The sequence below is a fragment of the Phyllostomus discolor genome, chromosome 1, assembly GCF_004126475.2.
Source record: "Phyllostomus discolor isolate MPI-MPIP mPhyDis1 chromosome 1, mPhyDis1.pri.v3, whole genome shotgun sequence".
In the NCBI taxonomy this organism is placed as follows: Eukaryota; Metazoa; Chordata; class Mammalia; order Chiroptera; family Phyllostomidae; genus Phyllostomus; species Phyllostomus discolor.
This window is the reverse complement of record NC_040903.2, coordinates 180814856-180959034: the sequence shown is the minus strand read 5'-3', so window position 1 is coordinate 180959034 and position 144179 is coordinate 180814856. Positions and strand designations below refer to the sequence as shown.

The following is a 144179-nucleotide window of genomic DNA, read 5'->3' as shown; positions in this document are numbered from 1 at the left end:
AGCCCGTGTCAGAGCACTTTCACATATAAGATGAAGCAAAAGTAGGTTTGCCTATTTTCACATGAAAAATAATGCAATAATTAATAAATGATAATACAAGAATAAACTCAGTGTTTCATGTACTTATAACTATAAACCTACTTTGCCCCACCCTGTATATGTTTTTTACCCCCCCTCAGGCAAAACACTGTAAGACAAGTACAGCAAATGCTATTGCCTGCTTTAGGTAGGGAATGCTGTGTCCCAATTAAACAAATATTCTTATTTATAGGGAGCTATCATAGGTACCATAAACAGATAATCGTTTTTCAAATAATTAGCCTTTAATACGACACATTTACTAAAACTGTGCTCCTCATAATCACTCTTTGGTGATTCAAAAAGTCAACTTAAAATTTTTACTCTTGTCATTATATAGGCATCATCGGTGTGAACACTTATTTTCATCTCCCTGCAGATGTGCAGAACACCAGTTACACTCCTTGTAACAGAGAACATCTGCCCTCTAAAATACAAATATGTATAATAAACATTTACATGTGTATTGTGTTCAAAAAGATCAAGTCCCTAGAACACTGAAAATACAGTAGAGAAATCAACTATAGAGATTCAGGAAACACCCAGCGTTATCAATAACCTTTGGAGATAAGCATCGAACTTCTAAGTTGTTCCTGCAGACCAGGGAAGTGTGAATGTAGGAGTTTAGCTAGGCTTGGAGAGAACAAAGGATGGCCTAGAAATTAAGCACATCTGTTACGCTCATTGGGACATCAGAATTTAGCTTGTTGAACTGGAGGCTATGTTTTAGATAAACTCCATTTAAAAAAAACCTTATTAAGGATCTCTAAACACAGGACCGAATTCTGTCCTCAGATTCTTAAGCAAAACTGGGTCAGAAATCAATATAGGCACTGTTAGAAAGGATTTGAGGATTGAATCAGAGAACAGGATTTGGCTCCTAGGACACAAACCACGCTACTAATCCCGGAGAAAGGATTTGCCTGATTAAAGGATTATAAATTTTTGAAAAGCATATTCTGTTGATAATACTTTTCATTTCCTACAAATAAAACTACTGAGGGATATTTTCATTGTGCATAGAACTAGACAATGTCTTCAGTGTTGTTTTCATTTCCTTTGTATGTAAAAGTACCGAATTTCAAAATCAGCAGACATGAAGCTTCGTGGCCCCAAATGGCTATACATCCAAAGATTCAAGCCCATAAATTGGAAATAAAGCCTACCAGCAAGCCAAAAGACAATTACGTGTAAAAGAAAGCCTTTTGATTTCTGACACTGGCATTTATGAGAGTAAATATACATGCAGCTTTAGGTGACCATGAAGGACAAGCCCAACAGTCTTACCTGGTAGGCTTCATCGCATCCTGGCCACTTCCCCCTCTGGACCCATTTTACACTAGTGTAACACATGGCCATAAATAACACTGAAAGAGTGTTTTAGTAATACAAAAACCCATTGGTTCTTTACCTTCCTTAAAGGAACTGGCTCTCCCAAAGCTATTTGTAAGGCACAAAAGAGAAAAAGCAAGCAAGACAAACACTTGAGGTCATATAAATAACACTTTGGTCTCCAATGTTCCCAGTGCCTCCCTCTGTGCACAGGCCTCACTTTGAAGTTCCCACCAGCTCTGGGCCTAGAAAATCCACTCACTAGAGACCATGGCTAATTCTTTGTTCCAAAAGGCACCTGGACGGTTTTCTCTGAAGAAGTAGTCATCATCAGCATTATCATATTTTACTCACACCAGCTCAGCCTAGGACCATCCCCATAACATGGCAATAAAGATTTGACCCTGTGGGCTTTTCGTTATTCTGAATTTCCTGCTTTTGCTCAGACAAAGGGCCCATGATTTCTGAGAAAGAAAAGGCGGGGTGGGGGGTGGGAAAGGGGACTGCCACAAGTCACGGCATAATGTTATTAGTCTGAATTCTCCCATGACGGAGCCCTAGCTGGGAGAGACAATTACACGTGACAGGATGATAACCTCACAAGGCAATAACCTTCTGAGACAGCCTTTGCCACTATGTACAGGTTATTAATTTGATTACCTTACAGGGAAGAAGCCAGACTTCTGCAGTGCTCTCAGTGCCTAGTCAGTCCTTTCAAGGTTTGCCCATCTCTAATGAGCTGGGTCTTTTCGGCAATCATCTAACCACATGATTTCCTTAATTCTTAGCCAGTTGCATAACAACAAAGATAAATGTGGCTTTTCCCAGCTACTTCTAAAATAAGTTCAAGACTGAATTAATATGAATGGAAATGGTTTTTGTGCATGTAAAGGGTAGGGGGAAGAAAGCGAATGTGTGGGATTTGCTGACACCTGCTAAAATGTACACCGTGTGTCTTATATTGAGGATACACAAGTGGCAGAGAGAATAATGAACTAGAACCCCAAATTCCCAAATGAAACTCCATCAAATTCATTCAGTTTCACAGCAGCTAGAAAACTCAAAAATTCTCAAAACAGACTTAGTCATAAAAGGGATCTTTTGGGGATCCTTGAATCCCATCACTTGTTCAGTGAAACATGACAACTATGTTATTTATAAAAATAAAGATTGAAATTGTTGAAATATCTTCAGCCTATAAATTTATATTCTCTTTAATCTCTCATTTGTATTAGAAATATAATGGGTGATAGGAGAGCTTGGGAGTCTGAGAACAGTAAAGATTTAATAACTGCAAAGGAAAAAACATGTTCCTTGAAGTTGCACAGAAAAGTGGAAGCTTCACACAGAGAATCCTGACCTAACAGAAACAGAAGTTCTCAACTTGTTAAATTAACATTTTACCATGTACCATTAGCCCTTATGTGGGACGCAGTTATATATTCCAGATGCCCTCCAATTAAATGGCACCTGTATGTAGAACACTATGAACTGAAAGTAAAAAAACAAACAAAAAACTTTGACTTGTCTATCATAGGATCTTATAATCTAATGAGGGGAAATAGCTCCCATGGACCAAAGAACACTCAAAATCTCAAAGATTCCAAGTGAAAACACACAACCAAGGGGCAAAATCCCTAGAAGCTGAGTAGAAATTGATGGGAACAAATAAGACCAATCAGGAATTCATTTCCAGGGACACTTGAGGTTTTAGGCAGATTTGAGAAGATAACACAGCAGGATGGATAGGAGAAGGGAAGATATTCCAGTGGAAATGAAGTTAAGAGTCTGAAGCACATCCATTTCATCTCTTTGTTCTATTACCTCAGCCTTGACTGTAACCCAGCCCCCTCCTCCTATGAAGCACAGGAGGAGTAGATACTGCTTTAACGGTTGCGTTATAAAGACTCCATTGCTTGTCAGGTACTGCAAAGTACTTTTTTTCTTAGTGAGAAGAAATTCAAATCAGATCAAATTGTTCAAACTCAATTCTCATTCTTTTATAATATAAGAAGATAGACATGGATTTGGGAGGAAAGGTTATCATTCGCTTTCTTAGTATCTCATCTTTCATTGAGCTCCAGCAAGTGCCTCAGCTACTTATCATGATGAGTCTTTTTAATAAATTCTTCAATGCATCAAATTACCCCACAAGGCAAACAACTTCAGGTTGTTAATCCACCTTTAAGACTCATCACTTCGGTTTTCTTAAACAATTGCTTAAAATTTCCTCACCCTCCTTTAACTACGGTATACAAATTCAGAATAAAATTCAATAAATTAAACTCATAAGTACCCACATTCACTTTGATGTTCCTGTTGTATGAATCTAAGATAGAGACTAATAATGACTACCACAGATTGAGCACTGTCCACACTCCAGACCCTGGCCTAAGTCCTTTGCATTCATTCATTCATTTAATTCTACAGCAACACTAAACAGTATTTCCAAATTTCAAAAAGATATTAATCTTTAGAAACTGGAAACAAATAGTGGTTTTTGTTTTGTTTTGTTTTAGTACGTTAGTAGTTTTTTTTTTACAAAGAACCATACCCTATAGCGAATATTCAAAAACTGGAAAATGCCAGCAAAATTTATTGGACAAAGATAGAAAAAACTCTCATGCAGATATCCTCACAAGACACACGACACTATACAAAATCATGTCAAAACTGCTAACCTCAGGACTTATTGTGCTTCTCAACATGTTACTTCTTAAAATATGACTCATAGGATTTGAATAAATTATACTATGCATACAACGCTTGTTGATATTTATTTTATTCACAAGAATGATTCACCGTTAGTCACAGAGAAGGCCGCAAACAAGCTCTTGAAACATGGCTCATTAAATTTCTATTGCTGTGTAACAAATTGCCACACATTTAAGAGCTTAAAACAACACAAATTTATTATCTCACAATTTCTGTAGGTGAAGTCCACTGGGCTGAAATCTAAGCATCTACAATTCTCATTGGGTGACTCAGGGTCCTCTCCAGGCTCATTGATTGTCAGAAGAATTATTTCCTTGTGGTCTGAGGACTGAAGTCTCCATTTTCCTGCCAGCTTTTGACTAGGGACCACACTCAGCAACTAGAAGCCTCCGCAGTTTCTTGCCTTGTCATTCCTGAGGTCGACACAACCTGGTGTCGTTCTTTCCTCCAGGCCAGCTGGCGCACTTTCTCTGCCTTTCCCTTCTGAGACAAGCCAGACAACAATCTCTAATGGTTTTAGATTGCTCGAGATTAGGTAAGGCCCACTTGGATAAATAATCTCCCTATCTTAAAGTCAACACATTTGAGGCCTTAATTACATCTCTAAAGTCCCCTCACAACAGCACCTAGATGGTGTTGAATTGAATAATTGGGAGACTGGGTGCACATGAAAGTATTGAACTTGGGAGCCAACTTGGACTTTTGCCTCCACACATGACAAATAGCCACAAGCTACAGATGCTGGCCACCTATGTAATTTAAATGTTCTAGAAACCACATTAAAAATGGCAAATAAACCAAGAAAAGAGAATTTTTATAAGATTGTTTCCAAATCAATTTATTTTTATTCTTACTATCTTGACAGCTACCACCATTAATACTTAAGAAAAAATTAAAAAGCAACAAAAGCAAAAATAAACAAGTGGGACTATATCAGATGAAAAAGTTTCTGCACAGCAAAGGAAACCATCAACAAAATAAAAAGACAACCTACTAAATGGGAGATAAGGGGATAATATCCAAAATATATGAAGAACTCATACAGCTCAGTAGCAAAACAAACAATCTGATTAACAAATGGGCAGCTATAGATGTGAACAGACATTTTTTCTAAGAAAAACATACATATTGCCAACAGGTATGTGAAAAGATATTCTACATCATTCGTCATCAGGAAAATGCAAATCAAAACCACAATGAGATATCACCTCACACCTGTTAGAATGGCCATTATTAAAAAGACTAGAAATTACAAGTGTTGGTAAGATTGTGGAGACAATGGAACCCTCACAAATTATTGGTGGGCATATAAATTGGTACAATCACTATGGAAAACAATATGCAGGTTCCTCAAAAAGTTAAAAATATAACTACCATGTGATCCAGCAATGCCACTTCTGGGTATTTATCAGAAGAAAATAAAACACTAACTTGAAGAGATATATGTACCCTGGTATTTACCAAAGCATGATTTACAACAGCTGAGATGTGGAAACAACCAAAATACCCATTGATTAATGAATGGATAAAGAAAATGTGACATGTATTATTCAGTCAGAAAAATGAAAAAGAAATCTTGCTATTTGTGACAACATGGACGTCAAGGGTGCTACGCTAAGTGAAATATCAGACAAAGGCAAATACCATATGATCTCTCTTATATGTGGAACCTAGATATATAAATAAACAAACCAAGCTCATAGAGACAGAAGAAAGATTGGTGGTTGCCAGGGGTTGGGGGGAGGAGAGGCAGATAAACAGGTAACATTTTCTTTGTTTTTGTTTTTAGTTAAAATGAATTTTAAAAATTAAAAAATAGTAATAGGTCTTAATCCAATAGATTCAAAATGTTATCATTTCAATATGTAGTCAGTGTGAGAACTATTGAGATATTTCACCTTCTTTTTACAACTAGGTCTTTAAAATCTGGTACATATTTTACACTTACAGCACATCTCAATTCAGACTAGCCTCATTTTAAGAACTCATTATCCACATGTGCTGTGTCAGACTGAGCAGGATCAGACCGTGGCTGCTTTTTCCCTACGTGGCCCTGTCCCAGTTCTGGAATGTCCACATGACTTCACTCTGAGTGTCAGCAGTTCCTGCTCTTGCTTTCAATGCAACATCAGTTACTATCTTAAAGCTTATAACATGTCAATTATTAAGTTTTCATTCTCACAGGAGGACTATAACAGTTTTTGTCCTGTTTTCCTGATTTCTCAACTGATTTTTCATAGGATACAAGATTCAAGAAAACATACACTTCCTGTCAAATTCTAGGAAGAAATTCCCACATGGAAGTGCTACTATACTACAGAAAGCAAAACTGAGGCTCAAAGTAGTCAACTTATTGCCCCAAATCATTGGCATGACTGTCTGAGCATCCCCTTGGCTGCTATATTGTATTGTCAGTGCTTATGTAACTAGAACAAGTCATCCCTCCTCTTCATTCCCCATTCCCACTAGGTTGGAGGTTAATTCTTGTTTAAGATATTAATCAGAGGAATACTTGGGAGCATTATTTTCACACTTCAGCTAAATCCTTGGTTCTGCAAAAGGATATACAAGAACTAAATTTGGAGGTGAGGGCTAGAAATGACAGAATTTTGCTCTGCTAAAGAACACAGATGTAAACCTATACATTTAATTGTCAGCTGACTTCTCGACAAGGGTCTCAAGACAATTTAATGGGAAAAGAATAATTTTTTTCACAAATGGAGCTAAAACAACTGAGTATCCACATGCAAAAGAATAAAGTTAGGCCCCTAACTCACACAACGTACAAAATTAATCAAAGGTTTAAATAAAAGAGCTAAAATTAATCACAGACTCAAATAAAAGAGCTAAAACTATAAAGTTCTAAAAAAATATATAAGCATACATCTTTATAAACTTAGATGAGGCAGTGGTTTCTCAGGTGACAGCAAAAGCAAAGCAACCAAAGGAAAAATTGATAACTTGGGCTTCAACAAAAGTAAATGTGTTTGCACTTCAAAGGGCACCACCAGAAGGTGAAATGGCAATCAGTAAAATGGAAAAAAGTATTTGCAAATCATATTTCTGATAAAGGTCTAATATGTAGAATGTATAAGAACTACCACAACTTAACAATAAAAAGGACAAATAACTCAATTTTTAAAATGGTCAATAGAATTGAAGAGACATTTCTTCAATGAAGATATACACATACCAGTAAGCACGTGAAAACATATACTCCACACATCATTAGCCACTAAAGAAATGGAAGTCAAAACCACAGTGCAATTCCATTTTACTTGTATTAGGATGGCTGTAATAATATAAATAATGTGTGGCGATGATGTGGAAAACTTGGAACACTTATGCATTGATGCTGGGAATGTAAAATGGTGCAGTCATGTCAGAAAACAGTTTAGCGATTTCTCAAAAAGTTAAGCATAGATTTACCATTTGACCTGGAAATTCTATTCCTAGGTACATACACAAGAGAACTAAAAATATATGTTTCGACAAAACTCTTACACAAATATTCATAGCAGCATGATTCACAACAGCCCAATGTTGGAAACAAACCAAATGTCCATCAACTTGTGAATGCATAAGCAAATGAGGTATATCCATACAATGGAATATTATTTAGTCAAAAAAGAAAAAGAAGTCCTGATACATGCTATAACATGAATGACCCTTGAAAAAATAATGCTAAGTGAAAGAAGCCAGACCCGAAAGACTATACATTATTGTATAATTGCATTTCTATGAAATGTCCAAAATAGGTAATCCATAAAGACAAAAAGTAGATTAATGATTACCAGGAGCTGGAAGGTTAGGGCTGGTAGAGGAATGAGAATTGCAAATAGGTATAAGATTTCCTTTGGGGGTTATGAAAGTATGCCGAAATTAGGTATGGTGATTGTCGTACAACTTTGTGAATGTACTAAAAAACCATTCACTTGTTCACTTTAAAATGATTAATTATTTTGGTATGTACATTGTGTCTTAACTTGAAAACAAAAGAAAACATAGAAGAGCTTGGCTTTTGTTCCTGAGAGGATGGAGACAGAGAAGGAAGCAGGAGCAGGAAGAGAAAGAAAGAGCTGTGGGGGCAACATGGTTGAAGACTGAGCCTTACTGGCTGAAACGGGCAAAGGTAATTTTTAAATTTAGATGTCCAATATTCAGCATTACAATGTTGCAATAGTAAATCCTATCTTACCAAAACTTCTTTGAAGTCTAATAAATACATAAAGACTTTATATAAATGGGTTTGTTTCATTTTGTTGGTTGGTTGTTTGCTTGTTTTTTCTCTTAATGTAAGAGGATAGAAATAAGTAAAACCTTTGAGTTCCAAGTGTACATCATTGCACCATAGAACATGAATATAATTCAAAGGATGATATGACCATTCACGCATAGAACTAATATGGGAGCAGCTGGAAACTGGAGCCAGAGGTGGGCATGGAAATGTGAGCCCTTGAAAATTTGAGAAAATTTGGAATAGGTGCTCAACTTCCCACAAACATGGAATGAAGTTTCTAGTCACTATTTGTCTTTGTTTTAATGTTTGATACATTTATTTTTACCCTGTGTAAATAAGTATCCAATAATTTAATGTTGTTTCATAATGATATGTAATCTTATGGTCAAATATGTTTGACAAACTTCCCAGGGCTTAATTTTTTCCTTATATGTATTTATTTATTTTTATTGTTGTTCAAATACAGTTGTCTCCATTTTCCTCCCACCACTCTCCCTTGCCCCACCCACTCCCATCTCGCACCCTCAGTCCTACCCCCCTTTGGCTTTTGTCTATGGGTCCTTTACGCATGTTCCTTGATGATCCTTCCCCTCCTTTCACGTCTTGAGGGCAAGAGTGGCTCCAAAGGGCATGTGAGTAATTAGTGAAACTTTAAGAAATATTAGTATTATTTCTTTCATATGAGATTTAGACCAGGGCTGCCCTCATGAGGGCTATATATATTTCAAATCCCTAAGTTGTTTTCCACTCAAGTGCATTTAGAAATGATTTAGAATAATCAAATTTGCCAAATGGAGAAGGATAACTTCTTGCCTACAAGGTTTTCTTTCCTGCTTTGGGAACTCTCCTCTATCTGCAGAATGATATGCCACAAACAGCCTTGTTCCTATAACCAGACACTCTCAGATGAACCAAATCCAAAAGAAACCAATATAAAGTCTTTACTCCTGTCCATGTATACATACAAACCACAGAGAATGTCTACAGTGGTCAAGAACACGGCTCTCAGGTCAGAAAGGCCTTATTCCATCTGGAATGTAAACTCTGCGAGGGCAGGGGCTGTGCCTTATGCATCGTTATATGCCCAATACCCAGATTAATGCTTTATGCAAATTAGATGTTTAATAAGTCAAATATCCACTCTACCACCATGACTTGATTCACTGAAGCTCCATTTCTCCACCTGCAGAATGCAGGTGACCACGCCTCCCTCCCAGGACGGTCTGCAGTGCGGTGTGTGCATTGAGCTTAGCAGGAGCACTGGCCACAGCGCTCGTTTGCTCCATTGTGCCTCTTATTGCTATTTTCATAGCAAACTGTCTTTGTAACATTTCTTGATATGCATTCTGAGTTCTTTAACAAGTGAAAGGTTTGTCACGTAAATCAGACTATCAGAGCATCATAAAGTAATTTCAGTTCAAATCAAAGGCCAGCCTAACTTATTCAGGACAATAGTTTTAATGAGGGAGCCACTTTTGCACATGAGGGATTTAAGACCAAAGGGGCAAAAATGACATTTCTATGTCTGATCTCATGTAGGCCCTAAGAAAGCACTTCAGGGAGAAAAAAAGTATTGTCATCTTTTTTCACCTCCTGCCACCACCATGGCCTCTAACGTACCCACCAGACCCTGTTTCCAACTTTATGACTTTAGAAACCTCAATGGAAATCATGAGTATTAATGGGAAATCTATGAATGGAAGAATCTCACTGCTTTAATTCATACCACAGAATGTCTTATTATTCAGTTTTGCAAATTAGCAAGTGAACAAACCAATTTAAAGAAATAAGGACAATGCCACATAAAACACACTCCTCTTATTTATCTTGACAAGGCATGGTTCCATTTTAATGATTTATGTTAATGTTTTATTGTACAGTGGTTATGCCCTGAAGTACATTTTATAAGACTAATGAAGTCTTAGTAATCCCAGACGTCTTCTCCAGTATTCTCTTATTATGGCTTTGCTGAGAACTCATGTGGGGGAGACCACCAACCATCATGTGAGTAAGGAAGTTTATGAATTAGTGAAATGAAAATCAGTCAAGTTCTACAGTAGTGAGGGTCTATAGACATTTCCAGTGGGATTCTGTGTTTTCACACAAAAATGTCTATTGGTCTTCATTACAATGAGAGATGAGCAAACTCTTGTATTTAGGGTTCATCAAACATCAAACCAGTTTTTTCAAATGTTTTGGGTTTGCCAAAATCCAAAACACGTTTTGCCCTCAGCATTTTTCCCTTCATTTTTCAAACCCCTGTGTATTTTAAGGAAAATTTAATCCTTATGTTTCTGACTCATTTACACTTAACAAGTGAACATATTGTTTCATAAGACTTATTTGAAGTCTATGAAGTCTTGTAAGTCTTCTAAAACCCTTTTTCCATAGTGGCAGGAAGCTGTGTGTTGCAAAGACATGTGAACATGAATCCCCAATGAGTGGAATTGATTTGAAATTCAAGATTTGATAAGGCACAATGTTGAATTGAGTTAAAGTTGGTAAAACCCATCTTCTCTCCCATAATTACTATCCAATTCTTTGGTGCATAGCTTTTAATGATGAAATCACTGAGGCCACAGAACAGCCATTCTTGACACTCCCGTGATATACACCATGAGCTGGATTTCCATTGAGCAGGAAGAAGCTGAGTTCATTTACTGTCTGTGGCCAGTGGAGTACAATTTAACTTCTAAACTTTCTAGCTTCTAGTGACATCTGACCCTCCATGGAACCCATTGTCTCCTGACTGTTCAAATTAAAACACCCCTCAGCAGTCCTCATTGCTATCCTCTTCGACCTCCCCTAGCCTCACAAAAGTCTGTATAGAGTGTGGGAAAGCCCATGCACATTCTACCAGACCTGGGTTCAAATCTCAGAGCTACCACTTTTTGGAAAGCATGTGAAATTATGAGGGAGGGCTGTCTGGACAAAGAATCTTTCTTACCCTAGAGGTTTAGAAAATGCTAATAAAAAAGTGATCAATGTCATAGTTTTAATCCAGATATTTTGGCATTATTGGGGGTGAGAGAATGCCAAGTCTTCAATTCTCTTCCCATTCTTACGTCTAGCCCTCTCATATATCCTTTATCTCTAAGCAGCTACTTCCACTGCAGTGGGACTCCAGATGACTCCAGAAAGTTGGTGTAGGTAGGGCTCTCAGAGCCATCTCCAGATCCTTCCTGGAACAGATAGAAACCATGAGCTTCCTCATGTTGCCTGATGCCGGAAATGATTTGGAGTGGTTAGTGGTAGAGCACAAGGATTTCAGAGTTAATCAAACCTAGGCCTGTTCTTGCTTCTGCCACTTTTCAGTCCCTTGAATCTTGGCAAGTTAACTATATCTCTGAGCTCTATTTTCTAATTGAAAAAGGAGATTAAGAAATATCCTTATCTCATCAAGTGATTACACAAATTAAACGAGACTGCACATATTACAAACACAATAAGTGGGAGTTGTAATGGTTGCTATTACGTTGCTGTTTTTGTTTTCAAACCAGCTCCTCTAAGATTGCTGGTATCTGGGGTCCTTCCCTTCACTATTTACAACCTCTCTCCCCATCCCAACATTTGGATGGGATTGAGAACAGTATTTTGCTCTATTTTTCATCACTATTAGACCTCTTCAGGGTGTTGACTTAGATAAAGGTACCTCCCTCCTGCCTGCCCACATGATCCACCCTGAGCAGACACTGACACAGTCTTTAACCCAGCCTTTAAGTGGTGGTCCTCAGTATTATCTCTTCCTAGGCACAACAGGTTGAATTCAAATATATTTGCCTTTCCTTTGAGATTGTCCTCAACTTTTCTCCTTATCAATAGGTTCCTCCTCTCTATTCACTCCTCTGCAAGAAACACATTTATTGAAGGCCTTCCTTCTGCCTTTCTGCCTTTTTATATCATTTCCTTCTGTTGTTTATGGAGTGGTCTTATCTCCTTCAAGAGGTCTCCTCAGTTCAACTCATATCTTGTTCTCAAAACCAATCTACCTTCCTCCACAGATTTATAACTGTGTCTATCACCTTCCCAGACACTGAAGCCAAAAACTCTGGAGTCACTTTTGTTTCTTCCTTTACAAAATCCCTTGCATCTAATCACACTATTGATTTCATTTCAATGACAAATGTGTTTATGCATCCTCTTCTCTCTGTGGTCACCACTAACATTCCAGGTTAATCCACTATTTCATGAGGTCTGCTTAACTGTAACACTTTTTAGTCTGATCTTGTTTCCACTCTCCCTCTCCTACAATCCATTCTCCATGCAGTAGACAGAACCATCTTCTTAAAATGAACATCAAATCATGTCATCTCTTTTGCCTGAAGCCTTGTTGCAGCCTTCCAATGTTTTTAGGATCCTACAAAGCCAAGTATTCTACCATATCTTGTTTCATTCTCCCTCTAGGTCACCATGTACCACACATACTAACCTTTTAATTCTTCAAGGTTGTTGATCTCCTTTTTACATGGGGGTCTTGTCTCTGCTGATCATAAGGCTCTCCCATTCTCCTTTAAACAGGTCAGTTCCTACTCTTTCTTCTCGTCAAAACTGAAACCTCACTTCTCTGTGAAGCCTTTTCTAACATGCACCCACACAACACCCAGACTTCTCCGTGACACTTATCAGAAGAATCACTGAATAATTAGGGGATGACTTTTGTTTACTAGCTCCCAGTTGTGTTGTAAGTCTAAACTCCAGGAGGGACTTTGCCTCTTGTTCAATGCTGAATCTCCACTACTGGCAGGAATGCCTCAGACTGGTTTGTTCTTAATAAAAATATCTTGAATTAATTAACCCCACCTAATTCTATGCCCTCTTGCCCCACATTGCTTCCCACATGCGTTTCAGCTTGCACAGCTGAAATTTGTACTAGTCTGAAAGTCCTTTCATGGTTGTAGGCAAGGTACTTGATCTGGTTTGGGATTAGATAGTAAGCTGTATATGGGAAAATGCCACATTTTTTCTGTCTTTTGTTCTCACTATATATTTCCTACTTCTAATAGCATGAAATCATATTTACTAGTGTTTAATAGCTGGCTGATAACCCATACTCTTCCTGGACAACTGTTTGCTTATCTTCAGGATTCCTCTTATCTATAATATTCAGTTCTTGATATAATTATGGTTACATATAGCTGGTTGATTCTTCTATATATATATATAAGGTTATATATGGATATACATGGTTGATAGATTCTTTAAGAAATGAGTGGCAATATGAAATCAACATTGTTATAGTTCGGTAACTGTTTTAAGTTTTTAATAAATTATTGACTTAATGTAAAGTAACTTCATGCCTTTGATTACTCATATTAATTCTAAGGTAAACTCAAAGCTCTAAAAAACAAAATCATTTAAAATACATTCTTTAAATTCATCAACTGATTGGAAGAAGGCCACCCACATTAGGGAGGACAATCTGCTTTGCTTAGTCTCATGTTAATCTCATCCAGAAACTCCCTCACAGACACATCCAGAATGATGTCTGACCAGATAACTGGGCACTCCAAGGCCCAGTCAAGTTGACATATAAAATTAAATATCACACCTTGGTTTTCCTACATTCTTCTGTTTTTGTTTCTAATAATTTTTTGAAGATTAAAGTCTTCCCTCAATCCTAAATCAGGACTGAATCCCCTTCTCTTCATTCCCATAGTCCTCTGTCCTTTCTTATTCTTAAAATTCATCATTCTTGTAATTAACCGCATGTTTATTATCAGTAGTTCCCCCAGCTTGTAGTGTGGAGGCTGTACTATCCTTGTTTTCTACCATAGTTCCAGGTGGCAACACTGTGCCTGACCCAAAGGAGGCACTTGATGAGAATTTGTTGAATTGAATCAATTAAGTTCAAGTTCCTTGGTTTAATGACCTTCAAGCAATTATTTTCCAGGTCTGGATCCATGCTGCACTGTATCCCAAGTATACTTGTAAATGATGACAGTCCTCTTCCCATCTGTTTTCTACTGAGCCATGCACCATGACTAAAATTTTTCTCAAGCTTTGAGTTTAGTAGAAATGAATACTAAGTCAAGCAACCAAAATTCTGGATCTGTGGCTCATTCTTCCAACACAACTGTTGGTTTCAGCAGCATATGACCCAGCAGCCTGCCGTTGTCTGCCCATACACCCTCAGAACACAATTGGTGGTTGTGATTATAATTATTTAGCAGGTCAGCTTTGCATATACAAATAAACTGTAATATCAAATGCAAACAAAAACAAAAATAAAGACAAACAAAGAAAATCCTGATGTAATTGCTCAGATAAAATATAATGTAGGGTCTTTCCCTTCTAAAAACAATTGTAAGTTTTCTCCAGTCTTAATACATTTAAACCATAGTTATGCTTCCATTTTTACTGAGATAAAATCATAGCAATAGCATAATTTACATTCATCTTAAAATGAAAAACTAAGATGGCAGCATAGATAAACATGGCTTGTCTCCTCACACAACCACATCAAAATTACAGCTAAAATATAGAACAATCATCACTCACAACCCTCAGAAATCAAGTTGAATGGAAGTCTGAGAACTACAGAATTAAAAAAAAACCCTCCATCCAGACTGGTAAGGGGGAGCGAAGATGCAGAATAGGCTGGTCTCACATCCACATGTGGTGAATAAAAATTCAGGAGGGATATCTCGGGAATGAGGAATCCCAGCTACACACAAAGCACTTCAGCACAGGGTTCCAGTTCCAGGCAGATAAGTCCACATAACTTCTGGCTGCAAAAACTAGTGAGGACTGAGTCAGTGGAAGAGACTTCTGGAGTCCCAAGAGTTCTCCTTAAAGAACCCACACACAGACTTACTCAGATTCACTCTCTCAGAGCTCCAACAGCAGGGTAGCACCTTGAAAGGCACCAGTGGCATACAGGGAGGAACTTAAATGTCTGGCATCAAGGCGAGAGCTGGGGGGAAGTTTTCTCTCAGACAGAAATATGGGAAGAGGCCATTGTCCCTTTCTAAGCCACAGAGCTGGCAGGTCGGTGCCATAGCTAAGACTCCATCAATCTTGTTAACACTGTTTTCCCTGCCCTGAAGATCCCCTGAGATGCTGTCCCACCCAACTTACAGGCCCACCCAAAATGTTAATCATAACTTTTCCATATGGATGGCTGGTCTTGGCTCATGCTTCACAACTTCCTAAATCATATCAAATAAGCAACAACTGGCTTCAGTGAACCCCCAGCCTCCATACCTCTTGCTAAGTGGTCCCAGGCCTGGCACTAATACAGCCAGCCTAGATTCAGTTTGGCTTCACCTGGGAGCACAAGTAGCAGACATCTCAGACTGCTTTATAGCTTGTGCAGGGCAGCTCCAGGTAGAACACAGGTAGGAGCTGACTTTAGCCTGCACTGCCCAGGGAAATCTCAGAACCTACACACCCAGTGGACAACTGCAGACCACATCAGAGCATCACCACCCTACCCTTACACAGCTGATCCTCCTCAGAGGGCAGAAGTTGGTAAATGGTTGCAGCCAGTCCTTGTAGCTGACTGGCCTGGGTAAATCCTTCCCATTGACCTGCTAATAGAAATTCAGGCTCAAATACAAGAGGAGGGTATTCTCAGCACACACAGAGAGCTCACCTCATGTACCCTACTTGGGTGATAGCAGAGGCTGTGCCACTGGACAACTACTACATTAGGCCACACTATCAAGACACAGAATCAAAGCAGCTCTATCTAATACATAGAAACAAATAGAGAGATGCTGCCAAAATGAGAAGACAAAGAAATATGGCCCAAATGAAGGAACAGATCAAAACTCCAGAAAAAGAGCTAAACAAAATGGAGATGAGCAATCTCTCAGATGCAGAGTTCAAAACACTGGTTATAAGGATGGATGCTCAAAGAAATTAGTGAGGACCTCAACGGCATTAAAAAGATCCAGTCAGAAATGAAGAATACACTAATTGAAATAAGGAACAATTTACATGGAAACAACAGAAGAGTGGATAAAGCTGAGAATCAAATCAATGATTTGGAACATAAGGAAGAAAAAAACAACCAACAACAAGAAGAAAAAAGAATCCCCCAAAATGAGGACAGTGTAAGCAGCCTATGGGACAACTTTAAGTACTTCAATATTTGCATCATCGGGGTACCCGAAGGAGAAGAGAAAGAGCAAGAAATTGGAACTCTATTTGAAAAAAATAATGAAAGAAAACTTCTCTAATTTGGTGAAGGAAATAGGCATGCAAGTCCAGGAAGCACAGAGAGTCCTAAACAAGATAGATGCAAAGAGGCTCACTCCAAGACACATCACAATTAAAATACCAAAGGTTAAAGATAAAGGAGAATCTTAACAGCAGCAAGGAAAAAGCATTTAGTTACCTACAGTGGCATGCCCATAACACTGTCAGCTGAATTCTCAAAAGAAGCTTTGTAGTCTAGAAAAGATTGGCAAGAAATATTCAAAGTCATGAAAAGCAGGGACCTACAGCCAAGATTGCTGTACCCAGCTAAGACATCATTTAGCATCAGAAGGCAGATAAAGTGCTTCCCAGACAAGAAAAAATGAAAGGAGTTCATCGCCAAATGATTTTTATATGAAATATTAAAGGTACTTATTTAAGAAAAAGAAGATCAAAGCTATGAACAATAAAATGGCAAAAAATACAAATCTATCAACAATTGAATTTAAAAAAAACAAAACAAACAAGAACAAAGACAGAATCATGGATACAGAGATCGTTTTAATGGTTGGCAGATAGGAGGGTTTGTGCAGAAATGGGTGAAGAGGTGAGGGGACTAAGAAGTACAAATAGGTAGTTACAGAATAGCCATGGGGATATAAAGTACAGTATAGGAAATGGAGTAGCCAAAGAACTTACACACATGACCATGGACATGAACAAGGGTGTGGGGATGACCTGGGGGAATGGGAGGTACTGGGTGGAGAAGTGCAAAGGGGGAAAATTTGGGGCAATTGTTATGGTAAAATCAATAAAAATAATTTTAAAATAAAAATAAAATTAATGACAACTATGATAGCGATTACCACTAAAATGTGGTCCTAACCTTTAAAGTGTCACAGGTGCCAATGTAGCCATTTATGACTTTCTTCTCTTTCAGCATTACAGTAGAGAAAGAATAAAGTCAACCTAAGCCTCTAATATCTACTTTTGATTCTTGGCTCCAGGCAACACCAGCCATAAAACTTTAGCTGTCAGCTAACTGATGTGTAAAATAAGATGATAATGTCTTTCCAACTTATCACCAAAAAGTTATATAAATTAAATACTGTATCACATTAAATGTACTTTATCATTAAGAAATGCTATGCACAGTAAGCTAATGCCGTGGTACATTATACAAATGTATTTAATCTTCTATAAAGGTTTTCACAAAATGAAAGAATTTTCCATTAAGATTCGTGCTTTTAATTTTTTTAGGATATATTGTACAGTAGTTTATGGGTAATAAAAAAGTAATTTGTTGAATAAACAAGGGATTGCTTCATCTTTTCAGCTGGGTAGTTACTTTGGTGAAGCAAATCTTTTAGTTTTCTTAGCCAATGCACATATAGATAACAGCAATTTTCAGGAAGAGCTCTAAACCTCAGGGAATTCAGTGAATTGTGTTCGAGTTAAAGATGCTCCAGTATGAAGCACCAGTCAAGATGTTGAAGAAAAGGCAACGCTGGTGCCATATTCGAACTTCTCCATGAGGCTCCCATCTTAGAAAAGGATCCCTTGGTGGTTTATTCCACCAGGGCATCAGAGACAACAGCCTGCTCACACCATCTGGGTATAATAAATGAAGAATTTCAGTCATAAAAATTGCTACCCAATTTAAGATGCACAGTACTGCTTTTCTCAAACTAACTGCCCCTGGCAATTCTTGTTAATACTTCCGTTCAAAATTTAAAAAAAATCTTAAAAGCCTTTTAAACAAGTGTTTAAAATAATTTGGGAAACATGCTAAGATTTAATCTCTTTTACATGAAGCCTCCTATGAGATATGATTATGTAAGCTCCCCCCCTGATTGCAGACCTGCTGAAAAGCAAGGCAGGGGGTAGAAATCAGTCTCCCCAGAAAAACAAAGGCTGAAACAAGGCATGTTTTTAGATTTCTCCCCTGAGCAGTGTTTAACCAACAACACCAACAACAACGACGACGGACTCGAACTGAGTCAAAAGCAAAATGTGATTTTTCAAAAAACTACTATTCCAAAGTTTGAATCTTTGTCAAGCAATGCTTCATGATTGATTTCCAGTTCCTGGGAAAATATTCTCCACTTAACATGGCTACTGCGTATACAGGGTCCGGCAGAAGTAATACCTGCTTGAGTATGGTTGGTAGGGTAATAACTGAGTGTAATAATTTATAGTTTTAATTTGAACATTTCACCTAAAATGTCATATGGCGTGCTTGAGTGTGATATTGTTATGTTACAGAATTACATGCTTATGATTTTGTAATAAAAGATTTTGCAAGAAAAATGGGCGTTATTTGTGTTGTACCCTGTATATGACAGACTTTACAAAAAACTGGTGTGAGGAAGAGTAGAAAGTTTGGAAGCCACATAGGTGTATTTTCCCTAAATTAATCACAAACTGCCTTTGATTAACATAGGTTATTTTGAAAAACAAAAAGGAGAAAAGAAATTGTGATGATGAAGAAATATCTCTTCGAGCTCCTCTTTGTAAAAGTTTAATTTCCTATATAGCTTTTATTAAGACAAACAAAATTTCAGACTTTCTAAATTTAAAAACAATGAAAGAAATCACAAGTGAAAACATTCTTAAATTAACTTTATAAGAATGGGAAACGTATCTGCATCAAGGACAAATAGAATTAATTTGGCACAAATGCGACCAAAAGCTACTTTCACTACTGTGTAAAGGACTCGTGCAAGCAGATAGGAACAACAGAAACATCCCTCCCCCCATCCCGCCAAACTGACCAGGGGATACTATCAGGTGGAAAAATCCAAAGCAGAGGAACATACTTAAAAAGTTCAACCTCGCTAGCAAGCCAATAATTACAAGTTAAAGGAAAAGACTGTGCTTCATCTATTAAGTTGACAAAAATTAAAAATAATAATACCAGTTTTAGTGAATCTGCAGTGAGGTGGAAACTCTTAAATACTGCTAGCAAGAATACAAATTAGTTTAAATTTTTTAAATTTATTTTAATCATAAACATTAAGAGTTTACAAAACACCCTTAGCCTTTGATCCAGTACATTCATTTCTAGGGTTTTATCCTAAGAAAATAATCAAGGAGCCTCACAAAAACTCATGTAGAAAAACATTGTAGTTTCTATGTAATAGGGGATAGTTGAAATCTAAATTCTAACAATAAATGACCAAGAGACTTTACATAATGGAATATGATGTAATCATTAAAAGCAATGTTTTGATTGATGATAATGGAAAATGCCGTCCCATGGAGTGAAAAAGTTGGTTACAAAACTATATATATACACCAGGACCACATTTAGGTTAAAAACCACATGCATAGAAAAAAAGACAGGAAGGAAATGCACGAATATATAAGCAGGGGATAAAAGAGAACTATATTTTTCTTTGTACGTATATATTTTCTAAATGTGTTATAATAATCATTTTATAATTTTTAAAAGTTCTGATTATAGAATGAAAGACCCACTATTGATACATTCTTGTCAGATAGATCAGTGGGATATCAATTTGGTTTCAGGAGGAGTTAGTAAATATAAAAAAAGTAATATTTACACTAGGTTTCAAACTCAGAGCTCGAATTCAACTTAATCCAATCAGCATTCCATGGAAACTCCCCTAAGTATTCTAACTCAAAGAAATCTCTCCCTTTAATAATTCACACTTTGTTGACATTCATCTTTTTATTTAAGATCTAACAATCATTAATCTCCTGCTGTAAGAATTTTATGTTAATCAATTATTATTCCTATTTTATAGGCGGGGAAAATGAGGCATAGAGCAGTTAAGTGACTTGCCTGGAATCACACAACTAGTAGTGGTAGATTGTGGATTCAAATCCAGTTAGCATGACTTATATACCACCTCTCTCTACTGTATTTTAGCTGTTCTATCTGTTGTAGCATCATTTTATGTGTGGTTAGTCCACCCAGTGACAGTGCAGTTGCTTTAGGGGCGAGCATAGGTCTTGGAACTTCCTCAACTTGTCTTCAACGAACCCCAAGATGGTGCTAAGAACTAAGGATGATGACTCAAAATATGGACTTCATTGTATTTTTGAAAAAGCAAATAAGTTGAATGTGTTTTACATATTCACTAAAAATTCCAGGAAGAGTACTTTTAGAGATTAATATTCTTGATTTTCAAGACTTGTTTCCTAGACAGATATCTCTAAAAAGCAAACTATAGCTGGTTCACACAGCCACATGCTCCAGTTTTAATTTCCCTGATCCAGAAACACAGAGACTAATAAAAAATTCTTTTAAAAAATCAAAATATTGTTAAACTTCCCTAATATAAGCCCATTTATTACCTGTGGAATTGTTTAGGACAAATACAATTCAGAAGTAGGAAATGACCCTTCTTCTGCATTTTTGCCAAATAGGCAGTGGTTTATATACTTAACTTCTGAAGGGCGTTGTTAAGTGCAAAACACATGTATTGTGCTACCTGCCACTTCAGCCAGTTTCATGATGAAACATGTTTAGTAGCATGTAACATGACACAAGTTTGGGAGGCAAAGAGAACAGAAAAGATGTAATATTTTACTCAAGTGAAACTACTGAGGAATTCTGGGTTGATCGATTACCCAAACTGGATTTAGACCAAGTGATTGAAGTTCAGATGTCTAAATGAGTAGAAAAGCTGCTGGACCGTTAGTGACCAGGGCAGATTAAGACTCCACGTTAGTTACAGCTCGGTTGAAAGCTACCCCTTCCAACAGTGGCCCCTGACACCAAGGCTGGCGCAGGCCTGGTTCAGATGCATGAGTGCCAGCATACTGAGTCACCAAATCATTTCCCAGAGCAGATTTTTCTTGGATGTCTCCAATAAAGTTTCATCAAGGCACAGATCCTGTTTCATTTATGAATTCATAGCCCAAAGTAATGTCTACATGAATATTCAGAGAAGGGTAAAAAGGAGGAGCCAAGATTATTTTTAAAATATCAAGGTACAGAAGGCAATAAAGGAAGAGTACTAGGCTTCTAGGGCTACAGTGCTGACAACACCGCCAGCGCAATCCTCATGTACTGTTCTGGCCTCACAAGCCATTTCTAGTGACTGTCACTGTGCCACTTGCATCCCATATCCTTTCTTATTTTACAAAGCTGTTTAACGCTATTTGCTAATGGAAACTCTGGCAGCACTTTCAATGAGACAACTTTTGTAAGTTTACATCTATTGAATTTTATCTGTTCTTTCAATTCCCAAGTGTGTAAATAGCACAGCGTCCAGCACTTGCTAGATACACCATGTACATTGTTAAACCCTTGGTTCCTTTTATTTCACCATGGACCTGGCCTATGGCAAGAATATCCTCTCCCCCTAAACTCTCACTAAGCCTATTCCCCACTTTATGCAGTGCTCCCTTCACATTGCACTATGGCATCCTCTACATGAGATGATTCCCCTATTGAAGGATATTTCGGTAGAGCATCTTCTGCTTCAGCCACAGCAGCCAAAAATCCAACTCAAACATTTATCTACAGAGAGAGTCTTTTTTTGTAATCCTCAGCTGAGGATGGATATATACAGAGAAAGAGAAACATGGATGGGTTGCCTCCTGTACATATATCCCAACCACACCCCAACCAGGGACTGTACCCACAAGCTGAGTATGTGGCCTGACTGGGAATCAAACCCACAACCTTGTGGTGTATAAGATGATGCTCTAACCAACTGATCCACCTGCCCAGGGCTGCAGTAAGAATCTTTGGGCTGCCTAGCATTTTGCCTCTTGCCATTTACCAAATCCACCCCCTCACAGCCACGTCTCTCAAGATGCTTTCTGGGCAGTTCCCCTCCACTTCTGAGACTGCAGTCTTTCCCCCAAGTGTTTACATCTGTGGGGACAGACAACTCTTTCCTTATCTGCCACAGTGTATTTCCAGCATATTTTAATTTTCTTCAAGGACTTTCGTGAAAAGGATCCTGGATTAGAATTTGGGAAACCTGGATTTCAAGTAGTGAATGAAGGAAATCATTTAACATCTGTCCCATTTCCAAATAGGGACTTAAGATCTGTATCCTAAATATCTCATAGCAGCAAGGATCAGGGTCCTTAATATAATTTGAAAGTATATCAAAGCACATGGAATTATGTGCATGAAAATGTAAATACATGCAGGCAAATTCAAACAATTTCAAAAAGAGTAGTTGATTCATTGTATGGAGTTAATCTTATGACTAACAAAAATTTACCTTCAAATGGCCAAATCAGCCATATTCAAATTAAAAGAGCCTTTTAGTGCCGTTCAAAACATTTAAGAGTATTGCCCTAAAAAGATAAACACTATAATAGGTCTTTGAAGTAAGAACTGGTTCTACTGCCTTTCTACCCCCACTCCGGCCCCTTCAAAGTCATCAAAGCAACGTTCTTAAAGTGTGAATTTCTTACAAGTAGCTTCTAATGGATTCACCCTTCACTCTGTTCCTCACTAATCAGAGGTAACCTGACTTTTACATTCTTAATTATGCCTCTTTCAAAGAGCATTAAGGCTTATACTGGTTTTAAATGGTCCTAAATGCACCTCTGCTTTTGACCTGGGCTGTTCTGACCGACCAACATACATCCTGGTATTAGTGCAATCCCAAGGACTGTATGTCCCAATGGCCCTTAACCAGTAGGGTTTTTCTCAGGGTCACTTCCCTTTCTTTTCCCCCCAAACCACCTGCAGGATGTTCCCTAAGTGGTTGATTTCCTTCAAACTCTCCCAGAAGAAGAATCAAAGTTTTTCAAGCACTCACTCTTGTCTGAAATAGTGATTTTCATTTTTAATGCACATTAAAACAAAAACAAAATGAACCTTTGGGGGATATTGTTAAAAATAAAAATCCTTAGGCCCCACACCCCAGATATTTTAATTCTGTTGGGATGAGGCTGGGGACGTGGGTTTAAATAAGGCTGATTTCTTTCCACGTAGGTGATCTGCATTCTGAGAAACACCATCCTACAGAATAATGACCGTTCCAGGCCAAACTAACTTTCCAGGCTTATCCCCCTCATTAACTCCCAATTCCCATCTTTAATGCATTCATGCTTGCACACACACACATGCACACACATACATACACACACATGTGCACACACACATTAGGCCACAAAGGATGATGCATTGTCCAACTTTTGCACTCTTCTTGTTCTTGGTGGGAGTGTAAACTAGAACAACAGTTTTGTAAACAATCTAATAGCTTCTATTAAAGTGTAAAGTGTAAGGATTCACTGACCCAGTAATTCTACTGTTTTGTAATCTTCCCTAGAGAAATGCACATGTAATTCCTTCTCACAAAAGACTGACACAGACACTTAACTAGCTGGTTGAAAAAAAGAAATCTCTCTTTGGTCTGGTTACACTCATTTTCTTCCTGTTTCTATGGGCCCTCTCCCCAATGTCCTTATGCCCACATGCTATGCTTGCCCTGTATTATTATTCTCCTGTCCCAGAACTAATGATAATTTACAGAAGTCCTTACTCTCTATATCTTCATATGTATTAGTCAAGGTTTGCCACAGAAACAAAATCAAAAGTCTTTATGTAATCTATAGAAAGTGATTTATTATGATGAATTGGCTCATGTGATTGTGAAGGCTAAGAAGCCCCACAACTTGCCATTTGCAAGCTGGAGGCCCAGGGAAGCTGGTGATGGAGTTTCAGTCCAAACCCAAAGGCCTGAGAACCAGGGAAGCCGATAGCATTAAAGTCTGAACTGAAAGCCTAGAACCAGGAGTGTCAATGTCTGAGGACAGAAGGAGATGGATGCCCCAGCTCAAAGAGAGCAAATACTCCCTTCCTCCAGGCCCTCAATGGATTTGATGATGCTGCCTGCATTGCAGAAGGTGCTCTTTACTTAGTTTACTGATTCAAATGCTATTCTCACCCAGAAACAACCTCACAGTGAGAACTAATGTTTTACCAGCTATGTGAGCATCCCCTACAGCCCTGTCAAGTAAACATAAAATTAACCATCACAACACAGCGTCACCCCCCGCTTCGCATGTTGACTGGGCACAGCTGCACAGCACTGCGCTTGTCTGTCTCTCACTAACCTGAGCTGCAGGTCCTGCTTCTGAACGCTGTGTCCTCTGCTCCCCAGAAGAGAGAGGTATTTTAAACTTCCTGTTTCTAGAAAGGTCACCAAGATTGGGAATGCAAGTTAAAATGGATTTTGCTCTCCTTTCGCTCCTACCCCACAAGAGAAAGAAGTCAAAATAGTACCCTTTTTGTGAGGTCTTAGACTTGTATAATTTCTGAAACCCCTCTTCAGAAAAAAAAAATAGAAAATTCAGGTAAAAGTTGCTAGGGTCCCTCCTAGGCCTGTGGAAGAGACATGCAAGTATAAGGTTCCAAATCTTAAGTTGCACTAGCTTCTTGATAAGTTCACTGTGCTCAAGGAGTCATATCAGTAAACATGCACCTGGGCTGTTTTAGGTTTTTAAGATTTTATTTATTTATTTTTAGAGGGTGGGGAAAGGAGGAAGAAAGGGAGGAAAAAAAACACCAATGCATGATAGAAACATCAATTGGTTGCCTCATGCACGCCCCCAACAGGGAACTGACCCGGACACCAAGCATGTGCCCTGACCAGGAATTGAACCAGTGATGTTTCGGTTTGCGGGATGATGTCCATCCCACTGAGTCACACCAGTCAGGGCACTTTAATTGTTTCATACTCACTGTCACGTGAGTCATATAACCCAGTCACTCTGGGTTATTTAGTAAACATCAACTACCTATGATGATGATGATAAGTATAGTGGTAAATCAGGGTATACAAACACATAACATGACCTAAATTATTCTAATACCAAAATACCTACATCTTTTAGATCATAGATAATGTAAAACAAATCCTTTGTGATATTAAAAAATGTGAAAAATTTGTGTGTCCTTTCAAGGACACACAAATTTTAAATATACAGATAATTCCTATTTTCTGACAAAACTATTTCAAACAAAAAAAAGTTAATTTATTTGTAAAAATGTATCAACACAAATTTTACACATGTTTTAGTTTACAAACTTCATAATTGGTAGATTATCCATAGAAAATGAAAACTGTTTCACACTAATAGTGTAACTAATGGAATTTGCATACACTGAAGTTCCTTGAAAAATGCATGAATGATAGAAATAGTAGTTTGGATTTGGTTTTTAAAAAAAGATGCTTATATTTGAAAGTATTGTCCTGGACCAGTGTGGCTATTGAGCCAGTGCTAGATTGTCATAAAATAATAGGAGGGGGGAGACTCATCACTCATGTAGAGTTTGAACTCTACATGCTGACCTCTACATGGACAAATGCCGTCCTCACTATGAGGCAGAAGATATGCCACAAAGGCACATGTTCCCAAAGACCATCTGGATAACTATGCCCACGTTGCACACTCCCTGTCTTTCCACTTCCCTGGTATATCAGTTAGGACTTATCCAATTATCAGGGCCAGACAACATTAAAATAAAAATATCTTTAAATCTCATGCCTAAAATTCTAGGTAGGACCACCTTCAGCAGAAGCTTGATCCAATAGCTCAACCCATGTAGTTGGGCATTTGTTTTCCTCTGTTCTCCCATTCTGTCTTCCTCAGTGTTCTGTGCCCTAGCAGCTCCAAGTCCTCCCCTGGAGATTAAAAAAAGAAAAGCCTCATGTTCTCACCACAGCTCAGTGAGTGGCGGTGTCCTCAGAAAGCCCTGGGCTCGAGCTTTTTGACCCACGTGTCCTATGCCTGTCCATGTGCCATCACTGTCACAGGGGAACAGGGGAGAGATAAGGTGGCTGGCCGAAGAATACAGCTTGCCCTCCAGGCTCAGGGTCAGATGATCTGATGTTCATCTCATGGGTAAGAAGGAGGCTGAACTAACTTCCCCAAAAGGGAAATCTTGGTGCTGTTGGCAGAAAAAGGGGAGAAGAGAGGTGGGGGCAAGAGGCATAGCAATACCAAACTATGTCTCCTACAAGTATTATTCCCATACAGGTATGAGAATCTAAAACTCTGACACAGCATCTGTGCTTAGACATTTAACTAAAAATTATAAAAACTATTGGTCCCCCATTCACTCTCCACTCCCTGAATATGGGGGAAAATTTTAATCCATATCTTCGATGTAGAAAATGCCACTAAAAATGTTATATGTAATTATCATGTACATGTATGTTCCTCTCTATGGTAATACTATAGCGACTTAATGACCAAAGAATCCAAAATCCTCTCACAAAGCAAAGACTGAATCTACATTAAAGAAAAATGGGCACCAAAATAATGGTCCAGACAATAGGGCGTTAATGTTCCTTCCATTTTAAACAGATTTCCAAGTCAGTTTGACTGCTTGTACCTATGAATGCCTTCATGCTGTATATTTTTTATTTTCTTATACAAATACTTTTTATTAAGACTTGACTGAATTGCCAAAAACATCACTATATTTGGAATTATTCAAGTGTTGGGAAGAATTGAAATGTGTTGAATCTTAACACGTCTGAATTCAAGATCGTTACCTTTATTGCCAATAATGTGCCCCAATTATGAGACCAAAGGAGACTGTTCTGCCATGTTCTGTCATATATATTGAAGCAGGTACGTGTCTAAATTTTCACCACACTTAAGAACAACAAAATATTCAGACCTAGGGGAAAAAGAAACCAAGAAAGTAAAAGGCATTTTCTTTTTCATATGTTAACAGAAAATTTATATGGAATAGTGTTTGTGGTGGTGGTCAGTTTCCCACAAAAAGAGTGCTGTTCAAGTTCCACTCAAATGGGATGGTGGAAACTGCGCTGGAGTGGGGCGAGAGAAATCTGAGTTTTACTCTAGGCTCTGCCACTAACCAGCTGTGGGACCTTAGGCAAGTCATTTGACTTCTCTGGGTTTCACTCTCCTCATCTGCACAATGAACAGGTTGGCAGGAACTCTCTTTACCAGTTCCGAACCCTGAACTTCTTTGAATTTTGTGAAATGAACATACCAAGTAGGGAACTCAGTTTACCTGAATATCTAAAATGGAGCATTACCATCCATTTCCCTCCTAAGAAACTGATGTCAGGTGATAGAGAGAGAAAGTTTGTAGGACAATTCTGGGTTTTAAAAATTTCCATGCATCTCTTTAATTTGTGATTACCTTAAGTAAACAATTCTCTTTACACTTTTATTCAAAAATAACAAGCTGTGTTTCAAATGCCAGCATACACCCTTTATTACGCTCTCCAACCCAAACACGAAAACATTTGTACTTATGTTATGACTTCACCTGGTGGCTTTCATTTTCCCCAACATAAAGACAGGGTGAAGCAAAGTAATAGAAAAATAGAAAACATCTTTGTTGGAAAATGAGATTGCAGCTGTGTAACTGGAGCACACAACCATAAATCAGAATGTCAAATCCAAAACACATGACTTTTTGCAAGTTCTCCATGTGCGCTCTAATGTGATTACAGCCTGGTTGCTATTATGATTTAAAACAAAGTCTTTCATGCTAGAAACAAAATGCGGAATGTGAGCCGCCTGGGGGAGAGAGCTGCGAGCTAGCGCGCAACATACCCCTTGCTGTCAGAGAGGTGGGCTCCAGTATTTCAAGTGCTGGTTTGTCAGGTGTGAGAGAGCAAGAGGATACAAGAGGAACCTTGGCAGAGGTCTTAACATGAGGGACAAATTAGCCAGCAGTGTTCAGCTCAGCTTGACAATCTGAAATTAGCTTCTTTCTTCCCCCTCCCATCTTTTTTTTTTCTGAGCAGAATCCTGAAGCCAAATACGAAGATTACAGAAGTCATTCTTTCCTGCCTATCACATAAACAAATGGCCCAGCTGTTATTGCTAAGATTCCAGTTTTAAACTTGGACTTTCTTGTATAAACTTCAATGTAATGGTATTTAAAGTGTCATAGGCAATAAGCATCTAATCCTACTCAATAAATTGTAGGCTCGTTGCATGAACTCCTAGAGCTGTTAAAGACAGCTGTGCTTTTTTTGTAATTTAAGTCATTTCCAAATTGGGCAACTCTCCAGGTGTATTTTCAGACAAACAATGTGTGCTAGAAAAAGTGATGTTCTGAGTCTTTCAAGCAATGGAATAAACACAAAGGAGTAAAAGCTGAGATATAAGACAGTGCAAACATCATTCCTGAGCCACCCAGGGGGGGCCGGCATCAAGGTCAGGGTGCTAGGAGACTGTTCTGATTTCCTAGGACTATTGGAATATGAGCCAGGACGTTTTTCCCCAAGGACCCTTTGCAAGCCCAATTACTTTGGAACTGGCTGTTGGGCAAATAGCATGGGTGGTACCAGGGTACAAGATAAGCATTTAATATTTCTCAAAATAGAACCATCAACCCCCAGAGTAATGACACAACCCTGAAATAGAAAAAAGCTCCTCCCATAACTGATATTTAAAGGGTCAGGAGAACACAGTTTCCACCCTGTGATGTCATTAAAACAAATCATTATTAGACCATAAGATAAGAAATAATTATAAGAGGTCATTTCATCCTGTTCACTGTCTCTGAGAGGACCCACAGTGAAAGCCTTTAAAAAAGAGTAGTTGATAATTATTTTATATCCAAATCATCATTAAGAATGAAATGAATCCTTTTTTTGGTACGTCAGAGCTTAGAGTGCGCAGGGCAGGGCAGGGCAGGGAGTGTGTTTCTACAGAACCGCCCCAAGTTCAGCATTCTCCAAGACAATCGGCGGATGGGCCTGAATAGGAAGAAGCCCACATTCTTCTTCACTGTGGTCTGATGATGTGAGTCGTCTTCAGGGAGGCCACATTTGCCTCCGGGGTCTGATTCCAGAGCAAAGGAGTGTTGTTGCTGTTGTCATAGTTTCACTTTGGTGGCTGCTTCATTGACAACGATTGATTTGTGACTGCAAGATCTTTCCCACTGTTGTTCTACATTGTTGTCAGGTTCTGTGCATTATCTTTTGGGCCAGACACATCTAATGTCAACTTCATTGTCAACAATGCACAGAAAACAGATAAAAACCCAGGGAAAACATAAACCACAGGCCTGAAGTCCACAGTGCAGTTCCTCTGAATCCCTCTGTGGTGGGTTGAACTTCATCATAGACAAATGAGGCCTGAAATGAATCAACACCTCTCTCAGCTGCTGGAACATAACACACGCTCACAAGTGGAGGGAATTTCAGGCAATGACTCAGGATACTTTTGGCCTAGGTGGACAGTTGGACAGCTACACCTAGTCCCAAAACTCTTAGAAATGATCTTCGGGATCCCTGACCCCACACAACCTTCCAAATGACAGTTTTACGTGCAAAGTAGAAAATTCCTACTGAAGCTTTTAAAAGAAGGCTTAATAATTAGAACTTCCCTTCATCTAGGAATTCTGATGGCATTCCCCCTATCACTCCTGGAGGAAAGTTCAGACCTGTCACCTCAGTGGAAAACTTCGCTGCAGCCAAAGCAACGGTCCACTTGTTTCTAGCCCCATAGAGCAAAACCCCTCAGGCTTTGTTCAGTTTTTAGGGGAAACTCAACAGCTCTGTATACATTAAAGACCAAACCAAAAAATGTCTAGAAACAACTAATCTCTCAGTGTCACTTTAAACAAGTATAGCATACCAGACACATGGTATTTATCAAACAATTTAGCCTTTCAGCTACCCAACCTATTGGGTCCCATTTCTCACATTGAAAAAGTCCCTACAAGTCTACAAAAAAAATACTGTCAAACCTACAAATGATAGTATTCAGAATTTTATTCTCAAGGCAAGTTACCCAATACTACATGTACCATTTTCCAACATGGGCATAACTAAAACACTCTCCAGTTTTCAAGAGAAGAAGGACATGCACCATAGAATGGAATGGTGGGTAGATTTTTTTTTTTAGCTAAAAGCTGGAGAATAAAATTATTGAAACCATCTTCTGTTCTACTTTAATTTTCACCAGCTTTTTGCTAGTTTACTTTAACAAGTAATGTTTGATTGAATTCAGGCCTGCTTTTGTTTACAAAATGAACCAGAGCCAGCAAGCCGTGGCCTGGCTAATTTGCACACACACTGCCTTGGTCTCCTCCCCTTTAAACAAAAATCTGGATTTGTGATTTATTGTTGATTTGGTTACTTCAAATGATTTTGATCACTAAAATCTAACTTCCACCCCATCTTTGAGATTTTTTTTGCCCATCTATGTCTACTACACAAGGCAAAAGTTGCCACCCATCAAAAGAAGCACCACACATCTCTCTACCTCCCAAGACTTCAGATGCCAACAAAAGGAAGTGAGAATAAAAACCCACAGATGGAAGAAGGGTGGGTCGTGCAGCATCCACAAAACAATACCTTTAGAATACAATCTGATCCATGCAGAAAACTAAGGTCATGAAAGCAGAACAAAGTGATTGTTGCTGATGGCAGGTCCCTTTGAGTCTTACGCAGCATCCTTGTTTGCCAGTCAAAGTAAGCCGGAAGTTCTCAAATCCAGCAGAGCATCACATCACCTTGGAAGCCCTATTCTTAAATCTTCTCTGGAAATTCTGGTTTGAAAAATCTAGGGTGGAATCTGTATGTTCACAAAGCCCCCCTGAATGATTCTGGACATCTACCAACCTTTGAAACACTGCCCAGCCAGTCCCATCTCCTTCTCTGCTTGAGTTCTCCACTCCAAATCTCGAGTTCTCTTCTTATTCTAGACTGAAACTACAGTGGTGTTACTCGTATAGCTAGGTGAAAGCAAATGCGTAAGGGAGATTGCCTTACCTCCCTTGTACTCATGCACAAAATCCACATATGTGCTACTGTTGGGGCTTGCTCCATACAATCACTACCTGATGCTACAAATCACCTGACTCTCACATGCCCACAGTCTGTCCTTAGCAGTCCATGTCCATTTGATCTTTCATTTTCCTAACCGCAAGGCAAAGCTCATTCCCAGTTTCCTCCACCCCCCATGCAATCTGCTTTCTTTTTTGTCCTCTACCTACTTTCCTTCAGGTTGCTCACTTAAACATAATCTCATCTGAAATAAAAAGGCAATTTATCCAATACTATAGGTATTGAAGGAATGACTATTAGTTCTTGTTTATCTCTGTATCTCCAAATCATAGCCTTGTGTATGGTACATGGCAGATGTTCAATAAATATTTGCTGAAAATACAGATGAATGTCCAAAGTTAAACTTGCTCTTAGAGGCTACTTTAATAACTTACAATTTTTCAGAATGCACCTTAACCATGTGGAATCATAAAATCTTAGGAATGGAAGGAATGATGAGAAAACTGAGGTCATGCAAAGTTGCAATTGTTCCCAGATCAACAGCATACAGGTGGTAAATCTCCAACTAGCAAAGAGTCCAAAGTTTGTTATTTTTGTAGTTTGGTTTTGTTTTCTAGTACTCATCTCTAAAACAATTAATAATGCTTCCTAGGATAGAGGAGATAAAATACAAGGATTAAAATATGCTTGGAAGAGTTTCTGAGACATTTCAAGTACTTAGTAAATTATAATGCACCATGTTCCCTACACAAGACTAATGCCTGATGTCTAAGCCTTCCATAGTCAGGCCCAGTTCTGTTAGTCCAACTTGGTTACCCATTACTGGCCTGGCAATGTGATTCTGACACTAACTACCCAGATTTATGTCAAATTCACAAGTTCAAAGGCACAGTCCTCAGTAAGGATCTCCTCATTTCCAACTCCAGCTACAAGCTCTGCAGGTCTCAGGCACCTGCACTTGTAACCAACTGGCTACAAATTCAGGGGTTCCCACTGCCCCTCCAGGTTCAATAATTCACTATAGCTACTTGCAAAACTCAGGAAAGCACTATACTTACAGTTATGGTTTTATATAAAAGGGACAAATAAAGAGACACCTAGGGAAAGGTCTGGGAGGGTCCCAAATGCAAAGTTTCCAACATTGCCTGTTCTCATATGCTGTCACCATCCAGCATGCCAAGGCACATCGCCAATCAGGAAACTCACCTGAGCCGTGAGTGTCCATAGTTTTCCCTGGGGTCTTATTGCATAGGTACAATTGATGGAATCATTGGCCACATAAAAGAACTCACTCTCCAGCACCACCCCCCGACCCTGCAAGTCAGGCTGATATCTCCTGGGCCAAGTCCCAATGTTCTGATTGCATGGTGGGTGCTTCCAGAGCAGCTTGCCCCATCCTGAGTCATCTCATTAGTGTAAACTCAGGCACAGTCCTGGGTTCACCATGAATAACAAAGCCCCTCATCACTCAGAAAATTCCAAGAATTTAGAGGTTACTCCCCAGTGATCAAAGTCCAGCCAAATTCTTTATTATAAAATGGGGCCTCTACTTGTCTCCTCATGCTCAGGCCATGATCAGTTCTAGGTCAGCTCTTTCTGGTGAACACACCTTAGTGTCTTGTTTTTGTTATACTCATACTCACACTTACTTGTTCTTTGTCATCCACATTAGATTGTAAAATCTGTAAGGGCAAGGATCATGTCTGTCTTATTCATTACACTTGGCCAAGTCCTTACACTGGTCCAAGAACTTAGCTAATATAATTTTTAAATGTTGGCAAGCGAATTCCATCTTCATACTTTTATTTACAGTAGGACGTTTGCAAACCTTTGAAAGCGAGCACCAGAGCCAGAAGAGCTGCAGTAGGGACCGGTGCAAACACAGATACTCCTTGACTTCTGGAGAGTTTAACAATATGTCCCAATAAAGTTGAAAATACTGTAAGTCAAGATGCATTTAATGCCCATAAACTACCAAATATCTACCTTAGTGTACCCTACACTGGGAGCTGCTTCTTGCTGCCATTGCCCAGCATCATGAGAGAATATCGTATGGCAAAAATCAAAATTCAAAGCTATATAGTGATATATAATTTTGGCAAGTGATACTGAATGCATATCTCTTTCGCATCATCTTAAAATTAAAAAAATCCTAAGTCAGCCCTGGCTGGCGTAGCTCAGTGGATGGAGCATGGGCTGAGAACCAAAGTGTCACAGGTTCGATTCCCAGCCAGGGTACATGCTTGGGTTGCAGGATAACCCCCATCAACTGCACACTGATGTTTCTCTCTATCTCTCTGTCTCCCTCCCTTCCCTCTCTAAAATTGAATAAATAAAAAATCTTTGAAAAAAAAACAATGTGTATTTCTTTATAAAAAAAAAATCCTAAGTCAAACATCACAGATTAGAGACTGTCCATAGTAAGTCCTTACTTAACATCATCAAAAGGTTGTTGGAAACTGGTTTTAAGCAAAGTGACTTGTAATGAAACCAGTTTTAACAGAGACTAATTGATATTAACAAGAGTTAAGTTTCTATGGCATATTTCTGATCACAAAAACATCACTGAACTTCTAAATAAAGACCCTAAACCCTTTCTTTTTTCATTTTGTATCATCTTTTTATCCACTACCATTTATCGCCCCCACACCCTCGTCCACCTTCACCCACCCTCCCCCACAATAACCACACTGCTGTCCATGTTCATCAGTTCTTTTTTTTAAACACTTCTAATAATATTAACCATTAAAATCACTGTGAGCTATACATATACTTAAGAAAGATTAATAAAAACAATATGATAATTATATTCCAACCCATTTATTTCAGTTCGAGGTCATGAGTATCCAGAGCCTATCCAGGAAGCTCAGGGTACAAGGCAGGGTACGAGTCCTGGACAGGATGCCATTCCATTGCAAGACACACTCACACTTACACCCCCACTCAGCCAGATTGGTACAATTTAAACACACCATTAACCTAATGCACACATCTCTGGGATGTGGGAGGAAACTAGAACACCAGGAGAAAACCCATGCAGACATGGGGAGAATGCAAACTCCACACAAACAGTGGCCCCAGTCAAGAATCCACATTTTTTGATCAACATTACAACAGAACACTGAATGAAATGACAATATTATTCAAGGACCTGCTGTACTATAGGATAACCAAGACAACCTCCCCCCACCCCGTCATTGAAAAAATTCAAAGTAAATTTGGAATATATTTCACCTCAAATGCTGTTGTGGCTATTAAGTAAAGCTTGGAAAAATTTGAGACATGAAGCCTAAAAATAAGAAAATGCCGATATTATTCAACCTGAAGGTGGAAGGCTTATGAAATATCATAGCTGGAAGCAATCTGCATGATCAAATGTATATTCCTTAGGATTTTCTATATACAATAGTGTCATCTATGAATAATCATAGCTTTATTCTGAATGCCTTTTATTTATTGTTCTTGCCTTATTGCACTTACTAAGACTTCTAATACAATATTGAATAGGAGTGGTGAGAATAGTCATCTTGTTTAGTTTATGATCTTAGGGAGAAAACATTCAATCTTTCTATTACGTATCATATTAGCTGTAGGATTAGTTGATGTTCTTCCATTTCTGGCTTGTTAAGAGGTTTTAAATATAAATAATTTTTGAATTTTGCCAAATGTGTTTCTTTAGCTTGATAATATCATGTGTTTTTTCTTATTTTTCTGTTAATATGGGAATTACATCAATTGATTCTTTTTAAGCCTACAGCACCCAGTATTCCCAGGGTGTCTCTTATCCAAGTGCTAACCAGGCCCAGCCCTGCTTAGCTTCCAAGATTAGGCAAGATCAGACATGTTCAGGGTGGTATGACTCAGACTACATTAATTGATTTTTGAAGGTTAAACCAATCTTGTATTTTTGGGATAACATTCTCTTGTCAATGGTATATAATTCCTCTTATATGTTATTGCATTCGATTTGCTAATGTTTTGTTGAGAACTTTTGTATCTTTGTTCATAAAAGATATTGGTCAGTAGTTCTCATTTCTTATACCGATTTTGTCAAGATTTGGTATCAAGGTAATGCTGACCTCATAAAGTGAGACGAGAAGTGACTTCTTCCTATTCCATTTTTTGGAAGTTTTTTTTTTCCTCTGGCCACATTCAACCTGAATATATAGTAGGAAAAACAAAAACAAACAAACAAAGAACAAAAAATAGAAATCTCACCGATGGGTTGTTTCTTGAATCCTACCCGCTTCTGTCCACCTTTCAGGATCCCCTGCCTGATAATTCACCCTAGTTATCCTAGAAAAGTTGTGCACCTTCTATATCCCACTCTCTCTGGAAATCTTTCAGGCTGCTGCTCTCAAACCCTGTTACTCCATCTTGCCTGCAGTTCTCTGGTATTATTGCTCTAAATCTGGTTTTCATTTTTTTTATCTTTTACCCTTGGACTAGATATTTGGAACTTCCCTTACTTCCTGGGCCCACCCAGGCCTCATCTCAGACTTTGATTCTAATTCCCCTTTAATTAGAGCCCTCAATGTGCAGAAAAACCACACCCACTCCAATACCAGTCCCTGCTAGTAGGATTTCAAGCTGGGCCCAGTCCCTGCTTGCCTAGGAAGGTAGGTCTGCCACCTCACTGTTACAAACAAAATGAAACTTTCTAGCATGGAGCCATCATGGAATAATTCATGTGGCCCTGCTGACATTATTGATCACATTACGATTTAATGCACTGAACAGAAGGCCTGTGATTTTGACCATGACATTTTTCTGCCTTTCTGAAAGATTACCTGAATATAATTTAACTATTTTCTTGGTATTATTTTAACATCAATTATCTACCAGGCTACTAATGACATCTTACTAAAGTGGAAAAGACTGTTTTCTCCTCTAAAGAGGCTGCCATTGCTATAGGTTTTCTATGTTTTGTTGTTGGCAGTGATGTGTTTATTTGTTTTAGTTTTTTTTTCTACTTATTGTAGTGTTGTTGTTTTTTCCTTTTCTACACAGCTATGAATTTTCTCTGGAAGTGTCTTTTGTTTTAAATTGTTTCTAATTTGCTATAAACATTATTTAGAAAAGAAAAACCTGTTATTCCCTTAACATACCACTCTTATTCCTCCTTTTGAATTTTCACGCTTATGTATGGTTTGAATTTTTATGATTATATTATTTTACATTTTTAACAAATTAAAAATGCATTTTTAAAATGCATTACAAATAGTACTTACCTCAGGGGACAGTTATGAATGTTAAATACATGCAAAACACGAAGGAAAGTGCTTCGTCCCCAGTGAGCAATCCGTAAATATTAGTTACTGTGGTTTTACTGTCTCGTCCCAGAGACAGTCCACCACCACATTTGCAGCCCCTCTGACATCTCCTCCTGGATTTTCTACTCTTACCTCAGACTGCAGACCTGAACTTACCATCCTCTATCCAAGCTTTTTCTTCCTTCTGTGTTTCTTTCTTAACTCTGCCAGTAGTGCTAACTTACTATGACAGACTTCAATTTTTTTAAGATGCTTTTGATTTTTCTCTCTTCTTTGCCTCCCAACCCAAACAATTCCCAAGTTTTTTTTTATTTGGCCTTGCAATATTTCTTAAGACCTTAATTTCTTCTCTCCACCCTTGTTCAGAATCTTATTACTGATCACCTGGACTTGATGCCATAGTCTCTGGACTAGTGCAGTGGTCTAGTAAACTGCCTTTGATTTCCAACCTCTACAATATATTCCACGCACTTAGATTAATTTTCCTAAGGAATGTATCTGCTAATATCTCTTTTCCACTCAATAACTTTTGTTGACTCCCTGATATATACTGAATCAAGGTCTTCCATTCTGCAGTCCCAGTCCACGGCTGTAGTCAGCCCCAGCAACCCCTTCACACTTTGCACACTCTAGGCAAGTTATTTAACTTACACTAAAATAAAAAAGGTAATATTCTAACTGAAGGTCTATGACTCTTTTTTCTGTATTTAAATGCATACAATGTATTGAGTAGACTTTGATCACCTCTGCCTGGGCTTCTGAGAAGTCTCTTCTGCTGAATTTTTAACACATTCTTGGCTTTATTCTGGATTGATGAAATTGTCAAATAGCTGAGTTCCTTATAAGTGAAACTTTCTGCTATTAAAAAAGTGTAATACACACACATGCACACACTACAAACACATACTAAGGAGTACATTGGATTTCAACAATATTAATTCTTTACATCAAATGCAGTAGATACCAGAGAAATCCTTTTCCATTTTCCTTTACATTGGACATATTTGCAATTTGAGAACAAGAGCCAGTGTTGGTTTTCACACAGAATCCATTTAATTAATCATACTATTTAAACAGCTGGGGAAGCCCTATATTTATGTAAGAGCTTAACAGTCTTTCAAAAATTGTCAGGTATGAATCAAAATAATATTATTTCAGTTTTTAATGATACAGTATTTATCTTCAGATTTCATTCACACCTAACTTCATAAATCAATAATTCCAGCCTTTGAGACATATTATTACCTATGTTTAAATGCTTTCTAAAAGCGCTATCATATGCAGTGAGGTAAAATAGGGCCAAGGTTCTATTTACCATTGGATTAATTTGGAAAGTGTAAGATTTTCCAATTTTTGTTTCTAAATTTGACAAGCATTGGGTAGACCAGAGGAGAAATAACTTTATAAAATTATAGGTTTCCCCCTTTGTAGTCACTAGCAGAAAGATAAACTTTTCTTATTTAACGGTTAAGTTTGTCTCAGTCAACACAGCAACACAAACTCTACAGATAGATGTTGGTAGAGATACAGTTAAATTGGATCCTTGCTTTAAATCACTCAACAGCACAGTTTTAAAATAAATATTAATTTAAAAATACAAAATAATAGCAAACAAGTAGGGAAACATTATTAAACCAGTTTTAATACCAGTGTCTGTTCCAAAAGGCTAATTTGAAGAAGAAACTTTGGATTGTGCCAGAGATAATCTGGTAGGAACCTCTGCAGGGGTATCCAACCTGAAGCCCGTAGGCCACATGTAGCCCAGGATGGCTATGAATGCAGCCCAATGCAAAATTATAAATTTACTTAAAATATTATGAGATTTTTTTGTAATTGTGTGTCGCAATGTATTTAACATGTATCCCAAGACAGCTCTTCTTCCAGTGTGGCCCAGAGACACCAAAATGTTGGATACCCCTGCACAGGCTTGAGCAATTATTTAAATAGAAGTTCCTTATCCAAAGCCAGTGTGGTCAGTGCCCCTGAGGGCCACACTGAGGGCTTCGAAACTCAAAAAATAAATAAATAAATAAATAAATAAATAAATAAATAAATAAATAAAAGGAGCAGAAGCTCCATAAGACTAAATTTGAGGATAAAGGAAAGGATAGGCAATTGGAACATGAGATGGTCGATTTTAATTTTCTACCTTGAGTTATATCATTGCATAACAGAAGTGTTTATAGTTAGCAATGTGCATAGCTAATGCCCTAGGACTTCAACAGTTCTGTTATGGTTCCAGTGGAGACAGAACATCTGTTCTCCCCTAGGGGAACAAAGCAGGAAGGTGGCCACTGTAGCCTGGTGCTCGGAAAAAATCAGGGCTTTTTATGCACTAACTCAGCCTTGAGATTCCAATGAGTCATTAACCAAGGTCCACACACCCACATACCTCCCCACATACCTCTCAGGCTGCTTCTGCCTTCTTGTGCTGTCTCTGCTTCTCCTCCACTTCTTTCATTTTAATGCACATCTCTGTACACGAAGGAGAGGAATACGTGTTATTGTATTCCCTGTTCAACAATGCCACTGGAGTGGTGCTGGCCCCCACCACTGGCTGAGACACTGTTGACTACTGGCCAAGGGAAACTTGTCTCAGAAGACCAAGAGACTTTCTTTGCCCTCTAGAAATTTAACAACATGAGAGGAGAAGCAGATACATGCGAAAGTATGGGTTTCAGAATAAACATATTGACTTTATACATGAAATTGTCAGGTGTGGGTTAACTCAACCTTAATGTTATTCATTCATTCATTCATTCATTCACTCACTCACTCTCGAATTCACTCTACAGGTACTAAATATTACTGGGCAAGTTCCTAAGCCCTGGAGAAATGAGAGTGAACAACATTCAACCTCATCTTTGCCATCATGGAGCTCTCAAAAGAGTGGAGTAGAGAAACAATCAAATAAGACATAAATATAAAATTGATATTGTGATGTAAAGAACACGGTAATATGAAAGTTTATCATAACCAAACGTAACACAGTCAGGAAGGGAAGACTTTCATGAGGAGACAGAAACTGAATAGCAGGAAACCATATGACCACGAGGGAATAGTTTTCCATGCAGGAGGGGGGAGCATAGTAAGAGGGACTGAGGAAAGGCCACGTGATGAGAATACCATGGGAATATGATGGGAAATGAGATGTGATGGGGGAGAGGCTCACACTCTCTTCAATGTATAGAACTCACTGATGAGTTTCACTTTGAGTAGAAGTCAAGTATAGCACATACTTTGAGATAATTACCCAGAAGCATCATGTCTGGTCTGGACAGAGTAAAGATAGACCTGTACAGCCTAAAATCCAATACAGTTGAGTATAGTAAATGCATACCCATCCTCTCAGCATACATTAATTGCTAAGGATAGCAATAATAAGAGATGCCATCTTGAATAGGGGCCAAACCACCAATTGGTTAAAACAGAGCAGTTTTGACTAGCACCACTAATAAATAATGAACCCAATATCCTTTGCCTGGCCTTCACTCTTTCACATAAATTCAATACGTTAATGCATCTGCAATGAGTTGTCTCTTAAAAGTCCCTTGAAAGTCTCCAAATCTTTTAAAATTTAGAGTGCCTACAGAAAACAAATAAGCAAAATCCTTGACCTTTTCTCTATTCATAAGTAAGATCAATGGAATATGCCAAGAACCCAAGAACCCAAGTATTCTCAGCATTATTAAAAGAAATTTGCTTCTATGAACCCAAAACAAAACTGGAAATTTCCTTGAAAAAAAACAAGCTTGCTTGGTTAGCTTTTGATAATAAAATCAAGAAAATCCTAATATATACCAGTTGCAATACAGAATAACTTAATCTCCAAAACTCACACTGATATTTGACATATGTGGCCTAGACAACCCTTGGAATCTAAGAATGAGCAATTGAAGTCATTTATTCTTTCTGAGGGGAAAGGAGGGAGGTGAATTTCTACTACCCATTGGTCAGTATCACATGTCCCTTCTCCATTCCAGGGAGTATTTCCTATAACAACCCATTAAACTGATCTGTAACAATCAATAAAATACCTGAGACCATACATGAAATTCAAACAGAATCTCAGAATAGAGAGATAACAAGAAGATAGTCTTTTGTAAGCACATTTGAAATCAATTTTATTTTGAGAAAAATAGAGTAAAGAATGGGGAAGGAAATGCCATTAAAGAACTACCATGAGGATTCAGCAATTTCTGAGTTTTTCAATTAAGTTGCCAATTTTAAGGCTATTACACTGCTCCCTGAATCAAAAGGATTAACAATTTTCCTCTTAGCAATTAGAAAGGTAGAATTTTAGCATGGAAGCACATGGGGGAAGACTGTACAAGAAGTTAGAATTAACTAAATCTCCACTGAGGACCACCCAAGAGGAGCTAAATGAGGGGTTACTTTCAAGTGGGGCTGGGATCAAAGATTGAGGGAGATTAGAACCAATAGGAGGTTAAAGGAAAACATCTGGTCCTTTGCAGTAATCACCAATAGAGAGATGGATCTTCCTTGGAGGAAGAGCAGCCCGTCTGACCAGCGGCCCTACAGTGTGCCATAAAGTGCTGGTGCCATGAGGACGACACCTCTGTCCCTGCAGGAAATGCTCTCAAACCTTCAGCAAAATAAACAGAAGTCTCTCTTCATCAGGCAGAATGCAAATGTACAGTTTAACACTGGGATTCAAAAGACATTTTTCCCCTGTTGAGGCAACATAATCATGCTGCATATTGAGTAGAACCCCTTGACAGTCTTCCCCTAGTGAACCCCATCACTGGGAATGGAGGAGGTGGACACTGACCTTTTGGGGAAACAACTTAGAGCTGGGGCCATCAGAAAAGGAGGTGGTGCACATTAACATGAACTTTAGTTAGCCTTCTAGCTTGGGCTTGTATAATAAATGCCATGTCTGTTTAGGCAAGAGATGTTAATGTGTTAAGGAAAAAACAACAATATTCAGAAGAAATAAGGGACAGGGGAAATAACAAAAAAATCACTCATGAAAAAGGCACTTTCTTTGAGAATGTTGTTCCTTTTTTTTTTTTGTCATTTAAGCTGTTTAAAAGAGGATCTTACTTTCACAAGGTTTCTATACAAAGTGTAATTCTACCATATTTCCAATTCTTTAGAGGATCCTGCATAATTAATCACCCAGAGGAATGGCAAAACAGCCACAAAGTGACATCTTTAAATGTGCCAAGTTTATCTGTTATCTCTGCATATCACATTTCCTTAGGAGAATTCCAAGGAGGAATTTCTTAAAGGATCAGAGCAAACGTTTTTGTCTGACTCCTGTATCTGACAGGAAGGCGACTGGAACAAGATCCTGCATGCACTTGGCCACTGGGTCGTGGAGGGCAGCGGGCTGTTTCCCTAGCCAGGCCCAGGAGAGGGCTCGCACTTCCTGAGCAGTGTCAGCGACGAGCCAGCTGGTGAGAGGGAGAATCATAGCCCATCAGGGCTGGAATGAAGAGCTGGGATTAGACCATTTCACTTTTCCAAGGAGGAAACTAAGGTCCTAAAGAGTCACAAGTGTCAGCATTGGAGCCACTTCCTGCTGGTCTTCATCTGGATCCCTGGTTTCCCCATATCTCGCAAACCCTGTTCCAGTGCCCACTCAGCCTCGTCAATGACCTCCACTTTTCCTCTCCTCTGAGTCAGACAGCTAGAAAATGGGGTAACAAGGACCAGGCGACCTTTGTCCCAGAATTAGTGGTGGGGGCAGGAGAAAGGGAAAATTTGAAAAAGAACACACCATCATGTAGCTTTCCCCCCACGTGTAAGTGGGTTTCCTTACTAACCTAGCTGAATGCCCCCCCACACACACACTGTATTTATTGTCTTTCTTGGACCTCGGGTATAAAATATTGAGAATTATCATACTTCTTAGTTTGTGGCTCACTACTATCGCCTGGCCGTACAAAGCCCTCTCTCACTTTAAAAAAAAAATTGGTTACTTTCCCCCTTCATCCTCCATCCCCACTCCCACTGTCTTCCCTCCCACCAGCAGCCACTCTAATGTGTTTATTGTATGTCCTCGGATATCCACATGTCCTTGAAGAACTGAACGTTGTTTTGTGCAGTATCTGATTTTGCATTAAACTCCCCTTCTGATTGTTACTTCTTTCCTGAATACTCTTTTATTAAGATCTATCAGTTCATCTGTACATAAATCTAGTTTATCACCTCAAGCTGCTGCATATTATTGTGTATTGCATCATAACATTTTACTTATCCATTACTTCCAGCAATAGACATCTAGGTTGCCACCAGTCTCAGCTACTATGTTGAACAAGTAATGTTGAACTGAACATTCTCACATATATCCTCTTTAGGCAACAAAAGAAGTCCTGGGGAAGAGGCATACTTCTTTTCACTACGTATCACGTATTGCTCTCTGGAATGTCTGTGCTAGCTTATATGCCCATCTACAATGCAGGAGAATTCTCACATCCTCATTAGCACTCGATATTACATGACTTTTTGTTGTTGCCAATCAGAGTTCCTTCCCCATTCATAACAGGGCTCTTGATTTAGCAATTTAAATAATTATTTTTATGTTATATTCTTCTATTTCATGAAATCATATTTAATGACAAATGCGGAAAATCCCTTGTGTAACTTGACTAGATGTTGGGAATAACCCCACACCCTGACTAGCGGAGAGCTGTCTGCATGGCACGCCCCAGTTACCATTCTCAAAGGAGCAGGAAATGAACCACCCGTAACTGTAAAACCCGCTCCATGACTAGTTAATCTATGAGAATTCAGAAGTCACTTCAGGATTAAGTGATACACACACACACACACACACACACACACATATACATATATATATATATATATATCATTATGAAAACTAGCTCTTATTGTATTTTCACTGTGGATATAGCAGTTAAGAAATTATTGTGCTTTATAAACAAGGAACAATTTGGGATAACGTAGCAGTCATAGTGCTCATTTCCAGGCTCCTTCATCCCACTCCCACACCTGTACACATACACTCTTCCATGAAATTGGTCCCCACCATGCGGAGTGGTCCAAGATCTATGTTAGTGCCACATGATCCTGCCCTCTAGCCGCAGTTCATTCAATGAGGAAAATTCATTGATCTAACATTAAACTCATGTATAAGTACGAATAAATCAGTAAGAGTCTTATGACTTTGAGCTGAGATTGAGTCACTAAGACATGGCGAGTGCCGAAGGCAGTGCAAGGGCCAGGGAGAGCTCATGTCACCAGAAGGCAGACACTGAGGAGTTGCTGAGAATCCCAATCTGCAGAGAGATGCAAAGGCTACAGCCTTCAACCGGTCCAACATCACTGAATGCATGCATCAGCCAAGCAGGAGCCTTACTGGAGAAAACCTGAATCCGAACCCTTCACCTAGCTTCACTCCCATCGTACAGGCAATAAAGCTACTCAGCCATGCTCCCTCAAACACAGGTCCCATCAATGCCAGAAGAAAGGACTGAGGCCAACTCTCAGGCCTTTTTTTTCCCCCAGTTCTCCAGAGCTTCCTCCGATCAAGCATCATCTACCATTTCTTTAAGGGAAAATAGAACATCTGAGCCTCTACTACTCCTCACTTGTTGGAAATAAGCTTTGATAATCACTCTCAAGGAGATGGAGGGACAAAGGGAGTTATGGCATTTGCCAGGGAGTCAATTCCAGCACCCAAAAGGTCAACTCCAGTGTGGGTGACTCATGCATGTCCAGAAGCTACTGAATGTCAAAGCTAGTAAGGATCTAAACACAACATAACTCAGATATTTAATAATATTTTTAAATAACAATCGAGGACATTGTTTGAGGACATTGACGGCATTCTAAATATCATTTTTGAACAGAATTAGATTGGCTTGGTGGATGTCATCAAGCTGGGGAGAAGGATGTGGGAGGAAATTAAAAAACAGAGACCTGTGGTTGTCAGGAATCACTTTCTTAGCAGCCAAAAATCTTCTGGGACTGGCTTAGAGAAAACTGTCTCCCTGACAACCATCTGACTATAAGCAAACCAGTAACTCTCTATTTGTAACTGTGAGTTATGCTACCAAGCCATTGGCTCTATAAATTAATAAGCAAAATAGAATAGATATCTGTGTTTTTCCTTATCCCTAAACTCCTTTTCTGGGAGCAGAGTGTATTGATTAAGGGAATGGGCTATAAATTGGACTGTGTGTGTTTCAGTCCTAGCTCTATCTTTCCAGCTAGGTGCTTTTGAGCAAATTACTTCAATTTACTCATGTATAAAATAGAGATGATAATAGTGCTGTTGAGGGAACTGCCTTTAGACTAGTGCCTGGGAGATAAGTATTGATTAAATGTCAACTATTATTATAATTTTTATTTTGATAACAACATCATGATTCTCCTTCAGGGAACCACTGTCTCTCCCATCCAAAGTCCAATTGACTAAGGCAGACTTGACCCCTTCCCTTAGCTCCTCAGATATATCCAAAGTAGATTCTGTGAGCGTCAAGGTTAGGAGTTTTGAATTGAAATATTGGGAAAGAGGCACTTCTATTTTCTTTGTTTGCTGAGCTAATATCTATAAACCTGGAGCCATTGGGAATTATCAGATAGATTGATTCTTCCTAAGGATAAAGCCAACACAGAAAAAAATCAGGGCTGAGTAAGGGCAAGAGATCAAATCTATATAACATTAATCAAGCTCCTGGATCTAGCTGTTCCTGAAGCCAGTTCCTGATACCCTTGGAATTTCCAATTGTGTGGGCCAATAAATTCTCTTCTTTGCTTATGTAATGTAAATTGGAATTTCTGTTATTTATCATTGGAATAATATAGTAAGTTATGGCCAAAAAATTGGGGGCTAAGTAATTCATTTCTTAATTAACTCATCCACATGTTGTATTGAGTACCTGCTCTATGCTAGAGAGTGTACTGGATACTATGACACAGTATTAAACAAAATAATATTTACATTGAAGTAGGGGGGCATAGTCAATAAATAAATTGATTATACTAAATAAATGGTCATTTTTGTAGGTCAAACACAATTGAATACTGGCAATTTCACACTTCGGCCTAATATCTAAAGCTCATACTACAGCTCTGTTTATCTTAAAAGGGTATATACTCTGATGGTGAACCATATTGCTGGCTTCTAAGCAAATCACCGCAAGGGGCTCCTAGTTTTACATCTTCATCCCACAAATCCCCACTCCTCCTGCTCATCATTTCTTCTATTATGAATTAACTCTGGGTAATACCGCAAGCTTTGTTCCAGTGTAACAAAAGATGCAACCACCTTAGAACTTATTTTCCTCTCACTTAGGTCCCTCACACCTATAAAACCGTATTGCTTACTAATCCTGGGGACATATTTTCCTTCATAGGTTGTCGGGAACAGCCTGCTTGAACCCAGTGCAGCCCCTTTATAAATAGTATCACTTGGTACCTGCTCTACCTGCTTTACCTGCTCCATGGCTGAATTCCTGATTCCTGCTCAATTGCTCAATCCCTGCCTTCCTAACTTAGAACACCTGGCCCACTCCCATTGTCTGTAGTTTGCAGGAAGATTACATCTTGCCTTGCTGGTGGGAGTTCAACAGGGAGCTGAATCTGGCAGGAGGACTATTTATACTAGAAGTGACAATAAAATCAGGGGTAGACTGGGTTAGAGCAGAGAAGCAAAGTGGGTGTCCTGAGGAAGTGGACTCTGAGACAGAACCAGGCACACAGAAACTTATCAAAAAGAGCTCTTGAGAGCCACAATACCTGTAAAAAGGAAGGGAAGAGAAGGAAGGAAGTAGGATTGGGTAAGGTGGAGAAGTGAGACTCAATGGAGTTTTAAGAGAAGACTTAGAAGCCTGCAAAGAGTTCTGAAGATGGGATGGCCCTTAAGACTTGTTCTGAACTGAGGTGAAAGAGTAAGTCCTTTATATCCAGAGCATGGTACCCAGAACACCTGTTTCACTTCTTTGCAAATATGTTATCAGCAATACTCACATTGTTTAAAGTTTGTTTTGTCAACTGAATTCTAATTACAGTCATTCCTGCTCATTGCTGAGCCCTTTTGGCCCCAGAGTAAGTGCTGTCCTTAAAAGTCAATGAAATGCTTATTGAAAGCATGAATAAACAAATGAATAGTTAGTGATTAAAGGGAGTGAAACAAGACTATAATTTATATTCTCTAGAGGACTGTTTACGTTTAAAGAAGGAATCTGATCATTTCATTGCCAACATTTGAGATAATTTCACATTATAATCTCTCAACAAATGTTGGCTAAGTAATTTGTACTAAATATTTTAGGGATACAAACACAAATGAGAAATGATCCTTAGTGTCAAGAAACTTGTCTTCTAGTTGTAAGTCATACAAACAAATAATTCCGGCGCAATTCAGGATGTGTTGTTACCACCAGAATCACCCAAAGTGGCCAAAGAGTTGGGAGGCTTGAGCCTCTCTTATATTTGGGTGGAGTAAAGCTTTGGGGAGGTGGTGCACTTTATCTGGGCTCTGAAGGGTGAACTGGGCTTGGGTAAAGTCAGTGAGATGTTCAAAGCTAAGGGAATGCCATGGGCAGAGGAAGAGAAAGTCGTGAATTAGCTGGATGGTGGAGTACATTTATGAAATGGCAAGAGAAAACACTAGAATATAGGTGAATAGTCAGCTTCTGGAAATGTCTGAGGAAGTTTCAACTACCTAGACACCTGAGTCTTAAAAGAAAAATACTCTGATATTCTTAAGTGTAATTATTTTATTTCATTCTATCCAGCAGTGGGTCTATCCTAGGCCAATAATTCATTTGTGAACCTGGCTGGGGTTTTTTTTATTTAGTTATTTCATTTTCAAAAGATAAGGGATCATTCATAAATATTTGTGAAATTATATTACAACACCAAGGTGTTTCTGAAATTTCCTAAACCCACCAAAAGGCTTAAATATTACCTATTTTTGAGAGGTCTTTATTTATTTATTTTCTTTTGGTGCCGGGAGATGAGGGGTCATGTGCTGAATTCCCATGTGAGAAAGAGAAAGCTTTCAGAAACATTTTTGGGGGCCGCTAAAAACTAAACAGCTTACTCTCAAAGCATGCCAAACCAATCAACAGTATGAGAAGTAATGAAATAAAAGCAAAGAGAAATATATTTAATTTCTAAGGTTGGTGAGTACTACATTAACTGTATGTTACTTCTCAAAGGTACTTCTATCTTGTGCTGATCTAAAATGAAAATGGGTTTAATTATAAACAGTGATTTGAGATTTCATATACAGTTTAGGAAAGCAAGAATAAACAATGTACTTACTGATATCTTTTAATTAATATCAGGTTTGTCCTTCACAAGTCGAAGCAACCATGGCTGAACCTCATCTCTAAGGTTAGAAAATGTAAATTATGTTTTTTTATCATAACCTTAGTTTTCAGCTAGCTCCATGACCCCCACTACCTGGCAGCACCGCTGTGACAGTCTTGTGGCCCACACTGAGTGGGAAGGTGGATCTGCCGAATTACAGCAGGACAGCCTCAAGTTTCTTTTGAAGAGATCCATGATTAATGTGTTCTCACATTTCCCTCAGCAGGTTGCACATTGGAAAGTTCTTTCCAGAAGCTTTGGACACGAAAAAAAAAAAATCACAGGGCTGGGCAGATTCATGAATGTCTTCTAGCTCCAGGAAAGCCATCCAGACTGGAGACGTGCCAAAGGGCATTCTTTGGCCTCCTGCCAGTATTTTGCAGCGGGGAAACATTATGTGGAGGGACTTCCTCTGCTCTAGTGAAAGCTAACTGAAGGTCAGAAAATTATCCATTTTACCCACACACAGAGTCTGACATTCACAGATTTATTATGGCTCAGGAATTCATGACATACCCTTAGAGTTTACCCTGGATGACAAAGAAAGTAGAAATATGATAATGAAATCATTATATATAAACATTAGTCTTTTCTCCACTTTTTCCTTTCACTGCCCCCCCACCAAATTATAAATAATGATTGGCTTCATTCTATAAGTTTTTAAATAACTTCCAAAAATATTTTCCCAACAGGAACATGATATGGTCTAGTTTATAATAACTAAACCCGATGTAGCAAAGTATAAATGTAATACTTTTTCTTTACTTTTTAAAATTTAGGTCATCCTATTTATAGATTCATCTTTAAACTACACTTTTTAAATAAAACATTTAATGTTAAGGGAGGGAAATATCACCATGTCAGATTGGTTACTTCTATCTCTTTATTCTCCACTCCATTTTTTACATTAAATACTAAAATTAAAGAAAATTAATATCTCCTTGTTATTCTTTGTGAAACAAATAAAAAATCACATGTACAAACTGCTAAACTTTAACAAAGCAATGTGTAAAGTTGTAGTCTTTTAACAATTAAAATTTACTTCAGCCCTGGCTGGTGTGGCTCAGTGGATTGAATGCCAGCCTAAGAACCAAAAGGTCACTGGTTCAATTCCCAGTCAAGGCACATGCCTTAGTTGTGGGCCAGGTTCCCAGTTGGGGGCCTGTGAGAGGCAACCACACATTGATGTTTCTCTCCTGCTCATTCTCCCTCACTTCCCCTCTCTCTAAAAATGAATAAATAAAATCTTTTTAAAAAATTACCTCAAGTCTTTTTCATTCCATATCAGTCCTAAGGCCACAAACCCAGAAACAATTTCTAGTTTTTAAATGCTCCCATTAACATATATGAAAACACAGTAAGTGAATAATTTTCATCCCAAGGTATGGAACTCCCAGAAGTGAATTATTTATATGAACTACATAAAAGTAATCCAGTAATAACAATGGTTGCCAAACAGAAGTATCCTTTATAATTTTCATTCATTCAACAAAGATCCCTAAAAGTCCTACCAAGTGCTTTCTATCAAGGTAAAAGTTTTAAGGTATATGCAATATATAACATGCAATGCCTGTCCAACAGAAACTAGGCTCCAGTTGGGAAAACACACATGTGTGAGTGTGTACACACACACACACAATGCCCAGCCATATGTGATTAAGGGTTCAACAGCAGTCACAATACACAAAGGACAGTGGCTCAGAGGAAATAGTGATCACTCTGACTTCTATGAGTTTCAGAAGTTGTCATGGAACTGGTGGGCACGTTTCCAAAGGATAAACCAATGGCCAAGGATTCCATTCTTCACAGACATATACATCTAATTGAAAAGAAAATGCTGTTTGTGCTTCGATCAGCCGCTCGTGCTGAAAGTGCCTGTTGCTATGATTCCTACAGGTTTTGCCAGGAATCCTGAGCAAATGCACAATAAGTCTTACCCTCTGAGCACCAGAGAAAATGATGGGACACTACCGATACTCTTATGTACAAATGAAATGGCCTTCTCAGAGTTGGGAAAGGGGAATACATATAAACACAAGGCTTTTTCTGAAGAACTTTTACTGAGAGTTATACACCATCAGTTGTATTGTCTTCCATGGAACCAGCTCAGCTTACTTCAGAATTTAAGAATGGATGGCTAAGCTCAGTGGGAACAAAGTATTCATACTCTATAGTCCAGTTTTCTAAACATTCCTGAGTCTGTGCATCTAATCAATTTCCTTTTACCTGAGCTTTATGATTTTAATTATTAATTAGAACCAGCACTAGAAGAATGTGATATATCATTAAGAATCATATATATACATAAAGGTGAGGAAACTGAAACCAGATAGAAATTGTAGGAGGTGCTTAACAGTACTCAATTTTTTTTCCAGTCCTCTGGGGTTGCAATACCTCCAGCAATGAGGTACTACAACTCCACCATGAGAGGACAGTCTGTGATCTGAGATGGGTGGCACAGTGGACATGCTAGAGACTAGTGACAATGTGACACAGAAGCTCTCCAGAATGTAGAAAATGTTCTATTTTTCTTTGAAGTGCTTTTTTTGCTTTGTTTTCTTCAGAACTCTACTAAAATTAGGGCGTTTCATACATGTGGTAAGCCTTATTGAGAGAATTCAAACCATGTATCTTTTCTTAACAAATTGCCTGTGCTCTGCACCAGCAACATGGATGTCATTTTCACATATCAAGCCAAAAAAGAAATCAATTTACAGCCTGTTATTCAAATTAGCCCAGCTGTGAATTCCTCTCTGTGCAGGGAGGTTTTATGGCCATCCATTCTTAAAGTTGACAGTTGTTCAAGAAATATGTGTTAATTTTGCCATTGAAATTTTATTTATTAAGAGATTTTATGTACTCAGAAAGATATATGACTTGAATAGGCTAGCATTGTTGAAAATGAGCAATCCAGATTTTGCGGAGATAGAACCAACTTTCCAGAACAAGATGCCCCTTCAACTAATAAAACAGCAGAATTTATGTTACCACTGAGTTTAGCGAAAGCCAAAATCTTGTTCTGCGCCACGAGTCTTTGACCTATTAAAGAGCAGGAAGACTTTGTGCGTGTCTAAGGTTAAGCGAAGATGGCTATGATTCGAAAAGATGTATAACAAAGAAGCACAATGGTAAAGCCTAAGAGATTAGGAAAGGACTACACGAATCCACTTCTTAACTTTGCTCATCTTTATGACTATTTTATCCAGTGAAGTTATCTTGGGTGACTGACTCAACATCATCCTATCTCATGCAAGTGAATTCATTTCAGTGCAAATGTCTACAGAAGCTGGGAAGGTAGTACAAAGATCTCCGAACTCCTGAAGAAAAGGCCTATGTACTCATAAGGGATTTTTAATTAACCTTTCTTCCTTTAAGAAATTGCTTTCGTATTTTCCTTTCTCTCCTTTTATTATACCCCCCTGCCCCGCCCCCATCAGTCAATTTTTTCTGGGGTGGATTGGGTCACCACCCAAACCCACAGCGACACCTGCTGGCCAATCAGGAATGGCGGGACTGAGTCTCTGCAAAGGCTTTGCCTGGCCTATGGTAAGCAACAGAGTATATTGAAACAAACATTAAGTCCTATCAAATTATTTCAGAAACTTAGTGAGAAAAAATTGAGTGAGAATTACTTTCCAAGTACAGCTTTGGAAGGGCGAACTTTTCAGGGGAATTGGCCTGAACTATTACAAATATAAAATTTAAGGATTCTAAGGGTTTTGACCTCATAAAAATGAGCCAAAAATACATCCTGTAATACACACCAGTGATTAAGCCTTAAGAAAATTGTTGCACTAATTACTCATTGACGTTCACTTTTTTTACATTGGTTTTTAGCAGCTACACTCAGAGTCCAAAGATTTCATGTAGCACTAACTGAATAAAGGCCCCGAAGAAACACAGGGGAGTGTGCTGCACGCACATTTGTTCCTTTAAAAATACTGATTAGATCTTCAACACAAAGGGTTAACCACTGAGGTTTAAAACATTCGGTCCTATCACTTCCCGAGGACTTCCAATTCTCAGTTCGGTTTCTTTACTGAAGAAATTAATATTTTGTTAATCCTAAGTATTGATACATTGGTTATTTTGGCTGCAAACAATTTTTTAGGATATTTGCTTTGTTTTAAGCAAACCCATTTCTGACTGGAAAGTACAAATTCTAGTAAAAACAAAGACAACAGGAATATTTTTTAATATGAGTCCATTTTCTTAAAATATTTATACTTTTCCTTTGAAGGTTAAATTCTAGGAAAAATTCCCCAAATGCATGTTCATATCTGAACTGGGAGGTGGTCCCTGAGGACTTGTAGCAGCAAATGTGTATTGGACAAGAATATTGGCCTTCTTCATCCTCACTCTGTGTTCTAAAAGCCGAAGCTTCATTTTAGCATGACCTTAGGAGAACAGTGATACTTGTAGCATTTCCTGGTATTTGGTGAAAGGAATGTTTTTATTTGACTGCGGATGTCACTTGGTTTACAGGAAAGATTTGGTAATGTGTTCATGCCAGTACTGCACTTACTCCCAATTTCTTGCTATGTAGGAAGAACACATGTCAAAGCTCACTGTTTGTTAAATGGAAAAGATTCAGTACACCAGAAGCTTCTATTATAAACATTGTGACTTCGTGCAATTTACAAAATGTTCTATCTCCATTAAACAATAAACCCTTGACCCCAGAGCTCGGTTTCGTGATTCTGTGATTTGAGAAGGTAGACATAATGGATGGCAATAATAAATGAAAAGTTCAGGAGGTTAAGAAAAACTGTTTAATTATTTCTGTAGAGCGTGGGCTGCAGAAGTCTCGCATGTCTGCCTTCTTCACTGGAGAAGGGCTGTGCGGACGGGGCCCCTGGATGCAGCCTGGGCGGGGCATGAAAGCAGGTTGCTGGCCCTCAGCTGTGTTTATGAACAAATGGTCTCTAGATACCCTTCCATCTCTGAACCTTGCGGCTCCTGCCAGGGGAGATCCACTGCCAGTCCCAGGGCTCAGCATCTGTTTTCCAAAGAATTTGGATTTGTTAGCATGAGAAATTCATTGCTCATAGTTGCTTCCCAGCTGTGGCACTGGTGAGTGTTGCCTTTTTGCCTTATTTATTTGTAGAAAACCATGTTCTGTCCTCTCTTGGAGGGTTTCTTATATAACTAGTCCTGGACACATGCTGCTGTGCTCTCAATACTGGACCCATTAAGCTGCCTTGTGAGCTAACGAGCTCCTCCTTAAAAGCCTCCTCATTTGAACTTTACAAGGTCGGGAGCAGAGGTGATGTCCCACACGAAGGCAGGCCCTGGCAGTTCCCAAGGCACCCTGTTCTCTAAATCAGATGTCTGAGAAATAGGCCAAGTCTATAGACTGGGGCCTTGGTTGGAGAAACAGTCTAGGGGGAGCTCTCCATAGAGCTCTGGAGGCCAGATACAGAGCCTTCCCAGAACAGAATGACTGGAGCAGATCTGGGAATTCCTCACAGGGTCCATAGTGTGTTCAGGGCTGGAGCCAGTAAACAATACACAGCATGTCTAGACCCAGGGTTTTAAGGAGAGTGCACAGACATCCTTTTGCCAAGTGAATGTGAATTCTTTGGAGCTTTCTAACCCTCAACTCATCCCAAAAACTTTTACAGTAAATTGCTATCTGTCTGATTCCATCTAGACTAGCAGAAACCGGATCAGGGGCAGCTGCTTAGAAATTTAGATCGGGGGGCCTTGGCTTCTGAAACACGTTGTGAAGGCTGCCACGTGGGAAATGAAAAGGAACTGGCTTTGCTATAACTGAGGGTTTTTCATTATAATCTGAAAAAAACATGGAAATTGAAACTTTAATGAAAGAATTGCAGCATTTTATTCATTCTTCATCTTAATGTGAAAGACACTTCTATCAGCATGCCCAGTAAAAGAGGGGAAACTTACTTTTTTCCCAAAATGTGGGCCATCGGAGAGGAGGTGTGCAGAAGGTTGTATAAGAACCAGAACTACATGTTACAAAGGTCCGGATCCCATTATTTCCTATCTGGGCAATCTTTGGGGGAATTACTTAACTTCTCCAAGCCTCAATTGTCTAATCTGTAAAATAGGACTAGGAATAGTCCTGACCTCAGAATGTTGTGAGGTTTAAATGACAAAATGTACCTAAGAAGATAGGCAACATAGGGTCTGGCACCACTCGGTCGTTACTGGCAGTAACTACTATCAGTAAGCTATCGACCACGAGTGTGAAGATCCTGATTTAAAGCCAATCTGGACAACAGTATTCTGTGTCAACTCAAATTTCTTCCCTCTCCTTTGGCTCAGGACCTACCCTTTGGCGTCATCCCTAGGATGACAATAGAGTAGATGAAATGCTTCTTGTTTCCAATCTGTTTGAGATGATAATGAAATAGTCATTTTGAGGGAAAGGACTATGTTCTAGGAGCAAGTGTCTTTATTCAGATCTTATTCTATGCTATCGTCAGATAACTTCAGGGCAAGAGGGAAATGATAAACTTTATGGCCTCAGCCCTATCTCAGACAGATGAGAGAAGAAGCACCTGGCCGGACATACTGGGTACAAGCCATCTTGTCTGCAGGAAGAGAAAGCCCAGCTGAACCAAAAGTCAAGGGTGGGCTAGAGAAGAATTTCTCACCTGCCATGGCCGCTCACTCTGCACACTGGGGTGCCTCAGATGGATTAGAGGCACAATTTCTCCCGCCCTTCCTGGCCCCCTCCAACCCCTCCAAGTAAAAGCTGTTTGTCTGTTTGTCCAGATGCCACATACTTTTTAATGTGAGCCACAGAGTGAAGAAGATAGGAAAGCTCCAGGTGCAAGGTGAGGCCAGGACCGGGATGAGACTAGTGGGGCATGTGCCTCACACAATTTAAAGGGTGCCAAAAAACTCAGTAATAACTATAAATACCATCTCAATGCACTGTCTTAAAATAAAAACTAATGCATAAAACCCCATGATAAACAAAATATAAACTTAACTATGGCTGGGACCATGCAGTTCAGAAGTACCAGGCACTGGCAGGATTGGGTCTAACTCGGACTGTGGCCGCATGAGGCGAGACTGTGATGCTGGCAGAGTCAGATGGGTGTCAGGAAGCCCCAGTGGAAAAGCCTGTAAATGGGCGTTGTCCCCCAGAAGCCCTGCCCCATCATTGCTTCATTCTGCACACACGCGAACCTCTACAACAAACTGGCTGGGAGACAATTTGAGAAGTAAGCTCCAAACTGTCCCTGGGTTCAGGATTCATTCAAAGTTGGCAAAATGTTGCTTTGAGTTCAAAGGGAAAAACCAGTTATCAAGGAGCTCAAGAGATTTCTTGAACCCAGACCTAGTATTTACCTTGCAATATTTTAATGGATGAGGGTTAAATGATTCCAAAACACACAGATTAAATTTCCCTAGAATATACACGGTTTTGGAAAATGAAAGGGAAATGGTGCTTTGAGCAAAATACATTTGGGGCTCTGCTGTACCCCAAATATTTAAAATATACTGCCAAACTTGCCAAACCCTAAGTGCTTCTGGGCTCACACAGCCCAGCTCTCAGCTTGAGAATACTTTTTCACCGTTGTTTTCCCCAAGCAGCTGTGGCTCATGAGAGGAAGTCTGTAACTCAATTTTCTCTTCTGTAAATAAAGGCTTCTCAAAACCTATAGGCTTAATGTCCACCCCAGAAGGCAAGAAAGAAAGGCAAACACAGTTCTTTCAGGCCTTGTCATCCACACGGGGTTATCACACAATTAGGCGATGAGATGCCAAGTGCTGACTTTGCAGGACCCTCTCCGATTAAACGAACAGCACTGATTCTCCCATGATGTTACACTCCATCGAGAGGCCATGGAAAAACGTTGTCACCAGGCTCATGAGTCCTCACTGAAATCTGTACACACACACATCAACCCAGGAGTGCTGGTCTGCTCAAGCTTAGATACAAGCACCAAGTGGGCTTCCAAGCAGGGGCACAGTCCATCTGGGCAGATGGAAGCTGGTGGCTGAGGGTATACAGCAAATAACCGCATTGTGACGAAAGCCAAAAAGTTGTGTTTGGGAAAAAGTCTAATTAGATATACGCGACTCTCTTGTTAATTCTCCTAACACGGGATTAGATAGGGGTACCAAACAGATAAAAGAACATTCTGTGTCAGAGAACTCAAGGCATCTGCTAAGCACTGGCACTGCGTAGTCCTCTGCTTTGCAAATGGGTTAGCAGGGCAGAACTGAAGTGTTTCCTTTCGTGGGTTTGTTTTGTTCACTCGCTGGCGTGAGAAGCCAGGCACATTTCTTCGACCTTGGAAGCAACGAAGGAGTCTTATTCATTGGGGTTTGTGAATCAACAAAGAGGAATGGCGTTTAATATTTAAATATGTCTCATGTAGCCATTAAAAATCTTTTACGAGTGTTAAGCCATTATTGAAGCAAGATGGGCTCTAGGTCATGGACCCTTTCCTGGCACTCCCACAGTGCTAATGAGACAAATAACATCTCTTCACAGGCCCACGGCTGCCTCCAGCACTGAGTTCAGTGTGCCTGCTGCAGTTACAAATTCTAAAGGAAAAAAATTACCATTAGAAGAATCCTACCCCAGGAACTTTTTCCTTTTCATTGTCTGAACAAGAACAACAACATAAAACCCAGTTTCCAACTCAATTAAGGTCAGGTTGGAGGGGTTTTTTTTTTCTCTGTGTATGTATTTGAAGGGGCTGAGTAGGGAATATAGACCAACGACAGTGAAATTCATGGATGTTAACAACACACATATATGGCTGTTGTTCACTGGACCATGTGAGTGATAGCCCTAGAAGTTATTTACCACCTTACGTTTATAGATGGCATTATGCTCCACGCCCACCTAAGTCATCCACTCTTTCCATGGCAACGAAGTGATGACAGAAGGAAAGAACGACGATGGCCAAAGCATGGAAAGCCAATAAACAATGAGCACGCTGCATAAGAAAAATATGTTAGTGAGCACGGATGCTATAAATTTTACATAGCAACTTGTTGGGGAAGATTTACCTTACTAATGACTGATATCCTACACTTGCCAAAATCAAAGCTTTATTATACCCCATTGCCAAACCATATCCTACAGAGAGAAGCAATCGCACATATGAACAGTTAAGACGCTTATTATATATGTAAATGTTCCCAAATGAACTTCTTTCACTCTACCCCAAAGAAGACAGAGTTCTATACTCTGCTGCCATCAGAGCATGGCTCCCCACCCCCCAACCCTTAACAGTAATTTAATGGCAATGATCACACCGTGACCATGAAACACAAATGCATGTGGTTTCCAGAGCATATATTCAGCACAAAACGTCATCATAGCCTATTTTTATATAGTGTTTAACAACTTACTACGTCCTTAAGAAGCATTTATTAAAATGAAACAACAAAGGATCATGTGGTATGGACCTCTGAGTGCTGCCTTTGATAGTATCTGATTTTTGAAATCAATACTGACAGGGGAGAGAACAATTTCCAGTGTTTTTCCAACTACATGCTAATGTTGACATTTAGAAGAAATTTTCACAATTGGCAGGTGGTAGCAAAAGGGCAACAAGGATTCCATCAGATATCTTTGAGTCAGTTTACCTTGGTTGCTGCGTGCTATTAATCATAGTGCTATAATCTTCAACAAAAGTTCATCAGTCTTCACTGATGTTTTCAAGACTCATTTTGTCATAAGGGGCAAAGATGGCTCATTCAAGTTGCCCCAGAGTAAGAGGCATGGGAGAAATGAGATTGGAAGTAGAAAGCAGTCATGAATTGAGATGGCTTTTGCAATGTGTCTCTGTATGAATGTGTGTGTCTGTGTGTCTGTCTTTCTCCCTTTCTCTCAGGGATGGCATGGATCTCCACTCACACCTGCTTCTCTGCCTGGTTCTCCCCATTCTCTTGGTCCTTGGCCTCAGAATTTCAGCCTGTAATTGCTGCCCTGGCCTCAAATCTACCTTGTGGCTTTCCAATTCAGTTTCTAAAGCCAACCTGCTCAGACTCTGAGTTTCCTCAGCTCTCACTTCCAAGAGAGCAGAGAGAGGATGTCTCTGTTTTCCACCCAGACACCCCTGCTGGAGGTCACAACAAGCCTGAGAGGCCATTGTTGGATCCTATGTGTGCCATCAATCCAATCTGTAGTCACTGATTCAGCAGGGCCTCGGCCATGAGGGGAGAGCACTCACAACACTGAGGGCATGAAAATGGCAAAACACCACACCAGTAAGTGGCCGCCACCAGGGGTGACCAGACACAGGATGACTGATGGCCACTGTGTGTCCAACAAATGGGGGACTCTTTTTTCATTTCAATCTGGAAACAATTCAAAGGCAAAAGTCTTCTCTTTTGTATTTTTTTGGTTAAAAGGAAAAAAAATCTTAGACTGTAAGACTGCACATAAGAAAGAAGGCATTCCCTGCTAAAAAGTAATTAGAGGCAAGCATTTTTCAGACTAAAGTGGGTGGAGCAAGGTATCCTCGGAAACAAAATTGGTTAAACCTAAATGACAATGACAACAACAGGGCCCTGAGACATGAAAATGGCCCTGTCAGGAAGGTCTGTGGAAGAGTGAGGATGACACTCAGAAGGGGAACAGCGGCCAGCAGAAAACCCAAGAGGAGAAACACAATATCATGAAGATGCTGCTGCTTTTAGTATGTCATTATTTCCAGAATCCATATTAATGTCTTTTATTAGCTATCCTGGGTCTGGGTTTTCAACAGTGCTTAGTTAGGAGGGACTCCGCAAAGAATGTCCAAACCAATTGTGTTCTTGTTAATCATTTGTGACTCACATTTATGCTTACATTAACTGATATGTAATAAACTAAATATGGTTTTCAATGCACGGTAGGACTTAAACACACATATCTCTCATTCATTTAGTCTGGAAATACATATTTCTGTTGTTGCCCATCCCAAGAGGCTCTAAGAGATAGGGAAAGTGCACAGCAAGGCTGTTGGGAGCTTTTTCTTTCAAAATGTTGTTTTTAAGCAATCACCTAGACCTTATTATCTTCTCAGCTATCTCCCCAACTGTTTTAAGGAAAGAAACAAAGAGATCAGCAATCTCCTAGTTTGCAACTCTATTCTCAATCCACAAATAGAACAAGAAGGAAGTTTGCCCAGAGAACACATTTTAACCCATTGTTTGTGTGTGTGTGTGTGTGTATCTGTGTGTGTGTCTGTGTGTGTGTGTGTCTGTATATGTGTGTCTGTGTATGTGTCTGTGTGTGTGTGTGTGTGTGTGTGTGTCTGTGTTGTAGGACTTAGAGGTAATGCCCAGGATAAGCTAATTCAAAAATACTAAAAAATCTTCCTTTACGGCACTAGAAACCAAACTCAGTAAGGGCAGTGGGAGAGCATGCCTGCATTGTTTCTGGGGTGCCCAGTACAGTGTTTGGCCCAAGATAATGACTCAATTAGTATGTGTTGAATGAGTCAATTAATTAACTGATAGTAGTCAGAAAGGGAGGAAAGGACAAAGGGAGGTAAGGGTCACTAATAACATCTTTACAAGATTTTCCTCCCATCTTGTTAGATATCATTATACTAGCAGAATCCAAACCCAGACAGTTTACTGAACACAGCTGTTAGATCATGCTGAATGATAGACCAAGAGCTTTCAAGTTCCCTGAGCCTCAGAGAGCAGGCCACAAAAATGGAAGTTGGCCCCATCCTCAGCCAAGCCAGTCAGTAGTGTTGGGGCTCTCGAGTCATTTTCAAACGCGTCTGACTTTGTGAGCTGGCGTTTTGGAATTTACTAGGGTGATACCTATATTCTGACTCATATCAGACATTTTAGAAGTGAACTAAGATGATGCTATTTATGGTTGATGACCCTGACCATATCCATATTCTGATGACTATTTGTAGTTTCATCATTTCAGTGCCTATTAGCTTATATCAGTATCTGGTTATGAAAGTGTTCCTAATGTTTACAATCAGAAGCCTCAGTGATTACAGCCATATAAGTGTGTGAATAATTGAGAGGTTATGCTGTAGCTCATGTTTCACCAAGCTTCCTTTTCAAGTCTCAAGAATATATTTAAAGCTCAACACTAGACCTCAGTTATGCTTCAATTACCAGCAAGGAAGAAAAAAGCTACATTAACAAAGCTGTCAAAAAAAAAAACACCCTCTGCTTTAAATATACTTGGATAACTGGACATTGGAAATAGTTCCCTCATTTAAGGGTTGACCTCCTCTGGTAAAGATTCTACTGCATTCAGTCCTGGCTGGTATGGCTCAGTGGATTGAGCGCCAGACTATGAAGTCGAGGGTCACTGCTTCAATTCCCAGTCAGGGCACATGCCTGGGTTGCAGGCCAGGTTCCCCAGTGAGGGGAGCGCAAGAGGCAACCACACATTGATGTTTCTCTCCCTCTCTTTCTCCTTCCCTTCCCCTCTGCCTAAAAGTAAAAAGTGAAATCTTTTTTTAAAAAATAAAATTAAAAAAAAAGATTCTATTGCATTAAAAAAAAGAACCTTGAAATTTACTGAGTTCCTCTCCTGGTCCTCAAGAAGATAGATGGAATGTCAATCTTGACAAAAGGGTTATAAAGTTGACTAGATTACCAAATTTATATTTCAGACTCAGTGCAATTGATATAGAGAGAAGTGAAATGTTTATATATGTAAGAATCAACAAGATCATATCACAGTGGTCTCATTAATTTTCAAAGGACCCAGCAATAAAATAATCTGATGTAGTGCATACCACCCAAAGATACAATTAAGTAACAACTAACTTTACTTCAACTCCAGGAGAGAAGGTTCCGCAGTGTGGAACTGAAACTAACCCAACACACAGTAATAAAGATTTCTATCATTTCCCACAAATTAAGATACATTTCATATAATGCTATTTCAAAGGATACTTCAAGTTTCAGGGATAACTCCAAATTTTTGTAATACAAAAGGTGTGGCAAGATTTGTAAAATAATAATAACCACCAAAAAGTAAAGACCTTGTAAAAATTCAAATCCATGTTTATTTTTAATGTGCATAATGTATTTTGCAATCTTTATGTCAGTCCAAGTGGAAATAATCTTGGATTATTCCTCTAATGCTAGGATTCTTTATTTTAAACTGTCCACAGATAAACTTGACAAATTCCTTACCCTGAATTCCATATTTATGTAAACTAATCCTTTTCACTCAAAATAGAATATATTCCTATCACCCTGTTGAATGATTCCTACTTCAAAAGATCTCATGATTTGTTTGAGGTTCTTCTCAATACCTTACCTTAGACGAAGGTAGCATAACAGAAAATGTTAGAATCATAGTGTTATAAGCATCCTTAAAAACCAACTCATCCTATTCTCTCGTCATAAAGAGGAGGGAACAAAGGTTCAGAGAGTCTATTGACCCATTCATGGCCATGTACGAAAACACAGTGCCAAAGCTTGGACTGCAGTTCAGTTCTCTGCATCTGCCGTGACTTCCTTTCCCTATGGCATCCTCCACCAATGCCAGATGCTTCTGAGCAGCCACCACCATTTTTCCCTCCCATGCAAACTCTACCAAAGAAACATAGTCATTCAACTGAGAAAGTGTTCATTGTGTACCTACACGTGTGGCACTCTAGAAAATAAGGTGGGCAAGTACAAAGCTAAGGTTTGGGTCCCTGTCCTTGGGAGGAAAAGCCGTTCCCAGATAACCAGCACCCACAGTTGGTAACCTCATTGAAGAGCTGCCACATAAAAAGTCAGTACTGGGAAAGGGAGAGTGTTCCAGGTTAAAATACCTCAGAATGCTTTAAGAAGTAGGTGGCATTTGAAGGTGATGAAGGAGATTGTGGTAGATGGCTTTGGTATTCATTCTGGTGAGAGTTCATTCTGCCAAACTCCACTTTAAACTACTAAAAAATATACAATTTAAAAATATAGTGGGTTATATCTGGTCCATGGTCAGTGGGTCAGAATGTTACCACAGAGTGAACAGATGAGCCTGCAGTAAATGACGGCACATTTATTAATGGATTTGTACAAATTATTCATGTAAATAAATCTGTCCCCAACACAATGCTTTCATTGTATAGTAGGGCATTAAGGACAAGTATAATTTGTGTTATGGATGAAAAAAATGATAATCAGAGAAATTAAAAACTTTCCCACAGACACATGGCTGACAAGTTGCAGACACGAAGCTAAAACCCATTCCTCCCCACTCCCTGCATTTTCCACACCCCCATGTTGTCTTGACAAGTTCACTGCTTTCACATCCATTTTTATGAGCATCGGATAAGATGGGGGAAGAATAAATACAAGGTCGCAAACTTTCAGAATACCACCACGAAACTAATCTTGATACATCAGAAATAGCTGTTGCACCCTCAGGACTCCCTCACAACCCACTATCACGACTGCGATCAGCACCCCTAGTGTTATCAGGCGGTGCCCTCTCGATGCAGTCCATCAGGCGTGGCACATACATCTGCCATCTTTCCCAAGGAAACTGGAAACACCTGGATCATGTTAGGTCACTTCTGAGTTTCTACAGCTGGGTTTTATGCTTCTCCCCTCTTAAGGAGTTGACAATCTGGAAAAATCTTGATATGCAGCCAAGAAAACAAGAGCCTTTCATTTTGAGCATAGACATTTCTATATGTTCTGGCGAAGGAGTGAAGTGGGGAGAGTGAGTTGGAAATTATTCCTTATGGTGGATAAATAAAAGTGTGGGCAGTAAGAAAGATGGGTCATGACCTTCTAGTACGGACATATGAGAGCAAGGAAAACACCCCATTTTCCACCTAAACAATCCTCTTCAGCATAACAAGTGGCTGCATGACTCAGTAGCCTCAGTGAGTGGTATCCGATGGAGAGCAACTCCAGGCCGCCCGTGTTCTGGCTGGACCATCTGCTGCGTGGGTCCCTGCAGCTGGGCCTCCACTCTGCTGGTCCTCCACCCTCTCGCAAAGAGACACTTGAAAATCTTGCTCCAAGCAAAGGGCAGGGGGCCAGGGGTGGGGCAGCTCTGCTTACTCTGTAGCACACGAACGATTTCTCTGGTCAGAAAACTTCTGATGTAAAATTAGTCATCAATTTAGCTATTTTTTTCCATGAGCCTAAACCCTGGCTTTCTGAATGTAATGCGTAGATGTAAAATATCCCAATCATGGGAAGAGCTACAGTTTCCAGGGCATGAACTCTGAGGCTAACAAAGTTCAGAGTAAATTTGACATTAACCACACATCGCTTCCCTATTCAGTCTGTGGGGGGAAAAGTCATCATGCTGAAAACAAGAAAAGAAGGTTCCCTACCCAAGGGCACATGAAATACTCTGTGACAGTGTGAAACAAGGGCTCTTTGGCTTTTTACCTATGGCAAGAATAGACCAAGGTATACATGGGGGAGGGGTTGTACACGCCACTTCTCATTTACAAATTATGAAATATACACATCACCCAACAGGGAGAAAGCCAAGGAGAGAGGGAAAGCTCCACATGCTGCTGTATCATTTCCTTGACCAAATTGGAATTATTCAAACATGTATTTATTTCCCATCAGTGTATGATTCAGTGCTTGCATGCATCTAGAGATATGAGGGCAGGTGTGTCTCCTGTTAAAAGGCAGTCCCAGTCATACATCTGATCTACCCCAATCAGATGCTGTATTCCTCATTGATTTCACTACACTTGCATACTGACTGCTGTCTAGCCAATGACCATTAAAAGTAGATTGCCATGCTTCCAGCTACACTCTCACAATCGTCCAAAACTTTCCTCTATTGCTCCTGATCTGGCACCATTCTGCCTCCACCCAGATCCTCACTTTTGACTTTACCTCCCATTGGCCAACCTGAAGGCAGTCCCTTGTATTTAAGGGCAGCACTTGTCTGTGCTAGTGTTAAGTTTCCATGCTCCCTAAAGAGAGTAGATCTGAATCATTGTTTGACTTGTTCCACTTTTGGACCCTGAGATGGTAGCTTCCGCCTCCTCCTATCCAGCTCTCATCCCTGGGACCCAAATTGCAAACCTGACCTGTCAGACCTCAGTCCCCAGGAGGTGGGGGTGGGGGTGGCACAAATCATCTATTTCTCTATTGTGTAACGAAAACAGTAGCAGTAAGGAGCATTCCTACCTCCTTATTATTAACAACCAAAAGCTGTGCTATGTTTGCTCCTGATCAGAGAACTCTACTATTCATTACAAAAATACTTTAAACATTCTCTGCCTTCCATGAAATAATATTGGCAATAGCAATACCCATAATATTTCAGTCATTGCCAAGGCCACAGATAAATAAAACATTAGGAGAACCTACATAACATGCTCATATATTTTGCATGAAATATATGAGGGATGTGCAAGAGTTGCTCTCCTTACATCAGAAAAAGTATTGTGCAAGAAGGTAAGTTATTAGGATCCTTGAAAACCAGAAGTGAAACAATTTAGGAAGATTGGCAAAGGAAGAAATTTACGTACTCAGCAAGTACTCAGACTTAGAACTGAGCAGGACAGATGGCCGAAGAGAGGGGATGCTGTGGAAGGAAGTGCGTTAATGGGGAAGATGAGGAAATAATAGTAGCTACTGCTCATTATGTGTAAAGATACCAAGGTTTAGAAAGGACAGACATTTTTCTGGAACGAGATCAAGCTACCTCCCTGCCCTGGATTTGCTCAGAATTTTCATTTCCTGTTGCTCATGAACCTTCAGGAAGCTTTCTCAGCACCAAACACAATCTGGTAGATGATAGGAGAAGTTTCGATCTTTGCTGGAGGAAGTTTCATCTCTGTCTTCATGGTGGCGGTCTGCACGCTGGGTCAGCCAGGCCTTACTGCAGCAGCCACTCCTGGACTCTGAGGTCATTATGGACATGACTGAAAGCATCTCTCCTGTCACCTCCCACCCAATCTCCTGATTCCTACCACAGGTTTTGTTTTAGTCACTGTGGCATGAGATGCCATGAACCTTTCTTGGTGTTCACAAACATGGACTGGTTCACCTGGTTCTGAAGTGTGCAGGAGGGCTGGCCAGCAGGTCTCCTGCCTTGCTGCTACCTGCCCTGTGCCCTGTATACTGAGGCTCATACTAAAGAGGCAGCTGTTAGCTTGGGTCTGACCTTCCACAGTGGCTATAGGAGGTTCAGTTGGTGTAACTCAGCAATGTGGAGGAGTGGTGGGGCAGATTTTGACCACTGAGAGTTGGAAACTGATAGATAAATCCTTCTTGCTTCCTTCCCACAGGTGGACTATTCTAAGACATGATACTTCCTGTGACCTCTCTGGAGATATCTTTAAAGACTGAGTGATCACTTACAAGGCTGGTTACAAGGCTGTGGCCAGCTTGGAAATGTACCACTTTGTATTTGCTCGTCCTCCTGTGCTGTCTCACTCTTTTTCCCTCACTATTGTTTCTCTAGGATGGCACTCCCCATTAAAGTGATAACACATAAAATTGGCCTCACGCTTTCTTTTCTGGGCTAACAGTGGGCTAAGGTAAGTGACATCCTTAATGCTACACAACTTAGAAGTGACAGAGCTGGGATTTGAACCCAAGTCAAGTTCACCTATGATAAGCAGATGAACAGAGACCCCAGGTGGTCAGGTAAACATATGAAACAGTCAGACTTTAACAACAACAACAACAACAAAAAAAAAACAATGGCAGCCCCGTCTAAATTCCTAGACAAGACAGGAGCAGAGCAAAGCCAGAGAACAAGTGCCTCATTCTGTAATTTTGGCTGTCTGCAACCAGAGGAAAAGGAAAGCTATCAGGTCTTCTGCCTCCCACATTTCCATCAAAAAAGATGCCTTGCAATTATTGGTGGTCTTGATTTATCCTAGGAGAAGAAATTATCTAATGAAGAAAACAGAACTTTGTTCCTATGTGTAATTTTTACTCTGTTTTCTTCTAGTGCACTCTCTCTAAAGTGGGCACCAAACATCACTGGTTAATTCACAAGAGATTTTGTTTACACTAACTCTTTGATTTTAAGATAAACACTTCAATTTTAGAATCTTAACAACAAAATACCAATTACCACAACTGTTGCATTTTTATTACCTTCTTATTCTATATAGATTTTTTCAAGAACATTTAAGTAAAAAATCTCTACATGAGCAATAACAATAGGACACTGTCCATTATCTTTAGCAAAGAGATATATGTCTATCTTTGATCTTATACTCTTTAGGAGCTTTAGATTTTTATAATGAGCATTGACATTCCAGTAATGAAGAGATCTCCAACATACATTTCCCATAGATTTAGATTCCCATACATCTCATAGATTTAGATCTAATTTTCTCCTATAGCGGAAGATGGGCCACACATTACCAAATAAATCTGCTCTGGCTTCTCTTTCAGCAAACTGTGCAACTTCTCCCTAGAGTACTATTGAGAGATGACACAAGAATTTCCTTGGACTTTACCAGTTTTTGTAGCTCATATCCTTAATTCTCATTGCAGTCTCTACAACACATCCAGGTTCAGGCAGCATCATTGTTGTCTTCCTAATCCTCTTGTGTATGCCCCCTCGCCCATTTCCTTCATTCCATCCAGGTCAATTCAATTCATTAGCAAAGATCAGAGGAGTCTCTTTGTCTTCATGAAAACACCATGACCGTTGGAGAAAAAACTAAAAATATTTCAGTTGTCCCATCTGAAAACCTTAACCACAAATTCTAGAACCAATAATATGTCTAGTATTAAAATATTTCTTTTTCTGCAAATGTGCCCAAATGGCAACAGAGGAATCTCTTTGAAGGTAAAAAAAAAATCTTGAACTGAATCCATTTGGAATTTCTGCCTTAGTGAAGTCTAGGTTTCACACCAGCTGATCTTCAGATCTTCAAGGAAGTACCAGGTCTATTAGTAAGACTGACTAAATAAGGTAGTCAGAGGTATCACTGATAAATTTCATAGCTTCTATCTGCTATCACTATTGCTATAAAATTGTATGTGGTTGAAATAGAGATTAAGGGTAACGCTGGATAGGAAAAGAAGTCACAGGAGGCCAGTCAAGAGGTGGGTGTGGAAGTAGAAAGTGTCATCCAATGCTTTACCCTGAGCAAGAAACTGGCAGTGAGTACTTCAGTGACTGAAAATATGTCTGAGGGCATCATGTCATTTTTAGACTTGTGAAGCCACCTTTTCTCTGCCTGTATACCAACGGCAGAGGGGTTACCAAGCCATGGACCTGCATAAGATCAATTCCCCCAGGAGTGGGACCACACTGCGTATGGAGGACTAGTTGTTCATCAAGAACTCTATTTTCTCGTGAAAGAATCACTACCACTCAAGATAATAGAATCAACAGGATTTTGGCATTCAAAAAAAGAACTTGACTATACAGAATAAAATATAAGAAAACCTGTCATTCATTTGAAACAGAAAAAATAATCCTTTATTAGCCAACTTTTTTTAAAAGTTTAAATTTTTGTTTGTTTATATTTTGACTTCAATGGTTTCTTGGGATGTGTTCAAGACATTTCAAGATGGCCAAGTGATTCACATGACATACAAACTGTACAGACCAAAGTACATCCAAAGAAAGCCAAGGAGGGGAGATTATATTTGACCACTTTTCCGTTTGAAGGAGGATCACCACTTTTTTCCTACTAGGAATTCAGCTTTTGTGCTGTTGCTGATGCTGAAGTGGAGACAGGATCAGGAAGCAAAGAACTGTAGTCTTTGAGGCAATATTAAGTGTTGGGAAAATAATCTATATTTGTTAATATTTTGGACTGAAGATGTAGCAACCCACAAATCAAGGAGTCAAGGACTGCCTTTCCCCCAGAGAGAATGCTATCTCACTGAGGGCCCGGAGGGAAAGAGTGACACCTGCAAAACCCGTCAGCTCCATGGTGGAATAAAAAAGGAGAAATATAGTGACCTCCCATGATTCCTTTCTCTCAAGGCTCTAATTAGGGAAACACCAACATGGTTAAAAGAAAAGACAAGGTGGAAAAAAAAGTCTTATTGATAAAACTGACCGCTCTTTCCTAGGGAATTAGTGCAATGATCAACCTCTTAATGATTTTTACAACTTTTTGTCTGTTTTTCCCAAAACTCAGATAGTTTTATATTGTGTTCCACTTGGGGTGGCAGAATTTAATAGGAATGTTGGCACAGAAGAATGCATCAGAAGAAAAGAGAAAGAAGCAAACATTTTTTAAAATATTTTAACAGTGAAGGGTCTGGTAAGAGTGTCATGAAAGGAATCACTGAGGTCATAAAAGAAATTTAGCCGCAAGAAGATGATATGGGATAGCACTCCTGTGTGGAAAAGAAAAAAGATTTTATTTTGTATAACACCTCAAGATAGAACTAAGACTAAGATTCACCATAATAGGAAGATTTCAGATTATTTTAAGAAAGAATAGAATTGTCTAACATTTGAACATTCTGTATAAATAAGGAGTGAGCTTTTCAACACTAGAAATATTTTAATAGAAACTAGATAACTCCTTGTCAGGGATGTTGCTAAGGGAATGTCTCCTTGGGATTATGATTGAACAATATTTCCGACTAAAATATTCCCTGAGTACCAATCAGTCCTGGTAATTATGATTAAAATTTTTCAAAATAGAAAAGCTTGCCCAAGTCAACAAATTTACACAAGTGGCCATTAAGATGGAATTATCCAGCCAGGCAGCCATTGATGGAATAATTCTATGGGCCCCTAGAATATGCCTGTATGATTTCAGGCACTGTGATACAGTAATGAAAGAGCGGATAGGAGTACTGCCTTCACAGTACTCTTGAATTCTTATGGGTGTACCACATAATAATCATCTTTACAAACAATACATAAGATCATTTTAGACAATGATAAATTCTATTGAGAAAATAATAGGATAAAGAGTGGCGGAGGGCAGCTACTTTAGTAGGGGTAAACAAGGAGGTCCTTTCCTAGGAATGTCATGTGAGTTCAAGACCTGAATAAATGGAAAAAACTGGCCATGCTAAGATTTGGGGGAAGAGAGGTTTAGGCAAGGGAAAGAATAAATGGAGGAGCTTCTGAGAGAGAAAGGGTCTTGATCCCAAAATGGAATGAAGGTCAAGTATCTTTATGAGGTGGGGTCAGAGAGAAGGGCAGGATTCATTCCATGTAGGACTGCATAGACAATGGTAATGTATTTGGGTTCCAGTCCCTTTGCAGTAAAAAGCTACCAGAACATGATAGCATTGGAGTAGTATGGTCTGATTGACTTGTTTAAATTGCTCTGGCTACTGTGTAGAAAATGGCTGTCAGGAGTCAAGGGTGAAAGCAGGAAGTCTGGTTAGGAAGTCTGGCTAGGTGAGCACTAATGAGGACTCAGGAAGCAGGGTAATTCAAATGGCACGTCGACTGTTCTTGAGACATTAAGACAGGCCACAGTCTGAAAGCTGTTCAAAATAGAAGTGGTTTAATAGTTTGCGTGTGTTTACATTTATGTGTATACGTGTGTGTGTGTGTGTGTGTGTGTAACACCTTAAGGATGGTACACACAGTATTTTTAAAACTGATAACAGAAGTTAAATGGAAAGAAATCTTTGATACTTCGAAGATTGAAATTGATGGAAATTTAACAAGAAGAAAAAACAGAAATGCACATCAGTTTTTTTTATTTGCCTCATAAACACTGTTTTCCAAGAAAAGTAAAAAACCCACTTTCTAGTTAGATAATTAGAACTAAATGATAATGAAAGGTGGTGTTTGACGCTTGCTGGGATGCACTTCCTTCTCCAGCTGTGAGAAGACAACAGGGGAACCAACCACAGACTGAGCCTGGAGACCTTTTCTTGGCCTGCCTGCCTGCCACAGAGCCACATGGGAGGATTAACCAGTGAGTGATAAGCACCTCCAGGTTTGTTCAATAGGGGAGAATGGAAAAGCTGACTTGCAAGTATTTACTCTCATTGTTTTGTATTTTACTTTGGGAGAAAATATGCAGTTGTTTGGAAACTGCAGGTGATATGTCCCATTCAAACCAAGATAAAAACATTGGTTTTATGTGCAGATGGATAAGCCATCAATCACTTGGCTGAAGGTGGAAAATCTTTGCTGAAGTCATCAACACTCCCAAGTGTAATCCTACCTGTGGTAAGCAGGGGGAATTCTGTTTTTCTACTGTGATTTGATATTGAGAAATAACATGAGCAGATAAGCTTTATAACAGCACTAGAAGCTGTTATTATTTCTAATAAATGAGAACCACTGGCCTTCATGAGCTGGACTCTGGCTAGTGTGTGTGATGACCAAGGTAATGTCGCAGAATCAGATCACTCAAAGGCAGATGAGCAAGAAAGCAGAATAGCTGAAACAAACGGTAGGGAAGGGGGGAAGGGGTAAAGGGAGAGAATGAGAACAATGAGATAAAGAGACTAGCCAGCTCCCAAATTTTCAAAATTATTCCTTTAGTATATTTTTAAATTCACTTCAATGTGACAGCTAACTCAGGAGAGTTGCCTTTCCTAAAAACTCTGTGAGCACATATTTCACACCCAGAGTGGTCCTGGCCCTTACTCTTGAAAATTCCTTCCCTCCCATTCCATTGTTAAAACTTAAAGGGAAGCTGTTATCGTTTGAAGTCTATTGGGTGGTTTCAGCTTTCAGCCTTACTTCTCTCCTTCTTCCCACCCTTGTGGTACCCAAGCCTCATGTGACCCCACCCACTCTTTTCCTGTTCATATTTTCAACCATTTCCAGCAGTTGGGAATTCCAGTCAATGGTAAGGATTGTGGTGCCACCATGTGTGAGAGGACAGCCCAACTCTTAGAGACATTCACCCTTGTTATGACTAATTCCATTGCTATGTGATTATTATGCAGTGCTTAAGAAAGATATTTGTCATAAGGAGTATACAACTGTATGTATACACACACACCTATATGTGTACATGTGTAGACATGTTTAATACACATATGTACTAAAGAGTTGGATGAAGTAACCACAAATTGGCGATGGCTATTAACATATTCATCACTTAAATTGGGTTTATAATGCAATTCAATCATGAACAATAATTATAGAATAGCAATATAGTTTAGTAGTGAAGAACACTATCTTTCGATCTAGACAACTGTCTTCCTACCTATATTAGGACCTTGTTTCACTATAAACCTATGAAAAATGCTTAAAACAGTATGTAGTGATTGTTATTTAAGTGTCTGCATTCATCATTACCATCATCATCACAGTTTTTACCATCATTAACTTATAACTTTCTTATAACTAATCTTTTAAAATCTTTACAGATCTTCAAAGATTTTTCTTTATTCATTTAAAAACGATTTATTCTGTCAATGTTTTCTGAGTGTTTACTATGCACTAAGCACTATTTATGTACCAGGTGCTAGGAACAGTTACAGGCAAGGTCTCTGGTCTCATGTAGATTGAATTCTAGGGGGCTGGGCACTATGTGTGGTTCATGTGTGCCAAAATTGTCTCAAAGAAGATTCAATTTTAAAGAAGAAAACAAACAGTTTTCTCCATCCACAGGCTAGAGATTAATATGTGTTATTGTCCTTTAGAACTTTAACCAGATCATGTCATTCTTATGTAAATATATCACTTCTGTTTTATAAGCCACTAGAAGACTTACATTACCTCTAATTGGCCTGTCTCCTTTACAAGGTGTCTGGCCAAAAGGAGAGAACACTATTAGGCTCCCTTACCCAGTAACATCTTGACAATGAAAGACAAGAGAATGTAAATAATAGGTATGATCCTTGTTGAAAAAATTTCAGCAACACGTATTTTAGTCATTGAATGTAGTAGACCTTTCTGTGTGGCGTGGGCCCAGCTCCCACTGGGAGATGCACAGGACCCACACCCATGGATACGTTCTCCCATGGAGAATCAGGCCTGCAATGTACCTAGGCCACTGAGTTTTGCTAAAACTCCTTCACCCTGAATTGAGGACATTTACTGCAAAGCAACTTCCTAAAAACCATGCTAAACCTTCCAATGATGAGTGTAACGGGTACAACTACTTTTGCCCTTTCATTTGCAAATATCCCTCTTCTGTGATGTGATTAGCAGCATTGGCTCCTTTGTTTTCTACAAAAGGTAACCACCTCTTTGGGGTGAATCTGTGCAGAGTAAATGAGTACCATCATGTAATAGGCGGAGAAACCCAATAAAGGCCTGGGATGGCAGAGGCCTCGGCTTTTGGTCCCCTTGAGAGAAAAGCCATGCTGTCCCTTTTCCTCCACCAGACTGGGTAGTCTGTGTAAATGTCTCATTTCACCCATAATGATACAGACACTGTAGGCCGGTGTCTGCATTAATTGAAGGCTACTCTAACACAATACTATAGACTGGGTGACTTATAAACAACAAAAACTTATTTCTCACAGTTCTGGAGACTGGAAGACCAAGACCAAGGTGCCAGAAGATTTGGTATCCAGTGGGCGCCTGCCTCCTGGTTCATAACCATCTTCTCATTGTGTTCTCACGTGGTGGGAGGGATGAGAGAGCTTGCTGGGGACTCTTTTATAAAAACACTGCTCCCATTCATGGGGCCCCAGCCTCATGACCTAATCACCTCCTAAAGTCCCTATCTTCTAATACCATCACATTGACAGTTAGGGTCTCAAAATACAAATTCAGTGGACAAAAACATTTAATCCATAACAGCAGGTTATTTTTCAAACTTAAAGAGAAAGAAATGCCAAGTGAAGGTCCATTATAATTTGACTTTCACTGAGAAATCTTAACTCAGACTACACAAGGAAGGAGACTGACCCTGATGAAAAGATTGGACACCACTTGCCTAGGCATGGGTTTGAAAAATCATGATACTGAAACTCAGAATAGGTTTAGGGCACTTAACCAAAGTCCAGTGGTGTGAGTTCTAATCCAGTGAAAATTATGGGAGAGTCATCAAACTTCACAGAACCTTACTTTCCTCTTCTGTAAAATGGGATCAGAGTTTCTGCTTTATCTCATAGGTAAGAATACGATAGGACAGTATTACAGAATATAGAGCACAAGCAATGGTCTTATGCTGGGGCATGAACCATGTAGTAGAAATGTCCTGCAGAGAATCACATCAATCAGGGTTCAACCAGAGAAGCAGAACCAGTAGGAATGTGTTCCTGGGAAGTGGCTTTGTGCAACTGTGGTAGCTTGATGAACAATCTCTGTAAGGCTGTAGTCTCCACATCTGTTGTTGAAGATGGGTGTGCGCAGAGCAGGCTGTTAGGCGGAAGATCCCTGTAAAGTCAATGGCAGGATGGAAGCCAGAGGCACAAGCTGGGATCCCTTGAGCATGGATTGAAACCTATATCTGATCTCAGTACAAATTAGAAGCTGAACTCTTCGTCACAGAGCTAAACACACTCACACTTGGCTCAGGAGTCAGAAAACCTGAAGCGGGGTCCAGAGGAAATAGAGCAGTTACAGGCCCAGTGTCACACCAATCACAAGGTGACTCAACAGATCAGCAGCAACATGTGTGAGCTACAAGATAGCTGCTGTTTTTCTTCCCCTTCAAGCCTCCCAAGAATTTTCCTTGTGGTTCTCCTATCACCAGAAATGTACAAGAAAGTGAATTCTGAGAAATGTAGTTCAGCCTAGCCAAGCTGATACACCAAAATCTCATCACAAATTCCTTGACTACAACTGAGAAATTGATGTAACAATTTTCACATTCTTACCCACACTTAATGACTTTAGTCACTACGTTCTAAAGCACTGGTACTGCAGCAGGTAAGAGCAAGAACTTTAGAGTCCTCCTGACCCAAGTTCAAATCCAAGGCTTATCACCTTTTTGTTTTAGGACATTGAGCAAGCGAGTTATTTAAGTCTCTGTGCCTCGGTTTTCTCATCTATAAAATGGGAATTATAATACCTGCTTCATCAGTCAGATCAAAGAGTAAGGGAAATGATCTAGGCAAAATGCTAGAATAGAGCCTATTATGTAGCCAGTCCCGCAGAAGGGGTGACTGTTATCCCAATGGTCACTCGCTATGGGCTCTAAAGAGCTAACTACATTAGAATCAAATGTTCAAAAAGATTCCCAGGGATCTCTTTTCCTTAAGCCACAGCATATGCTTAAGGGAAGTGCAAAAGAAATGTTCAAAGGACATTCCTGAGGCAAATAAGAATAGGTCCAATTCATACATCAAATCACAGAGGCTGACTATTTTCATATTTTCCCAGCTGCCTGAGATATTTGCTGAAAGAACATTGGTATTTTGAACCATTATGCTTCCAAGTTGACTTGCATAGTGGGTTCATCAGAAAAAGCATTTAAGAGGCAAAGCCAAATCATGTTGGATACTATATGCCAAGAAATAGAGTTATGAGTATGGACTTATACTCTGGGGATAGACTGCCTGGGTTCAAATCCTGGTTCCATTATCTGTTGTGCTTAAGCAAGCTATATAAACTCTCTATCTCATATTCTACATCTGTAAGGTGGAGATAATACTAGCACTTATGTCATAGAGTCATTTTGAGAATTCATAAGTTAAAATATATCAAAAGTTTAGAATAGTAAGCATTGTATCATCAGGTAAGTGCTTGTTATCATCATCATCCTCCTCTTCATTGTCATCACCCACAGATCTCTCACCTAATTTCAGCCAGGAATCAGAACCTATAAACTCAAGTCTACACACAACCAATAGCAAACAGAAAAGCAATCGAAGAAAACTTGACCTTCATCCAAGGACCAACATACAACTTTCTAACACCTGTACTCCTTATTGAGATGTACTTGCTCCTTTGGTGTAGGTAGCCTTTTTTGGACTTCACTCCTCACTTGCCCAGACCTGGGAAATTGATCAGTTTTTTATTTTTCACTGGATTTCAAGAGCTTCTTCCTGACTAGCTTCCGCTCACCCCCACTCATATTCCAGAGTAATAGTCCATTAGAATGGACTTCCATGGCACCCTTGTGCTTAAAAAGAATTGGTGAAATAGCTTTCCAACACTTGTTTTAGCAAGTCAGAATAATGGACTATTTCACAATCTTATTATCTAAGAGAGAATGCAATTTTTTAAGCTCTTTGCTCACCCATTGGAAAGCATCAGGTGATTGAAAACTGAGCTCTGTTGCTCCATAAAGACCGTGGTTTTTCTCAAATGTTTGCTTTTCCACAGTTGCACCTGCAGTTCACCATAATAATAAAGCCTGAAGAAGTTTAAATAGAGATGTGTCTAATTCAGAACACAGACGCTTAAGGAAAGATTTCTGTTTTTAAAAGAGATTCCTATAAATGATTTAGCAAATTCGACCACATAACCTGTCCAAAGTGCTAGCACTCTTTGCTTTAAGCAGCCAATTTTGCAAGCAAAGCTGTGGTTTTCTTGTTTCTCCTTGAGCTGTGGCTGCCATTTCCTTATGGCCCAGCCCTCAGTGATGCACAAACCAGGGATGTATTTCTCATTTTGTGCATAAAAGTGGTTTCCTTGAATTATGAGCCCCAAAGTTCCAAGACACTTACAATCTGGGTGGCCACACAGGTATAAGTGCATAAAAGTCTGTTCTTAGATTGACTCAAGGAGAGAACGTATTCACTTCAAACAACTCGTCTCTCTGGGAACATGCTTCACAGCACTCCATCAGGGAGAGGCATATTTGTGGTCATAATGTACGACAGCAAAGGTACAAGGAGACACACACCAAGAGAAGTTAGAAAGCCAAAGAGCCAAATAAATCCAGCTGTTTATAGGATAACATCCTTTAGCTCCCCTTCTCTCCTCTGAAACATCTTAAATCCTTGGAATTCAACAGAAATGCAAAAAGGAAGGTTATGTCTGGGAACTCACATAAGCCCAACAGTAGCAGAAGTTAAAATCAAGACTTAAGAATATAAAATAAATATACAAAGATTTTTGTTTGAAAGGGGGCCTCTTAACTTTTGGTTAATGGTACAAAATAAGATTCCTCTAGAGGTGAAAGGTCTCATCCTTTTCAGACTGGGAGAAGGAAGGTTCCCATTGGCCGGGCAGGGCTGCTGGAGTGGTGTGCACACCATGATCTGAGCCTGCAGGAGAGGGAGCCAGTGCATGCCCCAGCAGGCCCCAGGCCTCCCACAGGGACTGAGGACCACTACCACTGGGTGAGTCACCACTGTGCCACTGGAACAGAGGAAGAGCACTGAGGGTGATTTCGTCACCTGCAATTAATGCAAGTTCTTCTGATTCAGGGCATCTATCTTCTCTTTTGAGCAGGCTCTAGGGACTCACAAAGTTAATCTTCTAAATGCCGAGAAAATGCTTTAAAGTTTATAACTATTTTCTTAGAAAAGCTAACTCGAATTGGAAGTACCCAGTTTCCCATAAGCAGTGTGTCTGATATTCCTTTTTCCTCCTATGCACCTAGGAATAGAAATATTATTGATTGTAAAGTACATATTTACCTATTAAAATAAAACTGCCAAACTGAGCAATGTCATACATAGCAAGTCACTATGAATCTATGAATCTGTTTCTGTTTGGTTGTATGTGCACTTGAACTGAAATTGTCTACAGATGTATTTTTGACTATAGAATAGATACACCCCTAAAGAGTTGCCAAGAAATCTTTGAAAATAGAAGTATGTCTGTAGAGTGTTGGGGAGCTCATTATTTCCAAGAGATGAATTATTTGTAGAGAAACAATGTGTATGTATGGAGGGCCTAATGGATAAAGGATATAAAATAAATATAAGACATGATCTTTTCCTTCAATCAGAATCTAGTTTAGAGAATTCTTTCAAGAATTTTGATTTTCATTTATTGAATTTTCTTTAAAAAATCCAAAAAGTCCCAATCTCACTATGTGCCAAGGAAGCTGACTTTGAGAAGGTCCTATTACCAAATGATGCTCCTTCCTCATAGATGAAATAGCCCTAAACTTTAGACCATTCAACTTGAAAAGTTGGTGATTTGTCTAGGATTGAGCAGTCACTGGAGGAACTTGAACAATTCCTCCTTCTCCTTCCATTGTCTTCCCATGCCATACTGTCCTTTGTTCACTCATCATACACACAGAAATATCTGCCCATTATACACCACACACACAGATTACACCCTACAATTTCCAATGTCTCAGACTACAATTTTGGTTATTGTAGGCCCTCTATAGGGAGGTCTCATTCTCATGAGTTCAGCATCACCAGCCCATTCTCTAGGTACTCATTGACTTCATTCTACCTCCCCCAATAAGAGGAGAGTCAGAGGCAAGATGGAAGGTCTTTCTCTGAGCTCCTCAAAGCACACTGTGTAAGTAGCCCTAGTCCATTTACATCTAGATCCTACTCTGTCCTAAACAAAGTGGGAATAAAGTTGTCTTACTCTGTTGGGCTGGTTTTAGATGAGAATGTTTCCAGGTGACTGAAAGGATCCTGAGAGTCTTCTAAACTTGGGTTAAGGGGCAAAGGACTATTGGTGGTTTAATGACTGTAAGTGAATCAGAAATGGTGCTGTACCCTCAGAGCTTAGAGAAAGTTAGATCCCCAAAGATATATGGACAGTTGGTGCAACACATATAGCTCTTGATTCTGTGAGTTTGGCAACATCCTCTATATACTTTCTCTTTTTGACTTCTGTATTACCAAGCTTTCATGGTTTCTATCTCTGTCTCTACTAACAACAACAGCAGCACCAACAACAATGGATGTTATATGTTATAATGATGACTTACAATTATTGAATGATTCTTTCGCACCAGACATAGTGCTAAGCATATTTCCATGTATCATTCAAGTCCTAAGTCTTGATTTTCACTTTATTCCCCCTCCTCACCTTCCTCCATGGATTTAGAAAACATCTGTAAGCTCATCATTCCCAAGTTGCTATCTCCAGCTCAAACCTCTTTTTTTCATTCCAGACCCAATATCTAACTACCTAGTTGGCAACTCTTCCTGAATATTTATCTCTCAGGCATCTCAAAGTGAATCTTCATCTTTCCCAGGACAGCAGCCCTAAGGTTCCCCAGCTCAGTGAATGGTAATGTAATGACAGGAATACAGGAGTCATTCTGATACTTCCCTTTTCTCACTCTTATACCAAATCCATCATCATCCTTGTTCTGTCTTCACAATGTAGACCAAACTTGCCACTTCCCTCTCTTTCCATGGTCACCTGTCTCACAAGGACCAATGCCATTGTCTCATAACCAGCCTCCCAACTTTCATTCTTGCCCAGTGCCAACCTATTCTCCATAAAGTAGTCACAATAACATTTCAAAATAAAGTGGTTCTTGCCTACTTCAAAACCCTCCCTGTGGCTTCATGTGGCACCTAGGATATCATCAAGAATCTTCATGTGTCCTCTGCCCACCTCTATAGCTTCACCTCTCCCCACCCCCATCTGCTTCAGTCATTACTTATTTCCCCAAACATTCCAAGACCATCCCACCTCAGAACACTCCCACAGGCTCCCTTTGCTCTCTTGATGTTGGTCTCCCTCCCTAGATTATATTCTTCATGAGTGTCCACTAGCTCAACACTATCCACAGAGCCAACCCAATGCCTGGCATAGGTGTTCAGTAAATATTTGATGAATACATGAATAAAATATATTCAATACATATCTTTTGAAGGTCTAATATGTGCCAGATATGATGATGGATATGTGGACATTCCATAGGTAAGATTCTGCATCCAATTCCATGTGTGTGGGTTTTGTCCCCATACATGAAATTCTCTGACAATAGCTAGGTATCCCACAGCTCAACTCAATCCTGACACTGTCTTCCCAGAGATAGCATCAGATTCTACAGGTTAAGGGCTCAGTATCACAAGACTTCCCCCACTTCAGGTGCCAATGGCAAGTCTAGGTTGTTACCTGTGCTCTGGTCCACCAGCTATAGACTATAAGTTCCAAAGTTCCCCTCCTTGGCTTCAATTAATTTGCTGGAACAGCTCACAGAACTCAGAGAAACATTTTGCTTAATAGATCATTGATTCATCTTAAAAGTATATAACTCAGGAAGAGTCAGCTAGAAGAGATGCATAAAGCAAGGTATGTGGAAAGAGGTACAGAGCTTCCACACCCTCTCTGGGTGAGCAGTTCTCCCCAATTCTCTACTTGTTCACCAACTTGGAAGACTTTGGAATCCTGTCCTTTTGGGTTCTTAATGAAGGTTTTTATGATAGAGTCACAACTAATTAGTTTATTGGCCACTGGCAACTGATTGAACATCCAGCCCTTCTCCCCTTCCTGGAGGTCAGGAGGTGGGACTGAAAGTTCCAACCCTCTAAACACATGACTGTATTGCCTAGCATATAGCCCTTATTCTTAGGTTACCTAGGGGCTTTCCCAAAGTCACCTCATTAATATAACAAAAGATACCTAATTGTGCTCATCGTTTAGAAAATTACAATGGTTTTAAGAGCTCTATGCCAAATAAATATTTCTTATTATTGTAAATTACAATATCACAACAGGTCAGCTTGTAATATGGCAACTGATTTCTCTAAGAGTACACACAAATAAGAAAACAAAAGAGAATCAGACAGAAACTAGGCTTTTTGGAACCTAATCTCAGAAGTGTCAGCCCATAACATTTGCTATATCTATTCATTAGAAGCAAGTTGCTAGATTCAAGGGGAGAGGACTGAACCAGGGCATGAACACCAGGAGGCAGAAATCACTAGGGGCCACGTCACAGGCTACCATCCAGAGTGCTTATCATTCCATGTCAATATATATAAATCTCTCTCTTTGTTGTTGAAACTCTAGGGTATTCAAAGGTAAAGATGAAGTAATTGGCTACTTGAACAATCCCCTATTGTTGCGGTATTTAGGATGTTTACAGTTCCCCACTAATTTTGTAACAAACATCCTTGAGCATATACATTTTCACACTTCTCCTATTATTTCTGGAGGATCAAATTTCTAGGAATAAAATTACTGGGCCAAAGGCTTTGCACAATTTAATTATTCAGATATGTTGCCAAATTGCTTTCCAAAAATGTTGTACCAATTTACCTTTCAACAATTCCTAATATTTTAAATACTAAATATTACAATGTTTTAATGTTTTACTTTTCCATGACATAAGAAATATTGGGATGGTGCCACCTTCTTCTCATGGCCTCTTCCCCAGTGTTCCTTCAGTAACTCCCCCAGTCAAGTATTTGATGATCTTAAGATGTGATCTCTATAACTACATATTTCACTTAATTCCCCCACTTTGTGCAGCCTTTCTTTTTCACCGGGGAAACGTTGGTGAAGAATGTATTAGCGAGGATAAACTAGGTTACGCTGCAATAACAAACAAAGCTAGAAATCTCCATGGTTTGCACATAAAAACTTATTTCCTGCTTACACAAAGTCCATTTTAGGTTTTGAAGGCTCTCCACAACACCTTTTCTTCCCATGGACACCTGCTTCTACCAGATGGTTCCACTGGATCAACATGTGGTGTCCCTGGCTGAAGAGAAAGAGAGAGCTGAAGGGTTGAGTAAGAGCTTTTCACTTCATCAGCTAGGAACAAACAGACATCATTCTGCTCGAACATGCTTTGACCAGAACAAGTCATGTAGCCTACTCAACATTTTTGGTGAACATTCAATTATTAATTAAATGTTTTAACTTTACTAAATATCAAATAACTAATACCAATAAACATTTAATATTGACACATTTCAGTAACTAATATAGACACATAACATATGTTGGTAAATATGTGAAAGTGATAGTCTATTTACTATCTATTAAATTATGTCTCTGTCACAAGATACAACAGGTACATATACTTTTATGGATAGCAGAGGCCTCTCTCAATGAGCCCGGATATTGTCAACAAACTGGCAGCCTTGCCCTGACTTTGGTCTTCTTAGTAACGTTGTACAAAAATATCAAAGAAAAATTGTAAGTCTCTAACCTTGCCTTGCTTCATACAGACAGACGTATGCCACTTCGTTCCACATGTTGAAATGGCCGTTGCCAGATGATGTATTTTTTAAGTGGACACAAATTGGCACTGGACTTTTCCACCGCTCCTGTTTCTAATCATCCATTGCCTGGGCATGTCAGGGTCAGGCTTAAAGACCTGCTAGAACTGGATTCAAGATTTATGAGGACGAGATGTAACCAGGCCTCTCCCAAAGGTTTGGGAAGAACAGCTGGAGTCTGGCCCTTTGCATCATGACAAGGACTATTAAAACCTACAGCAGCAGTTTTTTCTTTTTTCTTTTTTTGAAAGGTGAGTATAAAAAAGCAAAAAGTAATCCAAAAGAATATCAAAGGCATCCTCATAAGAAGTGCCTTAAAAGCAAAAGATTTTAACAGCTCTGGCTCTCTATCTCACTCACATTTCAAACTCTGTGTAAACAAAAGGCAAAAATTATTAGGTTTGAACTGTGGATTTTCCCCCTTGACCCATTCCTGAATGGAGTTGAATCATTCCCACTCAAAGCAGTGAGGGGCTGTTTTGTTCTCCAGGCCCCACCCTGTGCTGATGTAATGCACACAGGCTGTGTTTTTCTGATGAGTGTGCTAGGGAGGGTCCTTGCCAGAAGGAGGGAAGCTTTGCCCAGCACTCCTGGAATGGCAGGGGGAGAGAAAGCCTGGGAGCACAGATGCCTGCGGTGAAAGGAACTGACAGCTCACACTGAGTATCGGAAAGTTCACCTTGTCCTTTCTTTTCCCCCACCCGTTCCCTCCAAAACCATCCATCCCTGTGAGCTCATCATTCATCATCAGACAGCTCTGGTTTCCTGAAACTGGTTCCAGGCGACACACCTCCCTTCCTATGTAGCATCAGTTGAGGATGACACCCCAGCCTACGTGTACCCGCTGGCTCCCCGCGCCCTGGGTCGCCTCCCGAGGAAGAGGAAACTGAGGGCCCAGGACCTTCCCTGCCCGCCCGAATGGACAGCCTTGTCATCTTCTCAAAGGGACTGCTTTATTTTTTAAATGTTTTATTTACTTTTAATGCTGAATTTGTCTTTGGGAATATGTCAGGAATACCAAGGCAGAGAGCAAGTATTAAAAAAATAAAGAAGAATATAGGCATTCTTTTTATTATAAACCCTTGTATGTGCACACATACACCACACACACACAATTCTCCTCACTCTCAGTTCATCTCTTTAATGCCTTTACTTTGCCTATAGGTTTTCAGTCTCCTGCTATTCGAAAATTATTTTAAACTAAAAAATTTTGTACAGTTTCTTAAAAAATATGAGTGATACATATAGATAAACTTTTTGTGTAATTTTTAAACTCTCCAATGTACTTCATTAAAAAATGTAAACAAATTTAAAGCATTTGCTCTACATTTAGAAAGCAAATTAGCATTTTAAACTAATTTTTTTCATATGAAAGCAACTTTAGTAAAAAAAAAAAACTTTTACTAAAGATTATATATTCATACTGGCTCCGTGGAAGCTGCACACAATCTTCGAATGTTAAAAAAAAATTGTTAAGTAAATCTACATTGCTGTGAACCATCAATTCTTCCTATGCAATTTAAATGTATTCTCCCATCTAAATGCATTCAGATCTATTAAAAGATTTTAGCTTGCTCTCCATTTGGTGGGTGATTTTTTTTGTATTCCCCTCAGAAAAAAGGTACAAAAAATAGGGGAAAACAGCTTCTTTATTTGAAGGAGAATAGGAGTCGTGTATTGTGAAAAACAAACCATTTTCAGGTTCTTTTTCATCACTGGTGGAGAGCATGTTAGCTAACAAGCATTAAGAGGTCTGCACAAATGATTAAAATTACTAAAAACACAGTTCATCTAAAAAAATTATTTCAATGGTGAGATTGTGGTCACGAAAACTTTAAATCTGGTAATAAGTAATAGTTTAAAATACAGTGTCTAGTACAAACAACGCCTCTTTTTTATTACAAAATCCTTTATTACAAAATCCTAAGCATGTAATTCCGTAACATAACATATCACACTCAAGCACATCATATGACATTTTAGGTGAAACATTCAAATTGAAACTATAAATTATTACACCCATATTACTACCCTACCAACCACATTCAAGCAGGTGTTACTGCAGCTGGACCTTGTATATTCCCAAAAGTCCTCTAATACTTTTGGTTGAAACCATTCTAAGCTCTCTAGTCAACCCCCCAAAATGTTTCTTATTACTAAACAGATGAAAAACTAAATTTATTTGAATTTATTAGCCCCAGATTAAAGGAAATTTAGAAATGGATTCTAAATTTTGTCTTGGGGCTCTGCCTCCTCCTAATCTTTTTGAACACCCATCAAGAACTTCCATGTATATATCGAGTGAGCGCACTTAGGACTTAACTCAATGACTATCAATAAAGAAAAATAGTTAAGAATGTGGGCTCTGGGAATGCAGCTCCATCATTCTAGCTGTGTGATTTCATGCAAATTATTTAACGTCTCTGAACCTCTGTTTTCTTCTTAACAAAATGCCCATAATCACAGTAACCTCTTTTGAGGCTATTATAAGCAATAATTGAGCTGTGCCATGAAAGCAGTAAAAAAAATAGCCTTTATTATTCTTGGCTTTCTGACAATACTGGAGGGAATTTGTAACTGCTTACAATTTCTTATTTGTTTTAATCATTTATTCATAATTTATATGAACATAAATATGAATGCATATATGAATAATTAATGTAGTCATAACTGATCTTGAGTTAAAATTCAAAAAATAAAGAACCCTATTATTCAAATTATAGCAATAATAGTGAGCATAAAAATAATAATTCTGTAAATTCATCTCAGTATGGTCTTTACCATATCCACAAAGGGCATTCCTTTCATCACTGTTTCTATATGTGTGAAGAAATTCCAGGTATTTCTAAAGCCAAAGTTACAAAAGTTTTAGTGACAATTATTACCTGATTTAACTTTTATTTACTGGCAATAAAAACTATTCATATTTGAAATGTATTATTCATGTAGGAGCACTTTCAAAGAGCAAGCTCAAAACTTCTCCCAGGTTTAGATTGAGAAAGAAAACAAGATCATAAAATCCAACCAGTTTAGCTTTTAAAGCACCAAATGCAAGAATTGCAAACACTAGGTGGTAAAAGAATGTCTGTTTCTATGTCATCAAATAATAACATTTAATCCTGCATTTTCCTATGTATTTGTCCTCATCCTCAAGTACAATACTTTCAGTGTATTTATCTTACATTATGCTTTTTACTACATAATTTATGGAAATGAAAGTAAATCAAATGTATCACCGTATTACCACCTGGCCAACACAGGTGATAGCACCACCCACTTAAGTAATGAGTGATGGGGATGAACTGTTAGGGGAGAAGATAATGAGCTCATCTTAGCCAATCAAGAAGTCAGGGTTTTTTCTTCCTCATTGAACATTCCCTTTCTTTCTCCTTTTTTCCTTTCTTCTACTCCATATGGCCTCTTTTTCTTTGTCCCAATGCTAATGACTTACAAAAATTCGGAATATACCTTGAAACCTCTGGATTGTGGATAGAGGTAACATATATTGTATAAAACTAACATCTGTTGTCAACCTGTGAAGCCGGCCTTGGCTGTGATCACTAGACCCAAGTTCTCGTTTTAGTTCTTTCATAAACCAACTACACAATCTTGTGCAAGTCACATGTATTCTCAGGGTCTCAATTTTTTCTCTGTAATAAGAGGGGATGAGTTATATAACTTTAAGTCTTCTTCTAATACAGAGATTTTAATTCCATAGAATCAAGATTTTTTGCTAAGCACAGAGCTTGGCAGGCTTTTAAAAATTCATGCGGTATTGTAATGGTTAATTTTACATTGACTAAAATAATCATTTAATGCCAACTAGCAGGCTGCATCATAATGTTTTGGAGTTTTAGAGTAGAGAGAGAGAGGAAAGAGGATGGAAGGAAGGTACGAAGAAGGAAGGAATGAAGGAAGCGAGAGGGGAAGGAAGGAAGGAAGGAAGGAAGGAAGGAAGGAAGGAAGGAAGGAAGGAAGGAAGGAAGGAAGGAAGGAAATTTTTATTTCATAGGGGAAAAATTATTCAATTGAAGCCCTTCATGTTCTGTGTTCTGGTGCACACAGGCTAGTCATTTTCTTCTTTGCTTCAATATCCCCAATTTTACTTTTTGGAGAAAAAGTAATCCTCCATCCACATCCCGAGAGTACAGGAGAAGATGATTAATAAAGTTAAAGGTTGAGAGGATGAAGAAAAGCATTGCAAGTAGAGTCTGGTATGTTCTTGGAAAAAAACACTCCATAAATAAAACCATTTTTTAGATTAGATCTTTTTTCACTGTTGTTCTATTACAGTTGTCCCCCAGGCCCTCCTCCACCCAGCTTACCACCCCCCCACTCCCACAGGCAGTCCCCACACTGTTGCCCATGTCCATGGACTCACACATGTTCTTTAACTAGGCCCTTCCCTTTCTTTCCTCCCTTATCCCCCTTCCCCTGCCCCTCTGGTCCCTGTCAGTCCTTAAATAAAACTTAATTATCTTACTTTCTGTTGAAAAGATCCCTCAGTTATGCTAAGATCCCTCAGTCAATCCTATGACAAACTTTGTTTCATCTTGCTCCTTCCAAATGGCAGGATAGATATAAAAGTGCTTTAAAAAAATAAAAGAATTTCCTAATGAAAATGGTATTTTCAAAGTGGGGGGAACAGTATTAAAATAAACTCAGAAACCTCTAGATCAAGGCTCTCATTCCAAATATGACACTTAGCAAACAAGAGATAAAAATATGTGACAAAAACCTCTGAACTTCAGTTTCCTCCTCCGTAACACAGAGACCATCATATCCACTTACAGAATTGCTGAGATGATTACATACAATCTACGTACTCAAAGTCCTTAGCAGTGAACCTGACACATAATACATATTCAACAAATATTTGTTCTCCTATCCCTTCTCTACAGTAATCCACCACACAGCCTCATTATATCATTTAGTACAAAATATATCAGTGGTTCCCCATTATCTTAGAGGTGAAATCTGAATTCTTTAAAATGGTGTTCAAGTCCCCTGTCCATCATCTTCTACTAGAGCAGACACTGCTGCCTGTTTTCCTGGCAAAAGCAAAGGCTAGTAGTTTCCTGTGGAAAACACGTTTCTTGCTTCAAGGCTTTGGAAGATGCTACTATGCTTTTTTCAAGGAATGCCCTTCCCAACCTCATCTGCCGGTCCAACTCCTACTCCTCCTACAAGTCTCACCTCAAGTGTCACCACCTCTTGGAGGCCTCCCCTGATCCTCCTGGCTGAGTTAGGTTCTCTTCCCATGAGTCTTGTGGATGCGTTTATGCTCGATGTTTTAATCATGCATATTCTGAATGTGCAACCCATCAGACTGGGAATATCTTGAGTATAGCTTTGGTTGGATTTATTTCTGAATTCCTAGCACATGGTAGGGACTCAATATACAATTAAAATGTAAAAAGAATGGGAAGAAACAGTGGAAAGAAAGGAAATAAGAGAAGAAAAGGAGAAAGGGAAGAAAAAAGGAAAGAGAGCCCTGGCTGGTATGGCTCAGTGGATTGAGTGCTGGCCTGTGAACCAAAGGGTCACCAGTTTGATTCCCATTCGGGGCACATGCCAGGGATGTGGGCTGTGCCCACTATGGTAACCACATGCTGATGTTTCCCTTCCCTTGTGTCTAATAAATAAATAAATAAATAAATAAGATCTTTAAAAAAAAAAAAGAAGATAGGAGAGAGAAAAGGGGGAATGAGAGGAAGCTAAAGATATTTTGACACTGTAATAACCCAGTCAATTCAAAGGATATTTTTAGGAAAAATACTCTTCTCTGTTGGTGATGCTACAAAGTTAAAGATTTATGAACTTCCAAGGTTGAAATCTGATGATAAAGAAAGATGAGAACTAATATAAATCAAATAACTTCAAAAATTAATTTTTTAGCCCTGGCTGGCATAGCTCAGTGGATTGAGCGCGGGTTGGGAATCAAAGTGTCCCAGGTTCGATTCCCAGCCAGGGTACATTCCTGGGTTGCAGGTCATGACCCCCAGCAACCTCACATTGATGTTTCTCTCTTCCCCTCCCTCTAAAAATAAATAAATAAAATCTTTAAAAAAATTAATTTTGTATTGACAAAAAAGGAGTGAGCCAGACATGCAGCACATGGGTATTAGATCAGACCCCAGAAACATGGCCCTGACCTGAAAACACTAACACACTAGAAAACATCACCGAGTGAGGTTTCCAAGTCTATGTAGACAATGTATAGAAAAGCCAAGTGGAAAAAAAGAGACACACACACAGAGATACATATGCCACGGCATGCAGAGATAAGGAACTCTGAGGGCGATTTGAAGGCAGGCCTGCCCCTGTGTTTCATTTTTCAGGAAAGATCATTTCTTTGATGATCTTTTTGCTCTGCGGTCAAATGATTATGATTCTGAACTATGACTATGATTAATTTATGTCTTCAAACAAATTTTTAAAATTGAAAACCATTATCTTATTCACTGAATGCCCTCATTTAAAAAAATCAATACCAAGTGATATTTGAAATTATGATCTTACACTTTCAACAACCACAGAACATGTTTGAAAGAACATGTCCTTCAAAATAAAAACTGGGACGACATTCATTAGCAGGTCACCACACCAGCTGTTATTTCAGTGTGTTGTCTGTGCCAGCCTCTCAAGCTGTGTCCATTGGATGAACCAAATGAAGTGCCTGGGCAACAAGTGGGTAAGGGCTGCAAATTCTTAGAAAAATGTTAAGAGAGACAAGAAAGATAGAAGGGTTAAACTAAGCAGGACTCCCTTAATCCAGGAATTAATAATACCTTTTATGGTAAATATATTTCAATGCTCTTGAAAAGGACACCCTCTCTGGTGCCAGGGCCAGCATCTGGCCTTGCCTCAGGTAAAACACTTTTCTGGTCCAATTCTCGTGTCCAGCTTTGGAGAGCTCTGCACGACCAGACACACAAACACCAAATGCAGGCCCAAGCTTTCCAGTCTTTGACTTTACAGGGCACGGAGTTATCAGAGTCATCACAGAGCATAATTTCCACACAAACTGCTCTTCTTGGAGGAGGAAAGCTCTTGCTATACCCGGTCGAAACAATTATTTGCAGCATATCCCAGATTTTTTTTTGCTGTGTCTCTCATTATGAAGGTTTTGCCCATTCACATGTGAACTGTAAACAGACTGACAGATGGAATTCTTTTGTATAAACGATTTCAGATACACTACTCCTTCGTGGCTGTGTCAGTTGTTTACAGTATCAAAAAGCCACAGATACGCCTAAAAGTAAGGCACGTCCGTATTTCTGCCAAACATTTGCACAACATCTATCCATAGTTTGTACCCGGGTGCTCAAAGTGTTGCTGATGAAACACAGTTTCTCAAATGTATTTATGAGCATTGTCTCATCCAGGCACCCCAGGAATTTTCTCAGAGCACCCCCCCTCCAAAGTGGCCCATATTTTTGTGAAAAGGCCACAGAGATGACAATGCAACTCTAGAAGCAAGCTGAAAAACAGGATGGCCCTAGAAGAAATGCAACGATGTACAAGTGGAAAATGCTCTCATTTTCTCTTCACACATTTTTTTTCTCTTGGGTTTAATATACTTTGTCCAAAGCAAAGGATTCATTTCTATTTTTTTCCTGCAACTCAACTTTAAGAGTCTTAGGGAACGTATTTTGCAAACGTTTATATCCATTTTAGATTTTTCTCCCTCAACCCCTTCAGCTATTTAAGCACCTTATCCCCAGTTCCACGTACTTCCTCTAATGCAATCCTCTTTCCTGGCTGTTTGAACTATTTGGAATCCCTTTTCCATTTTTTTTCATATTTCCTCCTACCCAAAAGGTTACCTTTTTTGAGGAAATGATTGGTCTCATAAATAATACCTGATACTCTTCAAATTAGTACAATTGAGATAGCTTATCTGATTTGTCTTATGTATGAAAGCTGTTTTTATAGCTTTATTGAGATATATTTGCATGTGCCATAATTCATTCTTTTGAAGTATATACAACTCAATGTTTTGTCGCACAGTCACATAGTTGTGCAACCATCACCACAATTTATCTATTATGGAACATTTCCATTACCCTAATTAAGACCTAGTATCCATTAAAGTCCCTCCCTACTACCCACCCCACACTCCCAACTGCCCCCATCCTAGGCAACCATTCATCTACCTTCTGTCTGTATAGATTTCCCTATCTTCAACATTCATATGGGTGGAACTGTACAATATGTGGTCTTTTGTGACTCACTTATTTCATTTAACATAATATTTTCAAGGTTCATCCATATTATAGCATGTGTCAGAATTTTCTTACTTTTTAATTGCTGAATAATATTGCCACATATGGATATATCATTTTGTTTATCCATTTGCCAGTTGATGGACATTGGGTTGTTTCCACTTTTCAATATTATGAATAACGCTACTGTGAACATTTGTATATAAGTTGTTATGTGAACATATGTTTGCTTGTGTTTCTCTTGAGCATCTAGCTAGGAGTGGAATTGTTGGGTGCTACAGTAACTTGATTATTAATCTTCTGAGGAACTGCCAAACTGTTTTTCCAAAGTAGCCACACAATTTCCTATCTCCACTATCAACATATGAGAGTTCCCATTTCTCTACATTCTTACTATTATCTATGTTTTTGATTATAGCCTTCCTAGTGGGAACAAAGTGGTATCTCATTGTGGTTTTGATTTGCATTTTCCTTTAGGGCTAATAAATTTGAGTATCTTTTCATATATTTATTTGCTATTTGTATATTATTTTAGAAAAATATCTTTCCAATTTTTTGCTCATTTTTAAGTTATCTTTTTATAATTAGGTGTAAGAGTTCATATATTCTGGATACAGTCCCTTATCAATGTATACTTTGAAAATATTTTTCTCACAGGATGTGTGTTATCTTTCACTTTCTTTGTGGTATCATTTGAGGCATGTAAGGTTTTAGTTTTGATGAAGTCCAGTTCATCTTTTCCTTTGTCACTTGTGCTTTTAGTCTCAGATCTAAGAAGGTTTTACCTAACCCAAGGTCATGCGTATTTATTTCTGTGTTTTCATCTAATGGTCTATAGGTTTAGCTCTTACATTTAGGTCTATGATCTTTTTTGAGTTAATTTTGTGGAATGGTATATGGAATTAATCAAACTTCATTCTTTTGAATGTGGATAGCCAGTTGCACCAGCACCAACTGTTGCAAACTTTATATTCTTTCTCTCTTTAAAGTCTTTACACCTTTGTCAAAAATCATAAATGCAAAGATTTAATTATGGATCCTCAGTCTTATTCCATTGATTTATATGTCTATCCTATGTAAGCATAATACTGTTTTGATTACTATGGTTTTGCTAGATCTTCCAGCATCTGTGAATAGAATTGGCAAGGACAGACAGTCTTTCACCATTAAGCATGATATTAGCTGTAGGCTTTTTGTAGATGCTATTTATCAAGTTAAGGAAGTTCCCTTCTGTTTTTAGTTTCTGTTATGTGTTTTTATTATGCAAGGGTGTGGGATTTTGTCAAATTCTTTTCTGTTTTTATTAACGTAAACATGTTGATTTTTTCTTTATTGTTACATTAGCTAATCTTTTAGAGGTTAAACCAACCTTGCATTTCTGAAATAAATTTCACCTGGTCGTGTATATAATACTTTTACAAAAGCTCTTTGAAATATTTTCAAGTTAAAGAAGGGAAGAAATATTAAATCTGCCACTCACGAATTCACTGATTCTGTGCAATACAGGTTTGGGGAGCAATCTTAATATCACAAGAGCTCTGAGCAGTAGACTTGGTAACCAGTTTCATAACAGCAAATAAATGATTCCCACAGGTTCCTTGAACCTGACTTATTGGGAAAACTTTGGGCATGGTGAGTAAGTGATAACTGAATGTGGGTCTAATTTCCATGTGTAAATATATACAAATGATACATTACAAATAAGAGGAACTAAGAATGGGGGAGTAGTGGGCAGAGAGAAGGAATCACCTAGCAATCAAAGAGTGTAAATGCCCAGAAGTTTATAGAACCATGGGGACATAAATTTATTTCTCTTACTCATTAGTGTGAAAAAATAAAGGTAGAACAGATAGATATTAAGGCTCAAAGAAGTTAGATGAATCTATAAATGTTGGATCATTTGGCTCCCTGTCCACTTTCCCTTGCAAGGGCCACCTCCTCTTAACAATGATGCTCAAATGTGGCTGTATGGCCAGCACTTTAGAGTTTGCAAATCACTGTCACATACATGATCCTGCTTCATTCAGGGGCCTTGCACAGTGTCCCCTGCCCCATGTGTCAGTTAAGGACGGATGCTGAGTGAACTGTTGCCTCTTCAGTGATGACAGTGGAGGACTTAGTCTCAAAATTATGAAGAATTTTGTTCCATATTTTACATAGTAGTCAGGGCAACAGAAATTTAAATTGTGTGATTCACTGCACTAAAATGGAAGTAAATGTAAAGGGATTTACATTTACTTCCATGTAAAGGCATTAAGCAATGATCTATACAAATCTGGGTTGCTTATGAGTAGAACTATAGAGTAAACAGAAGGCAATGCTTTTAATATGCTGGAAACTATAATGCAATGGTACCCAGACATTCATACTGAACTAAAAGCACGGAGAGAAAAGTTACTACTTTACAGCAGCAACTAGGACAAACCATATTTTTTTGGCATCTTGAAAATGATTTGGATAAACTAATTCAGTATAGAATTAAAACTATCCATATCTACCAAAAAGAACATCTTGTAGGTCCCTGCAATTGATACCCTAGTAAAATGGAGACTTCCTGCGCTTATCCCTTAGGCTGGATTGGCGGGGATTACACCACAAAGACACCATAGAGGATGGGAGTGAGGTATCTTTACTGACAGTACAGTGCAGAGTAAAGAGTTTGTGCTTAGGAAACAGTCGTCTCAGATCCTTTGGAGAAAGAGTATGGGTGAACTGATGGCTGAAAAGCAAGTGGCCTTGTTACCTAAAGATCTGGGAATTACATTAAAGTGGTGTCTTTAGGCAGAGGAATTCACTGCTAGGATTCCACCTCTCACCTAACAAGTGAAAATAAGCTTAATCTGCCTTTCCTCACAAGCTGGTGTGCACTTGAAAGGAGATAATGTCTTTAAGGTAATTTCATAACTCTAAAATAGCAAATAAATATAAAGTAGTATTGTTATTAACTGAAACACCGATTATTTCAAGACCACAAGAGGAAACCAGAGGAAAGAAACTGAGTCAGGGAAGTTGGGAAGGAGGTAAGAGATGTGCAGTAACCCGGGTTCTTGTTGACGAAATCCCAACTGCTTCACATTTATAGACTCACAGAGATATTGTCTGAGGTATCTGTATAAAATAAATGTCTTCCTGTTCAACCCCCACTTCTCACAAAGTACTTTATACTGGCGCACACCACTCCAAAATGCATTTTATAGAGTCTTATGAACAAAATTAAACTGTGTAACCTCCAGCCACCTTTTCCCCTTATTTTCTTTTTATTTTAGTATTTTGAGCCTGATCAAGACAACCTTGTGAAATAATTTTAATGCCAGTTTAAAACCTAAAATGTGAAGCAGGCGGATAAAATGGAGACTCTGGGAGCCATAGAACTGTAAAAAAAAATATCTTTTCAGGAATAGTGTTCGCAATGTGTGTGCTGGTGTAATAGGAAAGAAGGAGATCTGCGTGCAAGGGCAGAGAGAAGAAGAATGTGTGGGTGAGGGAGGAGTTGAGAAATAGTACTTAAGAAACTAGATAAGCTAAACATTTCCTTGGCGTTGAATCGAGTAAATGATCTTTGAAAAGGCTGGGCCCAGGTTCAGGGGAAGGACTGGGGTACAGAACCCTTTTGAGTGATAGCATTAATCAGCTATTATGGTAATAACAATAATCAACCCAAATTCATTAAGCCCCTCCACAGTGTGCCCAGCCCCACTTTTTGAGACAGCCTCTTCTTTTTATAATGTCAATTTCAGAACGTACCCTTGGAGTGACTAGGAATCCCCACCACTTTAAATTATTTCTCTTCTAAAGAATTTGTTTGAAATAACATTGTTTGCACTTGAGGCTTACCCTTCATGAGTAAAAGTCCTGCAGCACAATCTGAATCATTAGGTTACTAAGTATGCAATGCAAATATGAACAAAACAATGAGATTCAGCATCATCAGCCCACACTACACAGATTTTGATAAAGCCTGTGAGGTAACCTAATTTATTCTACATATGCATCATTGGCATTTCTATGACAAAGTAAACACAACTGTGCTCTGGTGTAAACCCATGGCCTAGCAACTAAGTACCTTTAAGCCCACGTCTTATAGGTCATTTCATTTCTGATTTCTAAGATCTTTTCATGATAATGTATTAATTTGGTAGTACTTAAAATAAATGCATTTAAAAATCATACCACAGCAAATCAATGTTTCTCTCTCTAAAAATCAATTTAAAAAAATCTTTTAAAAATCATACCTCTGCATCCTAAAATGTAAGAATTTAATTATACAAATTGCCCACAAAATGGATGCCTCATCAAAATTCAAATGTGGAAACGAAAATACTACCCCTTCCCCTTCAAAAGTTCATGGGATCAAGGATCCAAAAGGCAAAAGCCCCCTGGGGGAAATGGGGGTGAGCCACTTGGGAGATGGAAGCACCGGGACCGCCGCAGGCCCGGAGCGGCGCTGTCCAGGACGGCAGCGCCAGCCACATCTGAGCCCTGAAACATGGCTAGGACCACTGAAGAACTGAATTTTTACTTTATTTTACTTTTATTAGTTAAAATTTAATTTTAAAAACTGAGAATTTACTTATTGGAGAACGTTTAAGCACGTTCAAAACAACTTTGTATATAAATCTACATCTTCAACAGTAAATTTTATGAAATGTACATATAGATCCAGTACTGAATTTCTGATGAATATTTAGTATCGGGCTTGAGATGTGCTATAAAACATACACAGGATTTCCAAAATGTAGCAAGAATAATAATAATTTAAACCTTCCATTAATCATTTTTAATATTGAACACATGCCAAAGTAATAATCTTGATATAGTAAATATTATTAAAATTAATTTCACATGATCTCTTTACTATTTTAAATGTGACTAATAGAATATTTAAAATTACATACATGACTCATATTTCATTTCTACTGGACAGTCTGATTTAGGGTAGTATGCTCCTAGACACAGATAAAAATATACAGATAATTAAATAAGAATTTGGTCTATAAAGGCAATCTTACAAACAAAGTAAACTCATATAGCACTTTCTGAAGGCTCAGACAAAGTTCAGGGTGAGACCACACTCAGGGGACCCCATTCAAGCTCTGGGGACCTCCCAGGGAGCAAGATAAGGTGTGTAGAGTTCAGAGCAAGTCAAAAAGAATTACTGAATGGCTAGAGGGGTTGACTTATGATGGGGAAAATAAAAGAATGAAATCCAAGGAAGGACTAAAGATGATATAATTGTCTGCAATGGACAGAGGAGAATTAGTTGGCATGACAAAGGAGGTTGTAACTAGAAGTAATGGGATAAAGGGAAGAAAGGAAAATTCAGGCTTGAGACTTTTCAAATTGAGGAAAATCTAGACGGGGCTCAGGGGCTGAGGCTGACCCAGGATTGACAAAGGAATGGAGGACTTGACCCAGAGGTCTACCCAGCTCTGGTTTCTAAAACCCTTCCTTGGTGGTGTAGTAATTTGCTGATGGAGGTGGGTGTGGCAGACAGAGGAGGAGTTGGGAGGACAAATTGGATGGCCATTTTGATCCCTGGTGATACTAAAATGGCTATTGTCTCCCCGCTCCTTTGGCTGCCTGCAGCATCATTTTGGTGGCGTTGGTGTATGTCCCCTCTGTAGTCCATTTCATATTCATGTGTGTCTGCACAAAAACTCCACCAGGAAGAGTGCGTCACAAGGCAAGTCTGCTAAAAGACTCAGAGAGCTGCGAAGCCACAGATAAGGTGCACCTGTTTGTTACTAAGTGTTCCTTTTCCACCAGTTTCTTTGTGAAACAGAAGTAGAAAGAGCTGAGCCCAGGCCTGAAGATTGAAAACAGATTGATGTTCACACACATGCACCAAACCTATTTCTCAACAGCCTTTTAACACACAATGCAGAGACTCCTCACAAATACCGATACAGGAGACATTATCTGCAAGACTAGGTAGATCATCAACTTCAAAATATGTTATAGTTGTCACCAATATGCAAACATCACTCTGGTGACTTTTTAATAACATCACCTATGCTCCAATGCAAGATTACAAAAAATGATGTGTTCCCACAATCAATGGAAAGGAAATGAACATTTAACTACTATTAATTCAAGTACACTGTATTAGAAAGGAACTTTCCATTATCATCAAGGGCATACATAGGTGGAAGGGAATATCACATCCCTTTTTACTTATGCCATATAGTCTCCTTACTAATAAAAAAATCAAAAATAAAAAGCAATAATTCTTCAAACTCTTGCACACATCTCTAGCAGTTTCCTCTTGTTCTGCTGATTTCTTACATGTAAAATAGAAATAGGCTAGTTCTAATTTTTTTAATTAGCACTGATGGGGGACTTTTTTCTTACAGAACCCTAATTCAGAGCATGGGTTCTAGAATGAGAGAGCCAGGGTTCAAATTCTGGCTCTCCCACTTAAGAGGGTATGACTTTAGGCAAGTCCCCTTCTTCTTTGAGCCTCAGTTTCCTCATCATTAAACAAGGTCTCCTATCGCTCTCATAGCAGGTTACTTAGAGAAGTGTGTGAGCTAAAATATCCATACAGGAAATTCTTAGCTTAGTACCTGACACAGAGAACACAGGCACATATTCTTTGTTGTTGTTTCTTTTGCCATTGTCATGGTTATGACTGACATGACAGTCACCACTGACACAGCACTGCATGTCTGGTAGGGAAATATGAGCAGTTAAAACGATCAAAAGCAGAGATTTAAAGAAATCCAGTTCTCTGTAGGGAAAGTAACAGGTTGCCTCACCTGCCAAACACATACTGGAGAGTAGACTCCACTCTTTATTCAGCAAAATGACTCTTGAACCTTAAGATCAAATGGGTTGGCTGAGTGTACTTGAAATGGCCATTGCATAACTCTGTTAGGCTAAACTGGGATAAATTATTAGCACGGCCCTGGAACTGTGCTTCATTGTGCAATCAAGAGATTCTGTATGGTTTTACTTTTCATACAAAAAAATATCAAAAACTAGAACCAGAAAACATTTGGAATTTTTTTTAGTCCATGGCCAGATCTTACAACATCAGTGATTTAAACCAGGCATAGAATATGAACTCAACCAGGACTCTAATATTCCTGTATTACTTGGTTACAGCGAACAATGCAGTCGCTGGCTGTTGCTGAAACTCTGCAGCATGCAGAGGCTAAAGGGTCTGTGCAGACAACTGGAATCTCACTTTCACAGAGTTACTCTCCTGGCGTGCTGGAATAACTCAGTACTATGATGCTAAGTCTTCTGCACCATAAGTAAAAAATAAAAATATTAAATTTAATAAGTTCAGAGATGAAAATCAAAGCCACATTTACTGCCAAGGAAGCCAACTAACAATGATGTGAAGCAAGGAGAGAGAAATCTATTTTCACCCTGGTTTAAATATCTAAGAAAATGATAGCAGAAGGAAGAATTATGTATATAACTCCAATGTACCGTGAGCTGTGGCCCCCTTTCCAAAAGTCTTCAAGAGGTACACACAGGATTTCATAAGTCCATTAGGAACTGATTTTCTAAATGGCTACAATTCTACTAGCACAGCTTTTCCTGAAAGAAGAAGCTGTTTATTTGCATCTTCTGTTCTGTCTTTTCCAAAGAGCCATTAAGCGAAGAAGCAGCTATGAACAAGTACCTGAAAAGAATGGGATCAAGGCAATGGTACAAAGCTTTGTCCCAGCAATCTGAATGCAGGTGTGAGAGACACAAACCAGGTGGCTAAAAGGCTTCTTTGTTTGAAGCTGTCAGTAGGAGGACCTGATTAATCTCATGCCCCATCCCTAAACTCCCTTTTAACTATGTCAAGACATCGCCTCACATCAGGAAGTCTACAATGACATGGCTATGTGCTAAGCTCAGTTAATGTGGCCCTAGGTTTAAACACTTCAGGTTGAAAGTGGATAATTGGTGGTAGTGGATTTTAAAAGCTCACACAGGTGCCTTTGAAAAGAGGTCAAAAGTCAAGTGCATCTCTCCTGAGAGTACTGGCAAGCCCTTCCTAAGGAGATCAAAATTCTTTTACACAAACCCCCAGGGTCTTGTAAGAACTGTTATTAATTTAGTTCTGTATGTTCCAAATAATGGAAAAACGATACCACATGTGTATATTACCAGTAACCTGGGCATATTTGTTCCAGAAAGGTAGACGTTAGATAGATTTTCACCTGGCACTTCTGGATTGCTAATGAAGTAATCCACTTTCTAACAGGGCAAAACTGGGAGTTCAGGTCAGGGTAATGAACCTTGAAAACGGTGAAAAGCCTGAGGGGAAAAAGAGTATAAACATAGGAATGTGTTGTCATATACTGAGTGTATTTGTAAAACCAAAGCTATGGGGTTTTAACTATAGCTCGTAAAAAAAAAAGTCACAAACATTACTCTATGTACTCTGAGTTCCAAAAAAGTCTGTTATTAAGCATTTTCTCTTTTTATTTAAAATAAGTTACAAAGTTTCATCATCATAACATATTTTATGTGTTTTGAAAAGCACCCAAACACTCTAGCCATTAACTGGTACATTTGAAGTACCAGTTGGGAAGACTTTTCTGGTTCAGTTTGGAGGTCTTCCACTATCCATCTCTACTTTTTCTTTCCACCATTTGTTAGACATTTTTATTAAATGTGTCTACAATTCTATTATAATTAAGGTATGTTATTTATTAAAATACTGTATTTGATGTTAACTTTAAAACAGGAACATGTAGAAAATTTTATGTTTCTACATATATCCAGTAAAATATTTAATTGCATGTCTTTTGTGTCTGCACATAAAAAGCTACAATAGCATACCAATATTATTTAAGCCTACATATATATCCATTAGAATGGCTATTAATAAAAAATACAAGTGTTGGAAAAGATAAGGGGACACTGAAACTCTTATGTACTTTTGATGAGAATATAAAAAAAACAATGCATCCACTACAAAAAACAGCATGATGATTCCTCCAAAAATGAAAAATAGAATTACCAGATGATCCAACAATTCCACCTCTGGGTACATATCCAAAAGAACTGAAAGCAGGGATCCAAGCAGGTATTTATGCACCTGTGTTCAGAGCAGCACTGCTTGCAATGGACAAAAACTGGAGCAAGCCACATGTCTGTCAACAGATACACACACACAAACATACACATATACAATGGAATATTATTTAGCCTTGAAAAGGAAGTAAGTCCTGACACATGCTACACCATGGATGAATCTTAAAGACATGCTAAGTGAAATAAGCCAGACAGAAAAGGCAAATATGCTATTGTTCCACTTACAAATTCATAGACACAGAAAGTAGAATGGTGGCTGCCAGGGGCTGGAGGGTGGGGAAACGAAGAGTTGTGTTTAGTGCAAACAGAGTTCCAGTTTGGGAAGATGAGAAAGATCTGGAGATGGATGGTGGTCGTGGTTGCATGAAAATGTGAATGGACTTAATGCCACTGAACTGTATACTTAAAATGGTCAACATGGTAAAATGTATGTTGTGTATACTTTACTATACCACATAATTTTTTGAAAATTAAAAAAAATCCTTCATATATTAGTGCCCTGGAGCTGGGCTCTGGATTGGATGTGCTGGGTTGATTGACTGCACTTAAGTCTAATGCACTGTTACTAATCAAAAGAAAATGTGTGTCTTTCAAGACCTTAGAGAATCCAACTGGCTTGAGCAAACAGATAAAAACAAGGGTGTAGCTGACATTTTGAAACTGGTACACAAGTTCTTGGACCCAGTCACTTCATACTTAAAATTAAGAAAAAATGTTTGTCACTAAAATTTTTAATGAAAATCACTGGTTTGTCATAGTAGTTTTGCCACAAAATCATGGTATCACTCAAGAAATGGGGAAAGAAAAGAAAAAAACTCTTTCAGAAATAACAATTCAATTCAAATTCAATGTTAAGCACACATGTCCATGGTATGTAGCAAAATAAAGTCAATGGCATAAAAAGTAACATGACGTTTGATTAACTGGTGTTAAACGGCACGTGTTAATTGCAGAGAAGAGGGGCTTGCCAAGGCATGTTAGGAACTGAGCTTCCAATTTGAACTCAGAATGCAAAAGAAATGGCTCTAAGATCTGAGTAGCTATTTTAACATTTACACAAGTCCAAGAAATTCCAAGCGCAAATCCCAGGAACATAAGTCTATTTAAAGTGTTCTACTTAAAGTGTTAACAGAGGACAGTTCAATTAACAGCATGTAACTTTTTTTTTCAAGAAGAAAATCCCTTGACTTGCCAATAATAGTTTAAAGACTCCATCATGTTTTAAAGTCTGGGAAAAGATTCAGCCTCTACCAAGAAGGAGATTGCCCTTGAAGAGCTTGCTAAAGATTCCGGTTAACCAAGAAGCTATTAAACCCCAGTGTTCTCACTATTACTCATGTATCTTTCACTGTTGATAGATCACAATGGTTCAATTGATTGCTTATAACTAGCAGTATTCTCTGGTAGACATTCACCAATAAGGAGAAAGTTTCAAACCCAATATTCCCAATTCACACTTTCCCAGCCAATTTTCACCTACCAGTAAAATAACAACAACAATAACCAGAGGTAGCGGCTGGGCACAGAGATATTGGCTGGTCACGCTTGATTTCTTCTGTCTTGTAATCAGCCTCATGACTGAAAACTGTCTTAAAGAAACAAAACACACACACACAATATTAGTAAAAGGGTAAGGACCACAGACGTTGAAGCATTTAGTAAAACTAAGGTTTTTGGAGTGCTACTCATTATCCTTAATCAGCATTATTGGTAATTTGCTAGCTGAGTTACTGACAAGTATCTTTCTTTGGTTTTGATCTTGGTGTGTTAGATTATAAGTTTCATGAAGTCAGACACCAGGTCTGCCACTCCCAGAGCTGAGTCCTCAGCTCCTGGCACAGTGCTGACCCACGTTGGGCGCTCCTTGCAAATAGGTGTGGAATGAATTAATGGAAACAAAAGCAGGTTATACCACTGGAAGCAAATAGAATTTAAGAACTTAAAGCAAATTATGGAATGCTTACCATGTGCCCAATACCATTTTTAGTGGTTTACCTGGAATACATCATTTCAACCTCAAAACAGTCCTATAAAGTAGTCCTTTTTAAATATTTTTTATTTTTTTCAATTATAGTTTACATTCAATATTATTTTCTATTAGTCTCAGGTGTACAGCATAGTGGTTAGACAATCATATACTTTACAAAAGGTTCCCTCTGGTATTTCTAGTACCCAACTGGCCCCATACATAGTTATTATAATATTGTTGACTCTGTTCCCTCTGCTGCACTTTACATTCCCCTGACTATTTCATAACTACCAATCTGTACTCCTCAATTCCTTAATTTTTTTCACCCAGTCTCCCAAATGTCTCCCCTCTAGCAACCATCAGTCTGTTTGAAGTGGTCCTATTATCATCCTCATTTTATAGTTAAGGAAACTAAGGCACAGAAGACATAGAGCTTTAGTGGTGGATCGAGAAGCAGGAGGTCTAGTTTCAGAGTCTACACATTTACTCTAACACATTATACAAAATCTTAAACTAAGATTGTGAGAAGTTACAAGAACTCACACCCTCCTCTCCCTAAAAGTAGACCTTGAAGGTATAACATTTTTAAAGTACTAAGGTGGGTCATTTCAATCAGAAATCCTCACTTATAGGTATGAAAATGGAATTACTAAGAGGAAAAATAGCAATGTCTTGGTGTGTCGGCCAAAGCAAATGTTTTTTTTTAATCACTTCCTCAGACCCTCCAAATATTAGAGACACAAGCCAAGGTGCCATCTGTTCCTGCTCTTTACCCTTTGCAAGTGTTTAGGACTGTACCTGGCACAGGTGAGTGCTATATAAGTGTTGTCATTACACAAATCTCTTCTTTGATACAGCTATCTGGTCACATTTTTCATACTTCAACTCCTACAGATGCAGAAGCAATGGCCAAGTCCATTGCAAACACTCGACTACCAGTTCTTACACTGAGATAAAATACAAGCTGGTATTTTCCCTGACCACTTTGGCAATTCAAAACAACTTTTGTATAAAATTGTCCTCTTCTGTAGGACGGCAACTCAGGTACATGAAGGTAATACCATATTCCTTAAGTAATCACTTGACATCCTCAGGTTCATTAACCACTCTTTGGTGCCATGAATTGAAACTGTCTTTACCTGTTTGAATGGCCTGTTCTGGATACCATCTAACTAGTCACTGTGCCTCCTAAATTATGACATCAGAATTGGACATAATAGCAGCTGCTTTCTGAGTAAAGCAGCTTTTTCAGGGATTGTTAGATATCTCCTGATCTGGAAACTACTTTCAATGTGGCCCATTCTCTAGCCATTTTTATGCTTGCATCATAATGTTGATTCATAATAAAATGGAGGTCAACTAAGCCCTGGCCAGTGTGGCTCAGTTGGTTGGAGCATCATCCATAACCAAAAGATTGAGAGTTCTAACTCTGGTCTAGGTTGCAAGTTCAATTCCAGTCAAGGCACATATGTAGGCTATAGGTTCAATCCTGGTCCAGGCACTTATGATCTCCCATCAGGCTGCACACAGGAGGCAACCAGGAGATGCTTGTGTCTTGCATCTATGTTTCTCTCTCTCCCTTCCTTTCTCTCTAAAAGCAATGAAGAAAATGTCCTCAGGTGAGGATAAAAAAAAATGGAGGTCAACTAAAATTCCTGACCCACTCACAACCATATGCTCTTGAACTCACACTTGGGAAATTAATACTTTGACCCTAACTATTTGGTTTTATTTTTATTGAATTAAGTTTCATCTGTTTTGGTCTAGAATTGTAAGATTGTTTTATAATTTTAATTCCATTGTTAGATGGGAATTTTACAATAAAGGCAGTAAAACTTAAGCTTTCAAAGCCCCTCACTTGTACAGATCCCTTTTAAGACCCTGGGAGAGGCCCTGGTAATGTGTCCATGTGGTCCTAAGTTTCTGTAGACTTAGCACAAGTAAAGCACTTTAACTGTAATCAGGTCTTGATCTTTCCACTCCATCTTCCCTTCTGTCACAAGTGTCCCATGGCGCTCAGCACAGAAGTATGTGGGAATGGTGGAAAAATAAATGTGAGATACACAGAGCCAAAAGTTAATCCGTGGAAAATTCTCTCAAATCTCACAGCTCATTATGAAAGAAATTTAAAGAAGTTTTTCCAAATTTGACAATTCTAAAAATTTACATAGCATTACTAAAATAAATTTCAATTAGCCATGCTAGAAACCAGACAATTATCTTTACATTCTCTCACTAGAAAAACAGTATAAAACTATTTCCATATGAAGAGACAAAGAGTGAGCAGCCAAAAAATGGAAGGGAAAAGGGCTTTATGAAGATACATCCGAAGGTTACAAGTAAAATTGCTATGTATCTTCCTGTATGTTGTAGCATTTTTAGATTTGCAATTTGTCATGCTTTTTCTTTTTCTAATCGATCCTAAATACTGATAAACACTCCAGATATCAGGCCTTAGCAAAATTCTATAACAGGTAATATATAGTTTGCTAATAGCTTGACAAGAATGGAGTAACTACTGCAAGTCATTCTGCAATAATTCCATTTTTAGTTTCCTTAGTAGTGCCAACTTTATACATTAAGGTAACTATAAAATGTATAAGGATTTTAGCAAGTGATGCTGGATTTGATCACATCTGCTGTAATGTACACAGGGATGCAATGACACCCACAGGGGTATGTGGTAGATGTGGGCTAGTGTTGTGCAGTTCGTTTTTAGCTGGTCAAACAACTCAACTTGTCATCCTGGTGAGGACCACCAGGAACAGTATGCCTCAGACTCTTCAGTAATGTTAATGAATAAAATATTTGGCCACGGATAAGGGTGGATGTAAGCTGTGTGGCACCTGGAGGTTTTACCACTGGGGGGGTGCATGGAGGGGGCAACAAGGGAGCAGACATCACATTAGGAAACAAATACAAAATTACGGATACAAAGTTGAGTATGAATATTTATTTAAAATGAAAAAAATTACAAGAAATGATAAGTTTTTAAAAGCTGACATGCCAGAACCATCACAAAACACAGGAAAATAATTCTATTTTTACTAATTCCCTGCTTAACATACCATTATAATATCTTTTTCCTACAGTTTTTTGTCTTTATCTTCTTTAGAGGTGGTTTTACATTATTTGTATCTGCATAAAACCGTCTTCAAATATTGATTTATTGATTAATTAATAAAAATAACAAAATCTCAGCAAACTGGAATAATTGGGGCAGACTAGTCTATGTAAAAATGTAATTTATATTCTTAAAATTTTATGAATTTCAAATACCCCTCAATATATATTACTCTCTAAGGCAGGGTTAAAATATAAATGTATAATTTAAAGGAAAATAAAAATTTTAATAAAACTAAATTGTAACAATGTATCATAAATGAACATTTTTTTAACATAAAACTCTAATAAATGCAGACACTGGGTTTGTTGAGCCATTTATACTGATTTTAAAAATACAGAGCTTGGATCAAAATTACTTTTCAGTGTTTTACTTAATAAAGTCATATTTTGTGATGGAAATATTACTGATATAAAATGAGTTATGGTTTTCAATTAATAGAAGTTTATTGCATATTTGAATAGGTCAATTATATTTTTAGAGATTGGAATTAAAACATAAAACTTGTTTAATGTGTAATTTCAAAAATACAGGATTTAATAGTAAGCCATTTATTAGTGTATGTTGATCTAACATAGCTTTTTTATAATAATTTAAAAGAAAAGTAATTAAAGTTGACCCTGACCAATGCAAAGGTTAGGGTTGTGGTTGCCTCCTCCCCCAACCCCACCCTCATGCAGTCAAAAATTTACATTTAACTTTTGATTCTCCAAAAATTTAACTACTAATAGCCTACTATTTACTGGAAGCCTTACCAATAACAAAAAGTCAATTAACACATATTTGGTGTGCTATATGTATTATATACTGTATTGTTACCATAAAGTAAGCAAGAGAAAAGGAAATGTTATTAAGAAAATCATAAGAAAGAGAAAATTCATTTAGAATATTTATTGCAAAAAGTCGACATCAAGTATACCCATTCAGTACAAACCCATTGTTCAAGGGTCACCTGTATTTTGTAGTTAGATTTTTATCCATATAAATATCAACTATGAAAATTAACATCTGATCACAAGCACAGAATTTTCACTATAGACAGTGGTAAGGAGCAAAAAATTCATAAGCAAAATCTGTAAGCTTAATGTAACTTAAAATATTTGGGGAGCTGGCAATGTACAAGAAAACTAAGAGTGAAAACTGCTGCAAACTCTCCTCCAAGTGTGAAATGTATGTATTTGTACATTGTGTAAAAAGAGGCTTGCCCTTACCGGTGTGGCTCTGTGGGCTGGGCATCATCCCACAAACTGCAAGGTCACTGGTTAGATTCCTGGTCAGGGCACATGCCTGGGTCACAGGTTCAGTCCCCAGTCAGGGCACATTTGAGAGGCAACAGACCAATGTTTCTTTCTCACATCAATGTTTCTCTTCCTCGTTTCCCTTCTCTCTAAAAAATAAATAAATAAAATCTTCAAAAAAAGAAAAGAAAAAGAGACTCACACTCAGAGAAAAGCAATTAAATTTCTTTAGCTCCATCAGCGGTTCTTCATTCTAATATTAATCAAAGACAGGCCAAAGGCCTTGGGACAGCTGGGAAACCTTGATGCAGATTTTCAGGATAGTACAGGACAGTGGGACATAAGTTTCCACCTTATGTTTTAAAGTTTATCTGCTTACCAGTCCCTGCTTTGATCCAGCTATTTCTGGTTATAATTATATCCTTTGTGTCTCATCTGCTTACATACTAGAATTTTTCATTGCTTTTCATTCACTGAATTCCTCAGTAAAATGAAATTTACACAAAGCACCAACTAGACAAGCAGTTCTCAACCAACTTGCACATTTCAAATACCAGGGAAGATTTTTATAAAACTTATGTCTGGACTCCATCAGGAATCTCTAATTTTCATGATGCTGGGTCACAGCATCATGAAAAGCTATCAGGTGATTCAAACATGAATCCAGGATTGAGAAACAGGTGGTGGAATAATGAATGAGCCTGTGCAGGTGATGTAGGGATGGTAGAGCACAGTAAAACCATCAAGTCATTTTCTTATGTTATTTATAATGTAGTCAATTTAGAAAGGGGGAAGTCTTGCCAATAAATTCCAGTGACCCTCAGGACTCTCAAATTCAAATCTAGAGGGCCTGGAGGTAAAAAGAAAAAAAAATAATTTTAAAAAAACAGGGATACTTCTGGTCAAGATGGTGGCTTAAGCAAACATGGCTCACCCTTTCACACAACCACATCAAAATTACAACTAAAATATACAACCATCACTCAGAACCATCAGCAAGTTGAATGGAATTCTGAAAACTATGGAATTAAAGAAACCACATCCATTGAGACTGGTAGGAAGAGTACAGATGCAGAACAGGCTGTTTCCTCACCCACGTGTGGTAGATAAACATTTGGGAGGGATATCTTTGGAGGAAGGAGTCTCAGCCCCACACCAGACCCCCCCAGGCAAAGTTCCAGTGCCAGGAAGATAAGTCCACACAATTTCTGGCTGCAAAAACCAGCAGGAATTGAGTCAGTGGAAAAAACTTCTGGAGCCCCAAGCAGTTCCTCCTAAAGAACACACACATGGTCTCACCTCCTCAGACTCACTCCCTCTGAGCTTTAGCACCAGGATAGTAGCTAGAAAGTCACCAGTAGTATACAGGGAGAAACTGAAGTGTCTGGCATCAAGGCAAGCAGAGGCCATTGTCCCTTTTCTAAACCATCCCCCAACAGAGCCATGGAGTCAGCAGATTGGTGCCATATCTGAGACTCCATCAACCTGGCTAACACTGTTTGACCCACCTTGGAGATCCACAGAGATCCCACCCCACCCAACTTATGGGCCCACCTAAGCTGCTTTTCCATAAGGATGGCTAGTCTTGACTCATGCTTCACAACTTCCTAAATCCTATCAAACAAGCAACAGCTGGCCTCAGTGAGTCCCAGGCTAGACACTAGCAGCAGCCAGTCTAGATTCACGGCTTGGCTTTGCCTGGGAATCTCCAAGCCCAGCACAAGTAGCAGTCATCTGATTGCTTTATACCTTAGGAATGGTGGCCCTGGGTACAATACAAGTGGTAGATGACCTTGGGCTTCATCATTCAGAAAACCCAAGGGCCATCGCACCCAGTAGACAGCTACAGAACTTGTTGGAGCACCACCACCCTGCTCCTGCACAGCTAACCCTCCACAGAGGGTGAAGGTTGGTGTTCAGTGGTCACAGCCAATCCTTGCAGCTGACAAGCCTGGGTAAATCCCTCCCATTGATCTCCCAATAGCATCCAAGGCTCAAATACAAGAGTAGGGTGTACTCAGCACACACAATGGGAGCACCTTGAGTACCCAGCTTGGGTGAAGGGGAGGCTGTGCCACTGGACCTTATTATAGGATACCTACTGCATTAGGCCACACTACCAAGACATGGGTTCAAAACAGCTCTACCTAATACATAGAAACAAACACAGGGAGCCTGCCAAAATGAAGAGACAAAGAAACATGGTCCAAATGAAAAAAAAACAGATCAACTCCAGAAAAAGACCTAATCAAAATGGAGATAAGCAATCTATCAGATGCAGAGTTCAAAACACTGGTTATAAGGTTGCTCAAGGAACTTAGTGAGGACCTCAATAGCATAAAGAAGATCCAGCTAGAAATGAAGGACTCACTAATTGAAATAAAGAACAATTTTACAGAGAAAATATAATAGAGTGGATAAAGACAAGAATCAAATCAATGATTTGGAACATAAGGAAGCAAAAAATAATGAGTCAGAACAACAAGAAGAAAAAAGGATTCAAAAATATGAGGATAGAATAAGTAGCCTCCAGGACAACCTCAAGAGAGGTCTCACATTTGCATCATAGGGGTGCCAAAAGAAGAAGAGAAAGAGCAATATATTGGAAATCTATCTGAAAAAAATAGTGAAATAAAACTTCCTTAATTTGGTGAAAGAAATAGACATGCAAGTCCAGGAAGTACACAGAGTCCCAAACCAGATAGATGCAAAGAGGCCTACTTCTATAGACATCATAATTAAAATGCTAAAGGTTAAAGATAAAGAATCTTAAAAGCATCAAGAGAAAAACAGTTAGTTACCTACAGGGGCTTCCCCATAAGATTGTCAGCTAATTTCTCAAAAGAAACTTTGTAGTCTAGAAGGGATTGGCAAGGAATATACAAAGTCATGAAAAGCAAGGACCTACAGCCAAGATTGCTCTACCTAGCTAAGATACCATTTAGAATCGGAGGGCAGATAAAGAGCTTTCCAGACAATAAAAAACTAAAGGAGTTCATCACCAAACCATTATTATATGAAATATTAAAAGGACTTATTTTTAAAAAGTGATCAAAATTATGAATGATAAAATAGCAAAAAAATACATATCTATCAACAACTGAATCTAAAAAACAAACTAAGGAAACAAGAACAGAGACAGAATCATGGATACGGAGAGCATTTTGGTGATTGCCAGATGGGAGGTGGGTGTGGGAATGGGTGAAGAGGTGAATGGGGATTAAGAAGTACAAATAGGTAGTTACAGAATATCTGTGGAGATGTAAAGTACAGCGTAGGAAATGGAGTAGCCAAAGAATTCATACGTATGACCTGTAGACATAAACAATGGTGTGGGAATAGCCTGAGGGAGTGGGGGTGTCAAGTGAGGGGGTAAAGGGTAAAAATTGGGACAACAAAGGAGTAAAATATAAATTTTAAAAAAGAGGGAGTCCTCACTATGGCAAACAGGAAAGTGTTCAAACTCCATCTGAAGGAGGTAGTTGTGCCTCAGCTCTGGTCCATTATTACCACACAGAATGTGAACCAATGTTGCTACATGTTCTAATTTTTTAAGAAAAATCAGGTATGAATGTGTGTGTATAATCACCTGATTTTTCAAAAAAAATTATGAAGTTGGAAAGCAAAATAAGGATGCCTGCTAAGTAGACCAGGGACTTTGCTATGCACAACCCAAGGCCCAGTCCCAAGTGCTGGAGCTGTAGGGCCAGGGGGCATGCCTGGTGGTGGCTACAGGGTCCTGAGCTTCCTCCCTGAGTTGTGAGGTCTATACCAAGGATCAAAAACAAACAAATATCTACTAAACATGTGACCTGCAACAAAAGTAAACATTTCCCCACACCATGATTTATCCCTTAAAAATATTACCTCATGCTATCATAAAAAAGAAAATGAGTACTTCCTTAAAAACCACATTAGAGACATTTTGAAACATGTGAGATAATAAAATTCTGCTCTAAAAATGGACACATCAGTGGAACACACATAACATGAGTGGTCTCTATCCAGACTTGCCCAAGAATGGTAATGCTAATATGAAAGGAGCAGATGGCTACCTTTTTATATCTTCTTCAATATTTATTTCATAGTGATGTGTACATTCAAGACACCTACAAAATATCTGTGGATTGGTTAGACATCAAAAGTGACAGTGAGTATTGCCTTAATGCTCCATGGTTGTTACTTGGGCACCTCTAGGCCCTGAATGCATTTTTGTGCAAGATTATCCTAAAACAAGTGCAAATGGTTTCCGGGAAAGCAACCTGACAACGCAAATCAGAGTTTCTAAAGCACGTACTTTTTGGCCCAGCATTTACACCTTTACCAACATACAACCTATAGAAATACCCAAGTACACAAAATTGTATGTGCAAGAATGTCCAGCAGGGAGCTATGTGGCTCCTACATTCTACCACTTAAAATCCTGGGAGCCACCTCCAAATGCTCAGACATCATCCAAATAAAAGCAGGGTATATTTATAAATAAGAAGCCAAAGAATTATTATAAAAACTGAGCTCCAGGGTGACCATTTAAATCAGTTTTTTACATTGTAGATGACAATCCATTGATTGGTCATAATGTCAAAACAGAGGATTGCCCCTGATTTTTTTTTAATTTTAAAGAATAGAATAAAACAGAGTACAACAGAAAGCAGTCAAGTAAATTAAACAGAGTAAGGGGAAATATTGTGTTGCATAAATACATTGTTCTCACTTTCATACATACACACACAGGCATCTGTGTATACCCATTGTGATGTAAGTTGTGCAACAAAAAATTAATTAAAAAATTGTTTGGACTAGTAGTAAATCAGAACATTATTTTCTTTTGGTCCACTGTTAGCAGGTTGGAGCTTACTTAGAAAACCCACTCAGTTATATATGCACATAAATATATGTTATTTGTAGGGCTATGAAATATACACACGAAACCTCCAGAGAGTATGAAAGATGGTAGAAAAGGGGAGAACTTTTATTTTTATTTTTTTCACTTTTATATTTTACTTTATATACTATGTATCCTCACATGCTTCTGTGTTACAATTTTAAAAAATAAAGAAAAAGTGTGTAAGAATACCCTGCCCATAGAGTATGTCATCAATTGATATGAAATGTTCCAATGTCTTTCAGCCACACGTCATTGGGAAATGAGAGAGAAGGAAGCCATGCTTCAACCATGAAAAGTTGGTAGTAAATTGGCAGGAATATGAGTGATAGAAGTCCATAAGTGGCCTATTTATTTTTGTCCCGCCTGATTAATAAAAGGATTTGAGGCAGCTAGGTATTGGATAGCCAACAAGTCATGGCAAAGAGAATATGAGAAAACATCTTAGATGCAAACCTAGCACTAGGAAGGAGACTTGAAAAGTGGAAGAAGAGTGAGGCTCAGTATAAAAAGTAGGAGCTATAGAAAACCCAGTGCTCACAGACAAATAAAATTCTGAGGAATGTTCAACTTAATCGCCAGCAGGACCCAACCCATTAGGAAACTACAGAGTTAGTGAGAAGAGAGCCACCACCCACAGCTACAAGACCCCTGTAGGGCTCCTGTGACCCCATGATAACAGCCAGTCACCAGGCAGCCCCTCTGTTCACCATCATTCAATCATGGCAGGCTGTGGCATCCTCTTCCATCACAAGGCCCCACCTACTACCTGGACCAGGTGCTCATGTTCATGGGCCAGGCCTCTGGGCAGCACTGTGGGCACTCAGAGTTTGTCTCTCTGCCTTCCCCTTCCTTCCAATTCTATGGTTGAACAGCTTCTGGCTGGCACATACTTGCAGCAGAAATGCTAATATCTTTAGTTAAATCTCATTCAAGAAACAGTGTGAGTAACACTCGGTGGTACATAATTAATCAGCTGTTGCATTACAGCAGCTCTCACAGTTGATGACACCAGCATTGATATCCCACTAACTTGCCTTGTCCTGCTGCTCCCAGCTGGTTCTCTGGCCTCTCACTTTCTTAGGATATACTGATTGAAAAGTGGCCATTCTGTGTATCTGTACCTGCTGGCTTGGAGGTGATAGCACAGACTTGTTTTTATTGGCAATAATATAAACTTGAACAGCAATTACTCTACCTCTATAAACATGGATACAGCAAAGTTACAGGATGCCAAGATGTTCTAAAGCAGCATTTTCAAAGGGAACAGGCTTCTTTTCCTGAATTCTAATGAAAATATGCAAAATGCATCATTACCCACTCAAATAAACCAACTCTCAAGGGAAACCTTTGCAATTTTTTTTGTCAAACTTAGAAAATCCATTTAACAATGGCAACTGGTAAACTACTTTCCCAGCTAAAAACCACAGATTCTCACCCTGTCACTTCACACAAGGAATTACTTGCAAACAGATTAGTTGCAAATGGATACATACATATATCCGTTTGTGTCCGTTGTATACAACTAATCTGTTGTATCTTAGTTATATTTGAAATTTCAGTACTCAGCAGTGGTGTTGCACATAGCACATGCTTAATAAACATTAAGTGAGTACATTAATGGGTAAGCTAACCAAGTAAGGTAGACACAGGCCTTATTTCAATGATGATTGTTGCTAATTACCACACACCCTTCAAATCATAAAAGCAAAGGCTGATGCTATTCGTGAAATCTTGTGCTTGTGAACATTAACTTTTCTTTTTACTGGCTTTCCTCCCATCCAGTTACTGAGAAGGCTGCAAGATTCCTTGATCTCAGTTTTGATGGCAGCTAAAATACATAAATTTCCTAGCTGAAAATTATCAATAGAGCATTCAGTCCACCATTCAACATTGGCAGCTTCACTCTCATAAGTCCCTCCTAAATCGTATTGATGATGCCTGACTTTTATAAGCAGTGAAATCCATTAACTAACTTTTCTATTGCTCTTTGGTGTTGCATTGTGAAATAAAGGAGACCTAGTCCTCTTAGAAGTACAAGGCATGGACAGAACACACCCAAACCAAAACTAACTCCCTTTTTCTCTCCACCCACCTTTTCTTCTTTCACAACAGTTCGAATTAAGACCAAAAATCCAAATTAAAGTCAGACTCTTAATGTTAAATGCATTTTTATAGAGGCAAGTGTCTGCAAAAGAAATTTTATAGGTAAAAATGATCAATTGAATCTTTAAAAGCAACTCCTACACATACTGCCGGGCAAATTGCCAAAGGGTTCATTGTGTTTCCCACACTGGGACCAACTGCTAAGGACACTCAGGAGGTGAGCTTAATATTTCACAGCTTAGAAGCTTAATTTTTAAAAATTCAACTGAGATAAAGCAATAGCAGCTTTAGAATAATGGCTGTTATTCAGCTTCTTTGCTCTGGTGTCATGAGACTATATTTTTAATCTTTCTGTTCAAAAGTTAATCATTCATCTGATTAGATAGAAAATAAATATTTTCAAAGTCCTTCTTACTGAGCAATAGATCCATACAACTAGCCATATCAGCAGTGCTTTTTCCATCGTGAGCCAGAATTTACAGGCTCTATAATTTTTAAACTAGAGGCATTAGAGAGGTCTCCTGGAGCAATTCACCAGCTGTGGTGAAGCTACCATAGTCTCTCCTTCGCATCTGAAACAAGGGTGGCAAATTCTCAGTGGTTGACTGTAGACCTATCCTAACCACTGGTTTTCCAGGTTAACCAATGACAACTTTAGCAATAACTAATCCAACATCAGCTAGTATAGACTCCTTACTTCTTCATTTGATCAATTTCATGTAGTAGGAAATTAACAGTAACAATTACTTATGTATACATGGCCATACTGCTTAAGAAATAAGCTTCTGCCACAAATTAATTTGAAAACTACACAGCATACAATCAAGTGATGAACAAAAAAAACTTGCTCTCTGGTGTGGCGGACACAACCTTAGCCAACATAGATGCTGTCGCATACCTGAAGAATCACAGTAAAGAGGAAAGAAAATGCAGGCCTGTGGACAGAAGTGGTTAGTTACAACAGAGTGATAAGTGTGTCTCAGCAAGTGTTCTGGAGGTGAATGGAGAAGCTATGGGAACTGGGCAAGGAAGCATCTTCCTCTCCAATACCACTCTAAGTCTGTACTTCAAAGAAACTGGGCTTTGCTGCCTTCCAGGCAAAAGCTTAGTTTTCCGTTAGGAGAGTAAACTTGCTGCCATTTTGCTAAATGTGTATATCACACTATGTCCCATAGTCAGAGAAAGAAAAAAAAAGACACTTTGTAAATAAACAAAAATAAGAATACTATGCCTACCTCTAGTCCCCCAAATAGAGAAATCTTCCCCTTCCCAATAAGTCACTATCTCCTTCACAAAAACAGCTTTTTCACTGATGCTTTTGCAATGAATACAATATGACAATCAAATGAAAAACATACCCTTTTTCTTTCTGCCATGTTCAGACAAACTATAACCTTAATAATTTTGAGAGTATTACGCTGTAATTAGTCATGTATCTTTTGGGGAGCCAATCCTTCTGAATTCTTGTCTTCCTTTACAAGTAAACTACTTTACTCTCCTTAAAACATTTTGTCCCTGAATCTTCGATGTTCTTTTCACACCCATAAAGCCCTGTAACACATAAAGATTAAAAAAAAAAAAAAAAGACTTGGTAAACTAACACAGCACCCTTCAGGATTCTTTAACAGCATGTTCAGAAATGATGTGCTTCAAACTGGTACAGACAGAGGCTGTTCCAAGCTAACAAGACTCAGTGGAATGAAAGGCCAAGAGTTACTCAATCAAAAGCATCTCTTTAGGAAAGAACATCTTGAAGTATAGTCTCAAACTGTTTCTCCCCAGGAAGTTGAAGAAAGTGAAGAGGAATTTGGCATAGGTGGAATTTCCCTGAGCCTTTATTTTTCACGTGCTTTTCTAACACACATGAGAAAATCCATCTCTGGAAAGAAGCAAAGCCCTTCCAAGAACTACATCTAAGGAAGCCTGTGGTACAAAAGTTAGACCCAACTTGGAACTTCAAGAATTCATTTTCAAATCCAAAACACTTGAGATCAACCAGAACAAAGTATTATGTTACTTAATAAAGTCACTAGATTAATTTTTCTTCTTTTCTGGAAGCAGAGATGCTGAGTCAGCCCAGAGAATAAGAACTTTCAGAGAATAAGAAATCCTTTCAGGGCCTGGGAATCAAGATGGTACCCTTCTCCTAAGGCATGGTTATAAACTTTTCTTGTATGGTAGGAGAGTAAGCCATCCATCACATGAATCAAGGTCAAGAAAATCAATTCAATATGCACTTAATAATGAAGGTCAGGTATTTTCTCCTACTGTACTTTTTTAAATGAATCTATTTAAAAAGTATATAGAAAAAAAGTACAAATATAATAGCACCATGACCTGTTAGCCATTCCATTTTAACTGAAGATTCATAATCATCCCATTAAATTGAAAACAACCTCCTTTATATCTTTGATCACTGGAAACTAAATAATGAACTGAATTTAAAAAATAAGAAGTAAAGAGGGAACATAAGGAGAGCTGCTCTTAGAATCAATAATGGCTAGAAATATTTCAGTAGTACTCATGCACTTTCTCACATCTCCCTTGTAGTTATGCCCTTCCCTATTTATACACCATTAATCTCCTTTGGTAAAGTTCATCTTTCAATTCAGTCACTCCTTAACTTCTCCCAACTCCATCTCTCATCATCTCACCCACCCTACACATAATTAGCCTGATGAATAACAAAATGCCTTTATCTTTTTTCACTTACTGAGTTTTATAATATTTTTTATTCTTTGTGTATTTATTTACATATTATTTTTGAATCAAAGAATTATGTGTATTTCCATTTTATGTGTTGCTACCCCATACCTGAGAACATAATCAACACTTGCTAAAAAATCAAGTTATATTTATTAGGTATACCTTATGTAGAGTAGCCCCAAAAGACCAGAGCTGCATTGATGGTGGGGGGACAAGAGTGTTTCATGATCATTTGTGGTTCAAATTAATACTATTCAGTCTGAGACCTTGTAATACATTCTAAAGGGGGAAAAAAAAACAAAAACAAATACTAAACAGAAAGATAAAAGGGACTAAGGGATAACAGAGTAAATTTTGAAGAACAAATTAATAATAACAGTCACATAGCCTAAATCACAATAATGATAGGTTGTACTTCTATAGCCCTTAATACTTTTCAAAGATCTTTCATCCCCATCATCCCATTTGATTGAAAATGATCAGTAAATTTTTTCCCACACTGAGGACCAACCTATAATAAAATTGTATTCAAGAATGATGCCACTAGATTTCCAAATACCTTAATGGGGATAAAAGAAATAATCAAGCTAAACACATGGAAAACTCTCCAACTGTGGAAGTTGCCCGATGCTAACACAAGGGCCCAAAACTTTAGATTCTGTTTTCTAAAGACTCTTGAGAATGTGACAAGTACCTAACTTTCTGAAATAGTTTAGGTGCAACCTAGTCTATGGGAAGAATGTATGGATTGACTACAGTGGCAGGCAAGCAGCTCATTAATATTCCATATTATTAAGTTGCAGCTCTCTCACCACCCTGAGTCTATTAATCTTACTCTCAGAGAACCACACTCACTACTGTGAACTAATGATTTCATCCAGTGGTTAGTAAGAGAGTTAATATCATTCAACATGGTTTCTCCATCACTAGCTTTCTTTGCTCTCAGGATGATGCATGTATATATTACCCTCGTTTCTTCCCATTTTCCTCCCTATAATTTATATTCATTTTGATTTTATCTCTTGGAGACTTGTAGAACTCTTTATTTCCCTTGCACAGGATAGCCTTTATATCTTGCAGTTCCCTTTCATCCAAGCTAAACATATTGCAGTTATCCAGCCACCTCAGCATCTTAATTTATCAACTTTGAGCACACACTTTAGTTGGTCTCTGCCCCTCTGAAAGTGTAGGCATGCAATATTTATTAAAATACTCTATGTATTGTTTGACCAGAGTAGAGGAGAATTGCTACTTTCCCCAGACTAGTTACAGTACCTTTAGTAATACAATCTAAAAAGACATTTACTTTGTTGGCAACAATGCCACTCAGTTGATGTACATTGCATAACTAAAACTCCTAACCTTCATTTATGTAGGCTAAGATTCCAGTGGTATAATCTTTGAAAGAACCCAGAAATCCATTCCACAATCTCCAGTCTCCATTCTTGTCCTTATTTTTATCTAATAAATATATGAGTCTTTAAGCACCTGCATTAAAAATTAACATCATTAAGTATCTTGTTGGCACTTCATATTTCTGTATTCTCTAATTAGCCTTTTTACAATAAAAGTCTTTCTGCTATTCATTTATGTTAATGCATAGCTTTTTAGCTACATTTTGACTTAAATAGATTGGGATAAACCTAACCACATCTTAGAATTTTCTATCTTTAGGAAATATATTCCAATATCCAAACAATAAAACCAGAACAATTTTTGGAAGCATAACCTTCCTTAGTTTGAATAGATAATTTACTATAGGCATAAGCTGAATAGAGCATCTTTTTAAATTAACATTTGTGTTCTAACTAGAGTCACAACATTATCTTAATCTTAACTCCGTTTTCTTGCTTACACTCTTTATTAAAAACTGTTTAGTTTTACTTTTGTCTAACATTATTTATGTATCCATCAAGTATTCATAGATAAGCGCAATTTTTCAACTTATGTTTCAGGACTGCTTTTCAGGTAAGTGATACATGGATAGACTATAGCATAGTGGCTAAAATGTACAGGTTCATCACGAAGTTCTATAAAATACATATATCTCCTCCTACCTCTCAAATTCATCTACTTCTTCCATTCCCATTGCCTTTACCTTAGTGCAGGTAATAATCACCTCTTTTTGGAGAACTTGGCAACATTCTAATGCCATGCCTAATATAACCCCCTTTCAAAGTATTCTTCCACTGCAGACAGGGCAATCCTTCCAAATATATAAATCTAATTGTGTCAAGTTCTTGATTAAAATCCTTCAGAGGGGGACTTCCGGCCAAGATGGAGGCATAGGTGGATGCACTGTGCCTCCTTGCACAACCATGAGAGGGAAAACAACAATTTAGAAACAGAATAACAACCAGAACTGACAGAAAATTGATCTGAATGGAAGTCAGACAACCAAGAAGTTAAAGTAGACACTTTCATCCAGACCAGTAGGAGGGGCAGAGTCGGGCAGCTGGGCACAGGTCGTGGCAGAGAGCGTTGGGACCAGGCACATAAGGCATCTGGGGCTCAAAAGACTGCAGTAGGTGGACCCTGAGCCTGCTAGCGGCAGCTGGCTGACGCCTCCAAGGGGTAGCAATCGGCAGACCCAGTGAGGTGGCGATTATGAAGCAGGCACTGCGAGCAACCCAGGATCCCAGCGCTGGGAAACAGAGCCTTGGAACATTGACTGAAAACACCTGTGGGAGTTGAGGTGCACGAAGTGACACCCAGCCTCACAGGGGAGGTCCTTGGAAAGTCCCATGGCATGCACAAGCCCACCCACATGGGAATTGGCACCAGAGGGGCCCAGTTTGCTCAGGGGAAGCAGCAGAGAAGGGACTGAGATCCCACGGAGAGCAGAGCAAGTGCCATTGTTCCCTCTCAACCCTGTCCCCACATACAATGTCACAACCCAGGCACTGAGGTGCCCAGTCCTGGTGAACACTTAAGGCTCCACCCCTCATCCATAACAGGCATGACCAGACCAAAAAAAAAAAGAGAGAGAGAGAGATGGCTAAAACAGAAGACCAAATGAAAGCCCCGGAACCCATCCTTTTAAGCGACCAAGAGCTAGCCAACCTATCAGATGCACAGTTCAAAACACTGGTGATCAGGAAGCTCACAGAATTGGTTGATTTTGGTCACAAATTAGATGAAAAAATGAAGGCTACAATAAGTGAAATGACAAAAAATACACAGGGAACCAATAGTGATGGAAAGAAAGCTGGGTCTCACATCAATGGAGTGGACCAGAAAGAAGAAAGAAATAATCACACAGAAAAGAATGAAGAAAGAAGAATTCAAAAAATGAGGAGAGGCTTAGGAACCTCCGGGACATCTTTAAACATTCCAACATCTGATTTATAGGCATACCAGGAGGAGAAGAAGAAGAGCGACAAGTGGAAAAGTTATTTGAACAAATAAGAAAGGAGAACTTCCTCATTCTGGCAAAGGAAATAGACTTCCAGGAAGTCCAAGAAGCTCAAAGAGTCCCAAAGAAGTTGGACCCAAGAAGGAACACACCAAGGCACATCATAATTACATTAGCCAAGGTAAAAATGAAGGAGAGAATCCTAGAAGCAGCAAGAGATAAGGGGACAGTAACCTACAAAGGAATTCCCATCAGACTGTCATCTGATTTCTCAAAAGAGACCTTACACCTGTGGGCAAGAAGGCAAGAAGGGGCTGCAAAGAAGTATTCCAAGTTGGCAAGGACCTACATCCCAGATTGCTCTATCCAGCAAAGCTTTCATTTAGAATGGAAGGGCAGATAAAGTGCTTCTCAGATAAGGTCAAGTTAAAGGAGTTCATCATCACCAAGCTCTTATTTTATGAAATGTTAAAGGGACTTATCTAAGAAAAAGAAGATAAAAAAACATGTATAGTAAAATGACAGCAAACTCACAATTATTAACAACCACAACTAAAACAAAACCAAAAGAAACTAAGCAAACAACTAGAACTACAGAAAGGGAGAACATATGGAGGATTAGCAACAGGGGAGTGGGAGGAGGAGAGAGGGGGAAAAGGTACAGAGAATAAGTAGTATAGATGGTAGGCAGAAAATAGACAGGGGGAGGGCAAGAATAGTATGAGAAATGTAGAAGTTAAAGAACGTATGATATATGGACATAACTAAAGGGGGGATATGGGTGGGAGAGGGTGTACAGGGTGGAGGGGAGTTAAGGGGGGAAATGGGACAACTGTAATAGCATAATCAATAAAATATATTAAAAAAAGAAATAAAATAAAATAAAATCCTTCAGAGGTCTCTGTATTGCCTGCAGAATTATAGGTAGCTGCACCTTACATGGGAATTAGGTTATGAAAGTAACTAATAAAACATAAATCAAGTACAGTCAAAATTATCCTAGAAAGTTTCTTGAGTGACAAGATACAATAAACATACTCATATGTGTATAAAATGTATAATTTTATGTATATTTTCCTGTCTAGGAGAAGGTATGTTATATAATATATATGACAGTGCACTGTATATAAAATGTACAAAATATACTTTATGGTATTGTAGTTAATTTTTTTGTTTCACTTCATGTTCAAAGTTAAATTCTTATGTCGCATGTACCAGTTACTCAACTATGCTAGAGAGACAAATAAATTAGAATGTATTTGATAAATACTTATTGAACGCATACTACATACCATAAATTGTTCTAGACACTGGTGCTGCATCAAGAAACAAAACAGTAAAAGCTCTGCCCTCACAGAGCTTACATTTCCTAGACCAGTAAGTAAATACTAGAAAGGCTAAGGGCAGCAAGTATTACTAGAGAGAGCTAAGGCAGAGACAGGGAAAGGTGGAGAAGAAAGAGGACTGCAGTTTTCAACAGGGTGCTCAAGGAAAGCCTGACCAAGAAGGGGGCATTTGCACAAAGCCCTTAAGGAAGTGGGAGAGTAAGCCCTGCAGGTTCCACTAGTGGATTGCTCCTGTGAGAAGGAAGGAATAAGTGCTTACACCCTGAAGGGTTTGAGGAATGAATGACAAAGAGCTGAAGGCAGCTGGAGTGGAGGGAGAGATCAGAGAGGTGGCAGGGAGCCAAATGTGTAGGGCCTTTTAGATTTCTGCCCTTTGACTGATGCGGCAAGCCACTTGAAGGTTTCACATGGTTGTCTGATGGTCTGACTACACACCTCCGAAAGGCATCCAAGACTGTCTCTGTCCTTCCCCTGCACCCCTGGCCTCCCCCTGCAGCTGCATGTCCCTGATGGCTCTCTTTCTCACACCTTCACTTCCCTGCCTTAGCTCCTTAGCAGCCTCTGCCTGAATGACTGACCTCTCACTCAGCTCCACAGCTAACTTGGTCTTGTACTCGGTCTCCAGGATTCCAGTGCAGGTCTGCCTCATCCAGGACACTGTCACTGAGTGCCCCAGCCTGAGCCGGCTGGACCTTGATGGGTTCCCTAAATGTCTAGACCACAATGCTGAACAGTGACAGCCACCTGTCCCCATCTCTACACCATACACTCTTCTGAGAGTAGTGTCCAAGCCTTCTTTGCGACTCTGGCATGTAACACAACATCTGCATGCAGAAGACACTCAGTTAACATTTGCCGGACAAAGGAATAAATAATGGTGAAACAGGATGAAGCAGATGAATATACAGGAAAATCTCCCTTGTTCAAGGCATTTTGAATTACCTAGAATCTCTATATATGAATTCCTGCTCTTCTTTTTGGACAATTGTGTTTTAATTTATATCCCTTATTATCTTTTAAATGTGATTCTGACTACATTCTTCTGAGCTTTAAACTTACTATGTATCAAAATGGGGAAAAAAGCTATGAAGTCTTTCCTTTGGCAAACTTGAGGCAAACTAGCATTTATAAGGTAAGAGAAATGCCCTAATCCAATTTTCAAAGTTTTTTAAAAATTTTATTTATTTATTTATTCTTATCTTTATTGTATTTTTTCCATTATCATTTAGTCCCCTTATACCCCTTTCTCCCTGCAATCACCACACTGTTCTCCATGTCCATGAGTCCTTTTTCCTTTTTGCTCAGTCCCATTTGAAATATTTTTATAGTGTTAGTGTTATTAATAAATTAGACTAACAGATACAACTCAAAATGCAACTTACTTGTAAATGGAGGTATACTGGCTATTTCAGTGGGGAAAAAACCTATGGTTTAACCACATTTTGAAATCTACATTCTAAGGGTTAAGATAGAAATAAGAGATCACTGAGAACAGTGTTCAGTCTGAATCCGGATATGATTGGCTCCTGAAAAGAAAAGGTAGTCAGGTAATATCTTCCACAGATAATAATTTGACCATTCTAAGTGGGAAAGAAAACGAAACAGAGTGTGGAGAAACAAGAGTATTTTGTGATATAACCTGGTCAAAATGTTAGCCTGGAAAGGTGACTACCAAGACCTTTATCGTACATGGGGCGGAAAAAACTTCCCTTCCTCCCCTCTGGAGAATGTGGTGCTTAGTGTCAGTTTCAAAAGGCATGCTCTCCCTTTCAACACACATCTGAGGCCCCACTCTTGCAAAAAAAAAAAAAAAAAAAAAAAAAAAAAAAAAAAAAAGGTAGGATAATGTGCTCCGTAAGTAAGAAGTCAAGTACCCACTGCCTTTTGAAACTGCCTGACGAGAATTAACGGCCTTTGCCATCCTCTTTTAAACAACTTTGGCCAGGTTTTCTATAAGCACCTCGTTTATCTTAAAACTCTTTCATCTATTATCTGACTGTAAGCGTGTTCATAGTTCATCAGCTGGATCCACTTTGACAGAGAAGTCTTATGACAAGTAGCCAACAGCCTAATGTCGGGTCTGTGAATATCTCTGGAATTAAGGTGATGGGAAAAGGGTAACCTTCTGCTACTTCTAACAGCAGTTGCTGAACAACAAAAATAGAGCCTTAAATCATCCTCTATTTAGGAAAGCAGGTCCTCTTTGCTAATATTAGAGTGCAGTAGAGCTACGGTCTCGCTTAGGTGGAAAACAGCACTGAGGCCACCTCTGGATTCATACTTGCATGTGCTTATAGACGTGAACTGTGATATTTCCAGGTGTGGAGATGGTCGCCATATATGGTTTTTACTTGACCTCTAGCAAGGCCATTTACAGATATTTTTTATAATAACCATGCAGGGGTTGGGGGAGGACCATATCTTTATAGTTTAGCCACCTGGGCCCCAGAGGTTTACCATTGTTATTACTCTTCTTCCTGAAGAACTGGGAATAGGTTTTGTGATGAAAACAAAAATACCTGTGTTGCAAACATGAAACTCTTCTTTTTAAACAGCTCCAGCTTGGTTTACAATAATCTGAAAGGTCATGATGCTTGAACCAAAGACTTACGTTTACAATAACTTATACGAATTATATTTCAAAACAAGTTTAAGGCAGGCTGTACACATTCATAAATATTTTGAGTAACTGAAGTAGACTTTTGAGAAATCCTGCCATCACAGAATTCAATGTTTACACGTTCTGTGGATAGAACAGGAGCTTTCTGAAATTATCATCTTTACTCAATTGGCAGGGAGGTGGCTGTTGCTCTAAATCCATCATTACCCAGTCAGCGTGGCCCATATCTGCCCAGCTGACAAGTAAATCAACTCATTGGAATGTGTTTGGCTTTGCTAATCACCTGATGATTATTCAGAAACATGGAAAACAGAACTTTTCAGTCCCCAAGGTAAAATTATGCTATAAACAATGGCTTTCAATTGCTCAACACTTAGTCAACACTTCTGCTCCAAGCCTGAGAGTGAAACTCACGTTAAGATGGAAGAAACCAGTGTGGACATGCCCCAAGTAAAAAGGGCAGTTGGCATTTTATGGATAAGTTTGTTTCTATCTTCACAGTCCTCTGGACAGAGCTGTAGTCAAGTGCTATAGCAATTGGAATTCTTTTAAAAAAGGAATTGGAATTAATTATAGCCTCCCCACATTTAATGCATTTCCAGTTACACCATGTATCAGTCACTTGAAAAATAATGTGCTTGAGTTTTCATGAGTAGAAATAACAAAAATAAAGTCTACCCTCTATTTAGTTATTCACTCCTTTATTCTTGAAAATCTGTGAGATTAATATACAGAAGCAGGTGCTCATCTTTTGCTGGGAGCAGATGGTGCAGCTGAGGCATTTATTGCTAGATGTTTTTCAGGGCGAGATTTTCCTGAAATTATGTTTTCCCCTTATGAGTTGTTAAAAGCAAAAAGCAAGAATTGCTACAAAAGTATTAATAACAATTATGATTCTTCAGATTCACCCCAGCTCATTGGAATATTGTGATTAGCAAACTGGGGCTTTGGGAATTGTTATTTTAGTTTCTGTCTGAAACAAAAGAGGAATCTGCCAAAATCTCTAATATAATTTTAAAATAAGAACCCCTGCATCCCTCCAATTCCCCTCACGAACACACACAGATAGAGACACTTCTTCAAACTACCAAAAGACCCTAAGTCCCCATTCCTACAGGGTTTGCACAGCCTCACCCCACAGCCCTGTGTTCCCATCTCCCTTGCAGGAGCTTCCACCAAGAGCGCTCTTCTGCATCTGCTGCCTCTATCCCTGGGCCAAGTCCGTATCTCCAACTGACTACCAGGTCTTTCCACCTGGGTAACTGCCAAAAATCAAACAGACACAATTAGAAGCAAACTCATTCATGCATCCTCCTCTCCCTCAAAAACACCCATGATGTGTGGCCCCTCTGTGGCTTTCCTGACTTGTCAATGGTATGAATAATCTCCCAGTCACCCAAATCAGGGTTTTAGGGTTGTGCTAGACTCCTTTCTGCTTCATTTATTTCCTGCATCTGTCATTTCACAAGTCTTGTAAATGTTTCATGAAAACGTCTCTCAAAGCCAAGCTTCCTCTTCCTTCCCACTTTCACCATCCCAGGAGAACACCCAACAGGCTGCATCTGGATAACAATAGCTGCAAAGCTCTCCCATGCTCCAAGCCTTTGGAGATTGTCCATGCCATTGACAAAGTCAGGAAAGTCACAGGAGGAAGACATATCATCTCAGGTATGTTTTAAAATACCTATTTATTTTTAATTAAATGTATTGGAGTGGCATTGGTTAATGAGATTATATAGGTGTCAGGTATACATCTCTTTGATACGTGATCTGTATGTTGCATTGTGTGCCAAAGTCAAATCATCTTCCATCACCATGTATTTGGCCCCTTTAGCCTTTGTTGCCCCCACCCCTCTTCCCTCTGGTAACCACTATACTGTTGTTCACATCTATGAGTTTCAGTTTTACATCCCACATATGAGTAAAATCATATGGTTCTTAGCTTTTTCTGACTGACTTATGGAGGGTCCTCAAAAAATTAAGAATAGAGGTACTATATGACCCAGCAGCCTGTTTTCTGGGTATCTACCAAAAAAAAATCTGGAAACATTTATTTGCAAAGATACATTCATCCCTACATTCATTGCAGCATTACTTACGGCGTGGCCAAGACATGAAAACAACCAAAGTATATTTCAATAGATGATTGAATAAAAAAGATGTGATACATACATACAATACTCCTCAGCCATAAGGAAAGATGAAATACTGTCACTTGCAACAACATGGATGGACCTTGAGAATATCACACTAAGCAAAATAAGTCAGTCATCTCAGGTATTTTTGAGAGAGAGGAGGAAACGGAGTGGAAGTAAGGGAGATGTATGAAAAAATGTATTTGCTTCTAGTATATCAGTTCTACTTTTTTTAAAGATTTTATTTATTCATTTTTAGAGAGGGAAGGGAGGGAGAAAGAGAGAGAGAGAGAAACATCAATGTGCGGTTGCTGGGGGCCATGGCCTGCAACCCAGCCATGTGCCCTGACTGGGAATCGAACCTGTGACACTTTGGTACACAGCCCACACTCAATCCACTGAGCTACACCAGCCAGGGCCAGTTTCACTTTTGAAAATTACCCACGAAGAAGTCTGGGTAGTCAGCTGGTGATTTGAAATTGATGCAGGTACATGCAAAACATATTCTAAAAAACTGTTATGACACATCGCTGCTTGATCGTGAGCCTCCAATGGCCACAAGCATCCTTGCAAACTTGTAAAAGCACGAAGACTCTTCCCAGGCCAAATCAAACTGTTTCCTACAGAAAATTAGTTACCTCCCTATTACTCTTACCCATTTGTTCTGTAACAAAGAGGAAAAATTCATTCTTTCTTCCACAGAAAGACAATCATTCAGATATTCGAAAACAACTCCCATGCATGTGCTTAATATTCTTCCCTTCAACCTAATTCCTGGCACCTCTCTTCAAATAACTTGTTTTTCTCTCATCCCTTGTCATCCTCAGTTAGACCCACTGTCATAGCCCCACTTAAAATGTGCAAGACTCTTGAGCTGAATATTATGTTACTTTTCCCCTCTTTCTAGTTCTTTCATGCCTACTCAGTAACAGAAAACCCCCCATATGATTTTTGAAAAATTGATAATAGCATGAATGTATTTGAGAATTGAAGATAATGTAAGAAATTTTATTTTTATCTTAAATTTTATCTTCAGCATGGCACATCCTTTACATTTAATTAATATTTGGTAATTGGCTAACTTCAATTAGTTATAAATAATTGTGGTTGAGTAGATGTATGGGACAAAAAAACAAAACAAAACTAGGCTCTTTGATATGATACAATTTAGGCAAAAAATCAAGAGAGCTCACTTTACAGAGGCATTGTATCTTTAGCTCCCTGATATTGTCAAAAAAAAAAATCCCTGTAGCTACCGTCAGACAAGAGCTAAGAGTCTTTAAATGTACTTTGCAGGAAACAATCACTCCACTTTCATTCCCCCAACTCTTAAGCCAGTGACCTCCCTTGATCTTTGAGATGACAGTTTGCCAAGTTCCATGAAGAAGGCATTCAGAAATGACCCCATTAGATTTCCTAAAGACTTTAATTGCCCAATTCCTTTCACCCAGGTTTCTGAGGTTCAAGGAATGCTATCCTTCAGTTACTCTCCTGCATAGGTTCTAGCTATTGTTACCTTAATCCCTTCTGAATCCCCGAGAATGCAAGAACTGAAGCAGACTTTGATTCTCCTACTGAATTACAAGATACTTTACATACTTCTCTCACAAAGTCATTCCCCTGTGTTTACTGTTCAACAATGACATTCGCTTTCATGTCTAAACAGAGAAGGGAAGCACCATTGCAATAAATGTAATTTTAAAGATTCTAAAGCTGATCCCCTTCAAAGGAGCATGTTAAATACCTAAAAAAATTAATCACTTCCTGCTGTCCTAACTCCACAGTTCAATCTTATCTGGACAGACACTATAGTCTGAGAGCCAAGTATGCACTCTGCACCAATATTGGAAAACATTATCTGGGCTTTTTCTTGCAAATCACATCAATGTATATGTATTGAGTACTCACTATTTGTATGGCACTATATGAGGTGAGTCTATTAAAAACAAAGCATTTTCATTTAAACTTTAGCTTTTCTTTCAAGGTTTGCAATGGCCTTGGAAAACAGAATTACGCTGAATATCTCAGATTTACTTACTTGAAACCAAGATGAATATATGATGTGGATGAGGGTGCCAAAATACACAAACACAGATTAATAAGCTAACCAAAAAGTATTAGGAGCTCTTCTATATTTAATTAAGTCATTCCAGAATCACAATGCTTTAATGTCCTTGTCTAAAATTCTTAACAGCGTTATATCAAAACTGTTTGAATTAAGTCCCAATCCCATGAAACTTTGTGGGACCCAGTGGGACATCCGTGAGTAAAAATGTTCCCTTTCCTTTTGATGTAATTTGTTTCCAGTGGCAAATAAAAGTTCATGAAGGGCCATGGGGTTATTTCATAATCCAGCCGCACCAACAGCCTCCACACGCACAGCACATACGCACACACACTTAAACAGGGCAGGGGCCAAAGGTTAAACACTCCTCTGTCACAAAAGAAACAAGATAAATGGAGGAGGCTTGACTCACAGGACAGACTCAGAGGAAAAGGATCACCCTATGCACACACTAAGGGTTTCCAGCCACTCCGAGAGACTGTGGCATCATTTCATAATAATAAATACACATTTAAATCACCACAGCAACCTATGAAATATATCATACATTTTTTCAGTCAAAACACAGTTATTTAAACTGTATTCTCTCACGTGAAGAGAAACTGGGCTTAAAAAAAAATCTCCAAAGACCCACATACCAACTCTAAGATTCTATGAGTTCACAAGATTTGTCCTTGTGGGAACAGGGTAAAAACAGATAAAACTAATACAGTTTCTGTTGAGGAATAGGCTAATTACATTATTCCATGATAAATAAAGCACAGTTCAAAATTAATATATGTGTTTTTCTGCATTTATGTATTATTTCAGTAAAAATAACCAAAGATAAATGCTAGCAAGCTAACTCTTTAACTAGAATTTCTGTTGGTGACCCAGTATCACAGAGGAAAGAGAATACAAAATGTAGTCCACAAACAAAGAGGGTTAAGCCAGGAAATAAAGAGGTGCCTGATCAAGGGGGAAAAAGAGAAAACAAATTTGGAAAGGGAAAGGGATTAAGGTGTTGTCTCTTCCCCCTCCATGAAACCTGCATCTGCAATGTGACCCTGGGTCTCATCAAGGACAGCCAGGACCCGGGAGGACCTACCACACACCGTGACACAGCGTGTGGATCCCAGAAAGGCAGGGGTGCTACGTTGAATTTCGGTCCCACGGGACTGACATGCCAGGGTGCCAAACCTTCGGGCATAAGCAGCGGAAGTGGTGGAACCCAAGCCAGAAAACACACCACACATCCAGTCGATACAAACAAGAGAAGAGTATCCTAAGTCTAGGAAGCTTGGAAAGGAAGGGCTGGTTCACATTTCTTTTAGCAATGTTCTTTTTAACTTTTTACTGTTTTCTACTTTTCAAACTTCTTTAAAAATATACTCTTTCCAAGAATGCTTGCAAGGTATGTTTAGTAGAGAACAAGAAAATTGCCCCATTTGATCTGGTTAATATTTCCAGGTTCACCAGATGCCAAAGTGAGAGAACATTCATAACTTCCATTCTCCGGGCCCCCTCAGATAATACTGTTTTGGTGGGCAAGAGGTTTCCATTAGCTGCTCCCTTTCCTCTACACGTGAAGCCTTCCTGCTTCTAGGAACTCCGATGAAAACCTCACTTCTTAGGCTCTCTGAACCGTAGAAATTTCTCTCTTGTCTCGGGAATCCTAAACTCCACAGTTACAGTCCTTAGGGCTCAAAAATGCATATCTTCTTTCTTTGTGTCAGGATCATATATGGTCCTTGTCCATAGCTGATATCTCATTTGATTTCCTCCAATCCACCTGAAAGGCCTTATGGTCCCAATGGCAGGTAAAGTAACACAAAAGTGTTCCTTTTTCCGTTATTTTAGAAAGTTTGAAATCTTAGATATTAAGCTACTTATAAGATGAAATGAGATGAGGACAAGAATGTTACACACTTTTAAAAGTATTTACTACTCTCATAAAAAACAACATAGTATCATGGTTAAGATTGTGAGTTCTAGAGCTAGACTTCCTGAGTTCAAATCCCAGCTCCACCACTTACTAGCAATGTGATCTTGGACCAGTTACCTAACCTCTCTGGGTCTAAGTTTAAATGAGTTAATATGTGTAAGAAACTCATAAAAGTGTCTTGTTTTTGGTAAATGCTAAATAAGTTATAATTAATTAAAATCAGATGCTAGTTTCTCCTCCATCATAAACTATAAACATAACAACTATGATTAAGTATACCACATCAGACCCCCCACATAACACCCCAATGCTCTCCTGGTCTACACACTATAGTCCGCAGGCCAAATCCAGCCCCTGGCTTGGTTTTTTTCCTGGCAATAGCTAAGAATAATTTTTACATTTTTAAAGAGTTGTTTAAAAAAAGAGGAGGAAAAGGAGAAAGAGCAGGAAAAGAATATGCAACAGAGACCAAATATGGTGCTCAAAGCCTGCAATACTTACTCTCTGAGCCTTCATGGAAGTTAGTCTGCCATTTCTGTACTGACATACATATAAGAATATCATTATGCTCTGAGAACAAAGTGGTTTTCTAGAATATTTTGCCTGCCTGTTGATTCTTTTAAGTACCATACCTTTTTTATTAATTGGTGGGAAAAAATGTCAGGGCTTGGTGATAGAAAGATATTGGGCAACATTACAAACAGCAGCTTTGCCATCGCTGCCGCTTCACTGGCTGTCGGGAGTTGGCCCTTTGCCCGTCTTCACCTCACACCTAGAAGCTTCCTCCAGAACTGACCACCCTGAGACAGGCCTGCCAGAGATCAAGTACACACACAAATGCTCTCCATTGCAGAATGGGAAGGGTTGCCAGATTTAACAAAAATGCCCAGTTACATCTGAATTTTAAATACAATGAACTTTTTAATACAAGTATGTCCCATGCATACTTTTTTGGAATACAATTATTCTAGGCTCAGTGTGTATCTGAGCCTAAAATTTACCCAGTGTGTATCTGAAATTCAGACTTACCTGGGGCATTTTGTATTGTATCTGTCAACCTTAAAATGCAGGTATTGATAAAAAATAATGAAGGGAATTGTGAACTATACGGAAAGCAATTTTTGAATAGTAAGATATTTTCTTTGCTTTTTAAAATTAATAACAATAGTAGTAACAGTAGTTTATATTTATTGAGAATTTCAATGTTCTGAGCACTTTATAGATAATAAACCATCCAATCCTCACAGGAACACATAAAAATAAGTTAGTATTTTAGTATTAATATTTTCCTCACTCACATGATAAAATTCAGGAAAAGAAAGGTAAAGTAACTTATGCAAGATCACAGAGTTAGCAAGAGTAGAGGCAGGATAGGAGAGTGCCTAGTTTTCTCACTCCTTTCTAATAAGCAGCTAATTAAGAATCCCACCTAAATACAAACACACATAATGCTAGAGAAGTATACTTACTTTGGTTTGCTTTGAATGCTGAAACTAGACACAAAGATACTGGCCTACCAGCTTGTCTCTCAATCTCAGCACTATTGGCATTTGGTGCTGCATCCTTGACCTCTACCCCCTAAATGCCAGCAGCACCTCCCTCCCAGTCACGACAATAAAACGTCCCCAAACACTGCCAGTCCTTTGGGTGTAGCAGTGCCAGATTCACCTGATGAAAGCACAGGGCATGCAATCAAATTTGAACTTCAGAGAAACAATCAATATTTTTCCTGTGCAATGTAAGTATATCCCATGAAATATTTGGGACATACTTACACTAAAATGTATTTGCTGTTTATCTGAAATGATCATTTAACTGTGCATCCTGTATTTTATCTGTCAGCCCTACCTGGAAGACCGCACTACCCCCAGTTGGGACTGAGCATTAGAACTGTGGTGAAGGAGCAGGCAGGAAGGGCTTAGTTTCTCACCCTCCTCTGTGGGGAGCCCCTACATGATGCTCCAACCCGGCACACCAAGAGGGAAGACGAGAACTTCCCTGACAGCAAACTGGTGACGCGTGAGGATCAACTCATCTCATCTCCCCTGCCGCCACACACATCCCTGTTCAGCTGCGTTCAGATACATTCTCAGCCTCTGATCCACGCTCTTCAAAATCTTTCAGAGATGTGAACACCCCTTGACCTTTCTTCTTGGTGCTAATGAGCATGAGCCTCTTAATTCCTCACTTTCCATTTAACTTGCCTTATATTTTAGGTTGTTTTTGCTTGGTATAAACACAGTGACTCATTCTTCCCCTCATCTCCAGGTCTTTGTATTCTTCAATATCTTCCCCACTTCCTGGGGTGAAAGGACCAGCCTTGTTTGTGGGTCCTTGTGTTAGGTGCCCAGCCCCCAACCCCTTTGCCATAACCAGGACTGGGATTTAATAGGCCAAGGGTAAGCCCCAGGCATGGCCCTCCCCCTCCAACCTCCACTCCTATACTGGCCTAGTTGTGAAACTGGATTTTGGTCCCATCTCCTCCTGAATTCTGACCAGTTTTTGCCTGGTCCTCTAGGCATTCTCCCTAGGCCTGCAGTTCAGCCACAACTTCAAATCTTAGATGTGGGCCCTGAGACTCTACCTGGTACTGTCAGGCTTAGAAGTAGGATATTTCCCCCATATATGCCGACATGGAGCACTGTGGTATATGTAAGTCACCCGGAACCACAGAAGATGCCTGGGCACCTCCGGAGCACTCCACTGCCACCTGCGCACCAGGCTGCTTGGCTAGTCCACGGAGACACAGTTAAACGAGTCAGCACACGTGAGCAAGTGGGTGTCTGCTACAGGTAAACAGTTGGAGAAATTCAAGCTCCTGCCTCATTTGTTACTCATAAAGGGACCAAAACACAGAAAAAGGAAAAACAGGAGGGGGAGTATTAACAAATTGGAAGGAGAGAAGAAAGGAAGGAAGAAAGGCGGGAGCATGGGAGGAGACTTATTTCACATCCTAACTCTGCCACTAACCCGGGCAAGTTATTACACTAACCTGAGCCTCCATTCATTTTCAGGTAAACAGAACAATAATACACACCATAAAGAGCTGTAAGAATTACATGAATTAACATATTTATGTCTGGGTTAGAAAAAGCATTCAGTAACTATTAGATCTATCTCCCTCCTCACTTCCTTCCCTATTCTTCCTGAAATGCAGAAAGATTACTGTGACCCTCAAGAGTGGGTAGAGATCCTTTCCTCCCAAGCCACCCCTGACCCTCCACCCACTCTTCAGCCTCTCCCCTTCTCTGCCCCGCCACACGCCGGCTTGTTCTGTCATGCTGTTGTTTTATTTTTCCCTCTGTGCAGCAGTTTAAATTTTATCACAGTTCAATCAAATTCGATTAATGGAATTTTAAAGGGGCCTGGAAGATCAAGGCTATATTACATTATAAATGCAAAAATTAGAGCAAAGCAAACTCCAGGCCTCAGAAAAAAAGTTTATATTTTTCCCATGTAAGGAAGCCATTTGTCCTTGGCCCCCATCCTCCCTCTAAGCATCCAGATTCAGTCTTAACCAACCATTTAGCATTATTATGGAAATGTGGTTGCCTTCCTCCCAAGGAATAGCTTATTGGTGACCGCTGGGGGTTATATGCTGAACCTGAAAGCACAGTGTTGTGATCCAACATGTTATATTCTGCTTTAATGGTTGGGCAAGAGCTGTAATTGCAGTCATCTTAGCTACCCTGCACCACCTTAGTCAACACGCCAGCTCTGGAGAACCTGAGGGAAATGATCTTATCATCACTCCATTATTAATGGACACCTTGCCTAGAGGAATTTGCCAAGCTCTTAGAGACGTGGTTCTCAGCTCTTTGTCACTATGAAATTCCTTCGGGACTCTGAATTGAGTGAATCAACAGATTATCACACCTGGCATTATTAAGATATATCAGCATATAAAATGTGACTCCCCACTGACTTCTGTCATGGAGAAAACTAAAAATAGATGTTTAAGTATCTGTTTTCTAGCACATAACCCCATAGCCTTTCCTATAATTCAGCTGGCTTAGCTACTTTCAGCAACACTGGCAGTGGGTGACTTCACCAGACTTACACATACAGAAGAGTATTTCTCAATTAGTTTTACTTTTTCTTAGTGCTTGGGTTCCTGGGCACAGTTTACCCCAGTGAGCCAAGCTCCCTTGTCATGTCCCCTTTCCTATAACCTTTCGAGAGCTATCTTCAAAAAAAATTAAATAACATTATGATAATGATCTTCATGGCATTATGAGTGAGAACTTCTCATTTATTTTTTTCCACTAAGTGTATTCATCAACTTCATAAATCCCCCCAAATGGATAAATATCATTTCCTTTCAAGGTACAAAAGGGAAGCCCTGAGAATTCAGCCTCCCCGAATCACTCATTTTATACGAATGATTCTCTGGTTCTTTGAAGGGTAAATGACCTTAGCTTTTTTTTTTGAATGGTGTTTGTAAAATGATGGAAACCTCCAATTGCCTAATAGTTCTTTATAGGTGTTTCAACTTCTACGAGCCTTTTTAATGGGTCTCCATCCATTTCCTCTTTGCCCTCGGCTGTAAGGACCATGGCCTGTGGATTTCTTCCTTCCCCTCTCATAATTTCTTTCCTGAACCTCCTGCCAAAGGCTTTCCCCCTCTTTCCCTTCTTTCCTTCAGTAAGACTGAGTTCGGGGCCACAGGCTCTTTTCCTTCACAGCACACTCCTCTTGGAAGTTCCCTGTCAGATGGCTTTAATTACCACCTGAATGCAGATGACTCCCAAATCTCCAGCCCCAGCTCTGACCTCTCACCTTTCCTTCAGTCCCATATTTCTTTCTGTCTGCAGAATATCTCTACTTGGGTGTCCCACCACCTCCTAAAACTAAACATGTCAGAAACAGAGCTCATTATCTCTGCACACCCCCTGTCCTTCTCTCCCTGTCTCTCCAGGGCTGTCAATAGCACCCTCTCCTCAGGCTCCAGCCTGTGGAGATCCCGGATGGGCGCGGGGCAGTCCGTCACCCCCACACTACAGAAAGGCAGATTTCACCCCTACCTTCCACCACGGCTGAACACTGTGCTCACCAACGTCACTTAAAATCTCAGAAAGGGATTTTGAAAGAAAAACATTGTGGTCTGAACTGATTTTGCTCCAGTTTTTTTTTTTAATCTTCTTTCTTATTCACCCAACTGTTGACAAATATTTAAGGCCTCTGCTGCATTCCATTCCTTATTACATCTTGAAGTCCTGGGGGCCTCTTAATTGACAAGCAAATCATGTACCTCCTTCTGATTCATGACTCTAAATTACAGAATATATGAGACTGCATATTTATAAGACTTTTTATTTGCTAACATAATTAATAGCTGTAGTTACCAATTAGATAGTAAACTAATTAGTAATTAGCCTGAGAGATTGATGAAATTAAAGTTTTAAGTGATTGTTTCTATTTTTAATTCCTGTTCTTTGCACCACAAGTCACCGCCACCCTCTCCCTGGGGCTTGGTCACTTGTCATTATCTGCAGGACTCCCACACCTCCCCCCACCGTGGGACAATAGTTGTTGCCATGATGAATACTGGCTTAGAGCTCACCAGGCTTTCTGCTAAGATATTTATTCACACATAACCACCCTAAAAGTAAGCATACAAATTGGTTTATATGGGAAACAAATGGGTTTAACACATAAGAAAAACTAATGCTCATATAACTGAAAAGTCTAGGGGTACCATGGGCTTCAGGCATGGCTTGATTGGTGCTCTGGATCCATTTCTCTATAATTCCCTCATTTCTGTTCTCCATGTGTAGGATCTATCATCAGGTTCTTTTCCCTCACAATAACAAAATGCTACCAGCCAATAATCAGGCCTGCATGCTTTCTCATTCACATTCAAGGGGATGGACATCCTCCCAGAACCAATGAACAGAAACAGCCTAGACTGAGCTTTAGACTGAGGCATGAGTTATCTGTACATCCCTGACCCCATCACTGGGACAAAGAGCGGGAGTAGAAAAATGGGCTGACTAATCAGAGCCCACTCCTGAAGGTGGGGGTGGGGTCGGTTTCTCCCAAGGCACATGTTACACAATGGCAGAGATAATGGAACAACTATTGGGGTCAGCTATAATCTCCTTGTGTCTGTTGTTTACGTTAGAAAACTGGCCATCACAAAGCAAGTAACTGATAAAGCCTGGATTCAAATTTGGGTCTCTCTGCCTTCAGAGTTTGCTTTTAACCACTAGGCAGATAGATAGTTCCTCCATACATTAGTGGAGTTCTTCAAACTAAGAAAGTGAAAATTCAGAATATACATCTCTTGGCTCTTTGCAGCTTATTATGGGAAGGTCACCCTTCACTGCAATCATTTGTCATGCCTAGCATGTGAACCACACTAAATTTATCTTGCTCTTCTGCTGTCCTGCTAATAGTCACAAGGACTTTTCCTTCCAGAAGAAAATGTGTTGCTCATACCTCAATCACATACTACTTTATATTTGGAACAATTGTGCTGATTCACATAAGATTATAAAATCCTCAATACTTGACCAATGGCCCCTGAACCCTAGACAGGTCACTGGCACAAAAAAAATGCCAGTGAAGTCAATACATCTTAAAAGTTCTCAACACAACAACAAAAACTTGTAACTATGTATGGTGGGTGACAAGTGATAGCTAGACTTATTGTGGTGATTAGTTTGTAATATATACAAATATCAGACCATTGCACTGTACACCTGAAAGGAGTATAGTATTACATGTCAATTACACCTCAATACTAAAAAAAAAAAAACAAATGTCAGTGACAATGTCCTCCCACAGTACTTAATGGTATCTGCCTTACAAAGGACAGTCCATTTGGCTTACTGACCAGTTTCTACTGAAGAGCCATTCGGAACACTTCTGCACATTTGTGAAGGCCATGTTGAGAAGTGGGAAAATATGTCTTTCATGTCTTCATTTCCATGCCCCTTTCTCCTTTTGATATTGTTATCTACCACTCAATATGTTGTAAAAGAAAAAAAAACATGGACTTCGGAAAGAAGTGGGACAAATATTGGCTCTTTCCCTTCCCCAAGCAAGTTATTTAACTGGTATGAACCTTGGTTCCCTTCAGGAAATACTTCACAGAGTTTATTTTACATATTTAACAAATGCTTATCTAGAGATCTTACCTTTGGCCAGTCCCTGTTGTTAGAACTTTATGAACATTAGCTCCTTCCTTCTCACAACACACTGAGGTAGATAATATTATCTGCATTTTACGGATAAGGAAACTGAGGTGCAAAGAAATTGAGGAATTGCCCAAAGTCACAGAAGTGCTAACTGGTAAAACCAAAACTCAAACCCAGGCAGTTTGGCTTCAGAGCCTATGTTCTTAACCACTAAGCTATCTTGACTTACTAAGAAGGTTGAACCAGGCAACGTATGTGGAAGCATATTGACATGTTAGCTGTCCAGTGTGTATTAGAGCATCTTCCTTTCTTGCCCATTAAGGTCCTTCCCAGCTATGAAACCACAAAGGGCTAGATTTGTAATTTGATAGGACAGGGTGTTATAAGTTTATTAGACTTTTTTAAGCCTTTCTTCATTACACACAATTTTATATGCCTTAAAGGAGTTTCAAGCATCACTGCATTAGTAAAAGAAGGCACTTCAGGGACTGCAGAGGGCTCTGATTCCAATGGCCCTCGAAGATCACATCACCACCCGTACAGCTGATCCTTAGGAATCGCCAGTAGTAACTCTTTGCACAGGGCCTACGTATTATAGGCAGGATGTTTCTAGTTCTTTCTGGTTGCTCTGCCACCTTAAAGAAAGGCATGGACATGTGACTTGCTGTGGTCAAGAACATGTGAATAAAGTGACTTATGTGAATTCTGGGCAGAATCTTTAAGAGCCAGTATGAAATCTGCCTTACTCTTCCCTCCTGCTTGGCTTAGAAACCATTGATGCCCCCAGGTAGTGGAGGTCCTGTGTACTGAGTGGGACAACATAGAGAGAAGTGTCTAGCCAACCCATGATGGACATGCAGAATAATGGAGAAATAAATCTTTGTAGTGTGGTGACATGGAGATCTGAGGGTTGTCTGTTACAGCAACATCACTTAATCTACCCTGACTGATCCACTAGGGGCCAGAATACAGGGGCAGTCTTCTTTGGTCTCTCTCCTAAATATGTATTCTGTCCTACTCAAGAGAACAGGTAAGAGACTGTACCAGCTTCAAGAGTTGCTGAATGAGGGATGCCCCTTGGCCAGAAAACTTCCCACTCAAGCATCTCCACTTTCTTAGCAAGATCCTTCCTTCTATTTTCCCAGGCTGAGCATAAGCTCTTCCTCCTACCTTTTACCTTCCCTTCCCTAAGACTGCCAGTTTCCAAAGAGGAAGGAGCCCTTCCCCCTCTGTTTCCCCACCCCGTAAGCCATCCACACATGCCTATTATTCCCCTGAGCAAGATTGTCCAGGGTCTTGCTCCAGAATTCCCTGATGTCCAGACTTTTACCATCTCAGAAACTTAGAATGGGAAAGAAATGTTGGTAGAGAACCAACCCCACAGTGCCAGAGGGTAGGAGGCAGGCAGGTGTGGGGAAAGTGAGGTTGTTCTCTGAAGAAGGACAGGCTCTCTGGGGAAGTCATATTTTTACTGAAGGAGAGCACAAAGTATGGGGTACGGGGCCATTACACAGGAACATGTGTGAGTCACTCTGCAGCATCTGTATGATTCAGATTAAATAAACTTCTCAACTTTAAGGCCAAGATTGTTCTTAGTTATATCCCCCCAAGTCCAGTACAATACTTAGAACATAATAAAACTCAATAAATGTTTGATAAATAAATTTTAATTGATATTACCCAATATCAATGAAAACTGCTGACAGATCCATTTTAGATGAAGAACTAAAAAAAGGAAAAGAAAACATTGACATGACTTTCATCAATATGCATTACAATATATTATGAGAACTGTTTACCTCCTGTGCCTAACTGCAACGTAGCTTAATAATGACTGTGAATATTATTCAATGTGTCAGGTTCTTTGCTGTGTGTTTTATTTGATGACAATAGGCTTCCACAGTCTGCTGCTCTGCTGTTTATGTAACTTATTCATCTGCTTCCAACTTAAAAAATTAAAGACAATATTGTCCATTGACACACTGCCTGATTAAATCAGCCAGAGCTGAAGTTTGTATGTGTGAATAGTAACCAAATCTAAAACAATCACCAATAGCTTCTTCTGGTTAAGATAGCGGACTTACAGTTCTTATCCTTTTTAACCTGTACAGGGTATTATGAAAGAGGCCATCCCTGTTTGCTATGGGCACAAGCTTTCACAATGGACTTGTATTAAGCCTCTCTTTACATTACCCAGCAACTCCTATCCCTGCATCTTCATGTCCTCAGGTAATGCAGCCACGGTCACCAGCCTCGCTGCTGAGGCTACCCTCTGGGTCTCACTTAAATTTCAGTTCCATTTTACCAGATGCTTTTGAAATATCTACACTTGCCTGTCCCTGTACCTGGACTCATTCCCTTCCCAAACGTTCTCAGTTTCCTATGGCATCATTATTCTCTCCACCAGCAGGATAAAGGTCTTATCTATTCTACTGCTGCCTCTCCTCGCTCCACTTCCCTATCGTCTCCTTCCCACCAACAGTTGTCAGATGTTCCCCTTCCCCTCTATTCTCATTGTCTCCTCATAATGCAGGGCTCACACCATTCCCGGGGACACAGGAACTCATGAATTCTCCCAATTACACACCACCTTGGGCAAGCCTGTGTCAGTCAGGGTCCAGTAAAGAGACAGAAATAATATAAAGAATGGTTAACTAGATAGTGAAGAACAGAAAACTCATGAAGGAGAACAAGGTCAAGGTATCACAGAGGTAATGGTCAAAGGAAGCAGTAACTGTTCCTAAGAAAGCAAGAACAAAGAGAAGAGGTTGGAATTATTAAAACTTAGCAAGAAGGGCTGCACAGAGCTGAAAGACTCAGATCTCTGAGGAGGGGTGCTGTTTACTGGGGCTGGTGTCTCTGTGTTCGAGTGGGGACTGTGGGGATGGAAACCCAGATCTCTAAGCAGGGGGTGCTTCTTGGCTGCTGCTACTGTTGTGAGAGGTCAGAGTACAACAAGCAGGCTCTGTCACTATGGGAAAAATGGCTAAATGATTCAACTGCTGCTCCTGGAACCAACTCCTGCTGCCAGGTTTTGTAAAGAAGGAAGGCTGGGAGGATGTTCCCAGGGATAGGAAGCAAACAGGAAGCCCACAGGAAACAGGAAGGAGCAAGTCTTCCATTCTCCACCAGCATCCCCGAATGACAGAGCCTCACAGGGAGCCAGCTGGCAAAGCTGAATCGTTTGCAGAGCCCCAGCCCTGGCATGACTCAGGGAATACAGAAAGGTAGGCTTAAAGCGAAAAGACTAGAAATGGCACATGATGACATAATGAATGGAGGTTACTTCATTTCATCATGACTCTCATCTTAATTTCTTCTGGCTCAGGTTCAAGTGTAAAACCCTGCTCCCTTCCATATTTCCGACCTCACTACTCAACACCACAGATACTCTGCTGGAATCAATTTCTCTCTTGACTCTATATCTTGCCCATTAACCTTCAACTTTTCACCAGTGCCATTTTGCAACTGCCTCAGTATTACCCTGACAACTAAGTTACGGTCAAGATCTCCCAGCAGTAACCTTCAACTTTTCACCAGTGCCATTCGCAACTGCCTCAGTATTACCCTGACAACTAAGTTACGGTCAAGATCTCCCAGCAGTCAAAACTCTGCCACTCTTTTCAAATCAATTCATAAAGCTCAGTCAAGGGCCCACTCTGGGATTTTCTCAGCCATACCTCTGGAAATCCATCTTTCTCTTAGAAAGAAGTTTCATTTGAGGCAGAGTTGTAAGTGCATAAGCAAGGGTGTGGAAGCATGATAAATGGGAAGTACATTAACAAGTAGAATGGAATACAGTTCTAGTGAGAGCCCAGGCATTCGTGAAATCAGCCATGAAGATGGCCTGAGCTTTCCCCTACCATAACTACAGATAGGTCAGACCAGGAACATAAGCCAGGGACTCTGGTTTTTATGGCTTTGTTTACAGAAGCTCCCGTAACTGAAACTTCCTTGTTTTTCCCTCCTATCCATGAAGGCAAGCCCTAAATTTTCTTTAAGGTAAATTATCAGTCTCATTTCTTGACGCTACTATGCTTACCAAGCCTCCCAACTTTTGGGAGTGTGAACAAAGAGTAGAGAGTGTAGAATGAAGTTTGAAGTATAGTTTGAATGCATTCAGTTCTTACGCAGAGCAAATCCTATACCCACAGACATCAATTTTCACTCATTAGTCTGGCAAAGATTTTAAAGACTGGTAATAGTTTAAGAAAGAGATAGTGGCATTTCAAAGTTTGTATTATGACAATGTTCATTTGTAATTATACACACACACACACACACACACACACACACGCTAATGAATTGTATGTATAAAAGACCTGGAGGAACATACATCAAACTATTAAAGGAGTTCTCTTTGGGGAGGGGAGTTTGGGGGAAAGAGTACAGGAGAACTTGCACTTCTCAGTCTATAGCTTTCTGTACCGTGTGAATTTTTTTACAATGCCAACGTATATATTTATGATTTTTAAAAATGTTAACAATAGACCCCAAGTTAAAAGTAATAAAATTGTGGGGATCAGAATACAGATTGGAAACAGTCTAGTGAAAATACCAGGAACTTAATTAGCTCTTTTCAGAAATATACTATATTTACTACTTGTTTACAAGAAAAGAAAAATTAAATTCAGTGGATTGGTTAGTCCAAGCAGGCAACTGCTCTTTATCTAATTACACATATCCAAGTTGTGTTTCTATGCGGATTTCAAAGGAGACCTGCCATCCACAAAACCTTACTCTTGAGCTTTTGTGCAGCTAAAAATCGTGGGAGTCTATCCAATGCAATCTGCAGTGTGCATTTTGGCACACACAGTTGAACATTTGAACAGAGCAAAGATCAATGGGAAGCCCGTTATCCTTGGGTTTGGCAAAGTGTTTAAACCTGTTTGGGTTTAAGTATTCAGAATGATGAAATGTTAGCCCGTCTGAGACTACTTCAGCCTTTTTTCAGGTGCAATTTCGACAGCTGTGTAAAGGATTTATGCAAGTTTGGATGAATTCAAACACAGGTGTAAAAGATAAAAGGCAAGTGGAACAAATGGTCTACCTATGATCATTTTTCCATGTTTGGCCGTCTTATTTGTGCCTGTTGATTCCAGTACCCTTTCATGCAACATCTATCTTATGAGTCATCAAAAAAACCACCTTATTTTAATTTATTGCTAATAAAGAGTAAAATTTTGAACAAAATCATGCCTGCTTATTTTCTCTAAACTCAACTCTTATTCCCTTGTGTTTCTTCCATCTTTTCTCCATAGCCTCCAAGGAGATTACTCTGCCCCCTTCAGTCTCTTGGACCTGTGGATGCATTTAACAGATCTTATAGCAGTATCTCAAAATAATGCAGCACACTGCTTCATATAATCACTTGACCATACTCTAATTGAAAGACTTATTATTTTGTGTACCCAGAAGAATAGAAGTTCTGGAGAATGGCACCAAGTCTTAAGTTCTTTGTTCCTCATCACACGAAATAACAGTGTTCATAAACTGATGTTAAACAGAAGATAATTAGATACTTAAAATCAGATTTAAAAAAAATTCTACTCCATAAAAAAACATGTCATGTAAGGATTTTGTCTCCGTTTAGCATAAACCTATGTTAAAATAAATTCAGAATGAGGTGGCCCATTCTTGCCCAGATGTTGTCTAAAACAAGGGAGACTGCCAAGATCTCACTACAGCAATAGAAAAAAGTAGCCCAACAAAAGTAACAGCCTTGCCTGACAGATAAGCAGGACATAAAGGAGCAGGGTCACAACAGAAGAAGGGGTAAGACTCACATAGCTGCCCAAATTTCTTCACAAGCTCATGTGCCACACAGCAGGCTCAAAGTCTTCCAGAAACTCTTGGAAGAACTTTGAGGTCATTCATTCAAAACAAACACAATCAACAACAATCAAAAACAAAAAAAACAAAACAGTGATGCACAGAAAAGAAACTCAGGTTATGTGCACACCCACTTTTGAAAAATCGGAGCACTAGACAGGATGCAAGATCCTGGATTCTAGCTTAAATTACTAGCTATGAAACTCCAGAAAAACCCCAACTCTGCACCTCTTTTTCCTCATGGGTGAGGTGGGAATAATAAATTCGATCCAATTTACTTCTGAAGGCTCAAATGAAATGAGATACGTGAAACTATTCTAAAAGGTGTTGAGCACAATAGATGTTAATATGATGTATAATTTCATTTGCTTATAAAGTTGTGTTTAGAATATTACTGGTGAAGGGAATTCCTAATTCCTTGTGAAGAATTTGAGATATTAAAGTATAAATTATTTCTTCTAAATTTACTTATGGAATTTACTCTTAACGGTATCATTTTTGTTGCAAGTGGAATTTTTAACTGCCAGACTTTAAGATGTTTCACTTCTATTCATTTCTGGCAGTTTGTGGAGACAGGGAAACCCTGACTATAACAAAACCGTAAACATTATAGTGGGAATGATTATTTACTTTTCTGATGTTTTGAAAACTCTCTACTGCTCATTTCCTAAAAACACTATAAGGAATTTATAAAAGACTCATTACAAAAAAATACTCATAATATCTAACTTTTGCACCCAGCTGTCTGCCAATTCATCCCAAATTTTCAAGCTACTGACATTCACTTTTCAAATTTTTGCTGCTTTCTTTTATCACCTTTGTAGATTTCTGATAACTAAGGGTTTATGAAAATTGAATCATGCTTCTATATTATTCCCAGAAATAGAGCTGAAAAGGACCTCACCAATGCCTTGTTTTTTTTTAAGGTAACAGAACCAAAGTATAAAGAGACTGACTGTGTGACTAACCCAGCAAGGTATTGGCAGGACCGGGCTCATGGCATGGTCCTCAGTGCTTTCCAAAACATCGGCCGGTGAGCTTGATGCTTCCAAACATAATCCACTTTCCTTTACATACAGTAGATGATGGAGGAATCTCCACAATCTCCAACTGCAGACTACTTTATTACAACAAAGCCATTTTCTAAAATCCAGTCTTACACCTGCTCCCACTGTGGGTCCGGCCAGCTTAAAGCCACCTCCTGCAGAGAGCTGTCTAGTCATCCCAGCGAAATCGCCATGAAACTCTATCCCATTACTCATTTTATTTCTTTGTGTTTGCAATTGTTTCTCTGTGTATTCCCATTTTCCCTACCAAAGTGTAAGTTCCATAAAGTAGGGACCCTGTCTGTGTTTTTCATCAATTATTTCCCAGTGTCCAGAACAATACCCAACACTTAGAATACACTCAATAAATATTTGCTGAACAAATGAATGAATGTGCTGCTTGCTTTGTGACTGAACCAAACGCATTAACAGCCCCTCATTGGTTGCATTTCTGCTTTAAAACTGTTTCTCCCAGATTTGCAGCAGCATGAATTAACCAACAACAAATTTCTTTATTTTTCCTATCACCTGGGTTGATAATAGTACTGAAATAATTCATGTTGCTTTCCTCTGTCTTTGTAAGAGAAAGTGCACTTCTGCTCATGGGGAAAGAAATGTTATTGTTGCCCATTAATTTGACAGTGTGCTAATTGAATCAATTGTTCTGAGTTTTAGAAAATCAGAATTTGTCTAGTACTCAAAAGTGAGATTGTTTTTTCTTTCTTCCCAGGTCTTAATGTATCCAGACTCTCGGTTGTCTGTTTGCCCAGAAGTCCTTTCTCAAAATGTTCCTTTTTAAAAGCTTTCAAGAACATACCAGTGCTCTTTAGTGTAAAAGGCTATTTTTAAAAGGCAGTGCAGGGGAGGGAGTTAAACAAAACAAAATGAGAAGATTGAAACCTCTTGCCGATTTGACTTGTCCACTTGGCGCTCTTAAAGCACAAGGTCTTTGTCTATCCCACTTATCACGAGATAGACACACTAAATGACCCCTACACACTAAATGCCCTGCACGAGAAATTACGGGTTTTCTGCAACAATAACCTCACCTACTTAATCAGGGTCTTTTAAAAAATCTATGTAGAGCAGAGATCACTGAAATAAACCAGCTAAATGTTGCTTGTAGAATAAATTAAGATCCAGTGCTGGGATGCTGGTGTCCAACTCCGCAAAATAATAAAACCTGAGCCAACTAAGGCAAGAAGGAGAGGATGGAGTTCCACTGGCACCTTTTCTTTTGAAGTGGCCCCAAACCTTAAAGCCTGCATTTCATTTGGGAAAATCTTTTGCTAAAACCACTTCCCATATGCAACCCATCTGGAGGACTATAATCTAGTCTTGCCTGCAGCAAACCGACAATAATGATGCTTGCCTTTCATCACAGATCCCTGAGCACTAGACAAACATTAATTAATGCCCCCAACACACCTGTGAGGTAGGGGAGTATTATTATCCCTGGCTCACAGATGAGGAAATCCAGACACCAAGAGGTTAAATGGCTTGCCTTAGGCCACAGAGTGAGCTAACAACAACGGCAAAACTTTCCACTAACCCTCCATCCTCCTGAGTGCTGAGAAATTTTGAGATCAGTCCCGTGAGCAGAGCCATTTCTAGATGAGGTAGGCTATAGCCAGCTTATTTTCTTTCTCACAGTAAGTTGAGACCCCATTCCAGAACATAAGTAAACTGAGTGCCCAAAGGTCTTAAAATGTAGAAACAATAAGAAAATATGGTGTATTTATGTATTTCAACACCCTCCAAAGTATCCTTTAATCTTTCTCTCTCGCAAAAAACAATCATCTGGCTGCACCTGAACGTCAGGTATCATTTATTGACCCACTATGTGCTAGGATTTCAGTGCTGGTTCCCATTTCTTTCCAGAGAACACAAGTGTGACTCCAGTAAAATCACCATTGCAACTTTTGGGTCAAGTGGAAATTACAAGCTACTCTAACTAAGGACAGCTTCTCTCCCACCCAAAGGTTGGCAAGAGAGTTGTAAAAACTACCAAGAAAATCTCAAAGGGGAGCAACATTATACACCAGGACAGCATTCCTGACAGCCACAAAATTTTGTAGCCCACCCAACTTTTTTTAGGCATTTTTATTTATTTAGTCTTAAAGAGAGGGGAAGGAAAGGAGAAAGAGAGGGAGAGAAATATTGATCAGTTGCCTCTTGCACAACCCCAACTGGGAATGTGGCCCACAACCCCAACATGTACCCTGGCCAGGATTGGAACTAGCAACCTTTTGGTTGTAGGACAACACCCAACCCACCAAGCTACACCACTCAGGGTGCCTGCCTAACTTTTAAACAGCTTGTCAAAAGTTCTACCAATATGTATAATCCTAGTTTGTCAGTAATCAAATTTTTCTGTGTTTCAACTTTACATAAAATATCTCATTTAATATTTGTAACAACCTTCAAAGAAACTGTTGGTATTTTTCATTTTACAAATGAGGACATAGGGCTCAGCATGTTAGCTAGTCAGTGGCAGAGCCAGCATGTAAAACCAGGTCTGACCACCAAGTCCCTACTTTTAACCATAATATGTTACTATTTCTTTTCTGAGGGTAATTGAGGATTCTTAATTGATCATCTCTCCTTTTATTCTTTCTTTATTCTCCTACCACCTACTATGAAGGCTTTTGAATTAGTATCCATAGTATGAGAATGAGTCAAAATGCCAGACTGTTCTATGGAAATCTCCGCTCCCCACTGGCCTACTCAGTGGTTTGCAACACAGCCATACTTTGAGATTTCAGATT

At 39.0% G+C, this 144179-nt stretch overlaps 2 long non-coding RNA genes across 2 annotated transcripts; both read right to left on the bottom strand.

Moving 5' to 3' along the window:
- Positions 1-38321: 38321 nt before the first annotated feature.
- LOC118496922 lies at positions 38322-141659 on the bottom strand. Its single transcript, XR_004899480.1, has 3 exons — positions 141322-141659; positions 49553-49647; positions 38322-38990 (listed from the first exon to the last, which is right to left on the bottom strand). It is a non-coding gene; the product is annotated as an uncharacterized LOC118496922 (long non-coding RNA).
- On the bottom strand, positions 68590-72156 carry LOC118496921. Its single transcript, XR_004899477.1, has 3 exons — positions 72078-72156; positions 70827-70832; positions 68590-68601 (listed from the first exon to the last, which is right to left on the bottom strand). It is a non-coding gene; the product is annotated as an uncharacterized LOC118496921 (long non-coding RNA).
- Positions 141660-144179: the final 2520 nt, after the last annotated feature.